A 104,947-nucleotide genomic window follows, 5' to 3' on the forward strand; every position below is an offset into this window, starting at 1 on the left:
ATTACATTTCCTTTATGTTTAATGTAGTCATCTGACTGCAGACTTAATTTGGAGCTGGTCTGACGCCTCCTTTATAGTATCACGTGATGCCATTTTGAAGATTAAGATGCAAATATTGATTTTTGTTTTTATTTCACTTAGCATTTTGTTAATGGTATTTTCAATTCTTTGCAGCATTTTTTCCCTAATACTTGCCTCAAATTTTTGCACAGTATTGTATATATTAGGTTCAAAAGACCTGAACCTCCAGTTTTTAAAGCTGATGAGAAATGAATGATCATGAAGATGGCAGTAATTAGAGGAGACCTAATCTGTGCAGCCAGCAGGTGGCAGTGTCCTTCTTGCTGATGAAGAGGAGAACAGATCGAGTTCTCCTACACATGGGTCTGGGCTGATGTGTGCACTTCACTTATGGATGGCTGGAGTAGCTGTCACTTTATTTCCAGTCTTTAGATGGTGTTGCCAAAAGCAACCAAAACAATCTGAGTGTCTATGTTTGGAGGCTTGTGCTTTTGTATTTGCTATAAATATCTGCACATAAGTGTGATAAAATTGTAAATGTTGTCAAAGTAAATCCATGAGAAAATATATATATACATACACACACACTGCTCAAAAAATAAAGGGAACACTAAAATCCCACATCCTAGATATCACTGAATGAAATATTCCAGTTGTAAATCTTTATTCATTACATAGTAGAATGTGTTGAGAACAATAAAACCTAAAAATGATCAATGTAAATCACAACTAATATCCCACGGAGGTCTGGAGTTGGGATGATGCTCAAAGTCAAAGTGGAAAATGAAGTTACAGACTGATCCAACTGCAGTGGAAATGCCTCAAGACAGGGAAATGATGCTCAGTAGTGTGTGTGGCCTCCACATGCCTGTATGACCTCCCTACAATGCGTTGGCATGCTCCTGATGAGGCAGCAGATGGTCTCCTGAGGGATCTCCTCCCAGACCTGGACTAAAGCATCCGCAAACGCCTGGACAGTCTGTGGTGCAACGTGACGTTGGTGGATGGAGCGAGACATGATGTCCCAGATGTGTTCAATTGGATTCAGGTCTGGGGAATGGGTGGGCCAGTCCATAGCTTCTATGCCTTCATCTTGCAGGAACTGCTGACACACTCCAGCCACATGAGGCTTAACATTGTCATGCTTTAGGAGGAACCCAGGGCCCACTGCACCAGCATATGGTCTCACAATTTGGTCTGAGGATCTCCTCTCAGTACCTAATGGCAGTCAGGCTACCTCGGCCGAGCACAAGGAGGGCTGTGCGGCCCTCCAAAGACATGCCACCCCACACCATTACTGACCCACTGCCAAACCGGTCATGCTGAAGGATGTTGCAGGCAGCAGATCGCTCTCCACGGCATCTCCAGACTCTGTCACATCTGTCACATGTGCTCAGCGTGAACCTGTTTTCATCTGTGAAGAGCCCAGGGCGCCAGTCGCGAATTTGCCAATCCTGGTGTTCTGTGGCAAATGCCAAGCGTCCTGCACAGTGTTGGGCTGTGAGCACAACCCCCATCTTTGGACGTCGGGCACTCAGACCATCCTCATGGAGTCGATTTCTAACTGTGCAGACATATGCACATTTGTGGCCTGCTGGAGGTCATTTTGCAGGGCTCTGGCAGTTCTCTTCCTGTTCCTCCTTGCACAAAGGCTGAGGTAGCGGTCCTGCTGCTGGGTTGTTGCCCTTCTACGGCCCCCTCCATGTCTCCTGGTGTACTGGCCTGTCCCCTGGTAGCGCCTGCAGCCTCGACACTACACTGACAAAGCAAACCTTGCCACAGCTCGCATTGATGTGCCATCCTGGATGAGCTGCACTACCTGAGCCACTTGTGTGGGTTGTAGAGTCCGCCTCATGCTACCACGAGTGTGACAGCACAACCAACATTCAAACGTGACCAACACATCAGCCAGAAAGCATTGGTACTGAGATGTGGTCTGTGGTCCCCACTTGCAGAACCACTCCTTTATTGTCTTGATAATTGCCAATAATTTCCATCTGTTGTCTATTCCATTTGCACAACAGCATGTGAAATTGATTGTCAAACAGTGTTGCTTCCTAAGTGGACAGTTTGATTTCACAGAAGTTTGATTTACTTGGAGTTATATTCTGTTGTTTAAGTGTTCCCTCCCTTTATTTTTTGAGCAGTGTATATATGTGTTCTTTGCAAAGTCGTGTTTATGAGGTCAAATAGTAATAATGAGGGGCTGCTGATAAGTCTTTGGCTTTACCCAGAAAGAAACGAGATGGGAAGATGAAACGTTACATTCATTCCACATATTCTCCACTGATGTCAACACGCTTCTGACATTGGTATTCCAAATTGTGTAAGCCTTGCAAAAACAAGGATTTCGGTTGTGCCTCAAACCAGGCATCCGTAACAGCCATGGCATCAGAAATGGTGTGAAATTTGGTACCCTTGAGGTGATTCTTCAGGTTTGGAAACAGATGATAGATGGAGGGAGCTAGATCTGGTGAATAAGGTGGGTGGTCTGGTCAACCAGCTGGAAGCCCAGCTCTGCCAGTTTTGACTTGGTCGCTTGTGCAGTGTGAGCGGAAGCGTTGTCTTGCAGGCACAAGATTCCTCTGGACAGCTTGCGGCTCCTTTTGGCCTTCAGAGATGCCTTCAATTGGTCCAAAAGTTCAATGCAATCCCTTGCATTGATGGTGGAACCCTTTTGAAGGTAGTCCACTAGCAGCATGGCCTCCTTATCCCAGAACACAGACGCTATCTGCTTAGTGGTTGATTTTTGCACCCTGAACTTCTTTGGACAAGGAGAACCACTGTGCCTCCACTCGACTGTTCCTTGGTTTCAGGGTTATAGAAATAAATCCAGGTCGAATCCATAGTGACCAGTCGATCCAGGAAGTTCTCATCAGTCTGGAAATGCTGACAAATGGACTGGGAAGTTTTCACTCGCATGCTTTTCTGATCTGTTGCCAAACATTTGGGGACCCACTTTGCAGATAGCGTCTTCATGTCCAAATGATCATGGATAATTATACAAACATGATCACGGAAAATCCCCCAGATGTCTGCTATTGCTTTAGCTGAAATTCGGCGATTCTCCAGTATGAGGTTGTGCACAGCATCGACGATCTCCGGAACAACAACCACTCTCGGTCCGCCAGAACGTTCCTCATTGTTGGTGCTGAAGTGGCCCGTTTTAAATTTGGCAACCCAATTGTTACCTGTAGAATAGGAAGGGCATTGATCCCCCAATGTCTGCGACATATCACCATGAATATCCTTCGTGGACTTTCCTTGCAGAAACAAGAATTTTATCACTGCTCTGCTCTCATTTGCTGTGAATATCGCATTAGACTCCGCCATTTTGTTTTCCCACGTGCGTAGAACCCTGTTGCCATAAGCTTAAAAACACAAAATTTTGAAAACATATATTAGACACATAAGGCTTTCATATGATCTAACATTTGTTACCATAGAAACAAAAAACAATCACAAAGACTTAGCAGCCCCTCCTATTACAGAAATATATGCGCAGATCCCTCTTCTCAACACTAGGTGTCACTATACATCCCTTATATAACACGGCAAGAATTAGACAAGAAGTCTCAGATGAAGTTATTTAAAGGGGTTTTTCCAAAACTAAAAGTTCTGTCCTATTCCCACTGTGGCTGCTGGCGATCCCAAGAATGTGGCTTTGAAGACCCTCATCTTGAATGGAGTGGAGGTGCCCAATCTTGGCCTCCGCTTCATTCTTTTTCTATAGCCAAGCGCTGTTCTTGGCTTTCTCCTGCCATCCTATAAATAATAAATGAAGTCGACCATGCACAGTTCTGCTCCATTCAAGAACTCCGTCCTCTGGATCGTTGGGGGTCCCAGACCTCCAGCAATTAGCAAATCATCCCTTATCCTATGGATCGAGAATAACTTTGCAATTTTGGAAAAAAAATCCTTTAAGGTTTTACATACATTGTCAATAGCGTCTGACCCCCTTATACAAGGGGTTAAAATCTCTCCTTAACTGCTCTACATAAGAAATAGCCCCCCACATACTTCCCTCCCTGACTGGCGCTGTTCAAGTGATATCAGCGCTGCAATTCCTGCAATCGACCACTGTAACCAATCAATTGCTGCTGATCGGCTGCAGCGGTCCCAGTTTCCATCTGATTGATGTAGCTTGCAACTGATCAGATCACTTGTCAACGACTTCCCAGTATAAACAATTATGTAACCGGATTCTTATAAGATAGAGCTGAGCAAAAACATGTAGGACCCTTGTTAGTCCATGACCACCTAACCAGAGCCCTGTGAACCCCCTCTTATCTACCGGCATCTGCGGCGCCTCTTCTGGTGTGGCACAATATTACACATGCATTAATGATGGTGTCACACCGGAATAGTTATCAGAAACTCACTTCACCTCTGCATTAACGTCTACAGCCGGATAAGAGAGACTTTAATTTTCACCTATAAAGCTTGTATCATTGACTTTCCCAGATAAATGAGCGGGTTGCCGGCTGTCAGTCCCAGCATCAGAATGGCTGCTGTGGGTAAACGCACCACTTTTGCAATGGACTTCTCTCGTGCTGCACCAGTTCTCTGGAATGCGCTACCTTGGAAAATCAGAATACTGCCAGCTTTAAGCAAGTCCTAAAAAGCTCATCTTCTTGGGCAGATGTGTCACATTCCCTAATCCAATGCTTCCCCATTTACCATCCTTTTAATTTTATTTCTTCCAACCCGATTCCTTCATCAGACATTAACCCCTAAGCTTCTAGCACACCTTTACTCTTGTGAAGTCCTGATTCATCATTGCTGTGCCTCCCGTTTTCTAGAGTAATTAGCTCCTTTTTAGTGGTTTTAGTAGTTACTGCTTATTCTTTAAACGTTTTTTTTTTTTTTTTTTTAACTTTTCTTTATTTTTCACCTTACATTTTTCAACTACTTTGGTTTTGCAGATGTTTTAGACAGATTCATATGTAAAATGTACCAAATGTCTTTTTTCTTCTTTGCTATTTCTCACTCCCGTCCTTCGACGCAGTAAAGTTTCATTTTTCATTATTCGGAAGTTTTAGACAAACATGGAACTTTTTAAAAAGTTTGAGACTTTTGGTGCTGAATAGTTACAAATCAATCAATCTTCTCATATCCTGCTGTCGGCAGATTAGATCCCTTTAGATCAATGATCTATCCAAGTAACGAAGTGACACGTTTGGCTTTTACACGCTCTAGGTTTCCTGGACATTGCTGGCTGCAGAATGAGTGAACTGAGAATCTGTCAGTGAATTCTACAAGGAATTTAAAACTTTTCTCTACAATTTTCCAAGATCCTCTCTGCTTACAAAATAAAAAATGATCCAATCAGCAAAGACGGCAGAACTCTATTGCAGGTTTTGTAAAAAGAGGTAAAATACAAATCAAGATAAAGGACACAACAGGTGAGAGGTCTGCAGGAACATAAAGGGGTTGTCCAGGACTGAGATATTGATGATGTGCCCTTTTAGGATGGGACACAGACCTGGACAGCCAACTGATCAACTGTTACCGGGGATGGAAGTTAATGGGAGCCAAGATGCAGAAACTGACAGTGGGGTGAGGACCCCGCACACTTCTCCAGCACCTGGTGGCCACTGACGGGTGGGCGCCGGACCCCCAGCCTATACATAGGTCATCTGTGCTGCAGGTAGGACAGTGACATTGTGCAGGATTCACTACTGATGACAGAGGCCGGAGTGCAGCGTGCACCCCAAATATAAGTGTGAGCAAGGCCATCACACCAGTAACACAGAGCATCACTCTCTGTGTCCTCACTGCAGAGCATCACTGCTTCCCTGTGTGTCCTTACTGCAGAGCATCACTGCTTCCCTGTCTCCTTACTGCAGAGCATCACTGCTTCCTTACTGCAGAGCATCACTCCGTGTCCTTACTGCAGAGCATCACTCCTTCCCTGTCTCTTTACTGCAGAGCATCACTGCTTCACTGTGTGTCCTCACTGCAGAGCGTCACTGCTTCACTGTGTCCTCACTGCAGAGCATCACTCCTTCCCTGCGTGTCCTTACCGCAGAGCATCACTCCTTCCCTGTGTGTCCTTACTGCAGAGCATCACTCCTTCTTTCTCCTTACTGCAGAGCATCACTCCTTCTTTCTCATTACTGCAGAACATCACTGCTTCCCTGTGTCCTTACTGCAGAACATCACTGCTTCACTGTGTGTCCGCACTGCAGAGCATCACTGCTTCCCTGTGTGTCCGCACTGCAGAGCATCACTGCTTCCCTGTGTGTCCTTACTGCAGAGCATCACTGCTTCCCTGTCTCCTTACTGCAGAGCATCACTGCTTCCTTAATGCAGAGCATCACTGCCTCTCTGTGTCCTCACTGCAGAGCATCACTGCTTCACTGTGTGTCCTCACTGCAGAGCATCACTGCTTCACGGTGTGTCCTCACTGCAGAGCATCACTGCTTCCCTGTCTCCTTACTGCAGAGCATCACTGCTTCAGTGTGTCCTCACTGCAGAGCATCACTCCTTCCCCGTGACCTTACTGCAGAGCATCACTCCTTCCCTGTGACCTTACTGCAGAGCATCACTGCTTCCTTACTGCAGAGCATCACTCCTCTGTGTGTTCTTACTGCAGAGCATCACTCTTTCCCTGTGTCTAATTGCTGCAGAGCGTCACTGCTTCACTGTGTCCTCACTGCAGAGCATCACTCCTTCCCTGGGTGTCCTTACCGCAGAGCATCACTCCTTCCCTGGGTGTCCTTACCGCAGAGCATCACTCCTTCCCTGTGTCCTTACTGCAGAGCATCACTCCTTCCCTGTGTCCTTACTGCAGAGCATCACTCCTTCCCTGTGTCCTTACTGCAGAGCATCACTCCTTCTTTCTCCTTACTGCAGAACATCACTGCTTGCCTGTGTGTCCTTATTGCAGAGCATCACTCCCCTGCACATGAGGACTCTACAGCAGAGTCTCCCAGGTGCAGAGCATTGCTCCCGCCGCTTCCTCTTCCGTCTCTCTCCTTCTGGACTGACAGCAGGCCCCGCCCCTTCCTGTCGGATCACGTGACCGTCGTTAACCCTCTCCGCGCTCGCATCTCCCCTTCTGTCAGGGCCCATTGCTGACCGGAGGCTGGAGAGGTTCTGCCTCCTGGAAAAGCCGCCATGGGAGCGACGTAGACCGGAGAAGAAGAGGCCATGATGTAGGAGGAGACGGCGCCCACCCTCCTGCCCCCTGGGCACAGCCTGTAAGTGCCGGGGCCACTGCTGTACACGCCGGGGGCCACACAGGTCCGAGCCTCTGTACACTGGGGCCACTGCTGTACATTTAGGGGGTATAGACCCTTGTGAGGAGCCGGGGGCTGTACAGGTCCGAGCCTCTGTACACTGGGGCCACTGCTGTACATTTAGGGGGTATAGACCCTTGTGAGGAGCCGGGGCCACACAGGTCAGAGCCTTTGTATACTGGGGCCACTGCTGTACATTTAGGGGGTATAGACCCTTGTGAGGAGCCGGGGCCGTACAGGTCAGAACCTCTGTATACAGGGGCCACTGCTGTACACGCCGGGGGCCGTACAGGTCAGAGCCTCTGTATACTGGGGCCACTGCTGTACATTTAGGCAGTATAGACCCTTGTGAGGAGCCGGGGGCCACACAGGTCAGAGCCTCTGTATACAGGGGCCTCTTCTGTACACGCCGGGGGCCGTAGACCCGTGTGAGGAGCCAGGGGCCGTACAGGTCAGAACCTCCGTATACAGGGGCCACTGCTGTACAAGCCGGGGGCCGTACAGTTCAGAGCCTCTGTATACAGGGGCCACTGCTGTACATGTAAGATTCGGGCACACTGAGTCACTGATGCGGACACACTTGTTCTCTTCGTTGTTGCACTTCCGGTGATCGTTGTGACTGTCAAACATCAAACTTCCGGTGTGTTTATGTGACCCCTGCAGCCAGTTACTTTCCTTGCTGATCACGTGCTGCACCTGCTGACTCAGCACTGAGGTTAGTGATTGGCTGCAGTGGTCACTTGGATGTACGAGGTATTATTGCTGCAAGTAAGTGAGCGAAATCTTACAGGGACCACTGGATTACCTTCTATAAAGACTGTTGTGGTGGACACTGATATCTGGGTCTTGTGAGACCTGAGGACTTTCTCCGACTGTGCATGAACATGGCCAACACCTGCCCCATCTCCTGGCCAGGGGAGTAAGAAAAAGTGACTATACTGACTACACAGCAGGGGTTGGCAGCTGCTTATTTCTATGAGGTAACATATTTCTGACCTGTTTGTTTTATCACAGGAGTAGGACGTCTTCTGGTCACCCGCCCTGTGAGCTCATCACAAATGAAGTCTGTGACCTACAAGCTCAGCAGCCCATAAAGCTTGTACCTCACTGACTTAATTTATTTATGATGAGCAAAGAGGGCGGGTGACCGGCAGAAATGCTTACTCCTGTGATAAAATAAACAAGTAGGAAAATGTGTTATCATAGTAAAAAGTAGCTGCAAACCCCTGCTGTGTGGTCAGTATAGTCACTTATGTTTCCTCCCATGGCCAGGAGCCGTAGTATGTGCCGACCATAAACCGGGCAGCTCTGCATGTTCAAACAGATCAAATAAGACAGTACATGGCACAATTATACGTTTTTTTTCTCAGCACAGGAACTTTTAACACGACCAATTGTGGAACTTATAATTATTTCAAGATCTGTTAATTAAAGTGTAGTTTGTGGGACAAGCCCGTGTAATTGTCAGGTCAGTGTGGCTGCGAGCGAAGTCCCAGAGTCGGCGTGTAATTATACCAAGGAGCTTACAACGTAAATACACGTGTAATGGGAAATTCCAGTAAGGAAATAAGAATCATTGATTCCTACAAGGTCAAAAAGTCGCAGTCTCTTGGAGTACGGTCACCACATCTGTCTGCTCATCTGCGTTAATCTGTGCACCGCATGTTTTATGAAAGTTTTACCAGATTAATGTTCCCTCCTTAACCTTCATATTGTAACACCAAAAAGGAGCAGGTAGTAACAGGTGTCGCTAAAATCCACAAATAATCACATTTTTAAGCACCAAGTTCCGATCGGTGGCATTTGAGATGGGCATAAAAACCAGATTGAAAGCAATTTTTTATTTTAGCTCAATAAGGCTACGTTCACATTTGCGGTCAGCGCCGCAGCGTCGGGCGCCGCAGCGGCGCCGCATGCGTCATGCGCCCCTATACTTAACATGGGGGCGCATGGACATGCGTTGTGCTGCGTTTTGCGCCGCATGGCCGCAAGCGTTGGACGCAAGAAACGCTTCAAGTTGCATTTTTTTTGCGTCCAACTTGCGGGCAAAAACGACGCATGCGGCGCAAAACGCAGCGTTTTAGCGTGCGTTTTGCCGCGTTTTTGTTTGCGTTGTGCGCTGCGGCGCCGACGCTGCGGCGCACAACGCAAATGTGAACGTAGCCTAAATTGAGAATTGTATGATGCCTCCTGTGTGCTGAAGTAGCAACGTAACCTGAGAGGGGCCGGTTCCTTGAATGAAGCGACCATGGTTTATCACTCGCAGCTCACGAAGGTCGAGATGTCACATGTCCCAGTGGATTGGACCCAAAAAATGACCTTGAGCACTGAGGCGAGTGTCTTGCAAGGACGGATCATCAAGTTAGAAGACTGGCATTCGGTGAGATATTCTGTGTTGATGGCCTTAAGACTCAAACCGGGTCTACACAATCCATCAGAAATCTTGCAAACGCCATAGGTCTACGAGCCAAAGGTCTGCCAAAAGGCGACCATTGACCTCATGTCAAAGGCTCTTATGGTGCAGAACCAGATGACAATGGAGGGTTATCCTCATCAGTGATGAGTCCTGCTTTTGTCTTGGACACAGTGATAGCTGGAGATTTGTCTGTAGACCACGTGGGCAACGCCATGAATAGGCCTTCATGAGGGAACATCACACTGGGATTATTATATGGGGTGGCATTATATACGGTAGCCGGACCCCTCTAATATTCAATAGAGGTGTACTGAAAGCTCAGGGTTATATTGATTTTTAGGGTGAATCCAGTGTCCCAGGAGCCGTATTTGAACACTGCAACATACCACATGTTGCTTGTGCTAGCGTGGCCTGCAGCGTCTCCTGACTCATCGCCCATTAAGCTTCTCTGAGACATCATTAGTCGGGAGTTATAGAAAAAGAAACTGCCAGCAGCGGATCTTGATGTTTTGCCCGAGTGCACTCAGAGCGGCCGACCTTTTCTCAGTGATAGCAGCCGAGGCTGCAAGTGCCGGGATTTCTGCTTATGCCGCTTTGACCCAGACTGAATAAATTGATGTTTTGAATGTTTTGTTTTCATCGTTTGCATATCAGTAACACGTCTCCTTCCTGTGATTTCCATCACGCATTACTTTTCCTTCTTGGTGCTGCAATTTCAATGCTTAGCTGCCTTCATGATTAAGAAGTAAGGACACCCTGTATTAGTGACTCGATAGGAACCATTAGTGTTTACTTAGCCAAAATCTCGTAGACCTTTTGTTTATGACGTCTGTTGAAACTTACGCAGCTCTGAAGTGCAAATCAGTGCCCCGATGGTGCGTGTTCAGGTTCTGCTTTATTTTTAGTTTCTTCTTTCCTGCAGTGATCGCATTGTTCTCTTCATATGTTGGACATCAATCATTTCATTATTGGATGTCCCTTTTGAATGTCGCTGCAGCTGTTTGTGTCATTGGTAGAAAGGTTGAGATTTCGTGTCGTTGATGGGTTTTCTGTCCGCTGATAGGGAAATCTCAAACCATTGCCGAGAAGTTTTCACCCACAATCTGTGTGGTTCTCGATTTATCATTACTTTCACATTTGTCTAGGGGTTGTCTAAGAAAAAAAAGAAAATACATATTTTACAAAAAAAAAAAATAATAGAGGGTTTGAGACTTTTTTTTTTTTTTCTCTGTTACCAGAAGGGAAAGTAACTACAAGAATCATCTTGTCCTTATGTAACTTTATATCATGGGGTGTAAATGCTGCTGTTTTCCTTAATCCGGCTTTGTTTTTCTTTTGTTTTTGCGCCTTTCCGTTCCTGAGATATGGCCCCATCTTCCATGTATATATGTATATCCAGTCTTGTTATCCAAATGGGTGTGGTCCTCAAGGGACCGCCCACTTGTATAAAACGCTAGACATACGTACAAGGAAGAGGAAGCCATATCTCGGGTATGGAGAAGCGTAGGAACAAAAGTAATACATCGCCGGATTCAGGAGAGGGGCTGCATTTGCACCAGGTAACAAGATAATGTCCTTTTTATTACGTTGACAATTGATTATAAATGAGTACTGTGTAATGCCCCATTTGTCCAGTGGTAGCGCTATTCACGTGATCCCACAGATTTCAGCTGATCGGATATAAACTTTGATAAACGTATACATGGGGTTGTCCTTTTGAGGTAGGAGTTCCACTTTAGGCGGCTCAGGTGTTATAACATTAATGCATAGCAGTAATAACCATTCTGCCACCTCACCACCCACCGAGCTGCCGCCTCACCACCACCACCACCCCCGGAGCTGCCGCCTCACCATCACCACCTGTGCTGCCGCCGCCTCACCACCACCACCCGACCTGCCGCTGCCGCACCCCCGACCTTCTGTCTCTTCCCCATTATCCCATAGAATGTTAGTCCGCAAGGACAGGGTCCTCTCCCCTCTGTACCAGTCTGTCATTGTAATTTTGTTTTCTGTACACTATATCTATAACTTTGTACGTAACCCCTTTCTCATGTACAGCACCATGGAATTAATGGTGCTATATTAATAATAATAATAATGGTTTATGATGTATAATTTCCTGATATCACATCGCTGATGTGGTGCACTTGTTCATCGCCAGTCCTGACGTTTCTTTTACAATCCCAGCTGTGGAGTTCTTCCCAGCATGTGTCCTTGCAAGATGGATCATCCAGTAAGGTGTCATTCCGTTCTGTGTCTACATTTCTTGTCCAAAGCTGGTTGTTCATGAACCTTGATTTTTTTTTTACATCAAAGCAGGTTTTCAGCCCTTTGTAGACTTTACTCCAAGCTGAGAAAACCAGCCGGCCAGCATTCCCTGTAGCCACGGAGCCATTACTGGGTGCAGCGAGGGCACGCCGAGCATCACTGCACACTGGTAAATGGGCCGCCTTTGTCATGTAATGCCGGGGGTCCTAGGTCTCCACACTGGATTGTACCTGTCATCTCCATTCATTGGTGTCGTACTTTGTTTGTGTGGGGCCACAAATACTGATGTTTTTCAGTGCACATCTGTATAGCCTAATCTCTTTATTATGGTATGTAATTCAGACAGCTTTTATTTTGCGTATTGAATTGACTCTTGGAATTGTGAGCTTTGACCTGAGCTTCTTTCTACCGTATGACGTCTTTCCACAGTCCACAAGACTACGCTTAGAGATGGGTCCTTTTTTTTTTTTTTTTTTTCCATTTTGAGGGAAGCTCTCGCTTTGCCAGTATTTATAGTCAAATTTCAAGGCTGTCACATGGTCAAAGGTATACCGTGTTTGCTCTTATTTGATCACTTCTGCGCTACTGAGTATTCTTCCTCTTTTATTGCTTTTAAATCCTCCTATACGATTCTAGAGAGAGAATAATTTAAGGTCTTTACAAGTGGGTGTGTCTCACAGGCTCCTCAGGGGCGTTTCTTTAGGCTGTGAGCCACACCTGTTGTAAAGACCATAAACATTATCCCGAAGTATGAAAACACCCAGATCTCCAGAACCATATGGAGGATTAAAATGGAATAATGGCAGGGGAGATTGTCCAGTGCTTCGAGCAGTCGGGTGCTTGACCACTTGCTGACTAAATGTGTACGTCCTTGCTTATTACAAGTGAATTGAATACGGCTGGCACGTCTAGTTTGAATGTGACCAGAAGTAGGTAAATCGCTTATTTGTGGTCACATGACCGCTCCGGGGTATCCTGACAGTGAGCTTTTGGGATTCACAAGTGTGCAGTCACATAGACTAACTGCTGACTTGAGCCTAAGTCTGGACAACCCCTTTAATTCATAAGGCAACTACTTCCAATAGATGGCACTAGAGAATTTTCCTTTGGTTTCCATTCTTTTAGCATACTTTATCAGAAAACTTATTTTTTATTGTATAGAGCAGGGGTGTCAAACTGCATTCCTCAAGGGCTGCAAACAGGTCATGTTTTCAGGATATCCTTGTATTGCACAGGTGATCACTTAATCACCTGCACAGAATGATTCCAGCACCTTGTGCAATGAGAAGGAAATCTTGAGTGTGGCCTATGAGTGTCCTTACTCTGGCATGTCAGGCATGCGCACAAGTAGAGACCCTACCCCTTACACCCCCAGTCAGAGGCCTCTTTATACAGGAAAATCATATCTCATGCTTTGCACCGAGGAGGGCCAATGCCCCAAAACATGTCTGCAAGTTGAGATTCTGGTTTGGCTTTTATCCTTAGTCATATGGCAAAGAGTTGATAGTGACCTTTTAGAATTGCTACTTCCTATAGGTGGCGCTAGAGTTCAAGTCCTCTTCCTCTCTGAAGAGGCAATTAGTATTTTCCAGAGGAGCCTTGCATGGCCTAGAAGTCTCCTTACACTGACATGTCCGTTATGTCACTCTCCACAAGGAAAGAGGTTAAATATTATTATTAAATCCTTTACTTGATAAAGTCTTATGATCTGCGTATCGCTAAGATCTCTGGGGTCCAACGGATCCTTAGAATGAGAGGACTACACCGCTAGTTGAGCTCTGCGTCTCTTCTTAAGTTTTCTCTGCACGCCGACTCTCCAACCTCGTGGCTGTACAGGGAAATAAAGTCAGGCTTGTTCTGGCTACGAAGCCAACACTTCACAAGTTGGGAATATCCCTTTAAAGTCCTATCAGTTCTGGTTAACTTTTAACATCGTCCCGAACTGTGACCAAAGTGTCACTTCACGAGACACCAGCAAATGATCTAGTTGGGAGTGAGCTAATTCTACGGATTCTTGGCATCAATTCTCTTAAGATGGGCTGCCGGTACTTCAGTGGGACGGTAAGCACAGGACTTTATGGAAATTAATATACTTTTGATCCATCTAATCTCCTCTTGATCACACCATGGATCATTAGGTGAGGGGGCTCCTGGATTCTTACCATGAAAGCCCAAATCATGGCTTATAGCTGCCAATGGGGATTTCAATCTGGAAATATCATTGGGGGGCAGGACATTGTGTCACAGGCGTAGGTATTAAAGCCTTGTATGGGTTGAGGTCCTTGGACTGAGGTCCATGACATCCTTTGAGATCATTGATTTCCACGACTGACGTGTTTCTATCCCAATTGTTGCCCGACTTCACCTTGAAAACAGGGTGCAGACATTAACTTTTATCACCCAACAAGAGATTTCGACCATAGTGAGCAATCCTCGGTTGGTTTCAAAGATTATGAACATAAATCGGTTGGCCACGTTTAATTTTTTTTTTTTTTCGCCCAGTGGTGAGCACCAGTTGTATCAACGACCATAACCCACCCAATTATTGTTCAGTGTAATTTATGACTTGTTTGGGGCCGTCGGTGAACAGTTGTTCGTCATAATGTGAATGGGGGCCTAAATAGAGGCAGAATTGGAGTAACCACGTATCACATAGACACTATTTTATCTAAATAGCCGTAATAACCTCTCAATCTAAACCATTCCGGAAAAATGATTACAGGGAATCTGTCAGCAGGATTTTGCTGTGTAATGTAAGAGCACCATGATGTAGGGGCAGAGACTCTGACTTCAGCGATGTCACTTGCTGACTTGCATGTTATTTTGATAAAAGCGCTGTTTTATCTGCTGAGCTGTGTATAACCCCGCCACCACCACTGATTGGCAGCGCATCCAGTCAGAAGTGGGGGCGTGGTTGGACCAGGAGGCACGAGAAACCTAGTCCTGGAAGTGATAATCTTCTGCTGATAAAACACTGATTTTTATTGCAACACCAACACACAGCCTAGTAACTAACACCACTGGAATCAGGGTCTCTGCCCCTACATCATGTTGCTCTCAAATTGCCTAGCAAAACCTGATGATAAATCCTCTTTAACAGTCAGAATGATTTATTGAGAAAGATCAGCCATTGGGTGAGTGGAGCAGCAGAAATCATCAGACATGATGTTTGCTAAGCAGTGAGCCAAAAATTTCCCGGCTGATATTGAGGAGGGGGCCTGGAGAAGCGTGCTTGTTTCCTCCTCTTCGTTTCTGGTTCTTTCTGGCAGTGAGAGAGGAAGGCGTAGTGCTGGCACAACAGTGGACCGTGTATAATTCAGTTTGAAAATATAGGACTGGAGGGGCATGGAGGAATCTGGATTTTCTTTCTTTACCGACATTGACATGTCTTCCGGTGAAGTTGGGACGTGTCATTATGGTGCCATGGATGATAAGACGCCACCATCCTTCCCATCATTCCTCATCATTTATTTAATTACTGTAAGGCCAAGTGCAATAAGTTAAGTGGTTGCAGATTTTGATGTCAGGAGAGCTTCTTTGAAGTCCTGAGATGTCAGATTTACTCGTCGTCTGTCCTGTTGTGCATTTGGATTGAAATTTTGGTTTTGCATATAATTAGGAAAAAAATCTTCCAAATTAACAGATGTAAATGCAGGGGTAGCTTTAGTGATCAGTCTCTTTCATGCTGGGACTCTGCAGGCCCTTGACCTCTCCCATGTAAACCAGTGAGCCCTGACCCCGCACCACCTTATAAGTCTTATCTGAACCTTGTGAGCTCTTACCTCCAGGCCTGTTGTGTCATACTGTTATGTAAGGCCGGCCAAACAAGGCATCCAGCATAGACTGATCTACATCTCACTCCCTGATATCTGTACAATCGGTGTTATGTAATATCTAACAGCCTTCAGCCCGATCCCGAGCCATGGCGACTTGGTAGATCTTCGGCAAGCCTAGATAGATCCACCAGGGTCTTCTCCGCCATGATCTTGATTGTATCAAGCCAGCGGGTTGCTGGTCTTCCTCTAAGCCTTGTTCCTTCTATTCTTCTGACCATGATGTCCTTCTCCAGTGATCGCTCTCAACATATGATGTGTCCAAAGTAGGCAAGTCATAGCTTGGTGATCCTTCCATCCAGTGACATGTCTGGCTTAATTTGTTACAATATTGATTTTTGTTTTTCTTATCATCCATGGTATAAAGTATGGGGGGGAAAAATGGTGTTTCATGCTGAGCTCTGTATAACCGCGCCCGCACCGCCGATCGTCAGCTTTCTGCCTATGCACAAGTGTACACACAGTGGTGGGGGCGGGGTTATGCACAGCTTTTGTATTTGGAGGACTACCTGGCATAAGGTTTACTAAGCCTGTAGTGATTAAAAATCAGTTTTTATCAGCAGAAGATTATCAAAAACTACAGTAAGCAGCCCAGTAAGTGACACATCACTGGAATCGGGGTCTCTGTCCCTACATCATTGTGCTCTCAGACTAGGAGGCAAAAACCTGGCAACAGATTCCCTTTAAGGCTTGGTGTAAACTTTAATTCCTGTATGTCACAACCTGATGAAGAGACTTGTCCAGAGGGGAAGCCAAGTTCAGAACTTTTTGGCTATGTGCACACGCTGCAGATTTTTCTGCTGATCTGCAGCGGATTTGCAGCAGTTTTCCATGAGTTTACAGTACCATGTAGACCTATGGAAAACAAAATCCGCTGTGCACATGCTGCGGAAAAATACGCGTGGAAACACTGTTGTTTATTCTGCAGCATGTCAATTCTTTGTGCAGATTCCACAGCGGTTTACACCTGCTCCTCAATAGGATTCTGCAGGTGGAATCCGCACAAAAACCGCAGTAATTCCGCAGTACGGATTTACAAAAATAAGAGCGGAAAAATCCGTACAACATTCTGCAACATGTGCACATACCCTTTATATGACCCACGGCCGTCCGGAGTGACTCCATTTTGTTTATATGGAAAACCGGACCCAGTATTAGGGATCTACGAGTTACAGCTCTGTAGCACAAACTTCTACACCAAAGATGCGAAATCCTGTATAGGTTTTTTTTTTTTTTCTCGTGGATACATTTTCCTCACTTGTGCCTCTCCTACGCATGTTCTGACCTTTTTACTCTTAATTTTCTGCATCCTCATTTGCCACTTCCAAAAAAAAAGCAGCCTCTGTTTTGCTGATTTTGGTCCAGAAACTCGCATGCTTAAAAATAAATGAAGAAATACTCACCAGGTCGTTGTTGTCGCATGAGTCGCTGTGTTATTTAACAGATGCATCACAATGATTGGAGATGGAGCTAAAGATGACACGGAAAAATTGCTAAAAAATAAGTTGGCCAATATTTCAGCCACACAGGTTTGTTTCTCAATAGCAGAGCGTCCCATAAAAACGAACAGGGTTTTCTGTTTCAATAGATTTTTATTAATTTTTCCAAAAAGAGAGAAAAAAAATAATTTTTTTTTTAACAATAATAACAAGCTGTGCATGTGGTATATCACTTCTATCTTTTAAGTATATCTTCTTTAAATAGGTCTTAAGTATAGTAAAATATTGAAAGGGTAAAGGAATGGGTGTATCCAAATCTAGGATAAAAACAGGAGTAAATGCTGTGTAGTCCCTTTTCTCAAAAAAACAAACACAAAAAATCAATAATAGCTAATAGTAGGTTTATACTTGTTTAAACAGATATTTTTATTAAAGAAAGTACAATTTATACCAGCTTTATATCCACCAATAATGCACAATATATTTACTTCTATTTACGTTTCTAATAATTTTACTCTTAATAAAACAAATTCTTGTATTCCAAGCCTACATTTCTATTGCAATTGTTAACTCTGCAATTGCAAAGGAGGGATCTGCTGGGTGAAGCTCATAGCAATCAGGCAATGACCGCTACAGGGGTGTCCTGCTTACCTCAGATTGTCATGCCAATCCATCGGCGACCCTCGGTCATGTGACACGGGCGCCGATGGGTGGGATTAGTGACGCGCTTCCGGCACGATCACAATAAATGCCACTGTCAGAGATTGACAGCGACATTTAATGGGTTAACAGCCGCTGGTGGATCACGATTCTACCCGTGGTTGCTAGAGGCACATGTCAGCTGTTCAAAACAGCTGACATGTCCTGGGAAAGATGTGGGCTCAGTGCCCACATCAAAGGGAGGGACATGACATGCGCAGGGTTAATATGTTGATTATACATTGTCTAGGCCAGCTAATTTGTTAACCTGCAAAACAGAAGTACGAACTTTGCAGATTGATTAAATACTCACAGTGAGCGTTCAACTCATCCCACCTTCCACCTGACCTGTGAATGATGACCTGAACCACAGAAGTAGGTATAAAAAGGGATTTTCTATCCTTCTGACAGAATCAGAGACTTTACAAAGCCACTGCCAGGAACAGTCTACAGGACAGCAGCCAGGACATGCCTCCATCACGAGGGACACATATTTGACATTCTCCAGGATGCCAGCTTGGGGGACCACGGCCTCGGCTGGAAGAATACAGATCTGCTCCATTGACCATCAATGAACCCATGGATATGTTTGGGGAAACCAGGATTGGCACCGTTCAGTCACCTGAGCCTCGTGCATTCGCTTGGGGAAACCTGGCTCTAGGGAGACGTTTGGAGAAGCCAGGTTGACCATCCGGTCACCTGGCCATGTGCCTCTGTGGACTGCCTGCTTGTCGTTACCTCCTGACTGTGGGTGTCCTAAGTGGAGGCAGCTGGCTCTGGAAGCCCTGAAGTTGCAGCAAGTCAGTGGAAGGGTGAGACTCTAATTTTGCATCATTTTGGGTAATTTCTGGGACTGTTCTATGTGTTGTCTTTTTTTGTGGTTCAATAAAGTTTACGGCTGGCTATATCTCCTACAGTGGTTTCGCATCAGCAACTGGACCTTGGAGTAATGGAAAAAGGGACCTTGGAGTAATGGAAAAAGGAGGCTTGGTCTGATAAATCAAATTTTCTTTTCTTCCGTGTGGATGGCTGAGTCTGTGTTCTTTGCTTCCATGAGAAAGAGACTGCACTTGGGGACGAAGACAAACCAGCAGAGGCAGAATGTTGCTCTGGGCAGTATTCTCCAAGGAAACCTTGGCTACTGGCATTCATGTGGCTATGACCCGTACCATCTACCTAAACACAAAATGGACCCAGAATACTCCTTCATGGCAGTGGTGTTCCCAAATGGCAGTACCACTTTCAGCAGGATAATGCTCCCTTGCCACTTGGCAAAGATCGTTCAGTCATGGTTTGCTGAAGGCCATGTTGACTTGACCTCCAGATTTCCCAGATTTCAATCTGATCAAGCCTCTTTGGGATGTGCTGGAAAAAAAAAAAAACACTTACCTGCTACTTGACAACCCTGTTATGACTCTCTTCCTCATTCCAAAACAGACATGGGATTTTTTTTGTTGTTGTTGCAATTATTTCCTGGTTTCTACATTATTAGAAATGATTAATCTTTGTTTACCCCTAGTCGTACATCTGAAATGTCTGTCTTCATTAGGTGTATCCACAAACCTGCGTGAGAAGGAAGTGCAGCAGGTCGCCATGGCATGCTGACACCATAAAATCTATCAAGGGACCATATTCTTCCTCCTGTATGGAAGTTCCCTGAATTATTCTTTAAATAGAGGGCAATAAATTGTTTTTCTGTATTTGCCAACGGTCTATTGCAGGCGCCTTTTTGGAGGCAATGAGTGTAGAGACATGTTTTTAATCTATCATACTGTGCTAATATAGAGGTCAGTATGTGCCACATTAGCGGAGGGTCTTCACCAGCTCATTACGCTACGGCAGCATATTGGTGAGTGTGAAAGCTCAAAAAGGGGGCCGCTAGGGGCTACTTTAGACTCTGATTTGATGGAACGTAATACAGCAAGTTTAAGGGGTTGTCCTATAAACAAACAATATTTTTCATCTATTCATAGGATGGTAAATTTGTGCCATCACTGAAGTCCAGTAGCTGAGACGTCCACCGATGACAAGTTAAGTGGAATGGCTAGGTAGAAATCGAGATGCTTTGAGAAGAGATGAAAGAAAGTGGAATGGTCGTTCCAAGTTCTAAGTCAATAATACACTGCTTGAGCACGGAGCTGTGACGTGACCTTACTTGATCCCGGAGTGGTGCCACGGCTGTACTCAAGCCACCAAGCACTTGCATGGTTCTTCGCAAGCTCTTAATTAAGGAGTTGAGCCAAGGAACTTGAACTTCGAGCTGCGAGGAAGCTACTAGAGACATCTGAAGTTCCACCCTCATGCTCATCTCACTTAAATTTTTCAATCTGAACCTTTTTATATACGGTACATAGTTGAGCTCTTTTGAACTCATTTGCCTCATAACTTTTGTTTCCAGATCAACTAGTCAAACATTAAGCTTATGTCATTACCAGAGGGCACAGACTCATCATCACTTGTAAAATTCTCTTTGAATATTAACCTTTACCGTTTTATCAATTCTTCATTCTAACGATTGGAACCAAGGACCGGAGAGCTTGCTGGATTGGGCTGTTTGGTTTGCATAGTGCTTTGGTTTTTCATACTTATTTGTATCTTATATTACTAAATTATATAGCATTTAAGTTTTTCTAATTAGTTATAGCCTCATAGAGCCGCTGTTCTTCCTGTGGGTCATATAATGCTCAGACCTCTATTCTGGCTATTAGGCTGATATTTTGTCTTTTTAGTCCTTCCCCAGCGTACCAGTTGTCATAAGTGACGCCATGTACTTGGGCAGGCGTGGACTGTGAACTGCTCTGTCTGCCCATGTATGTGGCGTCACTTATGATAAGAAATACATGGGAAAGGTCCGGTCGAGGGGAAATCCTAACCATTTTATATGGCCCGCATAGCCGAGAGAGTGGACTTGGCTATATAACAAAATTATGTAACATTTAGAGGACTTGAGACAGGTCACTTACCATAACAATGTAAGTTTGTAAATGAGTCTAAATGCCGCTGTTCTCCTGAATCCAGCAATGTTTTTCTTTTTTTCCTGCGTCTCTCCATACATGAGATATGGCCCCTTTTTCACTGTATGTCCTTCTTGCCTTGTTAGCCATCTGGGTGTGGTTCTCAAGAAGACGCCCCTGCGGAACAGTTCATGACCACCCATTGGCTAAAAAAAAAAAAAAATAGACTAGATTTATATACCGGGAAAAAGGGGCATATCTCTGGAATGGAGAGGAGCAGGAGCAAAATAAAAACATCACCGGATTGAGGGGAACAGCAGCATTTTAAACCAGGAAAAAAAACTATATATTATTGGCGAATGTCAAGTCTTTTTAGGGTATTAATTAAAAAATAAAAATAAGCATGAAAACACTTGCTCCCTGGCAGGTCCCTTTTTTATCTTTTATTGGGCACCCTTTTTCCAGAAGTAATAGAAATACCTAGTAATATTCCCCCTCGTTTTATTATAGGATTATACAGGTGCTTTTGTCTTTTTTGTTCCTGTTTGTCTGAAGATCAGAAACTAATAGTTGTGACAAATAATTGAGACATCCGGAAGTAGATCTGTAATGATAAAACATCCACACACTTCCTATTATCTGGTGGGAATTGTACCCTGTTATGTGGAAGTGCGCCTTGTGGCCATTGTGTACCAAGGTTTGGCAAGATGATTATGGGGAAGTGGCTGTAATTTCTTCTTTGCAAGAAAAGTTAGGAAACCGTGTAATCCCGCATTTGTCATCTTTGCTTCATCCATCCCATCACCATTTTGGCCCTTTTATCTGCATGTCGCAGTTTTGCAGCTATCTACCATATTGTCTGATTTTTTTTAAATTTCTTTTTTCTCCTGCTTTCGTCTATTAGATACAAAGGATTCCAAAGGATTCTTTTATATAGGACTTATCGTATTCATTTTCCCACAAAGAATTGTTTAACACAGTGATTTTTATTAGCTATATTCAGAAGTGTCCAAATTGCTTGCAAAATCATAAACTCATTCCACCATAGCGCCAAGCCTAGAACTGCGAATGTAGTTATTACTGCTAGGTGAACCGGATAAGTAGGTGCAAGGTGCCTATCCTTCATATGGCTCTGGCCTCGTCAATGAATGAGATGCAATCATAGTGAGAAAAGACCTGGTGTTCTCAGGGCTTGAAGGGAACTTTTACACATACGGTCTAAGGCAGACCATATACAGTAGATGGCGGCCGGCCGAAAACTGCTTCTGCCGATCATTTGACCTAGAGCCATCTCAGCTGACTCTACAAGCCGAGCGCTCTTGTGCTCTCTGAGAAAGCTGCCGACTGACACGTGGGCCAGCAGCTCATTTGGGGGGGGGGGGGGGGAACAATGCGATCGGCACTGCAAAATCAGACATGATCAACATCACTCTCGACCATCACTCGACTGACTCCTCCATACATAATAGACCATTGACTGACTTTAGTCTGTGTGTACGGGGGGCTCTTTTCCATCATATATGATCAATTTTGCTTGATCATTGAGTGATCTTCGATATTTTCACATATGGTGGATAAGTGTGAATTCTCAGCCAATCTATATGCAACTTTTACAGTTAAGTCCATATATATTTGGACAGAGACAACATTTTTCTAATTTTAGTTATAGACATTACCACAATGAATTTTAAACAAAAAAATTCAGATGCAGTTGAAGTTCAGACTTTCAGCTTTGATTTGAGGGTATCCACATTAAAATTGGATGAAGGGTTTAGGAGTTTCAGCTCCTTAACATGTGCCACCCTGTTTTTAAAGGGACCAAAAGTAATTGGACAGATTAAATAACTTTAAATAAAATGTTCATTTTTAGTACTTGGTTGAAAACCCTTTGTTGGCAATGACTGCCTGAAGTCTTGAACTCATGGACATCACCAGACGCTGTTTCCTCCTTTTTGATGCTCTGCCAGGCCTTCACTGCGGTGGTTTTCAGTTGCTGTTTGCTTGTGGGCCTTTTTGTCTGAAGTTTAGTCTTTAACAAGTGAAATGCATGCTCAATTGGGTTGAGATCAGGTGACTGACTTGGCCATTCAAGAATATTCCACTTCTTTGCTTTGATAAGCTCCTGGGTTGCTTTGACTTTGTTTTGGGTCATTGTCCATCTGTAGTATGAAATGACCAATCAGTTTGGCTGCATTTGGCTGGATCTGAGCACACAGTATGGCGGCTCTGAATACCTCAGAATTCATTCGGCTGCTTCTGTCCTGTGTCACATCATCAATAAACACTAGTGACCCAGTGCCACTGGCAGCCATGCATGCCCAAGCCATCACACTGCCTCCGCCGGGTTTTACAGATGATGTGGTATGCTTTGGATCATGAGCTGTACCACGCCTTCGCCATACTTTTCTCTTTCCATCATTCTGGTAGAGGTTGATCTTGGTTTCATCTGTCCAAAGAATGTTCTTCCAGAACTGTGCTGGCTTTTTTAGATGTTTTATAGCAAAGTCCAGTCTAGCCTTTTTATTCTTGATGCCTATGAGTGGCTTGCACGTACAGTGAACCCTCTGTATTTACTTTCATGCAGTCTTCTCTTTATGGTAGATTTGGATATTGATACGCCGACCTCCTGGAGAGTGTTGTTCACTTGGTTGGCTGTTGTGAAGAGGTTTCTCTTCACCATGGAGATTATTCTGCGATCATCCACCACTGTTGTCTTCCGTGGGCGCCCAGGTCTTTTTGCATTGATGAGTTCACCAGTGCTTTCTTTCTTTCTCAGGATGTACCAAATTGTAGATTTTGCCACTCCTAATATTGTTGCAATTTCTCGAATGGGCTTTTTCTGTTTTCGCAGCTTAAGGATGGCTTGTTTCACTTGCATGGAGAGCTCCTTAGACCGCATGTTTACTTCACAGCAAAACCTTCCAAATGCAAGCACCACATCTCAAATCAACTCCAGGCCTTTTATCTGCTTAATTGAGAATGACATAACGAAGGGATTGCCCACACCTGTCCATGAAATAGCCTTGGAGTCAATTGTCCAATTACTTGTGGTCCCTTTAAAAACAGGGCGGCACATGTTAAGGAGCTGAAACTCCTAAACCCTTCATCCAATTTTAATGTGGATACCCACAAATGAAAGCTGAAAGTCTGAACTTCAACTGCATCTGAATTGTTTTGTTTAAAACTCATTGTGGTAATGTCTATAACCAAAATTAGAAAAATGTTGTCTCTGTCCAAATATATTTGGACTTAACTGTAAGTATCCCATGTACTTGTCCTTCCGGCCCGCCTTGCCAAGGTTTGGGTCCGTCCGGCCCGCCTTGCCGAGGGCCGATCAGGAACGAGCGTTCTTATGAATGTTCGTTTCCCGATTCGATCCATGTAATCGGACCTTTAGAGAATGCGAATACTTCCTATTGACTTTGGGTTTAACAGAGGCCACTTTCACAGTGCCATAATACAGACTTATTTTGGACCCATATTTAAAATCACTACCCTTGAATCCTAAATTCTACTAAAACAAACTTGGGTCACCATACAGTTGCTCAGTGCCCCAAGTTCTGATCATTGGAGCCACATTGGGTTGGGGCTTTACGACCTGAAATGCAACGTGATTTCGGTCTTTGAAACACGCGTACAGTAGATTATGACTCCGGGCAGCATAACAATGTTTTGCTGGGACTGTACAGCCCTGATTTCTAGAAAGCAAACTGCGGGTGGTCATGTACTAGGAGGAGGCATGGAGTGACTAGTTTCCTATAGAACAAGCGGCTTATTGTAATGCTGGATATAAAATAATCGCTTCCTTCTATTATGAGTGTGAGGAATGTTCATAGATTTGTCTAGTTCTGGTTATTTCGCTCTCGTCCACTTCCCAGCATAGTCTCATGTTTCTATAAAGCAAAATGCACATAGCCTAAAATTATGAATCCAGGCCGACCGCACCCTACACACAAGGTGGACATTATTGTTACCTCCATCTGACAGATCCCAGAACTCTGGGCTTCACCCATTAAAGTGGAACTATCATGGGTGCTGGTTGGTGGGGGATCTAGGTCCTGGATTAAAACACTGCTCTGAAGTGCACAGCTCAAAAAGTGCTGTGTATGGGCTCAAAGGTAAGTCTTTGGGTCTGTGCGTGCGCTCAGCTCATGTTGGTACTGCATACTTCAGAGTGGTGTTTCCACCGATCGGAGGTGGATTTCAAGACCCAGAGCCCCATCAATCAGCATCACACTGAGCCTATAATATACAAAAAAAACTTTTACAAAATGATAATTACACTTTAATCCTATATACAGTAATCTATACAAAGTATGGGGCATCCTGGGTTGCATCTACAGAGTGGCTGCTGGCCAGAGGAGCAAAGGATAAAACTGACAGAATCATGTGACAAAACCGTAGTTGGTGGAATATCTTGGGTCAGATAAAAATGAGATGAGACGGAAGGGATACTATATACAGTAAGACCAGGTCTGGGTCAGGATATTGGTCGGAATAGCACCAGAGATGTCGGAGGTAAACCGAGTACGATATCTGGTAGACAGCAGGGAGTTTAAATGGGGTGTGGTGCTGCCCTATTGGCCATCTGCCGAACTGCTGGACAGTGCAAAGAGCCTATTCTGTTAGTCTTGATGGCACCACAGGTCCCAGCCACACTGGTCTCTCTGGTAAGGTAACATCTGCACTACCCAGAGAAACTGGCTGTGGCATCTCTATAACCAGCACCGCGCACAGAGTGGAAAACTGGTGACAAAGGCTGATGTCAAGTGTAGGTGTTACCATCCTGCACCAACGATCCTCGGGTTCTCTGCTGTCCTCTATTCCCTGATTGCTCAGGAGATATACAGGCGGCGCCTGCCTCTAACAGCAGCAACCAGAGCTAGCTTATATTGCTGCTGTTTAACCACTTAAACGCCACGGTCAATATCTGCGGGCATCCTGACCGTGGGAGGCTGATGGGTTATGTCGGTTTGCTTAAATCCACCTCCACCATTTATGGCCTTCATAGGAGATCTTGATTTTTTTTTCTTATGTACCTGTATACGACATGTTCAAGTACGTTACGGAGAATAAAAAATGAAGAGAAAATAACATTTATTGAAAATAGTTATAACGATCTCCTCTTTTACCTATTATTAAAAAATATATACAATAAGGGTATTTGGTATTGTCATGTTTGCAATAGTTCGATCTGTCAACATATAGAATTCAACCCTAACTAAATGCCATAAAGAGGAAAAAAATAATCAAATTGCCGTTTATCAGTTCTTGCACCCTTCCTAAAAACGAAAAGTGTTTTATGTATCCCAAAATTGCATCAATTAACAAAAAAACTCACTGTAACCTCAGTTAATGTAAATTTTGCACCATGATGTACCTGAGTGTAACAAGCGGTGTTCTCTTTGGAAACGCTTTATCCTGTTTGCGTAATGCGCGGACCTTTCGCGTTCTTGTACTAACCTACACGGAAGGAGAGGAAGCCGGGTGGAGTTTCCTCCCGTCCTCGGTGCTCGTTGTAATGCAGGGATTATTAGGCAGCTGGCACTGACAGGTAGCAGGTCTCTGGCTCTCGCGGTCATGTCATGCTGGGTGGGGATGTGTATAGTGATTTCATGTCTCAGGTGTCACTCAGCACAGGCCACCATAATGATTAATTGATGCAGATAATTAATCTGACTTCTTTCTATTTTTTTTCTTAGGTGTTTTCATTCTTTGTGAGTCATTCCCATTTGCACTATGGAGCGATCCCATAACAAGGTGTGCGGCAAAGAGAAGAGTGTGAATGCAGAAGAAGCCCCTTTTTTTGCAGCCTGTGATTTTGAGGACGAGATCAGCTGTGGGAAACCCATTCGTGGAAGGACAAAATCGCGCAGTTTGTCTGCATCTCCAGGACCGGGAAGCACTAAGGAATTTAGGTGAGTGTTACGTTTGCACAGCCTATATTTATTGGTCTAAATGTTTTCATTTCTCCCCTGGCGGGGGCTGGCCGCCCGTCTCTCCTGGCGGGGGCTGGCCGCCCGTCTCCCCTGGCGGGGGCTGGCCGCCCGTCTCCCCTGGCGGGGGCTGGCCGCCCGTCTCCCCTGGCGGGGGCTGGCCGCCCGTCTCCCCTGGCGGGGGCTGGCCGCCCGTCTCCCCTGGCGGGGGCGGGCCGCCCGTCTCCCCTGGCGGGGGCGGGCCGCCCGTCTCCCCTGGCGGGGGCGGGCCCCCGCCTGCTCATGAAGTAGCCAAAAAACATCACATGGGGGTTCTCATCCAGATGTTGCGCGTTTTTTAACGGATGCATTAGTTATTAACATACAAAAGTGTATTTGCCCTTTTACTATTTTATTGAATTGTTCATGTAAAAAAACTTTTTTTTTTTTTTTTTTTTTCTGGCTGAAAAATGTACAATTTTGCAAACTCTCATATGAAATCCTTCTTACATTGTAGACTTTTCTCAATTCTTGGGTAATGTGAAGCTTCCGTATGAGAGATAGGCACTAGACTTTTGGTTATTTTCTTTTGGTAGCTGAGAAGGAACTGTTTCAATAGTTTAGTCTTACAACACTCCCATTGCACCCCTTAGTAATTTTTTTTTTCTTTCAAATTTACTATACAGTTTCAGAGATATAGGCCTCATTATTCAGTGCTCATTTTTATGGTCTTTTTTCCAAGGTAGCGTTGTTCGTACAGTAATTAAGCAGAGAAGCCTAAAGACACTCCCCTGAGGATCCTTTGAGCTTCTCCCCCTTGGAACCCATAAAAATGATCCCTAATTAAGAAGGCCCATACCTCTGGAGCCGTGTGGCAGATTTTAAGAAAGGAAAAAAATAAATACTCAGGGGAGTAGTCGGAATAAAATAAAGCAAATACTGGCCACTTTTGACCTGGTAACAGGTCCTCTTAAAAGGGTGAATTCTTAATGTTAAATGTCTAATTAAGGGTATTACAACCATCTAATCTTATGGCTTCTGTGGAGACACGGGGGGTTGGCAGGAGCCCCAGTTCCGCTAGTCAGAATCGCATGGACCAGGGATCGTCCCACCAAACGCCTGTGCTCCTTTTAACGTGGGCATAACACTACTCGGGCAACACAGGGTGAGGGTAAAACAGTGTGGCAATATTTTATTGAACCACAAAATAGGCAGATAACACATAGATCAGTACCGGCAAAATACCCCAAGATGGTGCACATTAGTCTCACCCTTCTGCTGACTCGCTGGGATAATGGCAGCTGATACTTCAGAGCTACCAGAGTCAGCTACACCACCTGTGGCATGCACACAGAGAGGAGGTAAAAACAAGCTTAGGAAGAGGACAGTACATTCAGGTACAAGGCCAGTTGTCCCGAGGGTCACAACCTGGCTTCTCCGAACAGCTCCATGGAGCCAGGCGACCAGCGGGTCCCAATCCTGGCTTTCTCCAAACGTATCCATAGTTGAGCGATGGTCAATGGAGCAGATCTGTACTCTTCCAACTGGCGCTGAGGTCCCCTAGGTTCATTCCTGTAGAATGATAGATCAGTGTCCCTTGTGATGGAACCATGATGTATTTGGATGCTGTCCTATCTCTGGTCCTTTTGGATGTTAGGATGTCTTGGCAGAATCTCTGGCTGTCTCTTTCTCTATCTTTGTCAGTCTATACCGAGGCATGTAACCTATTTTTATACTTATCAAGTGTCCTACATTCAGTATTTACATAAAGGGTAAGCATGGAGATAAGATCATGAAGCTATACTTGATGATTTTAATCTATTTGCATAGTTTTTTCCTCTGTTTTTTAAAATCATCAAACTACCTGGCCTAGAGAATGATTAATTAGCATATCAGTAAACATCGCTAGTCATCAAGGATAAGCGCACAATACAAGTCAATATTACAGGCTTACCCAAACAAAAGTCTGTTTTCTTGACGAGCAATAAAGAAACGCTTAAATTCAAAAGCCAACATACAGATAACAGCCTATTCTTTTTGGTTTGCTAAAAACATAGGTCTGGGTAATTAAGATACATAGCTGTGTCTCCACAGCTTCTAACTAGGATGTGTTGTATTATGAACAGTGGGGGTCTTTCCCCTCTAGTCTCTTTATTTTTGGGAATAGGTCCCTTCGCTTTTTTCTCTGTATGGATTCAATCCCAGCAGCTACACCCTTCAATATGTGGAGCTGTGTTTGCAGGTGGATAGTAACGCCCCTGAGGAGCAGCCACTTTGCTGAACTTGCACTGCTGCTCCTTCATCCTCAGTTTTAGGCCCTTTGGAGTGTGTTACAATGGATTGCTTGCTGTCTGGTGTGTGTGTCGTTCTTGGCACCGTGTACACAATTTATCTGCTATTTCATTGTTTGGTTTCTAAAAATAAATTGTCACGTCTTCTGATACCAAACGTTAATTATTAACTTCACAGGTTTGTTATAGAGGATGATTCCTCTGGATATAACACTGGAAGGTTAAAGTTGTATTCAGCCAAACTCCTCATCCTTAGTACTGTTCTATCTGGCCTTACCTGTATCCTTGGCTCCTTAACCCCTTTCCGACATCGGGTGTAATAGTACGCCGATGTCAGATTCCCTCCCTTTGATGTGAGCTCCGGGCTCGAGCCCACATCTTTTTCAGCACATGTCTGCCGTTTCGAACAGCTGACATGTGCTTTAACAGCCGCGGGTGAAATCGCGATCCACCCGTGGCTGTTAACTAGATAAATGCCGCTGTCAAACTCAATAGACACCTGATCTCCTTTAAAGAGAGCCAGTCCACCCAAGGGAATGTCTCTTGAAATATTAACCTCTTTCCGACATAGTACTTTGTCTAGTGCAGACATATGGTGCAAAATAGATAAATTTAAGTTACCCTGCCCCTCCATTACCACCTCCTTTTCCCTATGTATAAAGAAATACAAAATGAAATCTATTTAGTGCACCACGTTTGCAAAAACCTGATCTGTTGAGATGGAGAATTTTTTTAATTTGTAGGATAACTTATGAAAAGAAAAATAATATATATATAAAAATTGCAGGTTTTCAGTCTCGGTAAAATGCTGCAAAGAGCCAGATGTGCCCCATATATCAGCAAAACATACAGCTCACTTGCAAATAAAAACAAGCTGTCACTCAGCTCCTGCGATGGAAAAACTAAAAAGGAGCGGACGTCGGGGAATGGTGATACAAACCAAATTTTTTTTTCTTCTACAAATTTCCATTTTTTTTTAATTTTTTTTTTATTTGAAAGAAAACTATACAATTTTGTGTTTTCCATGAAAACTCATACTTTTATTAATGAAATGCGTTGCCAAATGAATTGAAAATCTAGTCCAGACATTGACAAGGTTCGGAAAATAGATTTTTATTTGAAATAATAATTTTCTCTTTCAAACTTTGCTTTTGTCAAAGAATGCTCCCTTTGCAGCAATTCCAGCATTGCAGACCTTTGCATTCTAGCAGTTAGTTTGCTGAGGTAATCTGGAGACATTTCCCCCCATGCTTCCAGAAGCCCCTCTCACAAGTTGGTTTGGCCTGATGGGCACTTTTTGGCACCATACGGTCAAGCTACTCCCACAACAGCTCAATGGGGCTGAGATCTGGTGCCTGCGCTGGCCACTCCATTACAGATAGAATACCAGCTGCCTGCTTCTTCCCTAAATAGTTCTTGCATAATTTGGGGGTGTGCTTTGGGTCTTTGTCCTGTTGTAGGATGAAATTGGCTCCAATCAAGCACTGTCCACAGGGTATGGCATGGTGTTGCAAAATGGAGTGATAGCCTTCCTTATTCAATATCCCTTTTACCTTGTACAAATCTCCCACCTTACCAGCATCAAAGCAACCCCAGACCATCACATTACCTCCACCATGCTTGACAGATGGCGTCAGGCACTCTTCCAGCATCTTTTCAGTTGTTCTGCATCTCACAAATGTTCTTCTGTGTGATCCAAACACCTCAAACTTGGATTCGTTTGTCCATAACACTTTTTCCAATCTTCCTCTGTCCAATGTCTGTGTTCTTTTGCCCATATTAACCTTTTCCTTTTATTAGCCAGTCTCAGGTATGGTTTTTCTTTGACACTCTGCCCTGAAGGCCAGCATCCCGGAGTCGCCTCTTCACTGTAGACGTTGACACTGGCGTTTTGAGTGTACTATTTAATGAAGCTGCCAGTTGAGGACCTGTGAGACTTTGGTTTCTCAAACTACAGACTAATGTACTTGTCTTGTTGCTCAGTTGTGCAGCGGGGCCTCCCACTTCTCTATCTACTCTGTTTGTGCTCTCCTCTGAAGGGAGTAGGTCACACCGTTGTAGAAAATCTTCAGTTTCTTGGCAATTTCTCTCATGGAATAGCCTTCATTTCTAAGAACAAAAATAGACTGTCAAGTTTCACATAAAAGTTCTTTGTTTCTGGCCATTTTGAGAGTTTAAGGGTATGTTTCCACGGTCAGGAAACGCTGCGTGTTTGACGCTGCGTAGAGCCGCAGCGTCAAACACGCAGCGTCCAGATGTTACAGCATAGTGGAGGGGATTTCATGAAATCCCGTCTCCACTATGCGGTAAAACATGCAGGTGGCAGACCCGCGTAAACTGACATGCGGCGCGTCTTTTCAGAAAGCAGAATGTCTGTTATCGCGAGAACTGCCGTGCACGTGACGGGGAGTTATCTCCGGTCACTAGTCTGGTTCTCGCAAACAGCTGATCAGCCGTTTGCGAGAACGCTGTAGTGTAGGTGATCGCTGGAGAGTTATCTTCGGCGATCATCTACCAGCTCTGCTACATCTAGATCTACATGCGCTATTTACTGTCAGGCATCCAGATGTAGCAGAGCTGGACTCGTCTACTCTGTGTGCACATACACCACACAACATACACCATGCTGCAACATGCGACGACATGCGACGACATGCGACGACATGCGACGACATGTGACGACATGTGACAACATGTGACAACATGCGACAAGCTGTGGTGACATGCGACAAGCTGCGACGACATGCGACAAGCTGCGACGACATGCAACATGCAACAATATGCGACATGCTACAACAGATGACATGCGGCAACATGCAACGACATGCTACAACATGCAACATGATGCAACAACATGCGACGACATGCACCATGCGGCGACATGCACCATACACCATACAACACATACATACAGTACATAAATATAGACATACAGTACATATAACATAGAGTACATGCTCACCATCACTTGTCACTTTGAAGCCAGTGTCACCTGTAAAAAATATTAAAATAATAAACAAACACTATACTCCCTGATCTGCAGAAATCCAATTAAAACGAGTGCCCCACGACGATCTCCCGTGGAGAGCAGCCACATCAGCTGATGCGACCGCTCTCCAGGGGCTCCAGGAATACTATGAAGGAAGGTATCCTTACGCACTGTTTTCCTCCACCACTGTAAAAAATAGTCCCTAGTCTCCCTTGTGGCACTTCTGTGTGAGAGAGTTCCCACTCAGCAATGCCATAAAGTGAGACCCTGAACTGAGGTAACCTCAGTGATACACTGCAGGAGCCATTGTCTCCTGTCAGTGTGTCACTGGAGGGCCTATATCACCCGATATCACTGTTCTATAGGGGAGATCGTCATGGGACACTCGTTATTAATTGGACTACGGCGGACAGGTAGTATACGGTTTATTATTTTTAATTTTTTGCACGTGATAGAGTATGGTAAATATGGTTAAATTAAGAATAATAAAATACTTTTTTCTGGCTATGTCTTTATTTTGTTTTTTAACTCTTTCACTACTCTAGGATTAATAATGGATGGGCGTCTTATTGACGCCTCTCCATTATTAACCCGGCTTAATGTCACCTTACAATAGCAAGGTGACATTAACCCCTTATTACGCCATATCCCACCGCTTCACGGGAGTGGGAAGAGAGGGGCAAAGTGCCGGAATTTTCGCATCTTACAGATGCTCCATTTCTGGGGTGGCTGGGGGCTGATATTCATAGCCTAGAGAGGGGCCATGGGTATTACCCCCTTCCCAGGCTACAAATATTGGCCCCCGGCCGTCGGCTTTCCCCCTCTAGCGCAGAAAATTGCTCGGGAGCCCACTCCGTTTTTTTTCCCATATTATTTATTTATTTTTTTAAATTAAACATTCATTCATAAACATCGGCCTTGCTATTAACATATCTACTAGATGGTGGCCCAATTTTAACGCATCGGGTATTCTAGAATATGTATGTATGTATGTACGTCGCGCTGTGAGTGGGGGCTAAATTCCGCGCCAATATCGCTGATTAGTTGCGGCCGGCTGCGTAGTATATAGCACAGCCACGTAGTATATAGCACAGCCACGTAGTATATAGCACAGCGATGTAGTATATAGCACAGCCAACACAGTAAATAGCGCAGCCACGTAGTATATATCACAGCCACGTAGTATATAACACAGCCCACGTAGTATATAACACAGCCCATGTAGTATATAACACAGCCCACGTAGTATATAACACAGCCCACGTAGTATATAACACAGCCCACGTTTTAGATAGCACAGCCACGTAGTAGATAGCACAGCCACGTAGTATATAGCACAGTGATGTAGTAGATGGCACAGCCCACGCAGTAGATGGCACAGCCCACAAAAAGAATGAAAATAAGAAATAGTTATATACTCACCTTCTGTCGTCCACCGAAGCTGTCCCGCTCCCCGCGATGCGGCTGGCAGCTTCCGTTCCCAGAGATGCATTGCAAAATTACCCAGATGACTTAGCGGTCTTTGCCAGCGACTGCTAAGTCATCGGTGTAATTTTGCAATGCATCTCTGGGAACGGAAGCTGCCGAGAGCATCGGGAAGAGCGGAAAAGCTGCGGAGGCGACGGAAGGTCAGAATAGCATGATTTTTTTTTTTTATTGCTTTTACTATTATATCTTTTTACTATTGATGCTGCCAAGCCAGCATCAATATAAAGAAGTTGGTCTGGGATGGGGAGTAGGGAGGGGCCAATCAGCGACTCGGGATTTCCGTTACAGACAGAAAGACAGACAGACAAACAGACGGAAGTACCCCTTAGATTATCCATTTATCTATATAATTATCTATCTATAGATATATTTATAGATAGATAATTCTATAGATGCATAGATATACTAAACATCGGGCTTGGTATTATCTATCTATCGTATCTATCTATTTATCTATCATCTATTATCTATCTATCGATATATATATCTAGCTCTCTATAGATATACCTATCGATAGATAGATAGATAGATCGACAGATGATAGATAGATAGATACGATAGATCTATCTATCTATCTATCTGTCGATCTGTCTGTGTGTGTAAACATTATTCTTCAATGGAGTATGTAAATGAAGAGGTTGGACAAGAAATTACATCACCCATTCTTTTTTTGGTATATCTTTATCGAGCTTACAAAAACGCACACAAATCCGCATGAAAAAAATGCATGAAAAATGCGTAAAAAAAAAAAACTGCAGGTGACCTCAGGTGCAGATTTGGTGCAGATTTTACCTGCGTCAAATCCTGATGCAATCCTGAACATGGACACATACCCTTATGGAACCAACAAATGTAATGCTCCTGATTCTCAACTAGCTCAAAGGAAGGTCAGGTTTATAGGTTCTCTAATCAGCCAAACTGTTTTCAGCTGTGCTAACATACTTGTACAAGGGTTTTCAAGGGTATTCTAACCATCCATTAGTCTTCTTACATAGTTAGCAAACACAAAGTACCATAAGAACACTGGAGTGATGGTCGTTGGAAATGGGCCTCTATATACCTATGAAGATATTGCATTACAAACCAGACGTTTGCAGCTAGAATAGTCATTTACCAACAATGTATAGAGTGTATCTCTGAATCATTTAACCTCTTCACGCCGCGTTTTTCGCTCCACTTTTTCCCAGAGCCATAGCTTTTTTTATTTTTCCGTCAATATGGCCATGTGAGGACTTATTTTTTGCGGGACGAGTTGTACTTTTGAATGACACCATTGGTTTTACCATGTCTTGTACTAGAAAACGGGAAAAAAATTCCAAGTGTGGTGAAATTGGAAAAAAAGTGCAATCCCACACTTGTTTTTTGTTTGGCTTTTTTGCTGGGTTCACTAAATGCTAAAACTGACCTACCATTATGATTCTCCAGGTCATTCCGAGTTCATAGACACCAAACATGTCTAGGTTCTCTTTTATCTAAGTGGTGAAAAAAGTTCAAAACTTTGCTAGAAAAAAAAATGTGCCATTTTCCGATACCTGTAGCGTCTCCATTTTTCGTGACCTGGGGTCGGGTGAGGGCTTATTTTTTGCGTGCCGAACTGACATTTTTAATGATGCCACTTTTGTACAGATACGTTCTTTTGATCGCCCGTTATTGCATTTTAATGCAATGCCGCGGCAACCAAAAAAACATAATTCTGGCGTTAATTTTTTTTTCTCGCTACACCGTTTAGCGATCAGGTTAACCCTTTTTTTTTCTATTGATCGGGTGATTCTGAACGCAGCGATACCAAATATGTGTAGGTAAAAAAAAAAATATATTTTATTTTGGCTGGGGCAAAAGGGGGGTGATTTAAACTTTTAAATTTTTTTTATATATATATTTTTTTCATATTTTTAAAAACATTTTTTAACTTTTACCATGCTTCAATAGCCTCCATGGGAGATTAGAAGATGCCACAGCCCGATCGGCCCTGCTGCCGATCATCAGATCGCTGCTATGTAGCTGAATTGCAGGCTTGCTATGAGCGCCGACCACAGGGGGGCGCTCACAGCAGGCCGGCATCAGTAACCATAGCGGCCTCAAGGACCTCTATGGTTACCATCCTGATGCATCGACGATCATGTGACGGGGTCGGCGATGCGCTCATTTCCATCCGCGCGGCCAGAAGTGGTAGTTAAATGCCGCTGTCAGCGTTTGACAGCGGCATTTAACAGGTTAATAGCGGCGGGTGGATCGCGATTCCACCCACCGCTATTGCGCGCACATGTCAGCTGTTCAAAACAGCTGACATGTCGCGACTTTGATGTGGGCTCACCGCTGGAGCCCACATCAAAGGGGGAGACACGACATGCGCAGTACATGTACGGCGGAGGTCGGGAAGGGGCGCATGTCGTGTTAGCTTCATTTGAAAAAACTGTGCATTTCTTTAAAAAATAAGGAAATTTCTAAGTGACCCTAAACATTGGAATGGTAGTGTATGTAAAAAAAAAAAACAAAAATGAGGACATTTGGCTGGAGCAGGATTAGGTTAATAAATACCAGAGCAGTGGGAAAGCTGGGTACTCGCCTCCCTCTAGGTGAGGGGTAACGGCCGTCATATTGGCCATCACTCTGCTTTTCTCAGAAATGGGTCGGGTTAAGAAAAGTTCCACTACAAAACCCAATTCTGCCTACAACCTTCTTGGAGTTTCTTTGCTGTATACTGTCTCCTTATCCCTTTTTCCGGGGAGTTTCTTGCCCACCCATCCATCCCACTCACTAATAATGAATGGCCTAGTAACTGAACGAACAGCCGATCTCTGCAGCACATAAATAACGAATGGCGCAGTGTGACATATAGCGCACAAGTGACCCCTCATACAATAGGTTTCTGCAGGAAGGAACCAGATGGCAGAGGGCACAGATGATGGCAGAGGGCACAGATGATGCCAGTGCTAGTCATTTCATTTAAAATAAAAAAAAAAAATAAAAAAAATAAAAAAAAATCCAAATAAAATAGCTAGCAAATAACAGATCCCAAACTTATGGGGGTCTGCTGGTAGTTGATTAATATGGTATCCCTGATATTGTCAGGCCACATCTAGGCGCCAGCCCACCAGCATACTCTCCTTTTATGGACTTCTGAAGGTCTTCTACGAGTCTGGAAGTGATGTGTACCCAGTGTGGAAGTCCCAGCATTGATGCAACCTATAATTGGCTGCAGCGATCAAGTATCTAGAAGCGACAAAGAGAAAATTATTCTAGAATAACCTTCTCTTCTAGTCAGTCACCTGAACGTTGCAACAGTGTTGGGACTTCCCATCGGAGTAGATGCATTTCCTGGAGCAGGCGGAAATCTTTTGGAGGGGCCTCTGCTGCATCCATGGGTACAGTGAATGTCTCTATTATTTTTATTTGACGCTGATTAATTACAAGTAGTAATTTATGGTCGAATATCATCTTAAAGGATGACTAACATGGGGCCACTGATGATTGTTGCCCTGAAGGGCGCAAGCAAACAGCAAGCTATGATTGTGAGTACCACATGGTCTTTTTGTGTCTGTGCGGCCGTCCTCCGGGGTAGCACACGGTCTGAGTGTGTTTGTACTGCCGCCCTCCTGGGTAGCACCCTGTCTGTGCGTGTCTGCACGGCTGTCCTCCTGGGTAGCACACGGTCTGCCCATGTCTGTGCGGCCGTCCTCCTGCGTGGCACATGGTCTCCGCGGCTGTCCTCTGAGGTAGCATACAGTCTGTGTGTGTCTGCGCGGCTGTCCTCCTGGGTAGCACACAGTCTGCCCGTGTCTGCCTGGCCGTCCTCCTGGGTAGCACACAGTCTGTGTGTGTCTGCGCGGCTGTCGTCCTGGGTAGCACTCAGTTTGGGTAGCACACAGTCTGCCCGTGTCTGCCTGGCCGTTCTCCTGGGTAGCACACAGTCTGTGTGTCTGCGCGGCTGTTCTCCTGGGTAGCACATGGTCCGCCCGTGTCTGCGCGGTTGTTCTCCTGGGTAGCACACGGTCCGCCCGTGTCTGCGTGGCCATCCTCCTGGGTAGCACACGGTCTGTGCGTGTCTGCATGGCTGTTCTGGGTAGCACACGGTCTTCCCGTGTCTGTGCGGCCGTCCTCCTGAGTAGCACACTGTCCTCCCGTGTCTGCGCGGCTGCCCAGCCGGGTAGCACATGGTCTACCAGTGTCTGTGCGGCCGTCCTCCTGGGTTATGCCATTCTCTACACCCCAGTCTCTTCTGTGTCCTGATCTCCAGGCAGACGCACAGCTGGATTGTTCTTGCTGACGGCAGCAAATGTCCTGTATAAAATGAAGGCTTTGGAGACAGAATAGGCTGCAAATCTGCTCTTTATTCAGATCACTATCCACTGACTAAAGGGGTGGTATTATTTGGGGTATTTATGGCATACCCTGCTGATTCTCATCTGTCAGGAGGGTCAGGGTCTTGTAACCTCCCAAAAGCAACCATTCAGGGTCAGTGAGCGACTGCTTAACCTAATAAGATCAACGGAGAAAGGTGGCGGCACTTGGTTGTGGCTCTGTCTCATCAACTTTAATTGCCAGCCGTTGGGTAATGTTCACACGCAGCATTTTTATTTACTGCTGTGAGATTTCAGAAATCTTCTGTATACGTGTGGGGTTTTTTTTGTTTTTTTTTACCCATAGAAAGCAATGGAAAAAAAGGAAGATATTCGGCATAAAGGCACAAGCGGTTTGCAGTGTTTTTGGTGAATAAAACTAACAAACAAATTACACATGTAATCTGCACCAAAAATGATCAGCAAAATGGGCGTTATGAATGCAGCGTTTCTACATCCTAGAAAGCAGGTTTTAACTGCAGGAAAAAAAATGCAGCAAAAAACGCTGCTTCTGAACAGAGCCTTAGGTGGATCCAGTGACTAAGAGATAAACCTATATGCTATATGGTGCCTCTATAGAGAGAAAGCACTGGACTAACACTCAGTGTGGTGCTGACTGGGGAGGAGGGTGGAAGGGCCTGTAAGTTGAGGGGCTGACTAGGGCGATGAAATGGCCTGCAAAGGGCAGGACCTACTGTGGGGGGATGAAGGGGCCTGAGAAGGGCAGACTGTGGTAGGGGGATGAAGGGGCCTGAGAGGGGCTGGCTGGAGGGGGAAGTGTGTGGAGGGGCCTGAGAGGGGCTGACTGGGGTAGGGGGATGAAGGGCATGAGAGGGGCTGACTGCGGTAGGGGAATGAAGGGGCCTGAGAAGGGCAGACTGTGGTAGGGGGATGAAGGGGCCTGACAGGGGCTGGCTGGAGGGGGAAGTGTGTGGAGGGGCCTGAGAGGGGCTGACTGGGGTAGGGGGATGAAGGGGCCTGAGAAGGGCAGACTGTGGTAGGGGGATGAAGGGGCCTGAGAGAGGCTGGCTGGAGGGGCTTGAGAGGGGCTGACTGGGGTAGGGGGATGAAGGGGCCTGAGAAGGGCAGACTGTGGTAGGGGGATGAAGGGGCCTGAGAGGGGCTGGCTGGAGGGGGAAGTGTGTGGAGGGGCCTGAGAGGGGCTGACTGGGGTAGGGGGATGAAGGGGCCTGAGAAGGGCAGACTGTGGTAGGGGGATGAAGGGGCCTGAGAGGGGCTGGCTGGAGGGGGAAGTGTGTGGAGGGGCCTGAGAGGGGCTGACTGGGGTAGGGGGATGAAGGGGGCTGACTGGAGGGGGAAGTGTGTGGAGGGGCCTAAGAGGGGCTGACTGAAGGGGCCTGAGAAGGGCTGACTGGAGGGGAAAGTGTGTGGTGGGGCCTGAGAGGGGCTGACTGGAGGGGGGGTGTGAAGGGGCCTGAGAGGGGCTGACTGGAGGGGACTGTGTGTGAAGGGGCCTGAGAGTGGCATGTGGAAGACCTGTTAGGGTCTGACTTGGGGGCGATGAATGGAAGATGAAAGGGGCCGACTTGAGGGGAGGTTTTGCTATGAACGCCCATATCAGTATCCGATCACTGAGGGTCTGAGTCCTAGCCCCCTCACTGCCAACTGATCAGCTGCTCGGTTTGATCCGCAGTGTTCTGGCGAGGTCTGCGGCTACTTCATTGTTGGCCGGCTCCACTCCGTACGTTTTGTGGCTGTGCCTGGTATTCTGCTTATTAGTGGGAGTTGGACCCCCATACATCTGATCCATAATGAATCAGATAAATAATAATGTAACAATGATGGACTCTTTTGTGCCATTTCTCTCCTGTGTTTCTTGTCTCCATCCATTGCACATGTTTGCGGTCTGGGTTCCTCCTTGCTGTAATCTGATGTTTGTTGTTTCCATCCAGCACGAAGTGGTTAATGTCAGTGCTGGATGTGAGTAAGCATGACTGTGCAGAGCCGGAGTGGCGCCTCCTCTCCTGTATTGTGCTGCTCCCGGCCCTTGGACCTCGGCTCCAGTTCCCGTGATGTCACATGTAACATGGGATCTTGTCCTTTGCACGTCGGCTTTTGTGATGCCCCTTCTGTGTTACAAAGCCTTTCCTCCCCTCTTATGCAACGTTTCAATAGTTCTTTGCCTTTTCTGCAAATGTTAAAAGAAGGAACATAAGAAAAAAAAATCTGAACATGGTTATATTATATATCCTAATCTTTGTTATTCGTACATAGACCCTTAAAGGGATTGTTAGAGCTTAGAAAAGAAAGACCGCCGCACTTTCATCTCTTGGGCTGGAATACCAGGCACATCCTACAGACAAGGGTGGCGCTGCTTTTAGTAGGAAATAAAGCCTTCAAACTCATCAGGCTTCAAAAGCCAAGAAGCCGCTAGAAGAAGTAACCGGTCCATTCTTCAGGCGGCTTCAGCTTGGAATCCTCTCGCTATCGTTACATGCATTAAATAAAGAGAAAGCCGCAAAAATGACCATGGAGACTGCAAAGAAGACGCTTCAGGAAAAACGCCACTATTTTCCTAAGGGTACCGTCACACAGTGCAATTTTGATCGCTACGACGGTACGATTCGTGACGTTCTAGCGATATCGTTACGATATCGCAGTGTCTGACACGCAGCAGCGATCAGGGACCCTGCTGAGAATCGTACGTCGTAGCAGATCGTTTGGAACGTTCTTTCGTCGCTTGATCACCCGCTGACATCGCTGGATCGTTGTGTGTGACAGCGATCCAGCGATGCGTTCGCTGGTAACCAGGGTAAACATCGGGTAACTAAGCGCAGGGCCGCGCTTAGTAACCCGATGTTTACCGTGGTTACCAGCGTAAAAGTAAAAAAAAAAAAAAACCGTACATGCTCACCATCTGATGTCCGTCCGGTCCCTTGCCGTCCGCTTCCCGCTCTGACTGTCTGCCGGCCGGAAAGTGAGAGCAGATCACAGCGGTGACGTCACCGCTGCACTCTGCTCTCAAAAGCGTTTTCTGCTTAGAGCTGGTGTTTACAAGACATTGTGTGCACATACCCCCGGGGTTAATAGAAGAGAGGGAGGATGGGGATGCAGCTGCAGATTCTCAGTATTTTAGTAGCACAGCAGGAGAGGGGAAAGAAGGAACAACTTTTTTTTTTTCTTTTTTTTTTTATTCTCCAGTGATTTCCATAATGTTTTGTTTATTACTATTTAAATATAAAATTATTTTGTTTATTTCTCTGGTTTAGGCTCATTTTAGATCTTCAGTTTCCTGAGATTGCATCTGACAACTGTCTTTTTTTTTTTTTTTTTTCCCCTCTATGCAGGAGAACCAGATCCATGCATGGACCATGCCCAGTAACCACGTTCGGACCAAAGGCCTGTATGCTGCAGAATCCAAAAGCGATCATGTAAGTCTTTGCCCACGAGCCGCTTACAGTCATCCGCGCTGTCAGTGTTCACATCGCACTTTTCTGGGCTCTTGTTCTCTCCTGCGATTACTATACCTGGACGCATTAATGGCAGCCGTATGTAGGGCAGTCAGCAGTGGAGTCAGTATTACTGCAGATTTAACGGGCACCTGATTTCTGCATTTCAACTTTTCCTGGCCACAAACCGGGAAAAAAAAATCAGTGATCGGTGAGGCCCCCAGCACGGAGACCCACAGTGGGGTAGTATGGGGTAATGCAGAACACTCTATGCCGTCCATCTCGTTTCCTGTTTTTTTTTTTTTTGTTTTTTTTTATGTTGAGTCCAGTCCCCGGGAGGTTTGGGGTCAGAGCAGGACACTTGGGTGGAGTAATTAATCGTCTGGGTTCAGTAAATATTAGGAGCAGTTGGCGCGGTTGGCATTTCTTCCATACGAGCCCTGTGATTCACACTTGATGTGCACGCTACAGCAATATTGACTCTGCAGGCTTTGTTGTACTGGGCAAACACAGGAGGGAAATCACATTGATCTTATGATTTTTAGGCAAATAAAGTTCTAAATAAGTTCTCATTATTTGGGAATAGCAACAGCCGCAGGTCATGTCACCACCTTACTCCACCATGGGCAGAACCCCTGAGGTCCTCTGGCTTCTTAGGCCTCTTTCACACTTCAGTTGTTTGGCGTCAGTCTAAATCCGCCATTTTCCTCAAATAACGGATCCGTTTTTTTTGTGACGGATCCGTTATTTTCCCCATAGACTTGCATTAGCGACGGATTGTGACGGATGGTCGTCCGTTCCATCCGTCATGCGACGGATCCGTCAAAATTTGGCGGACGTCATCTAGACATTGACGGTCATTGCAATGTTTTTTGTCTGCATTGAAATGACGGATTGCGACGGATCCGTCGCGTCCGTCATTTCATAGAATGGCCACCTATGGGCGACGGATCCGTCGCGACCGTCATTTCGGCGGATCCGTCGCCCCAATCCGTTTTTTCAATTGCGCATGCTCCAAAAAGTATATACAACCCCCGAGTAACGGATCCGTCAAAAAAACGGATCCGTTACATCCGTTTTTTCAACAATTGTGACGGAACCGTCACTATGTCGGAAGTGACTGACGCCAAACAACTGAAGTGTGAAAGAAGCCTTAGCGGATGAGTGCAGGCTCTGTTTCCACTGCATTTCATTAGCATTTATTTATTCACTTTTATAGCACTATCCTATTCCACAGCGCTGTACAGACATCATCACTGTCCCCATTGGGGCTCACAATCTACATTCCCTATCAGTATGTCTTTGGAGTGTGGGAGGAAACCGGAGAACCTGGAGGAAACCCACAAAAACACGGGGAGAACATACAAACTCCTTGCATGTTGTCCTTGGTGGGATTTGACCCCAGGACTGCAGCACTGCAAAGCAACAGTGCTAACCACTGAGCCTCCATTCAGTGTTAACCATTGAGCCCCCAATCATTGCTAACCGCTGAGCCACAATATGGTGGTAACCACTGCCCCCTCTCCTCACAGGAGTGCTTGGCTGCAGTTGCTCCTTTTTGAGGTCCCCTCTGTAGGACTCCACCGCTCACAGTGCAGTAACTGCTTTTCCTAGTTGGTTTTCTAAACCCAAATGTCTGCGCATAAAATCTCCCAAAATTTTGAAAAATCCTGCCCTTATTGCTGATACTGCGCTACTCCGGTCTACAGGCAGTGCCGGTTATTGCTTCTAATCTCCATTCCAATAAATCTGACTGTGCTGCAATACCAGACACTGCCTGTAGACAAGAGTGGCGCTGTAGATCCCCCTCAATTACTGCTAATTAGTACCAATACTGTTACCAACATGCACCACACAGTCTGCCCAGAGCCGCACGTCACTGCTGGTTCTTGCCTGCGGCTCCCATCATGGGTCCTTAGACACGCCTCTGCTTCGTGTAATAAAATCTGTGTATTTCAGACGTCGCTTCTGTAAAAAATGACCTTTGATTTGGAGATAATAAGCCGGGTATTATCAGTGCAGTAAATCTGGAGCCTTAAACACAACAGGCCGCGGTGCCATTCAGACATATAGCAGAGATTTTGAAAACCAGGACGTTGGTTTAAACCTAAAGCTAAGAGCTGCTATCGGCCATAAACTTATTTTACATTTTATTTGACTTTCCTTGTTGCTATGGTTACTTTTGTTTATTTACGATTTTTGTCTCTGCCCTCTGCTTGACGCTCAGGGTATTACAATTAGAACTCGCTGACTCCTCTATCTGTACAATATATAAATTTTTTTTTGTTATTTTAATCTAATGGAAAGTACATTTTGACCTGAGAAGAGACGTATTAATTTAGATTATTTGGCATAAAAAAAAAGCGTTTTAAAGGGAACCTGTCACCCCGTTTTTTCAATATGAGATAAAAATACCGTTGAATAGGGCCTGAGCTGTGCTTTACAATAGTGTATTTTTTGTCCCCTGATTCCCCACCTATGCTGCCGAAATACCTTGCTAAAGTCGCCGTTTTCGCCTATCAATCACGCTGGTCCGGTCAAATGGGCGTTGTGAAATCACTGTTTCTCCCCCACCTCTTGCTTTTCCCTAAGAAATTTCTTCCTGGCATTGGCGTAGTGTTTTGCGCCTGCGCAGTAAAGTCTAAACTCACGCCTGCGCATTATGCTTTGCCCAACTGTGGGCATAGCATACATTACATCACTGCGCATGCGCGGCTCGTCACTGTAACCTGTGTGCCCCGGAAGTCGAGAGCCGAATGCACTGCGCAACTGAAAAAATAGAGAGCAATCTGTGGTATTTACGTCAGACACGCCGAGGAGCGGGGGGGAGAAACAGTGATTTCACAACGCCCATTTGACCGGACCAGCGTGATTGATAGGCGAAAATGGCGACTTTAGCAAGGTATTTCGGCAGCATAGGTGGGGAATCAGGGGACAAAAAATACACTATTGTAAAGCACAGCTCAGGCCCTATTTAACGGTATTTTTATCTCATATTGAAAAAAACGGGGTGACAGGTTCCCTTTAAGCCTCTTATCTAAATAATTGTGACAGTAGAAGGTTTATTAATAGTTTTTATAGGTTTTACTTCCCGTATGTCATCGGTGCTCTGACGTGGATTTTTCCTGCCTCTTATAATGTTGTGTATTTCTTTTATTTTTTCTAAGTAATACCTATGACACATAAAAAGAGGTGTCAATAGTCTCGTGCAATCTTATAAAAACCCTGTAATCTTGTTAATGGTATCATTTAGGACCTTAATTTACCGCAGCTGACATCAAATAATATAAAAATAACCTTCCAGTAATTGCCGAATGCCAAAGACATTACTGCGTGGATAGGCCTGTTTGCATTATGTCCTATAGAGAGTAGTGCAGTCCACTTCTGCATATCCACCATATTCACAGCTGCATTTACAGTTCCAAATGCTTAAGAGCTGAAATCGCCCAGCCTTTTTACAGACTGCTCAATGTTTGCATGTAGATTTCTATGATGTATTCACACCAGGCTCTGTACTGTATGTAATCTGAGATTATGTAATCTGAGATCAAATAAAACTCCCCTATTATCAGAGGTGCGGAGTTCGTCTCCACAGCCGCAGTCCCCTATTATCAGGTGTGGGGTTCACCTCCTCAGCCGCAGTCCCCTATTATCGGAGGTGCGGGGTTCGTCTCCACAGCCGCAGTCCCTTATTATCAGAGGGAGGTGTGGGGTTCACCTCCTCAGCAGCAGTCCCCTATTATCGGAGGTGCCAGGTTCGTTTCCTCATCCGCAGTCCCCTATTATCGGAGGTGCGGGATTCGTCTCCTCAGCCGCAGTCCCCTATTATCAGAGGTGCGGGATTCATCTCCTCAGCCGCAGTCCCCTATTATCAGAGGTGCGGGATTCGTCTCCTCAGCCGCAGTCCCCTATTATCAGAGGTGCGGGATTCATCTCCTCAGCCGCAGTCCCCTATTATCAGAGGTGTGGGGTTCGTCTCCTCAGCCACAGTCCCCTATTATCAGAGGTGCGGGATTCATCTCCTCAGCCGCAGTCCCCTATTATCAGAGGTGCAGGATTCGTCTCCTCAGCCACAGTCCCCTATTATCGGAGGTGCGGGATTCGTCTCCTCAGCCGCAGTCCCCTATTATCGGAGGTGCGGGGTTCATCTCCTCAGCTGCAGTCCCCTATTATCGGAGGTGACAGGTTCGTTTCCTCAGCCGCAGACCCCTATTATCGGAGGTGTGGGGTTCGTCTCCTCAGCCGCAGTCCCCTATTATCGGAGGTGCGGGGTTCGTCTCCTCAGCCTCAGTCCCCTATTATCAGAGGTGCGGGGTTCGTCTCCTCAGCTGCAGTCCCCTATTATCGGAGGTGCGGTGTTCGTCTCCTCACCCACAGTCCCCTATTATCGGAGGTGCGGGGTTCGTCTCCTCAGCCGCAGTCCCCTATTATCGGAGGTGTGGTGTTCGTCTCCTCAGCTGCAGTCCCCTATTATCGGAGGTGCGGGGTTCGTCTCCTCAGCCGCAGTCCCCTATTATCGGAGGTGCGGGATTCGTCTCCTCAGTCGCAGTCCCCTATTATCAGAGGTGCGGGATTCATCTCCTCAGCCGCAGTCCCCTATTATCAGAGGTGCGGGATTCGTCTCCTCAGCCGCAGTCCCCTATTATCAGAGGTGCGGGATTCATCTCCTCAGCCGCAGTCCCCTATTATCAGAGGTGTGGGGTTCGTCTCCTCAGCCACAGTCCCCTATTATCAGAGGTGCGGGATTCATCTCCTCAGCCGCAGTCCCCTATTATCAGAGGTGCGGGATTCGTCTCCTCAGCCACAGTCCCCTATTATCGGAGGTGCGGGATTCGTCTCCTCAGCCGCAGTCCCCTATTATCGGAGGTGCGGGGTTCATCTCCTCAGCTGCAGTCCCCTATTATCAGAGGTGCGGGGTTCGTCTCCTCAGCCTCAGTCCCCTATTATCAGAGGTGCGGGGTTCGTCTCCTCAGCTGCAGTCCCCTATTATCGGAGGTGCGGTGTTCGTCTCCTCACCCACAGTCCCCTATTATCGGAGGTGCGGGGTTCGTCTCCTCAGCTGCAGTCCCCCATTATCGGAGGTGCGGGGTTCGTCTCCTCAGCCTCAGTCCCCTATTATCGGAGGTGACAGGTTAGTTTCCTCAGCCGCAGTCCCCTATTATCGGAGGTGCGGGATTCGTCTCCTCAGCCGCAGTCCCCTATTATCGGAGGTGCGGGGTTCATCTCCTCAGCTGCAGTCCCCTATTATCGGAGGTGACAGGTTCGTTTCCTCAGCCGCAGACCCCTATTATCGGAGGTGTGGGGTTCGTCTCCTCAGCCGCAGTCCCCTATTATCGGAGGTGCGGGGTTCGTCTTCTCAGCCGCAGACCCCTATTATCGGAGGTGTGGGGTTCGTCTCCTCACCCACAGTCCCCTATTATCGGAGGTGCGGGGTTCGTCTCCTCAGCTGCAGTCCCCCATTATCGGAGGTGCGGGGTTCGTCTCCTCAGCCTCAGTCCCCTATTATCGGAGGTGACAGGTTAGTTTCCTCAGCCGCAGTCCCCTATTATCGGAGGTGCGGGATTCGTCTCCTCAGCCGCAGTCCCCTATTATCGGAGGTGCGGGGTTCATCTCCTCAGCTGCAGTCCCCTATTATCGGAGGTGACAGGTTCGTTTCCTCAGCCGCAGACCCCTATTATCGGAGGTGTGGGGTTCGTCTCCTCAGCCGCAGTCCCCTATTATCGGAGGTGTGGGGTTCGTCTCCTCAGCCTCAGACCCCTATTATCGGAGGTGTGGGGTTCGTCTCCTCACCCACAGTCCCCTATTATCGGAGGTGCGGGGTTCGTCTCCTCAGCTGCAGTCCCCCATTATCGGAGGTGCGGGGTTCGTCTCCTCAGCCTCAGTCCCCTATTATCGGAGGTGACAGGTTAGTTTCCTCAGCCACAGTCCCCTATTATCGGAGGTGCGGGATTCGTCTCCTCAGCCGCAGTCCCCTATTATCGGAGGTGCGGGGTTCATCTCCTCAGCTGCAGTCCCCTATTATCGGAGGTGACAGGTTCGTTTCCTCAGCCGCAGACCCCTATTATCGGAGGTGTGGGGTTCGTCTCCTCAGCCGCAGTCCCCTATTATCGGAGGTGCGGGATTCGTCTCCTCAGCCTCAGTCCCCTATTATCAGAGGTGCGGGATTCGTCTCCTCATCTGCAGTCCCCTATTATCAGAGGTGCGGGGTTCGTCTCCTCAGCCTCAGTCCCCTATTATCAGAGGTGCGGTGTTCGTCTCCTCACCCACAGTCCCCTATTATCGGAGGTGCGGCGTTCGTCTCCTCAGCTGCAGTCCCCCATTATCGGAGGTGTGGTGTTCGTCTCCTCAGCCGCAGTCCCCTATTATCGGAGGTGTGGTGTTCGTCTCCTCAGCTGCAGTCCCCTATTATCGGAGGTGCGGGGTTCGTTTCCTCAGCCGCAGTCCCCTATTATCGGAGGTGCGGGATTCGTCTCCTCAGCCTCAGTCCCCTATTATCGGAGGTGCGGTGTTCGTCTCCTCACCCGCAGTCCCCTATTATCGGAGGTGCGGGGTTCGTCTCCTCAGCCGCAGTCCCCTATTATCGGAGGTGTGGTGTTCGTCTCCTCAGCCGCAGTCCCCTATTATCGGAGGTGCGGGGTTCGTCTCCTCAGCTGCAGTCCCCTATTATCGGAGGTGCGGGGTTCGTCTCCTCAGCCGCAGTCCCCTATTATCGGAGGTGCGGGGTTCGTCTCCTCAGCCGCAGTCCCCTATTATCGGAGGTGTGGTGTTCGTCTCCTCAGCCGCAGTCCCCTATTATCGGAGGTGTGGTGTTCGTCTCCTCAGCTGCAGTCCCCTATTATCGGAGGTGCGGGGTTCGTTTCCTCAGCCGCAGTCCCCTATTATCGGAGGTGCGGGATTCGTCTCCTCAGCCTCAGTCCCCTATTATCGGAGGTGCGGTGTTCGTCTCCTCACCCGCAGTCCCCTATTATCGGAGGTGTGGGGTTCGTCTCCTCAGCCGCAGTCCCCTATTATCGGAGGTGTGGTGTTCGTCTCCTCAGCTGCAGTCCCCTATTATCGGAGGTGCGGGGTTCGTCTCCTCAGCCGCAGTCCCCTATTATCGGAGGTGCGGGGTTCGTCTCCTCAGCCGCAGTCCCCTATTATCGGAGGTGTGGTGTTCGTCTCCTCAGCTGCAGTCCCCTATTATCGGAGGTGCGGGGTTCGTCTCCTCAGCCGCAGTCCCCTATTATCGGAAGTGCGGGGTTCGTCTCCTCAGCTGCAGTCCCCTATTATCGGAGGTGCGGGGTTCGTCTCCACAGCCGCAGTCCCCTATTATCAGAGGTGCGGTGTTCGTCTCCTCAGCCGCAGTCCCCTATTATCAGAAGTGCGGTGTTCGTCTCCTCAGCCGCAGTCCCCTATTATCAGAGGTGCGGTGTTCGTCTCCTCAGCCGCAGTCCCCTATTATCAGAGGTGCGGGATTCATCTCCTCAGCCGCAGTCCCCTATTATCAGAGGTGCGGGATTCATCTCCTCAGCCGCAATCCCCTATTATCAGAGGTGCGGTGTTCGTCTCCTCAGCCGCAGTCCCCTATTATCAGAGGTGCGGGATTCATCTCCTCAGCCGCAGTCCCCTATTATCAGAGGTGCGGGATTCATCTCCTCAGCCGCAATCCCCTATTATCAGAGGTGCGGTGTTCGTTTCCTCAGCCGCAGTCCCCTATTATCAGAGGTGCGGGGGTTCGTCTCCTCAGCTGCAGTCCCCTATTATCGGAGGTGCGGGGTTCGTCTCCTCAGCTGCAGTCCCCTATTATCGGAGGTGCGGGGTTCGTCTCCACAGCCGCAGTCCCCTATTATCAGAGGTGCGGTGTTCGTCTCCTCAGCCGCAGTCCCCTATTATTGGAGGTGCGGTGTTCGTCTCCTCAGCCGCAGTCCCCTATTATTGGAGGTGCGGTGTTCGTCTCCTCAGCCGCAGTCCCCTATTATTGGAGGTGCGGTGTTCGTCTCCTCAGCCGCAGTCCCCTATTATTGGAGGTGCGGTGTTCGTCTCCTCAGCCGCAGTCCCCTATTATTGGAGGTGCGGTGTTCGTCTCCTCAGCCGCAGTCCCCTATTATTGGAGGTGCGGGGTTCGTCTCCACAGCCGCAGTCCCCTATTAAATACTTAAGTTTTGATACTTTTTTTTTTCCCAATTCATTTGGATGAAAAATGCGGAAAAACTACTCCAAATCTGCAAGGAAAAAGTAAGCAGCGTGTGCACGAGGCTTCTGCAGTCCCATTCACTTTGCTCGCACTGTCAGCAGAAACGCGCCGTGTGAACGAGCCCTTAGTCCCGATGTAATTCTCCGTCACCGGTTTGGGGAACAGGACGGACTTGGCTTCCTGGTGTCGTCATCCGTCCGATCAGCCCTGGTAATATGAAGATGTGTCCCTACAGCGAGTGCATCACTTACTCCCCTCCCTGCTCCCTCCACCTGATGGAGCCGCTCTCCTCCTACTGGGCAGGATCAGTCTTATGTAATAGTCTCCTCGTCTTAAGGGGCCGTGCGCTGGCTGCCTGCCATGCTGAGCCGGAGTACCTGGACGAGCCTTCATTGATTCTTCTCTGCCCCCATCCTTGTCCGACCACCTTCTATAAACTTGCCGAGCTCCCAGGACAAGCGGCTGTCGTTTGCGCCGAGCGGGGAATCTGCTCAAGTCACTCATTGACTTTTTTTTTTTTTTTTTCCCCTTCTTAAGGAAGTTTGTGCGTCTTAAGATTTGTAAAAGGAGCGGCTCAACCCCTGGAATGGCCGATAACCGTGCGGAGGCTCGGCGAGCTCTCACTCTGCTGCCACCATTTAGCAACACGTGCAGCTGTTTTCACTTACGCCCCCGGGATAGAAGACCCCACAACCAAGATCTCCTCCTGTAGAAATGACTTGATCTGTAATTGTCAAGGTCTCATCCTGGCCGCCTGACAGAGGGGAAGACGTCTCCCCCTTTTTTTTTTTTTCTTTCCACCCTCCTATCCGTCTTTTTGGATTTTTTGCTCTGCACGATGTCTTCCTGCCAATAACATCATTCCAAAATTTATTTATTTTTTTCTTTGACGTCAGTGATATTTATGCAAGACACCATGAAGATTTTTGACAAAGTGAAGCCAAGAAACCTTCCCAAGAATACCTGGCACTGGTCAGTAGTATCTCCAGCCGGCCCACCCCATGGTGTCCCCCTGGGGTGGTATAAGGGGGGGATTATTGTGCTTCGTCAGCATGAATAAGGGCATAATGTGAGCGAAGAATGGACACGGGGAATACACAGATCCCAGGGCAGCTTTCCAGGCATGTCGTGCTGCCCCGGCTCTGCTTATTCTGCAGTTGTGGACACCGTCTGATTTCACCAGAACTTGCCCTTCTGGACGGGATGGGCTGCAATGTCTGTATGCTTCTTCCTTTTTAGACTACGCTTATCATATAGATGTCTTCAGAATTTATGCTGCTGCTTTTGGTGTGAATTTTGTGTTTTGTTTTGTTTTTTGCGCTGATCATTGAGTACAGAGAAATCACTTTTTGAGCAATTAATGGATCGGTGGTGGTGTAGCAGAGCTGGGTGTGTTGTACATGTAACTGTCAGCAAGGGGAGAATGTACTTATTTCTCTTTATCTGCAGATTGTAAGCTCTGCAGACTGCTGGGGGTATGTGGGAATGCTGTTACTTTTACGATTATGTAACTACAACTCCCAGCATGCCCAGATGGCGTATTGCAACGTAGGATGCAGATTTTCTGGAATGGATTTTAGTTTGCAAAGGGTAAAATCCTCAGAGAATCTGTGACCGACTGGCTGGCGATAATCTGTCGCTCAGTTCTCATATGCAGCAGTGGCTGCCTTCTGTTTTTGTCGTATTTGATGGCAATGACAGACCCTATTGTAAGTCGATGGGATCCTCCATGTCTGACACGTTGCGCTGTGCGTTTATAAATGGGAGACGTGAACATTTGTTAGGGACCTTTTATGTGGCGCCTCCCCATGAACTTTGTATGGTTTTTGTGTTAGATGTTTGTACATAGTAATATATAAATATTTGTTTATTATGTTCAGGCTGATAATTGTTCGTTACTGGCTGTGAATCACACTGACATAACCACAATAAGCGTTGCACATGCAGGTCGCCCGGGCGTCCTGCAGCATTTCCTCTCCAAGGCGCTTCAGACCATTATTTTGTAAGATTATGTGGATGTCGGTGCATGTAATATCGGCGTAGATCAGTATTCTTAGATTGGAGGATTGTTTCACATCAGCTGGAGAGGCGCAGAGCAGCGCTGGACGGGCTGTATGGGAAATCTGTGTATCAGCTGTTTCTGTTGTCACCACAATAGGTGCCGCCTGTCCTGTCTGCCTGTGACAATGAGCTGCTCCTGACATGAAGTGCACGCTCCTATTACTCAGCAGCCACTAATCCCGTGTGCCAGTCGCCTTCCTACTTATTTAGGCATATTGGGCTCGGCCATGAGAGCGCTGCCGATACCAGATCCAGGGGGTCCCTTTTGTATCTGTGGGAAAGCGGAGTAACGAGCAGTAAGACTTCCCGTTAGATGGACACCCAGTGTTCCCTGCTCCTGGATTGCAGCGTACCTTGGACAACCTCTTTGGGATCTGGGATGGTGCTTACACTAATTGGCACGGAGGTCTGCAAACAGCAGTTCAATCCGGCTCTGTTCACATCATGAAAGTAAAGCCCCAATGTCTGCAGCATGCAGTTGAGTGTCTTGACCAAATACTCTAATTGTAATATATACTTTTTGAGGGATCCTACTCCATGAAAGTGTGTGGTGCACTAGCTTTTAAGCACAGTGAAATAAAAGCCAAGGATAGCTTCTGCCACTTGCCCCTCCTCCCATAAGTTGAGGCAGGCCGCCGCCACTTGCCACCTCCCACCCCCCATAAGTTGAGGCAAGACCGCTGCCACTTGCGCCCCTCCCTAAACTGAGGCTGTCCGCCACCACTTGCCCCTCCAACCCCCATACATTGAGGCAGTCCGTCACCACTTGCCCCTCCCGCCCCCATACGTTGAGGCAGGGCGCCACCACGTGCCCCCTCCCACTTCCCCCATAAGCTGAGGCAGGCCGCCGCCACTTGACCCCTCCCACTCACCCCCCCCCCCATAAGGTGAGGCAGGCCGCCGCCACTTGACCCCTCCCACTCACCCCCCCCCTCATAAGGTGAGGCAGGCGGCCGCCACTTGCCCCTCCCACTTCCCTCCATAAGCTGATGTAGGACGCCGCCACTTGCCCCCTCCCACTTTCATCCATAATCTGAGGCAGGCCGCCGCCACTTGACATTATTCGACACGTAAATGCGATGCAAGGATTGGGTTACGCATGATGTTTATTGCTGCGATTGGACCACGACTGTTGTCACAATGGCCCAATCCTATGGTTCTCCAGCTGTATTGAATCCCTGCCTGTTCCTCTCCTGGTAGGAGAGCAATCACTGACCTGACGGCTCCTTTTTCAGGTCATGTAGGGTAAGTGCTCTATAAAAAGGCGATGCGATTACCGCACGTTCTGGTCATTACTGTGATTGCGCCTTTTCCCTTCCTGCCGTCTCCCATCGTCTTCACGTGTTCGTGATTGGTTCTTGGAGACGTCTGGTGACCACCCACCTCATGGCTCTATTATGAGCCGCGCAGTACAGACCATTTACCCTGTAACATGGGAAGCCACATCTTGTGCCAGGACCCCTCCACTCCTCACCATGTTTGCCATCTACACGTCTACAAAATGCTCGGATGCCTTCTTAAGACTCATGACGTCCCTGTGTGGTCACGACTCAAGGTTCTTTGGGATTGGAGTTATGTCTGATATATCGGCAGTGGCTCACAATGCCTGCCGGAGACTTTTAGCTTCGGTAGACTTGTTTTAGTCTGAGCTGGTGGATTCTGGAGAAGCGGATAATGAACATTTTACATTATGGTATCTCACGGCCCTTAATTTTATTTTTAATTCTGAATTTTTAGGCATATTCAGGACCCTGCGAGCCAGCTACTAACGTGGAACAAGCCACCCAAAAGTGTGCTGGTGATCAAGAAGGTCCGAGACGCCAGTCTGCTGCAGCCCTTCAAGGAACTTTGTGTGTTCCTTACGGAGGTAAGTGGGATCTGATGATGATGTCTCCTAGGCAGGTGCTAAAAGAAATGGAAGCATCCATGTATGTGAAAAAAAAAAATCCTTGCAGCAGATGACGGAGTCTCGCAGGGGTCTTTGAGAAACATACGTTTGATGAAATCACTTTTTGGGGAAGATTTTGGTAGAAACTGAAGACCATCTGATGTGTTTTTGAGCCCCCCAACATCTTCTGTCGGGAGAGAAGGATCGGGCAGGTGGCATCTCACCATCAGATCCTTTTTGTTCTTTGGGGAGAGTAAGCTGCTGCCGGAGGAGTCAGATAACAGATTTCTCCTCCCTCCCCAATGAAAACACAGGAACGTTTGGCCAAGCCAGACTCTTGTGTACTGGGGAGTCGGGGCAGAGCTGGTTTTAGCGGACCTCTTTCTCGTATTTATGGACTGAATTAAGTTCCTGCATCCCTATCTGTATGGCTGTGTTAGGATGCCTGGGACGGTCATATTCTGCCCACGATGGATCTACTAGTGTCCGGTTCTAACTCTTGCATCTTCATTTAGCAGAAGAACATGATTGTTTATGTGGAGAAAAAGGTCCTAGAGGACCCAGCCATTGTGAACGACGAGAATTTTGGACCAGTCAAAAAGAAGTTTTGCACTTTTAGAGAAGGTACTCCCCTTAACATTTCTGTTTACTTGCTCTATGAATATGATTAAAAAGTTAACTCAATTTTGCCAAAATCTTACTCTTTGTGATGATCCGGTTATGTAACTGTGTAGCTGTAATTACCAGACACTCATCATTGTTTGTTTTCGTAGTTATGATGCTTAATCACATCTTGAGACTGAATTGTAAATGTGCAACCTCACTTTACAGCACTTCCTACGGTGTAAATGTATTAAAGGAACAGTAAAGCTATAAAAGGCCTGATTTTGTGGGCTGGCGTTAACAGGCTTTGTCTCCTATGGCACACAGAGCTCTAAAAGGAAAGCTCATTCTGCAGCAAGACACAGGAACGTGAGAGAGGAAGGGGGTGATACTTACAAAAGAGGTCTCAGGATCATGGTTGCTCCCCCTGCCTCCTCCTCACTACTGTGTTTGTGGTGGTCAGACAACTGGCTGCAGCAGAAACCTTGTTTGGCAGTTCGCCAAAAGATCACCAAGTCAGCAGGGACCGAACGGTGTAGGAGAAAGAGGCAGAATGGGAAAGTAATGTTTTTTTTCTGTGCTTTCATCTTCTTTTAAAGGTGTTGTCCAGGATTAGAAAATAAAATGGCTGAGAAAAAGTGCCCCCCTGACCGTAAGGTTTTGTCTGGTATTGCAAGTCCTCCACAAGAAAGCAGCCCCTGTTTCCTAATCCTGGACACCCCATTAAGGCTACGTTCACATTTGCGTTGTGCGCCGCTGCGTCGGCAACGCACAACGCAAACCGCAACAAAACGCACGCTAAAACGCTACGTTTTGCGACGCATGCGTCCTTTTTCGACGAAAGTTGGACGCAAAAAAAATGCAACTTGCTACGTTCTCTGCGCCCAACGCTTGCGGCCAAAAAAACGAATGCGTCGCAAAACGCAGCACAACGCATGTCCATGCGCCCCCATGTTAAATATAGGGGCGCATGACTCATGCGGCGGCGCCCGACGCTGCGGCGCCCAACGCTAATGTGAACGTAGCCTAAGCATATTCAGGAGGGTCACATCATCCCCTGATTCTTATTACTGAGGATGCATCTAGACCTTGAGAAGCGACTCTCTGTATTCTGGAAATTTTGGGTCTGGTCCTTCTTTTAATTTCTTTTGCAAAGAGTGCCATGAACCCAACAAGGAGAGCGGAGACGTCTTGTTAAACTGGTTCTTGTTACCTTCTGTGATTGGGATAGTTGGAGCCGCCCCGTCCTCGGCAGCCTCCGCTCTCCGGGGTCAGGACACTCCTTTCTTTCCTCTCTCCACACCCAGTTCTTCATTTCTGCATTCCCAGATCTAGTAAAGAATGGCAGGACCTTCCCCGAATGCTAACCTCAATGTTTAATCACTCGCCAGATTTTGATGACATCTCTAACCAGATTGACTTCATTATTTGCCTTGGAGGAGATGGGACCTTGCTCTATGCATCCTCGCTTTTCCAGGTTGGTTTCTTGTTTTTAATTTTATTTTTTTTTAAATGTGACTCATACTTCCTGTTCTGCACAGAAATTTTTTTATCTGTCTCATCATCACAGACAAGATTACAATGGCTGATAACACCTCTATATACAGTAGATAACACAGGATCCACCATTCACAATAGGTAGTCACAGCTCGCCTCCTCCTACTGTACAATAACACCTCTATATACAGTAGATAATACAGGATCCACCATTCACAATAGGTGATGTCACAGCTCACCTCCTCCTGTACAATGACTGATAACACCTCTATATACAGTAGATAACACAGGATACAACATTTACAATAGGTGATGTCACAGCTCACCTCCTCCTGTACAATGACTGATAACACCTCTATATACAGTAGATAACACAGGATACAACATTTACAATAGGTGATATCACAGCTTACCTCCTCCACCTGTACAATTGCTTACTTATAACATCTTTTATATACAGGAGATGACACAGAATCCACCAATCACAATAGATGTCACAGCTAACCACCTCCTCCTCTACGATGACTGATAACATCTCTTTATACAGTACATATTACTAATTGTGAATGGTGGATCCTGTATAATATACTGTATATAGAGGTGGTATCAGTCGTTGTACAGGTTGGGGGAGGAGGTGAGCTGTGACATCACCTATTGTGAATGGTGGATCCTGTGTTGTCACAGCTCAGCTCCTCCCCCCTCCTGTACAATGACCTCTTCCTCGATGAGATCATGCTCCTTAAATTCTTCAATAAAATCAATGTTCTGAGTGTATTAGTGTAATATTAGGCCTAGTGGCCAGCGTTATCATTTAGCTTTAACAGTAGGTGATTTTCTGATGACACCTTCCCTTTAAGGCTACTGTCGTACTGGCATTGTCTGAGGCCAGTGATTTGGCTGCAGCGGTCCTGTAAATGATGGATGTGATATCATCACTGCAGGATCATTAGAGCAGAGGACTGTTACCGGGGAAAGGATATTACCCATCTCCTTCTTTGCTAATACCCCAGACAGTGAGTAGTATGTGCGCCCCATAGAACGTGGCCCCTCCGTGGATGATAATGGCCATCTTTGGGGGCCTATAAGCTGTTACTGCAAGCTGATAAAGACCTTTCTGGTCAAGACGGCAAAACATCTATTGCACATTCTGACAACTATGAATATTGACTTTTGTGTATGTCTGAAAACAGCGCCACTCATGCATATGGGCTGAGTCTGGTACTGCAGCTCAGCATCCAGTAAATGATTGCATGTTCTCTACACATTTCTGAGTTTAAAAAGAATACTTGCCAAAAGGGTCAGCATGGCCAATATGTGAGTATAGCACACATATAGAAGTAAATCATAATAATAAATAGCCAGCTAAATAAACAGGACTAACTAAGTACGGACTAGTCGCTAATCAAGACACAAAAGAGAACATGTGGCTGAAAAAGCCACCAAAAGACGACCAAATGCAGTCCATATATGTATAAAAGTGTAAATACTTTATTTATATATAGTAAGGACAAACAGTCAACAGGTGAGGGAAAAGCATGCAATATAAATATCCAAAAATTGACAACGGTAAAACATGCACGGTGTGCACACATACAGGGACCCACTAATTACTGATACAAGATAATAGCCCATAGCAACATAGCAAAAATAGAGGGAGGTGCCCAAGAAAATTCAAGGAAACTCACTAGATAAATGCGCTCTGATGAAACAGAGCAGCCTTACAATTAAGTAAAGAAAAAGCATATACATTGACAACTATACCTATATAGTGAGCGGCACCAGATTAGGGGTTCCTGGATGTGTGCACACACCCCAACGCACGTTTCGGATCTTATCCTTCCTCAGGGGGCATGAGGAATATGTACACTTTTATACATATATGGACTGCATTTGGTCGTCTTTTGGTGGCTTTTTCAGCCACATGTTCTCTTTTACATTTCTGAGTTTACAGTTTCTTTGTTGTTTTTTTTACCTTTTTATAGGACAGTGTCCCGCCTGTCATGGCTTTCCACTTGGGATCACTGGGGTTCCTCACCCCCTTTAGTTTTGACAACTTCCAGACCCAAGTCAATCAGGTCATTGAAGGTAAGAACAGCGGCTGGGGTCACGTCGCGCTCCGCGTTTGTAGCGACGCTCTTGCACAAGCACCAGAGGATTAAGAGAAGCCTCAGTAACCTGAGCAGATCCCGTTAAGTGCTGGTTAGCAGACTGCAAATGAATGAAAACCTCATGAGAGTTTACATGTCCTACGCCAAGTGACGGCCCTGTAGCAGGGGATCTTCGCCAGACGGGTTTTATCACACCCGTGTAGGATCATATTTACTGATGGTTACAATTCCATCAGCTTTTCTATTGTTACATGGGAATCTAACATGTGGACTTGTCCTCGTAGGTAATGCGGCACTTGTCCTGCGCAGCAGACTAAAAGTGAAGGTGCATAAAGAACACAAAGAGAAGAAGACTGTGATTCAGAACGGTGTGGAGGAGAACGGGCTCATCGTCGGCCCGCAGGAGAAGGAGCACGGCAAACAAACAAAGTATCAGGTGCACTGCTTTTGTGTTAAGGCTACTTTCACACTAGCGTTAACTGCATTACGTCTCAAAACGTCTTTTTTCAGAAAAAACGCATCCAGCAAAAGTTTTTGCTGGATGCGTTTTTTCCCCATAGACTTGTATTGGCGACGTATTGCGACGGATTGGCATACGTCGTGTCCGTTTTACGACGGATGCGTCGAAATTTGGCCACACGTCGTCGGCAAAAAACGTTGCTTGTAACGTTTTTTGTCTCCGCCTAAAAAACGCATCCTGCGGCATACGTCGTTGGCTACAATGGAAGCCTATGAGCGACGGATGCGTCGGGACACGTCGTACGACGCAATGCAGCGCTGCAATACGTTTTTTTACACTGAGCATGCTCAGAAGCAGGATTTTGTTGCCAATTGGCCAGACACCCCCAAATCTATATAAACCTGGCCTGGGCCTTCAACCCCACATATGCCAGCAAGACCCAGAGAGAAGACTGCCAGCCACAAGACCCCAGCCAGCCACGTATTTAAGTGCCACGTATATAAGTGCCACGTATATAAGTGCCACGTATATAAGTGCCACGTATATAAGTGCCACGTATATAAGTGCCACGTATATAAGTGCCACGTATATAAGTGCCACGTATATAAGTGCCACGTATATAAGTGCCACGTATATCAGTGCCACGTATATCAGTGCCACGTATATCAGTGCCACGTATATCAGTGCCACGTGTTTAAGTGCCACGTACTATAAATACTATAACTACGTGGTTATACGTGGCACTTATATACGTGGCACTGAAATACGTGGCACTGAAATACGTGGCACTGAAATACGTGGCACTTATATACGTGGCACTGAAATACGTGGCACTGAAATACGTGGCACTGAAATACGTGGCACTGAAATACGTGGCACTGAAATACGTGGCACTGAAATACGTGGCACTTAAATACGTGGCACTGAAATACGTGGCACTGAAATACGTGGCACTATGACTGTCAGAAAATGTTCATTAAACGGTTAGGGGTGAGGTTAGGGGTAGGGTTAGGGTTTGGATCCCTTTATCATCATCCATAGTTCATTAATCGGATGTATCCAGAGTCGCCTCCGTCTCCGTTGCTGCAGAAGCATCCTCCGTTTTTCCGCTGCCGCCTCCTTCTCCCGCACTATGATATCCAGGCGATTCGTCTCAAAGATAATGTCGGTAACCAAACTAGCAATGCTCACAAGAACACCTTCCATCGCTGCCACAAAACTAAAACCCTCAAAGATGGGCTGTAAAAACAGTAACTATATAGTTTTCCATATTTTCCAGTAGCCAATCAAATGTGGGAGCCTCCCATTTTAAAAACGGATCAGTCGTAAAAACGGATGGTAAAAACGGATGCAACGTATGCAACGCATCCAGTATTTTCGACGGAAACGTTTAACGGATTTGCGACGGATCCGTCGAAATGCTGTATGCGTTGCATACGTTTTTCACTTTTTTTGACGCATCCGTTTTTTCGGTAAAAAACGGATTTGCGACGTAATGCAGTTAACGCTAGTGTGAAACTAGCCTAAGTCGTAGAAAACATAGGGGAACAACAAGTTCTCCTTAACAAAAAACCTGCCAACAGATACATTTTTTATGTAATCTGACAGCGGCGTAATGTTGCTTCTTTTTTTGTTCTTTCGTTAGATGTTAAACTTGTCTTCCTTAATGAACCGTAGGTCCTGAATGAAGTGGTGGTGGACAGAGGCCCCTCATCTTATCTGTCCAACGTAGACGTCTTCCTGGATGGGCATCTCATCACCACAGTTCAGGGAGATGGTAAGAATTGTAAATGTGCACTTCTAAGGCCGGTGTCGCATTAGCGTTTCGGTGCGCTGCGTATGATCATCTTGCGTACATATCTGTAACATGGTGTACGCAGGGACATGAGGATGCGTATCCATGCGTCGTTTCGCGGTGTCCGGCGAACGCAACATGTTGCCTTTTTTGAGGCATCAAATATTGTTCAATCATGTGGATGAGTGCATCAAAAAAATGCATTACTGTCTATGGGAACGCATTGATATGCAAGGACATGCGTACTTTAAACTGCGCATGTCCAGGAAATCATGTCTTCACCTCCACCATGCGCATAAACAAGGCAAACGCATTCACACGCAGCAGTTGTTTTTAGCGTCATGCGTAAGATGATGCGGAGGCGTAAGTTTGCGCGTGCAGATGATACACTGCAGGCAGATACACTAGTGTGAACCTAGCCTAAGGAAGGCTTTATCCTTGTGCCGGCCGCCCCCCGACCTCGCAGTGAAGGTGCTTGTATGCGCTCCTAGCTGAGGCCTTGCACTATTCACCGTACCGGTCCGGACATGCTTTACACTTTAGTGGTCTGAGGTCTCCAGATGTAAAGCTGCAATAGTGCGGAGTACAGGTGTAGATGGTGCGGCTCGTACATGTCAGACACCCCACTTGCTCCATGTGTACAGTGATGGCCGCTGTTCATTCTGATGTCAGGTTCAGCCTTTGACATTTGTAAATCTTTGTGGTGCGCAGATCATTTACAGTATTCAACTCCTCTATTTTCAGGAGTCATCGTGTCCACCCCGACCGGCAGTACGGCGTACGCAGCGGCAGCCGGAGCCTCCATGATTCATCCGAACGTACCAGCCATTATGATCACCCCCATCTGTCCCCATTCTCTATCCTTCCGACCAATAGTGGTCCCTGCCGGGGTGGAGTTAAAGGTAGGTTCCCCCACTATGGGCACGGTAACGCATCTTTCCCCCATGAGTGGTGACCACGTTCTGATCTGCTGTTGGTTGCAATATATTTTTCTTGGTATTAATCACACGGACTATTGCTCCAGTAATGCCCAGACTGGTTCCAGCTGAAAGACTCCAGTTTGGGGCGGAGGCGTAATCCAGTAAGAATTCATCTTGGAGAATTGCCATAGGCAGCAGTGACTTAATTTTTATCACTTTTTTTTTTTTTTTTATGTCCACTCTGTAAAACAATAACAGAAAAATCATTAATTAATAAAAAAATAAAATAAAAATAGGAAACTCCGATTCAGTTCACATTTAAAGGCATTTCTCACCTTCTGTGTTCAGGAGCGTGCCGCTCCTGTGCCCCCCAGCTTCCTGCTTACCGGAGGATGGTGCGCTACTGAAGAGTGACTGTTCGGACCAGCAGTGGCGCGCTCGCATTACATATGCAGTCTCCAGTGCTGCCAGCAAGGGCAGCTTTACCTCTGCGGTATAGGGGACTGCAGCGGGCATCAGAGCGAATTTTGCAAGCCTAGGTAATTTGCCGCTGTGAGACTATAGAGGTGGCCGGTAACCTAGACGACTAGCTGTACACCGTAGATTTAAAAGGCACTCTGGTTTTGTAAACAGGATTAAAAAAATAAATTGCCAAGTTGATTTTTTTTTTTTGTTCTGTTTTGCTAAAAAAAAAAAAATTTTCTCTGGCCGTGTACTTAATTCTTTGGGATAATTTTTTCCTTTCTTTTGAAAAGAACGAATTTATACTAATTTTCTTATTTCTCCTACGCCTCATTGGGGGACACAGACCGTGGGTGTTATGCTGCTTGCCACTAGGAGGACACTAAGTGATACAAAGAAAGTTAGCTCCTCCCCTGCAGTATACACCCTCCTGCTGGCCCTCAGCTAACCAGTTCTTGCTTAGTGTCTGTAGGAGGCACTTGGGTCTGTTTTCAGACCCCAACTTTCTTATTTTAATTTTAATTTTTATTTTTCTGTAAATTTTTATTTTTTATTCAACGGAGTGAAGGGGGCGACGGATCCTTTTTTATGGGACCCGCTCTCCCCCGAACCAGCAACAGGCGAGCACGGCGAGTATACCTCCCCGTCCCTCTCCTGCGACGTTGGAGCACGCCAATTTTGGGGCGACGGTTCCCTCCTTGGTTCCGATCTCCCTTCCCCCCCTGCAAAACGGCGAGCACATAGAGCCTGGCTCTAATGTTCCTCTCCGGGGCCCGACAGACAAGGCCCACATTATATGGCGTTTGCACACTTCCATCTGGAAGAAGAATTCTCTCCATTCACCAAGGTGCATGGATTGAGAGCGTACACTCACTGTGTCAAGGGGACCTGCGCATCTGGAGGCTGTGAGTACATACTCCCCCCCCCCCCCTCCTCCTCCCTTTCCTCCACGCTCCGGAGCTCTTCAGGAGGATGTTCTGGCGGCATGAGGTACGGTCCGGGTCCCTGGGGAGAGGCGTCGCCAGCAGGGGTCAGCGGCGGTTAGCGGCGCTCCATCGCGGCCGACACCGCGCATCGCCGGGCAGGCCCTCAAAATTTAGTCCCCGGCTTTCCAGCCGGACTAGGCCGCAGTGATTAGATCCGCCCACGGCCGTAACTCCGCCCCCTATATCGGCGCTTCTCGTCTGGGACGAGAGGCGCCCTGCAGATCTCGGGGGCCATGCTTCCTCACGCTGCCTGCCTGGAAGATGCGGTCCTGGGGGTGTCACTGGCCGGTACGCCAGCGGCAATCATTCGGCGCGTGGCCCGCCGACGCGCTCCACCGGCAGGCTCCATAAATTTAGTCCCCGGCTTTTGCAGCCGGACTAGGCCGCAGTGAAATCCCTTTCAGGAGCGGAGGTGCTTTCATGGTCCCGATGGGCTGAACTTCGTGGATGTACAGAAGCCCCTCTCCATGGTCCGGGCAGCCTCCACCACTGTGAAAGCGGACAAGGAGGCGGACGGTTCCTCTCCACCTCCCTAACAAAGGGATGATGGATTGAGGTTTATCTCTCTACCCCTGCACCGTCCACGCTGCAATACCCGACATCCGCGGCGGCTCCATGCCGGGACGCGCACCGTTGGTAAGTGGATCCTGCCAGCAATGGGCTTCTGCAGCGGGATATTGACAGGCAGTCTCAGACTTCCCTGTGGCCACCTCCCTGAGGTAACGCTCCAGCCGGCTAACAAATTTAGCTCCCGGCTTCGGCCGATGTGTAGTCCGCACCTCCAGAAGCGCACTGTGTCGCCTCAAGGCGGCTTAGCCTTTTTTCCCGGCGCTTAGCGCCTGACGCGGAAGCGCTCAATTTTCTCGAGCAACGGGTGACCACCCCTAACTCTTACGCTGACGCCGGCTGCAGAAATTTACGCCCCGGCTGGGGCCTATCATGGAAGTTTCGAGGCTCCGACCACATCGTGCCTGTAGCTCCGCCCCCTAAATTGGCGCTTCTCGCTCGCTGCGAGATTTTACCTAAACCCGCATGACCAGTATTCCCGGTCTTAAAGTCACACGACCAGTATTCTCTGGTCTTAAAGGCACGTGACCAGTATTCCCTGGTCTTAAAGGCACGTGACCAGTATTTCCTGGTCTTAAAGGCTCGTGACCAGTATTCCCTGGTCTTAAGGGTACGTGACCAGTATCCCCTGGTCTTAAGGGTACGTGACCAGTATCCCCTGGTCTTAAAGGCACGTGACCAGTATTCCCTGGTCTTAAAGGCACGTGACCAGTATTCCCTGGTCTTAAAGGCGCGTGACCAGTATTCCCTGGTCTTAAAGGCACGTGACCAGTATTCCCTGGTCTTAAAGGCGCGTGACCAGTATTCCCTGGTCTTAAGGGCGCGTGACCAGAATTCCCGGGTTTTAAAGGCACACATCCAGTTTTCCCTGGTCTTAAAGGCACGCGACCAGTATTCCCTGGTCTTAATGGCGCACTACCAGTATTCCCTGGTCTTAAAGGCGCACGACCAGCATTCTCTGGTCTTAAAGCCACACGACCAGTAATCCCTGGTCTTAAAGGCACACGACCAGTATTCCCTGGTCTTAAAGGCACACGACCAGTATTCCCTGGTCTTAAAGGCACACGACCAGTTTTCCCTGGTCTTAAAGGCACACGACCAGTTTTCCCTGGTCTTAAAGGCACACGACCAGTTTTCCCTGGTCTTAAAGGCACACGACCAGTTTTCCCTGGTCTTAAAGGCACACGACCAGTTTTCCCTGGTCTTAACGGCACACGACCAGTATTCCCTGGTCTTGAGGGCACCATGACCAATCCGAAACTGGTCATAGATGAGGAGCCCTCTGCCGCCGATCCCAGTTTATCCCAGTGTAACTAGTTCCCTCAGCCTATACTCCCTCGTAGAGCTTTTGCCATCCAGTCCGGATATGCGATTCACTGGACAGAAGCCTCTACGCGGGACGCTATGCCTGGTCTGATTTTTAAGGGCGACAGGCACTTTAAAGGGCGCCGGTCTCCCCACACCATCAACAGACGGGCACTCGAAGGCCCAGGCCTAACGCCAGACAGCCTGTCCTGTCCACCCGGAGACCTGTACTCTGTGGATGTACAGAGGCATCCGCTTTTTCGGGCGTCTGAGCACCCCTCTCTGCATCACCACTATTTAACAGAAGATGCAAGTAGGCGAATTTCCCTCTCCACTTCCTTGTTAAGAGGATGGTGGATCGAGGCTCCTAATTTTTAACTCTGCAATGACCTGATGGAAGCAGCGGCGCATTCTGCCACTCGGCAGATTAACCGGGTACAATCTCCTATGGGTTACCTACCAGTATCCCTGCCCGATATGTCCTCAATTAAAAATGCCACGATCTGTCAAATAGCATCCAGCCTTTTAACCTCCCTATCCGCCGCATGGATGCTAGAGCAACGGTCTCCTGCTTAGAGCCCTTAACTACTTTGATTCACACCAGTATCCCTTTCCTGAAGACAGTTCAGCTGGTCAATCATATTCTTGAGCGGGGGACTAACGAACAATCGTACGTTTCCGCAGCCCCGAACAACAGTGAAAGGGTTGTCCAGGACAGTCTAGATCTAAGGGATCTTGGTTACTAAAAGGTGGAACGATAAGTAGGACCGATTCCGGACCTCAAACTTCTAACAATCTTTTCACAAGGTTCTTCGTCTTCTTCGAATGGAGTCTCATCCGCTCAGCCATTACTTCAACAAAAAAGGTGCAGTTTCGGGCATCCATCGACATTCGGGATGCCTAACCTCTTCAAAAATTCCTTTGCTTTTCCATTCGTGAATAGCATTTAAGTCACGACATTGTTCTTCGGCCTTGCTACCGCATCCAGGGTGTTCGCAAGGGTCATGGTGGCTGTCATCTTGCACCTAGAGGCGTGGTCGTCCTATCCTGTTTGACCGACTGTTTACCCACCCTTGCAGGACTACGCTAAGTCGTCTATATCTCTTGCGATACCCTCTCACCTGGGCTGGTGGCTAGACTTAGACAACTTCTCATTTCCAGCCCAGCAGATATCCTTTTTGAGGATGATCCAATATTCTTCCAGAAGGGTGGTAAATCTCCCTCCGGACAAGGTCATGGTTTTTCAACAGGGAGCTCGCGCTCTTGCTCACTCATCCCCTCATTTCATTCGATTTGCTGGGAGGGTTCAAAAAAAAAAAAAAACGGAGACGACAATGGAAACAGTTTCCTTTGCTCCGTTAGTTTTCAGCAAGTCAAGCAGCCTTTCAGACGATAGTCTCGGAGTTCCTTCTTCATCCGGAGTTTTTTCTCCCGGTTCCATGGTTACTAGTAACTTCCAATGCCAGTCCTCTTCTCCCGATCATTGCTCTGGAGATCTCAAGGGTAGTCCTATAGTAGGTCCACTCCTTATGGCGGGTCAACCCATCCGAATTCAATTGGACAACGCCACGGCTGTGTCATACGTCAATCATTTAGCGAGTACCCACGTTCAAGCACCATGGCCAAAGTACCTCACATGGGCCGAGATCTATCACTCGGTGATATTGGCAGTTCATATCCCAGAAGTAGAACTCTGGGCTGCGAACATATTTAGTCGTCAGGGTTTCATCTCAAGTGAGTGGGAACTTCACCGGAAGTATTCCATCAGACCCGCCTTCACTGGAGCTCTACAGTTGTAGCTCGGATAGCGTCCTGACTATCGCCGGCGTACTGGAGTTGGTTGTTCGGCCTCGAGATCCAGGAGCCTTCGCACTGCATGCTCCGGTTATTCCGTGGTACCAGTTTCCACTTCCGAAAGCTTTTCAGAAGCAGAAAGGGCCCCAGTGATCCTCGTAAATCCGTACTGACCACGTCAGTTCGCTTGCGGAGCTGGTAGCTTTCTGTATTTCTGCAACAAAACTGCAAGTAGGGACCACCTCGCAGGATGTTTTTCACATGTAATTCTTCCCTATTGCATACCGTTAGATCATTGCGATCTATTCTATTAGGGAAGGTTGTCCTTTTCTCTCGGCTATATCCTCATCCTGACGAGTCTTCGGTGCTAACGGGTCTTTTCAGACTTTTTTCTCTTATTTCCTTCAAGGCAAGGTTGTCCTCAAGCCTTCCCTGTCCCTAGTTACCAAGGTGGTATTGTATTACTACTGTCATGAGGGCATAGTTTCTCCCTCATCTCTTTTGGCACCACTCCACAAAATGGAATGAGGTCCCCATATTCCGGACAGAGCAAGTGCTCTGACTAGGCATGTCTTGAGGACGGCGTCCTTCCGAAGGTTGGACACTGTATCTTGGGTTTCCTACCGGTAAGAGGAAGGTTTCCTGACTTTTACAGGAAGGGTTTGGCCGTCTCCATCGGCCATTTAGCCTGGTGTATTCTTTCAACATCCAGTAGTCCTTCCGTGTTAGATGACAGCCTATCTCCCCGTCTATCGTGGGTTCCAGGCACCAGGCGTCAACAAGACACGCCTGCATGTTTGCGGATTTGTCCAGTCCGCATGCATTCTTGAAGCATTATAATTCCCAGACTTCCACAGATGTGACTCTGGGCAGGCGGACTCTGCAGGCCGCGGTGGCGCACTTGTAAGTAGCGGTTACACAGAGCCTGATCTGATGTTGTCCCCACCCAGGGACTGCTTTGGTACGTCCCACGGTCTGTGTCCCCCAATGAGGCGTAGGAGAAAAGGAGATTTTTGTTTACTTACCGTAAAATCTTTTTCTCCGAGCCAATCATTGGGGGACACAGCTCCCACCCTAGTATTGGCTTATGCTTGTTTTTACAATCCGATATGCTATACTCTCATATATAATATGACATGCTGTAAGCTAATATGTTGTTACTGATCTCCTACTGCTTTTTGCACCGAACTGGTTAGCTGAGGGCCAGCAGGAGGGTGTATACTGCAGGGGAGGAGCTAACTTTCTTTGTATCACTTAGTGTCCTCCTAGTGGCAAGCAGCATAACACCCATGGTCTGTGTCCCCCAATGATTGGCTCGGAGAAAAAGATTTTACGGTAAGTAAACAAAAATCTCCTTTTTGCAAATTTTTTTTGCATTGGGGTCACATTAATTACATGTTGTAGGATATGACATTGGTCAGACCCACAGCATTGGGACCATCATTGCACCGAGAATGCACCACACGCCATTGTATTGGATCCGCTTGGTATTGTATTGGCTTGGTCGCTGTCACAAAACCACAGTTTTGGAATTTGTGGAAACTGCACTGGGGGAAAGGCGATGTGAAAGCCACCGAACACATCTGTGTATCCAGAATTCAATAAAACCGTAAAAATGGCTGTTGTTGTTTTCCAGATCATGCTCTCGCCTGATGCACGGAACACGGCCTGGGTCTCCTTTGATGGGAGGAAGAGGCAGGAGGTCTGCCACGGAGACAGGTGAGTGATGGCGGCATGGATGATGAGGCTTAATTCAGACGATTTGTACTGTCCCTTTGCAAATTTGTGTAACCAAAATATAGGTCCACAATAAATCGCACTTCAAATCAAACTATAATCCCAAAAGAGAACGGAAGCAGAAAGCGAACAAATAACTGAAGATTGAAAAAATTTCTTTATTGAGCGTATCACACTCCTGATGCATTACATTGAATGTGAAACAAACTGTCAGCAGATCAAGGCATAATAAATACATATATTACCTGGTGATGAGGTACAACAAACCCCAAGGCGCATTTCGTGTTGGCTTTTTCGGGGGGGATTTGTAGGGGATGAAAGGGGCTCCTTAAATAGTATGGACCATGCCCCTTGTGATTGAAGACCGAATGCGGTCAAATGTTTCTTCCGGTAGCCGTGCCAAGACCCGAAAGCCACTTAGACGGTGTTAGTCACACTAAAGCTGTGCGATCATCTTAATTGTCTGTTGCCATATTATATATCGGGGAGATTTATGTGTACATAGAGAGAGACTACTTGTGATTGACCACACAGTCACGAGCAGAAAATCCGTTTTATTGAGGAAATAGCACATCTTTATATAGATTGTCACTTCTCATATTGATCATTGGTAAACCCTTCTAATTTCTCCTCCCTCAGGAAGGGTTTAATCCGTATTCATTAGCTTTTATGATTCTGTTTTTTTCCTAAGCATTACTTCATTCTTTAATCGCAAAAGTGGACACGCTATCATATCAAAGTCCACATAATTGTTCTAGAACTGCTGACGTGTATGATTTCTAGCACGTAGGCGCATAATCAGTCTCTTCGATTCATACGAGTCCATTTTGAACTCATTTTGTATATCTTCAATTAATTGCATATCCTTAACATTCCCCCCGGAGGAGAAATGCAAATCAAAACCCTATTCTCGTCGAGCCTATCGATCTGTCATGGGGATAATAGATTCAAATCCAGATGCTACCTCATTTCTGGTTTTGAATTCATCAGGTTCTAACTGTGGGAACCCTAGGCATCCATGTAGACATGAGGGTCAGAAGAACCTTGTAGTTCCCTGTTCATCTTTTGTGGTAGTTTGTCATCCCGGAGTACTTGATCCCAGCTGGGCAGATCAAATATATGGAAGGGCATAAGGGCATTGTCCTCTCCAGGGCGTGCATAGTCTGGGCATAATTTTCAGGTCACCACATAGCCAGCACACATCTGGTAAATGGTAATCCTGGCCCACCAACATAGTTGTTATATGGGCTTCCTGCCTGGACCTGGAGGACATGATTATAATAGTCAGATGGTAAATTGTCTACATACACTCCAGGAGCATCGCGTTCAATAACAGGTGTAATTCCCCGGATAGGGGGTGATCCCATGGCCAGTTGGTTCCTTATTTTGGTAAGGTGGGATACAGCCTGGCATCTTTGTGAGTCCCCTGGGTGGTGGTTCATGTGTAGTGATGGGGCCCATATGAATCCCTCCTCCTCTATCCTTGGGTCTATTGGGAAGGGTACCGTGCCTAAATGAAGTCGGGCAGTGGAATAGGCTATGCACGAGGAGCGATTCCATTGCTGACACTGTATCAGTGGATGCGTGTCCACCACCACCAAGAGCCGGCCTGCCCTCGAAAGCCCACACCGCAGCAGCACAGCACACTCGTCGACGAAGGTCAGTGTAGCAGCAAGCCCGAGCAGTGAATGGGCGGTATGAGATGGAAATGTGTCCATGATGACCACGCCAGCCCACAGAGGTACATGCTATAGATTAAAAGGCTACCGCCAGATTATCGCATAGCCTGCATTCAGTATATCGAGAGCAATCAGTCACTGCAGGTAAGCATGCAATAAAAAGAAGAAATATGTGGTGACAATAATGATAATGTACCCCTGGTGATGTGACACTCATTGACACTTCTCCTTGTTGTAGATTTGATATTAATACACTCAATAAAGAAAATATCAATCTTCAGTTATTTGTTCGCTTTCTGCTTCCGTTATTTTGTGATTACCCTTTGCAAATTTGCCTGACTGAGGCCTAAACAATGTGTTTGTTTTTTTTTTTTTTTTTTTTTTTAAAGCATCCATCAGGCTGGTGGAAAATCCTTTATTTCAGCAGTATGCAGTAATTGGTGATGAGCGAACGCACTCGGATTACATGTTATCCGAGCATCTTGAGAGTGCTCTAATACTATGTTCGAGTCCTTGCTGCTGTAGGTGTCGCAGCTGATAGACAGCCGCCACACATGCAGGTATTGCCTGCTTGTTAGACAGTCCCCACATGTGTTGCACCTGTCTAACAAACAGGCAATCGCTGCATGTTGCGGCTGTGTAACAGCTGCGACACCTACAGCAGCAAGGACTCGAACATAGTATTAGAGCACTCTCAAGATGCTCGGATAACATGTAATCCGAGCACATTCATTCATCACTAGTAGTAATATAACCAGTACCATCTATTGGCGCTGTACATAACCTAACATAAAATCCTAATTCTTGGCAGCAGATTGTCCTGTGTAAACAGGTGATGAGCTGCCGATTTGTTCTGTGCCGATAGAATGACTAATCTTATTAATAAGGGGTTTTCCAGGCTTGCCCTAAATTTCTGCAGTCACTCCAACATTGCAGATCCTGACAATGTACATTGCAACACAATACAAGTGAATAAGGGTCACATCACATCACATGAGTACGGCGACGCGGTAGCCTATAAAAATAAATGCATCTGCTTGGATTTTTTTTTTTTTGCAATTTGCTTGTTGCAGTCTGACCCCATTCACTTATATAGTGCAACGAGGTAGCGGCATATAGCGATCTCTGGCCACAACCTGGTCAGTCGACATGTAGCCCTACCCTTACCTTCATTTGTAAGGGTGATCACGTGCCAATTAGATTCTCATCCACTCCTCTCAATGTTCAGGATTCTCCTAACTGTGCTCGATCTGGCAATTAATGGGAATCCTGACAGTGTGTGCAATGCACGCTGTTAAGATTTGCCAAACTGCAGTCACAGAGGGAGACTGCAGAAATGTAGCCGCTCAGAAAACCCCTTGAATGTTTGTCTGGGCAATGAATGATCGTCTGCCTACCCAGACAGGCCAGTTGGATAACCGCATGGCTGGTGCTGCGTAATCCCGGCATAAGTCTACGCTGCATATTACGCCAGATTATTATATCCACCGTCTCTTGCAGATACTCCAGTGCTAATCTAACCAGCCCCGTGTCTCTTGTCGTTCCAGTATTAGCATCACTACCTCTTGTTACCCGGTCCCTTCCATCTGTTTCCGAGACCCGGTGAACGACTGGTTCGACAGCCTGGCCGAGTGTTTACATTGGAACGTCCGCAAGAAACAAAACCATTTCACGGGTGACGAGGAGGAGGAGTACTAGCAATGGCCGGACCTCACAGACTTAGCACCTTCTTTTTTTTTTTTTTTTTTACCAATGAAAGGGATCTTTCCTTCTAACTCAAGTCCCGGTCACAGACTGTAACAGACCAAATCAGAAAAAAAAGTGCTTCTTCAAGCCACCAGCTGCGAAGTACTGGTCAGATCCGACAACCAGCTTCCCTTATTTATCTAATCTAGCGTTCTCTCTCTAAGCTTTTAAGAAAGTTTATATTTGTGTTTCTTATTAATGAAACTTAATACAATAAATGAGATAACCACTTGCTTCTGGCGTGGCCCCCGCGGTATTGTCCCACATCACAATACACTGGGGGCCGCTCCTTCACCATGTGGTTATGTAGAGTTGTTTACATTTTATAATTAATTGTCCCATACCAGAAAATGCTATAAAATATATATTTGTTCTTACAACTTCGGAGCCCATTTTTGTCTAATCTGTGATTTAAATGTTGTACATATACCAAAAATATGTCCTCCGTTCTGTGAAGGGATTGTGCGGCCTCAATGAGCGGCAGGTATCATTTAGTGATGAGTGACTGTGCTCGGATAAGGTGTTATCTGAGCATGCTCCGGTGCTAACAGTGTATTTGGCATGCTCAAATTATGTTTGAGTACCCGTGGCTGCATGTCTCGTGACTTTTCGACAGCTGCAACACATGCCGGGTTTTGCCTAACAAACGGACTCTCTGCATGTGTTGTGGCTGTCGAACAGCCATGAGATATGCAGCCACGAGGACTAGAACATGGCATTCAAGCACGACGAAGACTCTATCCGAGCATGCTCGTGTGCTAATACCTTATCCGAGCACATTCTCTCATCACTAATCATTGTGACAGGTGCACAATGCCTACTGATCATGCACATCATGGGCACAGCTTACCGGCAGCGGGCAACCTCCTTAATCCTGTTTCCACGTTCCTTCCTCATGTTTCTCACTGGAGACTGCAGTGCCGGAAAACCTGCTCCTGGACAGTAAAGGTACCTTCACACGAAACGACTTTGTAACGATATCGCTAGCGATCCGTGACGTTGCAGCATCCTCGCTAGCGATATCGTTTAGTTTGACACGCAGCAGCGATCAGGATCCTGCTGTGATGTCGCTGGTCGCTGAATAAAGTCCAGAACTTTATTTGGTCGTCCGATCGCCGTGTATCGTTGTGTTTGAAAGCAAAAGCAACGATACCAGCGATGTTTTACACTGGTAACCAGGGTAAACATCGGGTTACCAAGCGCAGGGCCGCGCTTAGTAACCCGATGTTTACCCTGGTTACCAGCGTAAAAGTAAAAAAAACAAACAGTACATGCTCACCTGCGCGTCCCCCAGCGTCTGCTTCCTGACACTTACTGAGCGCCGGCCCTAAAGTGAAAGTGAAAGCACAGCGGTGACGTCACCGCTGTGCTGTTAGGGCCGGAGCTCAGTCAGTGTCAGGAAGCAGACGCTGGGGGACGCGCAGGTGAGCATGTGCTGTTTGTTATTTTTACTTTTACGCTGGTAACCAGGGTAAACATCGGGTTACTAAGCGCGGCCCTGCGCTTAGCAACCCGATGTTTACCCTGGTTACCCGGGGACCTCGGCATAGTTGGTCGCTGGAGAGCTGACTGTGTGACAGCTCCCCAGCGATCAAACAGCGACGCTGCAGCGATCGGCATCGTTGTCGCTATCGCTGCAGCGTCGCTTCGTGTGAAGGTACCTTAACCTGTAAGATTGTGCTTCCAGCACTAATGGTACAGGTACGAACTGCAAATAATGCCAGGAACTTTCCTTTGGCTTACAGGGAGGGCAGATTTTTCCGCAGCAGAAAAACATCAGACTTTTGGTAGAGTTTCTCCATAGCATGTGCATAAGATTTAGTAAAGTCTCCTCTACAACGATGCTATTGTAATACGCAGCAGAAAATCCACGGCGTAAACTTCCCAGGGAACATACCTTGATGAGATCAGCCACAGATCCTGACAAAAATTAAAGGGTGGCTATGTTGCTAATTTCCCCTCTAGATTTTGCAATAGGTTTCACAGATGCAGTTTGTCCTTTTATGGATGTGTTCTTCAGGTATGTTCCTATGTGCTGGAGACGTTGCAGATTTTCACCTCCCGTCTTACAGTAGCGATGGATCTAAATCCACAACAGAATTCCACCTCTGCTACTGATTTAAGATCTGCGACGTGTGCTGCCGAGATCAGTGGATGAAACGAGTGGCATCAAAATCCATGAAAACACCTGCGGATTTGGGTCCATGGTGCAAATCTGCAGCAGAAATTTGCACATGTGAATATAGCTGAAGGATAAATGCAGACAGTTAGAACTTGATGCAAAATCTGTTGCAGATTTCAACCTGTCCATTGCGATGGGTGAATTCTGTGGATTATAAAATCTGCACTGCGTGTCAGGTTCCACAGACTTTCCACCAGATCTGCAGGAGTTGGAGCAAACTTTTCTGTGCTAGTGTTGTATTATGCTGCCTATCTTCTGCACTGTGTGCATTTACCCTGACGGCAATGGAGCCGGTGCTCTGGATACCGAGGCAGCTGCATTATGAGGAATGACCAGTACGAGGATGAGCATTGTGGGGATCACAGCCCCCCGGCAGCACTTTCACTATAGTTAATATCTATTGTTTGATTCAGCAATAATATTGGCTTTTTTTTTTTTTTTACTACCCAACATTGTAACCGCACCTTCAACACCCTGTGTCCTTTTTTTCCACTCCCCTTTGGTATGGCTTTAAAAAAAAAAAAAAAAGAAGCCAGGATCTGAAGACGGACTGTGCCCCTTGCTTAGTAAGGTGTCCACAATGATACATCATATCTGCAGATTCTGCCACAAAGCAAAATAAATACACAAGGATGTTCAATAACTTTTTCTGCAGAATTTGCTGAAGATCACAACTGTTATAATCTCTAATTATGTTGCTCATGTTCCTGGTGAATTTGAGGCAGGATGACTCTGACGGTGACACTGACACAGATCGTACAGGTGAGGATCACACCGTGCCCCTATGACTGACCGCTGCCATCCATATGGTAAATGAATGCGGTCACACAAGCTTTGGGGTATTCAGAAGGGCCCTAATGCCAGGGCACGGACCCCCACTCCTATTGTTTGATAGTAACTTGTGAAAAGAGATAAAACCAGAGGTTCACCTCTATAGATTTCGGGAAGGTGGGCCGCAGTCATGATATGACCCCTATCATCCCAGAGTACAACTGCACCCCCTCGTGCTCAGAGTTGGTCAAAATGAAGTTGGAGGACCCGATCCATCGGCCACGATAGTAGTCTGTGGCTATTGGACAGGAGCTCTGAAAGCCGCCTCTTAGGTGACAGCATCAGTGGTTCTTCTGATTAGCCACCTCGGTGCGATGTCACATATGCACGTGCTGCAATAATGATGTTGTGCCGGCCCGGCTAATCAAGAGGGGCCACAGATACTAGGTGGTGGCTCCCAGGACCCCACTCTGGCTACTATATTGGGTCCTGTAAATCAATTCCCATCAACTTTCATACTCCTACAATGTAGCCACAGAGAATACTCATTAAAAGCACTTAAAGGATCCGCCTGAACCCTTTTGTGCCAGTCTGGAGGGTCAGGTCACAGCATAAAAATAAGAGCACTTTTTTTGGGGCACTTTGGGAGGGGTGATGGACCCTCCACCCTCAGAATAAAATAGAATCTGATCTACACGTCTGTCCTTGCTTCTAAGATGCAATATATTACATTTTCTACATCTTTTTGTAACCTATATGTTAAAAAAAAAAAAAAATCCGGGGGCGAACATTTCCATCTGGGTAGCACCATGCATGAATAATGGACAATGAAACGTCTGACTTGCTGTACTAGAGACTTCCTCACCAAGCTATACTGGCTTGTTTTAGGACCTTCTTCCCCGGTAAGGAGATGTATGGGAAGATGGTATAACGTTTTGCAATTTTAGAAAAATACAATGTGTTCGATCGAGGGGAAGATGATGGAGTGGGTGAGCCGATCACTGCCATCTAAAGCTTCTCACAATCTCGTCCATTGAGTTGTGAACGTGGACCACTCTCCCCATCCTCCAACAGTTTTGCTAATTTTTTATTTTTTTGTAACATTTTGCAGATTTACGCCTCATTGTTTGTTCCTATATGTTCTAACCGTTAGGCTATGTGCACACGTTGCGGATTTGCCTTTGTAAAAATCTGCGCAGATTCTGCCTCTCTTGGCGGAAAACACAGTTGAAAATCAGCGCTGTTTTGATGCTGATTTTCATGCGGATTTGCAAGCTAAATAAAGACATATTTAACAAAAAAAGAATTGTGATGTCCTTTCCTTCTCCAATCTCTTTTCTTACATTCTCCATTGAAGACTATAATGTCATCACTTACCATGTTCAAATATGTTTACACACACAAAACAAATACAACTGAAAGTGTGTGTGTGTATATATGTGTGTGTGTATGTATATATATATATATATATATATATATATATATATTTATTCGTGTATAATATATATATATCTATCTCTCAAAAAGATAAAGGGAGCACTAAAATCCCACATCCTAGATATCACTGGATGAGATATTCCAGTTGTAAATATATAACACAGACAGCCACGTAGTATATAGCAGCCACATAGCGACTTGGGATTTCCGTGACAGACAGACAGACAGAAGTGCCCCTTAGACAATTATATATATAGATATATATATATATTGCTCAAAAAAATAAAGGGAACACTAAAATCCCACATCCTAGATACCACTGAATGAAATATTCCAGTTGTAAATCTTTATTCATTACATAGTGAAATGTGTTGAGAATAATAAAACCTAAAAATGATCAATGTAAATCACAACTAATATCCCAAGGAGGTCTGGAGTTGGGATGATGCTCAAAATCAAAGTGGAAAATGAAGTTACAGGCTGATCCAACTTCAGTGGAAATGCCTCAAGACAATGAAATGATGCTCAGTAGTATGTGTTGCCTCCATGTGCCTGTATGACCTTCCTACAGTGCCTGGGCATGCTCCTGATGAGGCGGGGGATGGTCTGAGGGATCGCCTATCAGACCTGGACTAAAGCATCTGCCAACTCCTGTACAGTCTGTGGTGCAACGTGACGTTGGTGGATGTTTCGAGACATGATGTCCCAGATGTGTTCAATCGGATTCAGGTCTGGGGAACGAGCGGGCCAGTCCATAGCTTCATTGCCTTCATCTTGCAGGAACTGCTGACATGCTCCAGCCACATGAGGTCTGGCATTGTCCTGCATTAGGAGGAACCCAGGGCCAACCGCACCAGCATATGGTCTCACAAAGGGTCTGAGGATCTCATCTCGGTAGCTAATGGCAGTCAGGCTACCTCTGGCCAGCACATGGAGGGCTGTGCGGCCCTCCAAAGAAATGCCACCCCACACCATTACTGACCCACTGCCAAACTGGTCATGCTGAAGGATGTTGCAGGCAGCAGATCGCTCTCCACGGTGTCTTCAGACCCTCACGTTTGTCACGGGCTCAGTGTCAACCTGCTTTCATCCGTGAAGAGCACAGGGCGCCAGTGGCGAATTTGCCAATCCTGGTGTTCTGTGGCAAATGCCAATTGTCCTGCACAGTGTTGGGCTGTGAACACAACCCCCATCTGTGGACGTTTGGCACTCAGACCATCCTCATGGAGTCTGTTTCTAACAGTTTGCGCAGACACATGCACATTTGTGGCCTGCTGGAGGTCATTTTTCAGGGCTCTGGCAGTGCTCCTGTTCCTCCTTGCACAAAGGCTGAGGTAGCAGTCCTGCTGGTGGGTTGTTGCCCTCCTACGGCCCCCTCCATGTTTCCTGGTGTACTGGCCTGTCTCCTTGTAGTTCCAGCCTCTGGACACTACGCTGATAGACAGCAAACCTTGCCACTGCTCGCATTGATGTGCCATCCTTGATGAGCTGCACTACCTGAGCCACTTGTGTGGGTTGTAGAGTCTGTCTCATGCTACGCGTGTGAAAGCACTACCAACATTCAAAAGTGACCAAAACATCAGCCAGAAAGCATTGGTACTGACATGTGGTCTGTGGTCCCCACCTGCAGAACCACTCCTTTACTGAGTGTGTCTTGATAATTGCCAATAATTTATATCTGTTGTCTATTCCTTTTGCACAGCAGCATGTGAAATTGTCAGTGTTGCTTCCTAAGTGGACAGTTTGATTTCACAGAAGTTTGACTTTTTACTTGGAGTTATATTCTGTTATTTAAGTGTTCTCTTTATTTTTTTGAACGGGGTGTGTGTGTGTGTGTGTGTATATATATATATATATATATATATATATATATATATATATATATATATATATATATATATATATATATATATATATATATATATTCACAACTTTTCATAACCTCTCTAACCTTATACCCATTCGCCCAGCCCCCGCTTCCCCAGTGCCACTAACAGGAGCTCTATGGAGCGCTTGCTCTGTCTGCAACAAACTTTCCTACATCCATGGTCTTTTCATTACTCACATACTTTCCTTCCTCACATCACTGAAACCTGGCTCACCCCCTCTGACACACTCTCCTCCTTTCACTCCGTATGGCTTTACATTCTCTGTCAAACCAGCCATTGGTCTGTTTTACTTTTGGCCTTTTATAGTTGACTTTTTTAAGGTCGGACAGTTCGGCCATGGTGTAGAATATATAATTGAGGTCTTTTGTAGCTTGGTTCACTCCTTCTGGGTTAGGCTTGTACTCGTAGTTGTAGAAGTGGTGGAGCATCTCCTGTATTCTGGGTCTGCTTGGAGCCTCTTGATATTTTATTGCTGACTTCTTGGACCATTTGTATAGGATGGAGGCAGGTTGAAGAGGCTGCTCTGCTGAGGATTTTGTGCTGGTTTCTTTGTAGATTTTATGTAGAGAAGAAGTTGGCTGTGATCTGACAGTTGCATTTGTGGGGTGACTATGAACCCACCGATATTTTCCATATCCATATCTGTAGTGGCGTAGTCTACTACACTCCTTCCTACATGGGAGTCTAATGTATATCTTCCTAGGGAGTCTCCCTTGGTACGGCCATTAAGAATATGAAGTCCTAAACTTCTATATAGGTTCAGGATCTTTTTGCCACTTTTGTTGACTGTACTGTCGTAGCTGTTTCTCTCTGTGTACTGAGTCATGGCTGTCAGTCTCTGCTCCAAGTGTGTAGATGTTTCCATCCGTGGTCAGAAAGTCTTTCTCCCAGTTCTTGTGTTGAGGTCTCCAATGATGAGAACTTTGTCCAGGGCCTGAAAATGGGCAGCTTCTCCTTGTAGTAGGGTGACTCTGGTGGTGGTATATAGATGGCACAGACATCAGACTGAGGTGACAATTGAGCTGCTGATTCTAAACCATATGTGGCTGTCTCCTCTTTTCACCGGTATGATGTACTGGTAGAGCTCTTCTTTATGCCAGATCAATATTCCTCCTGAGCAGCGGACCTGTTTCATGTTCTTATTTTTCAGGGCAGGGACACAGCTTTCCCTGTATCTGATGGGCACCAGTGATTCATTTTCGGCCCTGGTGAATATTTCTAGGAGAATCTGAATGTCTATGTTTTTCAGTCTTTGTATAAAATATGGGTCATTTGTTTTACATCCAAACACCAAGTGTTCAGGCCTTGGATGTTCCAGCTGCAAATTTTAAGTGTAGTCATGTTATTATATCATTTGTGTGTGTATCCCTTGTAATGAGTGTGGCTGTGTAGGACACACTGGATCTCTGACTGGTATAGTAATGATGTTGGTTCCATCCTGTCCCAGTGTGTTCAGCAGAGTCCTTATCTCCTCCATATCTCTGCTCTGGATGCCTCTGTTTTGTATGTCTGTGTGAGGTCGGTGGTTTCCTCCATGGTGGTCTCCTGCTCTGATGGTCTGATTTTTGGTGAGGGTGTTTGTCTCCAGCTTCCTTAGATATAGTTGTGGCTTCCTGCCTTTTCATTGTTGATGGCCTTTCCATGAGATTCTGGTTGGTGTTGAATCCAGGCCTAGGATCACTGTTTAGTACAATGTCCTTCAGCTCTTTGGCCAGAAGGCTGACCCCTAGTTTATTCAGGTGCTTGCTGTCATAGAGGTGATGGTGATTTATGGAGGGGTGTTGTGCCAGAATCACTCCTGGCACAGATTTTATTCTTGCGGTTAGGTCTGTGTTAATGTTCTGGATGGTGTGGTTGGATATATCCTTTCTTGGGAGCAGAGATGACAGAATGATTTTGCTGTCAGGGAATTTTAGTTGTGCCGTCTTTGCTAGTTGGGAAAGTTGTTCTGAGATCTGTTGGTGCTGGTCTGGCAGATTGTTTGTGCCGGTGTGTATAATGATATGGCTTGGGTTGGTAAACCGTGGATTATTGATGACTGTGGTCACCTGCTCAATAGTTAGACAGTGGATTTTATTGACCCTATTTCCTGGGAATAGCTGCCGTGTATTTAGGTATTCCCCATTTGAGTCCATTATGATGACGGTATCAGGACTTTGTGACGACATGGGTGGCGGATGTGGCTGCTGATGGGAGTCTATGCTGGAGATTACGTTGGTAGCAGGTTCTCTTCTCTCTACTATGGGTCTTATTTCTGTCTCCCTTTTATTAGACTCAGGTTCCTCCATATTGGGGTTATTTGGCCTCTCAGCCTCTTGGCCAGTGAAAGTCATGTCCTCTGTACTCCTTGTTTCCATGGCCCCCTCCTGGCTCAGATGTCCAGGGGTCGGTGGTTTCAGCTTTTCTATCTCCTGCCTCAGGCTGCTTTCACACGTCAGGTTTTTGCCGTCAGGCACAATCCAGCGAATTATGAAAAAAAAATGGATCTGGCAAAAATTGACTTGTGTTAGCAACGGATTGCGTCTGAGGGCCTCACGTTTCATCCTTTTTTCGCCTGATCCGTCGCTGTCCGTTTTTTCGCCTGACCCAAAAAGGACATAGTAACGTTTTTTGTGTCCGTCAAAAAAACAGACAGCGACGGATCCATCGCCGCCCGTCGTTTGCTGTAATGGAACCTATGGCGCCGGATCCATCAAATGATGGAATCCGGCGACGGATTCTGTTTTTTTTAAACTAAGCATGCATTTTTTCCATGCTGGGGTCTGTCTCTGGCATTTTCTTGCTACAGTTCACACATTGCTGCTCTTATTTCCTGAAGAGCTGACTCGTATTCACATTTCAGTTTGTTTATCTCATTAATTGCTGGGTCATTAGCATTTCTGTCACCAGTGTTTCTCAGATGTTTTTCCTTAAATTGTACAAAGTCTCTTTCAAGGTGAGAGAGACAGTCTCTGAGGGTCTGAGGTGTGAAGCAGTGAGGGCAGTGGTGCCTCTGGAGGTCTCTGTAGTGCTGTGGACATCAGCGGTGGATGGGGTTTGTTGTTCTATGTGAGTTTGGGCCTGGAGTTTAGCATGAGGGAATCTGTCTTCAAATTTCTCCAGATTGTCCTGAGTCCCTTGTATCAGGACAGTGCCACTGTTATACAGAGTGATGGTAAGTGAGCTGCATTCATCTTCATGGTTTTTGACTCTGATCTGCCGGCCATTATTATCAGACTTGATTGTATATTTAGGAAACGGGAATCATAACAGAATACATAATCATAGCATCCTAAATATAGTCCCTTGCCTGAAAAATTGGGACCTGGGTAGTACCCACATGGACACTCCTCATGTATATAGCAAAAACAGAAAACACGGAGTAATTAGTCCAAAATGAAAAAAATGTGCTAAAACATTAACTTTTTTTGTATCACAAAAAGGCACCTAGATTTTAAAAAATATTGTAACAATAGTTAAATACAGAGAGGGATTGGAAAACAAAAAGATATGGGTCTCAAAAGTTCTATCATGAGGTGGGTAAAACATTCATCAAAGTATATAAAGTGGTAGTGCTGGGATGGAAAGGTGCATATTGAAAGTTTACTGTATATGGTTCCATGTTGGTTGTATACAACCACAGGTCAACAGAATCCATAAGGTGCCATATATTAACCACTTAGTGACGGAGACAAATTTTTGAAATCTGACCAGTGTCACTTTATGTGGTAATAACTCTGCAACGCTTCAACAAATCCCAGTGATTTTGAGACTGTTTTTTCATGACACATTATACTTTATGATAATGGTAAATCTAGGTCAATATGTTTTGTGATTATTTATAAAAAGTATCAAAAATTTTAGTAAAATGTTAAAAAATTTGCACTTTTCTAAATTTGAATGACTATCTCTTTAATCCAGATGGTCACACCACAGCGAACCATTAATAAATAACATTTTTACCACCTAAATGCCTCTAACTTCTGAACAGATTACTACAGCAGTCAGACTCTAAAGGTACCTTCACACGAAGCGACGCTGCAGCGATAGCGACAACGATGCCGATCGCTGCAGCGTCGCTGTTTGATCGCTGGGGAGCTGTCACACAGACCGCTCTCCAGCGACCAACGATGCCAAGGTCCCCGGGTAACCAGGGTAAACATCGGGTTGCTAAGCGCAGGGCCGCGCTTAGTAACCCGATGTTTACCCTGGTTACCAGCGTAAAAGTAAAAAAAACAAACAGCACATGCTCACCTGCGCCGTCCCCCAGCGTCTGCTTCCTGACACTTACTGAGCGCCGGCCCTAAAGTGAAAGTGAAAGCACAGCGGTGACGTCACCGCTGTGCTTTCACTTTCACTTTAGGGCCGGCGCTCAGTAAGTGTCAGGAAGCAGACGCTGGGGGACGGCGCAGGTGAGCATGTGCTGTTTGTTTTTTTTACTTTTACGCTGGTAACCAGGGTAAACATCGGGTTACTAAGCGCGGCCCTGCGCTTGGTAACCCGATGTTTACCCTGGTTACCAGTGTAAAACATCGCTGGTATCGTTGCTTTTGCTTTCAAACACAACGATACACAGCGATCGGACGACCAAATAAAGTTCTGGACTTTATTCAGCGACATCACACCAGGATCCTGATCGCTGCTGCGTGTCAAACGAAACGATATTGCTAGCCAGGACGCTGCAACGTCACGGATCGCTAGCGATGTCGTTTCGTGTGAAGGTACCTTAAGGCTGCTATTTGGTCATGAACTGACATGGCAAACATCAGGACCACACAATCATGATCTGAGGGCACCAATTTGGATAAAGAGGAAGCCCTCACACTCTACATCATTATAAATGGTTAACAGTCACCACTGACAGCAGCATCTAAGGGGTTAAACAGATTTGGATGGTGCAAACACTGATCATGGCTGATACAGCAAGTTGTCAGCTATAGTGTACAACCGACAGATGCTGGATTGTCACCTGTATGGGGAGGCTATTCTCTTATATCTCAGGTCAGTTAAAAGACGTATTGGCGGTCATTAAGGGGTTAATATAAAGTAAACACCACAGCCTATCCCATAAGTATCAGAATGCTCTTACCCATAATCCCTCGAAGAGCATTCTGAAGCACGTTTTGAGGTCCTGCAGCCATGGAGGTGCATTTTGAGGTCCGGCAGCGGCGCATTTCGAGGTTTGGGAGGCGCGTTTTGAGCTCTGGCAGCTGTGGAGGCAATTTTCGAGGTCCGGCAGCCACGGAAGTGCGTTTTAAGGTCTGGGAGGGGAGGCGCGTTTCAAGTTCGAAACGCACGTACGTGGCTGCCAGACCTCAAAACGTGCCAATATTAGGGTTGAACAATTAATATAAATGTTCAATTCTCTAGTTGCCTACTCCTGGCCTAATGGATATTGATCATGTGCACTAAAGAAATACACCAGACACAGTCAGCTGTAACTCTCCTTGATCAATGTGTGGCTCAGCTCCAAGAAGAGATTTATTAGTCAAACACAATGATATATATCTCCTATAAGGGGGCTCGGTTAGCTCTAAAATGGGAGTGATCGGATGTATTCCATTGGTTAGTGGGTTGGGCATGAGCAAGTCCATGGGCGGATCCATGAGGTCATCAGGGTGGGTTGGTCCGTGAGGTCATCAGGGTGGGCGTCACTGTGGGTGGATCCATGAGGTCATCAGGGTGGGCGTCATCTTGGATACCAGACCACACGGCATGCTGAAACAGGAAATGGCGGCCATCTTCAGTGTCTTCATTGTTCATCTTGGATACCAGAGCACACGGCTCTGGAAGAGGAGATGGCAGCCATCTTAAGTGTCTTACTTTGTCTGAGGAAAACTTATGTAAGGTTAAACAATACATGTTATGGGTTGCTTCCCTCAATTACCTTATGTGTTGAGGTTAATTAAGTATTTGATCTTATGGCTCTCCTCAATAGTCCCCCCTAAATACTTTATTAACCTTTTCTTTTATCTTGATCCCACCGTGGTTCCCTAACCCACCGATGTTAAGTGTTATTATGACATCAGAGGCTTCATGACAATATGGATGCTATAGACACCAGAGAATGTGTGACCAATTATGGGTATACTGCGGAGGTATATCGGAGCGTGTTACCAGTGTCCTCGGGACTTCCCAACCTGCTGGATCTATTACTCTCCAATCTCCCATCTCCATGGTTACTTGGAGTAAAATACACATGTGCGACTAACCCTGATGTCTACATCCTAGATCTGACCGTCTTGCCCGGGAGGGGAATTGGAGTTTTCACCAGTTTGAGACAAGTTTTCCCTTGTGGAAAACCTCCCTTTGTAGCTGGACTTTGACAAGCAGGTCAGATCCTACTCTGTCCCTACCTGTCTAAGAAGTTTACAATGTGAGAGATGGATCCAGGAGGCGCTCAGCAACCCTGAGCGAAGTAGGCACAAACTTGCATACAGCTGCTCTGACTGCCTAGTTGTGGACTGTAAAAGACTGTAGAGGGCCTAGCTGTTCTATGTCTGCAGAATAGCTCACCTCCTGAGCTATGAAAATGGGCACTGATGTTTTTACTCCTCTCTCGATCATTTTCCTTACACAGGGAAGAACACAACAAACAATAATAGCTGCAATGATTAGGACGACGAGGATAACTACGCCTATCTGAGCTAGCCATCTTTGCCATCCCTTCATCCATGAAAAGTATTGGTCCCAGGGATCTTCTACACCTGAATTTTTCTTTAATTCTTTTTGTAGGGAATTCAGCTTTTTTATGGCTACTGTAACCTTTCCTGTGGGACCTGTATTATCTGGAATATAGGTACAGCATGCAGATTTCACCATTTTGCAAACACCTCCTTTTTCTGCCAATATCATGTCAAGGGCCATTCTGTTTTGAAAAGCCATTATTGATGTAGGGCCTAGTTGGTCTGCCAAACCTTGAAGAGCTTCTCTAGTGTAATTGACAAATCTCTGTTGATTATAATAGATGTAATTGATCCAGTCTACATTTTTATTTATAGTCACTAGGGGTAAGATAAACGATTCAAAACCTGCTTTGACTTGATCCCTGGCTTTAAATTCATCTGGTACCCCCCTTGGGACTCCTATAGCATCGATATAAATGTGGGGGTCAAAACTGCCTCTTGGTTCTAAATTTGTTTCCCGTTTTGTTCTGTGGAGATTTTCTGAAGTTAGGGCTTCCTCACCTTCTGCTGCTATGTAGAAAGGCATTATGGCTTTGGCTAGTGTACATTCTCCTATCCACTCTCCTTCTAAATGAGTTCTGATCTTCATGTCTCCACATATCCAGAAAACATCAGAAATAGACTGGGTTTGGTTAATCAGGTCCCCCCTGCTTGCATTACTGTATCTGCTGCAATATCCCTTTGTGAAATTACCCAAAAATATGCTCCCTTCAGTATTAGTGTAACAGGTGTACTTTCCTGGGTATATGGTGATGCCTTCACCTGGATTAGGTGTTTTTGTGACTATGGGATACTTCTTTTTCCAATTTTCGCAATTTGTTTCATCAAGGGATTTGTTAGTAAACAGACTCAGGAAACATTTTTCCACATCTGGGGGTAAGTCTAGAGGGACAGATCCCAAGTGGGGTCTCGCTCCTGCACAGACAAAGCAATTAGATTTATTATATTGATTGGCTGTATATTTCATCCACTTCAACCATAAGTTGGTCTCAGTGTATCCTGTTTCAATGGCAAGAATATCTTCAAATGTGGGGTTTGCAATGGCTGTCACCTTGTTAAGAGGGTTTGAATGCTTATTTTTATCTTTTGGGGACATTTCTTTTATATCTGCTAATATGAATTGACCTAGATGGGCACAACTGGCACACACACCATTTACATATGTACCCAGCAGATAGGTGCCATTATCGCCAGGTTGAGGGTTCTCCAGGTTGAGGACTAAAGGGTTGCATTGGCCAATGGTATCACAGGGTTTGATGACTTTTGTACGGGAGAGTGTCATCCTAGTGAGTAGGGATTTGCCCTGTGAGTCCTGTTTTCTTGAGGCTGTGTTTGGCCTATACCCCCAATCTTCACCAGTGTTCCACCCGACCGCCCTCCATGAACTACATGTTCGTCCCCATCCATCACCTGTAACACATATATATTGTTGTCCTGATCTCAGCTGTGCCGGTTGACTCATTGTGGAAGGTGAGGAAACCCACTTAGTGTCGCACTGTACTACATCACAATAATCAAATTTAAAAGAAGCAACGTGTGCAGTAGTATTGTACCAGAATGTGATCACCCCCCCAGTTTGGGTGATTGCGACCTGTTGTGCTCCTACAAAGGAGTATAGAATGGCACAACACACAAAGTAAAGGATATGCAACATTATGTAGAGGGTTCTGATGGAGGCACGAACTTCTTGCAGTGAGAGGCGTGTATCCACGTCGGTCTTCCTTCAAGTTTGACCGAAGTAGGAGTAGTCAGGAGCACTTGGTAGGGACCCTCAAATCTCAACTCCAGGGAAGTCTTTCTGACGAACTTCTTAACCAGCACGTAGTCACCAGGTTGGAAAGTATGGGTACCTTCAATGGAATCTGGATCTGGAATGGATGATAAAACTCGTGCATGTGTTACTGACAGTTCTTTAGTAAGGGCAATGACATATTTTACCAAAGTATCACTTCCTAAGGCTAGCTGTTGTGGAAAATATTGACCCAACCTTGGAGGCCCCCCAAAAAGAATCTCGTATGGTGTGAGTTTAGTGGGACCCCTTGGAGTGTTTCTGACTGAGTATAAGGCAATGGGCAAAATGTCTGTCCATGGAAGTCTGACCTCCTGACTGGCTTTCAGTATTTTATTTTTCAAGGTGCCATTCAATCTTTCTACTTTCCCACTGCTCTGAGGGTGATATGGAGTATGTAAACCCAAATCCGCTCCCACCAGTGTCCATAGTTCCTTAGTCAGTGCTGCAGTGAACGCAGGTCCTTGGTCACTCTCAATTACCTCTGGGACCCCATATCTGCAGACTACTTCAGTCATCAGTCTCTTAACAGTCACTCCGGCAGTCATGTTTGTTACTGGATAGGCTTTGGGCCATCCTGAGAACATGTCAGTCACTACCAGTACATACTCGTACTTCCCTACTTTTGGCATTTGAATGTGATCAATCTGAATCCTCTGAAAGGGATAGAGTGGTTTAGCCAAATGTTTCTGAGTAACTTTCTGAGGCGGTGCTGGATTGCATGTTGCACACACAAGGCAGGACTTGCAATATTTTTGGGTAACAGTAGAGATTCCAGGTGCCATATAAGTCTTCCAAATTAGGTCATTCATCTGATTCTTGCCTCTGTGGGTGATACCGTGTGCCCATTCTGTCACTGAAGGGTACAGATTACGGGGTAGACAGACCTTTTTGTTCATCCTCCAGACTCCATCTTCATCCTTTTTAGCTCCTCCTTCTTGCCATGACTTCTTTTCATCATCTGATGTCTTGTCTTGATGTAGATGGATGATTCTCATAAGAGAGCCTTTAGTCCCTTCTTCAGTGTCTTGTGACACGTACACCGCTGCTTTTTCTTTCCCGAATGGATGCACAGCATAGGTTTTTGCTGTTTTGTCAGCAAAGAAATTCCCCCTTGCTTCTGGAGAATCCAATCTCCCGTGAGCTTTGATCTTGATTACTGCAACCTCCAAAGGTAGATCTAGAGCGGCCACAAGTTCTTGTATGATGGCAGCATGTTTTACAGGAGTTCCACTGGACGTTAGGTATCCTCTGGCTGCCCAGATACTGCCGAAGTCATGAGCCACTCCAAAAGCGTATCTTGAATCCGTATAGATGTTGACCACCTTCTCCGTCGCTTCCTGACAAGCCAACGTCAAAGCTTTAAGTTCCGCTTCTTGTGCAGACATGTGCGGTGGTAGCGATCCAGCTGAGATGACCTGGTCATATGTAACCACGGCATACCCCGTATGGAATCTTCCAGTTTCATCTGCAAATCTGGAACCATCAGTGAAGAACGTCAGGTCAGCATGTGGGAGTGGGTCTTCAGACACGTTTTTCTTGGAGGCTGCTTCTTCCTGCATTTGTTCGAGACAGTCATGATCCTCTGAGTGTGTAGAGGCATCTTCTCCGAGAGCATCAGTATCATCATCCACATCCCCCCTGGAAAGAGGAAGCAGCGTGGACGGGTTGAGGATGGTGCAGCGGACAAGAGTAACATTATCCGGAATCAAGAGGGAACATTGGAGTCTCATATGACGCTGTAGCGACAGGTGTTTAGGTTGAGTCTGGCCTAGAATAGCTTTTATGTCGTGTGGAGCCATTAAGAGAACCGGATGTCCTAAGATGATATCAGAAGTTTTGTCCAGAAGCATATGTGCAGCATGAACAGCTCTGAGGCAAGTCGGGGAAGATTGAGACACAGAGTCCAGGCGGGCTGAGTAGTAGCCGATTGGTCTTGTTCTTCCCCCATGTTTTTGTGCTAGGACTCCGGAAGCATGTCCTGCTACTTCACTGACAAACAAGTAAAAAGGTAGTTGATAATTTGGGATTCCAAGAGCTGGTGCAGACTGTATGGCCTGTTTAAGAGCATAGAAGGCTTCAATAGATTTGGGGCATAGTGGAAATGCTGACGTCTTAAGGTCATCGTACAACGGTTGCATCAGCTTGGAGGCGTCTGGAATCCATTGGCGACAATATGTGATAAGTCCCAAAAAAGCTTGTAACTGCTTAGGTCCTTTTGGTAGAGGAACGGTCTTAATAGCAAGCTTCCTTTCATCCGTTAGGTGTTTCAATTTCGGAGAGAGACAGTGGCCTAAAAACACGACTTTAGGCTGACACCACTGGACTTTGTTGAGGGACACCTTACAGTTTTGTTGTGCAAGATGAAGAAGAAGACTGAGACTTGACTCTTCAGCGGTCGCCTGATTAGGACAGCATAGTAGGAGATCATCCACATATTGAAGGAGGACAACTTGATGGTTAAGCTCTCTCCATGGCTGTAGACAAGTGGCAAGGGCCTGAGAGAAATGACTTGGTGAGTTCTGTGCTCCTTGTGGTAAGACCGTCCAGGTATATTGTGATCCTCTGTAAGTGAAAGCAAACAGGTACCAATCTTCTGAATGCAGTGGTATGCTGAAGAAAGCATTGGCCAGGTCTATGACAGTGAAACGTTCTGCATCTGATGGTATTTCCGACAGCAATGTATGTGGATTGGGCACAATTGGACTTTCTAGTACAGTTGCTGCGTTAACAGCCCGGAGATCTTGAACCATACGATACTTCGGAGCTTCTCCTTTTAATGTCCTCTTCTTTACTGGAAACAAAGGTGTGTTACAGGGAGAGTTACATTTGACTAGTGCCCCGTTCTCCAAGAGAGTCTTGATTTGGGTGGCTAAAGACTCTTCTTGGACAGATTTGAGTGGATATTGGGGCACCCTTGGAAGCTGAGCTCCAGGTTTAAGAATGACCCGCACCGGGGGCACAGCAAGACGTCCAATATCTTCAGGGCCAGTAGACCATAGAGTAGATGGAACTTGTGACATCACTTCTGGTGGAACACTCGAGACTGTTTTAGCAGCTTCATCCATCATCATAAGCAGAGGTGCAGCTTGAAGTTGACACTCTTCGCTCGGATCGAGCGGGTCAGTGATGGTGATGGTGAGACCATCTGATGAATAAGCTATAGTTGCTCTCAGCTTTTGGAGAAGGTCTGCTCCCAGAAGGTTGGTAGGACAAGTGGGGGACACTACTAGACGCATAAACATATCTTCGTATGGTCCAACCTGTATCTTACGGGTGAGCTTGTTAGAAGTAGGCTTGCCATCCACTCCCACGCATGTCACGGCTTCAGAGGATATCAGATCGGGAAAAGGCAGGTCCTGTAATCTGATAACACTTCTGGCTGCACCTGTATCCACAAGAAACGGTAAGGGTTTGCCTTGAACGTTGATAGTTACTTTGGCTATAGGACCAGACATGGAAGCCAAAGTAGTGGACACGGGCTTGCCCTTGTCCTATCGGGTACTTAGATCCATCAGAGCTGCGGTGTGATTGACATCGGGATGCATCTGAGCTTGTAGTGGTCGTTCGTAGTATTGGTCATTGTAACGAGGATAGTTGAATCTGCGATTATCATAGTTGTGATTCCTGAATCTGTGTCTTGGGAAAGGGACCCTACAATCTCGTTTTTGGTGACCTGGGTCGCCACAATTGAAGCAGACGTTTTTGCTACGAGGTGATAGAAGTTGCTGGTTTTGATATTGCACATCAGTCCATAGAATATGGGTCTTTTTGTTTGCGGGTATCGATTTCTCAGGGAGTGTTTTTTCGAATCCCTTGGCTATTGTTAAAACATCCTTAGGATCCAATGTAGCATATTCAGGTCTGATTGCTTGAAATTGCTTCCTCAGGGCTTCTCGTAGGCCTTCAACAAAAGAGGAGACGAGCAGTGTCCGTTGAACTTTTATTTGGTTACTGAAGCCGAGGTCATTAAACATTTGGGCTAAACGAGCATGATATCTCTCCACTGATTCCCCTGGTTCCTGCGTGACATCCTTGAAAGATGTTGACTGATCCGCCAACTTATCCGAGGCCCATGTCTTAAGTTGTTGGCAAAACAAAATACCAGAGTCCCATGTGGTGTCACTGGCAAGTGAGGCATCATTGAATGCGGCCTCCATAACAGGCCAATATGCATCGCCCGCTTTAAGATTTGCCAGGGAAATGAGATCTTGCCACGTGGCTGAGTAATTCCTTTGTATTTGAAGCATGCTCCTGTAGAAAGGCATCGGCTGTTTTTCTGGATCTGGAAGCTGGTTCAACAGAGTAGCAGCTTGCTGGGGTGTAAACTTGACATAGGGGGTGGGCTCTTCAGACATGAGCATCGGCACTGTTGGTGGTGGCACCTGAGGCGGGAGTAGAGATGGCACCGCGAGTACAGATGTAATCCCTTGTTTATGAGGAGCAGGAGGAGGTAACAGTCCTGGAATGAGGGGCTCTATTTGGGCAGCTCCAGTATCATGGTGTGGGGTCCAGGTGATGCAGGCAGTCTTAAAAGCTTTAACAGTCCTGTCCTCATTACTAATTAACCTGATTTCAGAGAGGCAGCAAATGCTTGGGGGGCTACACTTGTTTATTATAATTTCAACGATTTCCCTTGTACATGCATGAACAGGGAAACCGAAAATGCCAACACCAATGGCGGGAATTGTCAAGGTCTCAATGTGCTCACTAATATTTGCATACTCTAAAATGCGAGTTATTGCTGCACGAAGTTGTTGAGCACTAACGTCTGGATGAATAGGGTCATAAGTAGGGGTCACAGCATGTATGATCATTCTACATGGAAGATTGCCAGCTTTAGTCACCGCTATGTCCCCAACAGCTATCTGACCACGTGACTCAACAATGATTCGACTGTCAGCTTGAATAGTCACCCCTCCTGCTTCCACTATAGCTCTAGCTACACCTCCATTGTGCTCTAACCGAGAATTGGCAGCATTAACAATAGCGTCTGTCTCCATTGTTGTTATGTCACCCTTTCCCACCACTAACAAGGGTCCCTCAGGAAGTTCTTTTTCAAAAATAGGTTGCCAACATTCCCTCCCCTTTGTGCTTCCTGTGCTATTGGTATCCCCCTCCCACATTGAGCCCCCCCTTGATACAGTCGCCACCGTCCCATACAGGTGTGCGCTTGGCTGCGAGACAGCCTGTGAGGTACTGGGCATAGGGTTATGTAGGCTGCGTGAGAGTGCTGTTGTGGAAGCATTGGGAGGAGAAGCCGTTGCTTGGAGCATCTCATGTGGGTGTGCGGCTAAATTGGCAGTGGAAGTGACAGTAGAAAGGGTAGGTGCTGGGGACGATCCAGGTGGGAGGACTGCTGGATTCACAACAGGAGTGATAGAGGAAAGGGTTGGTGCCCCATTGGAAACAACTGAGATAGGAAACATGGGTAAAGCCTGTTCACTTCCCGAAGGAATATAGTATTGGCCGTTAGTGGTCATTACTGGGTAACAAGGATTTGGTGATGTGGCGTGTAGCCTTAATCTGAGATGTTCACCACCAGGAGCAGCACATTTGCCATCCACGAAATGGCCGCCGTCAGCATTAACACCTTTGCCATCAACAAAATGGCCGCCGTCAGAATTATATTTACCACCAACAAGATGGCCGCCGTCAGAATTATATTTACCACCAACAAGATGGCTGCCGTCAGAATTATATTTACCACCAACAAGATGGCCGCCGTCAGAATTATATTTACCACCAACAAGATGGCCGCCGTCAGAATTATATTTACCACCAACAAGATGGCCGCCGTCAGAATTATATTTACCACCAACAAGATGGCCGTCAGAATTATATTTACCACCAACAAGATGGCCGCCGTCAGAATTATATTTACCACCAACAAGATGGCCGCCGTCAGAATTATATTTACCACCAACAAAATGGCTGCCGTCAGAACTATATTTACCACCAACAAGATGGCTGCCGTCAGAATTATATTTACCACCAACAAGATGGCCGCCGTCAGAATTATATTTACCACCAACAAGATGGCCGCCGTCAGAATTATATTTACCACCAACAAGATGGCTGCCGTCAGAATTATATTTACCACCAATAAGATGGCCGCCGTCAGAATTATATTTACCACCAACAAGATGGCCGCCGTCAGAATTATATTTACCACCAACAAGATGGCTGCCGTCAGAATTATATTTACCACCAAGATGGCCGTCAGAATTATATTTACCACCAACAAGATGGCTGCCGTCAGAATTATATTTACCACCAACAAGATGGCCGCCGTCAGAATTATATTTACCACCAACAAGATGGCCGCCGTCAGAATTATATTTAGCACCTGGCTCTGGGCCACCATTTTGGCTGCTATTACATTTAACACATTCGCCATTAACAAAATGGCCGCCATTACATTTACCACATGGCTCTGGGCCACCATTTTGTCTGCTATTACATTTAACACATTCGCCATTAACAAAATGGCCGCCATTACATTTACCACATGGCTCTGGGCCACCATTATACGGTGGTGGCCGCTCACAGGATATATTTTTGTAATACACATAAGTCAAAACTCTACCTCTTTTTTTCCTTTCCTCCTCTACCCAATTTTCTCTATACAGACTTTCAGAGACTCTTTCCCATGCCCTAGCAGTAGACAACAATCCATTATCTTCTAGGATACCTTTTCTTTCTTTCAAGACAAGCTTCCAGTCCAGGGGCTGCAACCTTCCCCCTTCTGGCATTCCACACAACTTCATAAGCTTTTTACATTGCTTAATATGACTCTTCCCTTCACGAGTCGCTACTAATGTGCATGAGTCTAACTTGCCATCTGAATTTGGCTTAGTGCCTATACGGCAGAACTGCATTAATTTCTCCATCTTTCTATAGATATGCAGTATATATATATCTATCTATCAAGATAACAAACACCAAACAAACAATAAGACGGGGAGATGACTCAAACCTGAGATTCTAAAGGGAACTGAGTCTGCAGTACTCAGTTCCTATTCCTTCTTGTCACGTGGTCCCTGTCTGACTTCCGTGCTCCGTACTTTACAAACCAATTATTCCCTACTTTGTCAAATTGCTCCCTAACTTACCGGTCCCCGTGCAGAGTCAATTACTCGATGTCACGGGGCAAAAAAAAAGAAAAACTATAAATTTAATTGGCCCAAACTGAGCCAATTTGCTCCAAGTTTCAATGAGCCGCTACACAATTTATTATGCCCGAACTGAGCCAATTGCTCCAAGATTTACCGGGCCCCCCTAGGCCGAGTCAATTACTCCAGGTCCTAGTCTCTCTTGTACAGAACTGAAAATCTTATCACAGGCGACAACCGTATACCACAGACAAAAATTATTTTATTTTTTCTACACTTGCTTGCTTATCCTTCTCTAAAAAACAAACTTGTTTTTCCCATCCTACCACATGCTTTTCCTTCTATAAACACTTGCTTAACTTTCCTAGAAACCTGTTCTTTCTGCTCCAAACACAATGCTTCTACTAACTACCAGTCATCTCCCTCTGTAAAAACCTGTTTTTCCTGTTTTATCACTTGCCTCTAGCCCTCTGTAAACACTTGCTTTTTTTTCTTTCTTAGAAACCTGCTTTGACTGTCCTTACACAATACTTCTCTTCTTTACTACCAGTCATCTCCCCTCTTCACAACATGTAACAGGCAGTAGGCAACTAAAACATGTGACGGTTCTTGCAATTAAATGACCAGCAGCGGAGAGACCCTTCTGCCGTCTTACAGATACCAAGGAAACCGGACACGGTCAGGCAATCTGCACAGGATACCCCGAAGGACACAGGTAAAGACTACAGATTATAAAAAATCAGCAGACTTACCGTGCTCTGTTAAGGAGGTGATCAGTCTCCAGGCTCGGGGTACTCAGTGCATCCAGCCGTTCCACCCGCCGGTTTTCAGGGTTCAGGGCTCTCCTCTGCTGGCCCCACGTTGGGCGCCAAATATTAGGGTTGAACAATTAATATAAATGTTCAATTCTCTAGTTGCCTACTCCTGGCCTAATGGATATTGATCATGTGCACTAAAGAAATACACCAGACACAGTCAGCTGTAACTCTCCTTGATCAATGTGTGGCTCAGCTCCAAGAAGAGATTTATTAGTCAAACACAATGTTATATATCTCCTATAAGGGGGCTCGGTTAGCTCTAAAATGGGAGTGATCGGATGTATTCCATTGGTTAGTGGGTTGGGCATGAGCAAGTCCATGGGCGGATCCATGAGGTCATCAGGGTGGGTTGGTCCGTGAGGTCATCAGGGTGGGCGTCACTGTGGGTGGATCCATGAGGTCATCAGGGTGGGCGTCATCTTGGATACCAGACCACACGGCATGCTGAAACAGGAAATGGCGGCCATCTTCAGTGTCTTCATTGTTCATCTTGGATACCAGAGCACACGGCTCTGGTAGAGGAGATGGCAGCCATCTTAAGTGTCTTTGTCTGAGGAAAACTTATGTAAGGTTAAACAATACATGTTATAGGTTGCTTCCCTCAATTACCTTATGTGTTGAGGTTAATTAAGTATTTGATCTTATGGCTCTCCTCAACACCTATACGGCCGCTGTGTCTCAAAACGCACTACCGCGACTGCCTGACCTCGAAACGCGCCTCTGCGGCTGCTGTACCTCAAAACTCACCTCCTTGGCTGTCGGACCTCAAAACGCACCTCTGCGACTGCCGGACCTCGAAACACGTCTCCGAGGCTGCCGGAACTCGAAACACGCCTCCGAGGCTTCCGGAACTTGAAACGCACCTTCGCAGCTGCCGGACCTCGAAACGAGAATCCACGGCTGCCAGATGTCAAAACGCGCCTCCAAGGCTGCTGGACCTAGAAACGCGCATCCACTGCTACCAGACCTAGAGCTAGAAATGCGCTGACACTGCTGCCGGACCTCGAAACGCGGCTGCCCGACCTCAAAATGCACCTCCATGGCTACCAAACCTCGAAATGCGCCTCCGCTGCTGTCAGACCTCGAAATGCAGCTGCCAGACCTCAAAATGCGCCTCCCCGGCTGCCAGACCTCGTATCGCACCTCCGCGGCTACCAGACCTCGAAACACGCCTCCGAGGCTGCTGGACCTCGAAACGCGCCTCCCCTCCTGCCAGACCTCGAAGCGTGCCTCTGTGGCTGCTGGACCTAGAAACGCACTGCCACGGCTGCGTGAACTCAAAACGCGCCTCCAAGGCTTCCGGAACTTGAAACGCGCCTCCGAGGCTGCCGGACCTCGAAATACACCGCTGCGGCTGCCAGACCTACTGTAGAAAGGCACCGCCACGGTTGCTGGAACTCGAAACACACCTCCGAGGCTTCCGGAACTTGAAACGCACCTTCGCAGCTGCCGGACCTCGAAACGAGAATCCACGGCTGCCAGATGTCAAAACGCACCTCCAAGGCTGCTGGACCTAGAAACGCGCCTCTGCAGCTGCCGGACTTCAAAACACGCTTCCACAGCTGCCTGTCCTGGAAACGCGCCTCCGCAGCTACCGGACCTCGAAACTCGCCTCCGCGGCTGCCAGAGCTCAAAACACGCCTATGAGGCTGCCAGACCTCAAAACACACCTGCCGAATTTAGAAACGCACTGCCACAACTGCCGGAACTCTAAGCGCCTTCTAAGTCTCCGAGGTTGCCGGAACTTGAACGCGCCTTCGTGGCTGCTGGACCTCGAAATGAGAATCCGCGGCTGCCAGATTTTGAAACGCATCTCCATGGCTGACGGACCTAGAAACACGCATCTGCGGTTGCCGGACCTCTAAACGCGCCTCCGCACCTGCTGGATCTTGCAATTCGCCTCCACGGCTGACAGTCCTCAAAACGTGCCTCTGCGGCTGCCGGATCTAGAAACGCACCGCCGCGGCTGCCGGAATTCAAAAGCGCCTCCTAGGATTCCGGAACTTGAAACGTGCCTCCGAGGCTGCCGGACCTTGAAACGCATCTCAGCACCTGCCGGACCTCGAAACGCTCCTTCGTGGTTGCCAGACCTCGAAACGCGGCTGTCGGACCTCAAAATGCTCCTCCGCGGCTGCCAGACCTCGAGAAACGCCTCCACGGTTACCAGACCTAGAAACGTGCTTTCGCAGCTGCCAGACCTTGAAACGTGCTTCCATGGCTGCTGGACATCGAAACTCACCTCCGTGGCTGCCAGAGCTCAAAACGCGCCACCGCGGTTGCCGGACCTCAAAACATGCATCCTTGGCTGCGGGACCTCAAAACGCGCCTCCATGGGCGCCGGACCTCGAAACGCGCCTCCGCGGCTGTCTGACCTCAAAATGCGCCTCAGCGGCTGCCGGAACTTGAAACGTGCCTTCGCGGCTGCCGAACCTCGAACGAGAATCCGCGGCTGCCAGATCTCGAAACGCACCTCCATGGCTGACAGACCTAGAAACACACATTCGCGGTTGCCGAGGCTCGAAACGCGCCTTCTCCGCAGCCAAACCTAGAAACCACCTCCGCAGCTGCCGATCCTGTAAACGCGCCGCTGCTACTGCCGGACCTGGAAATGCGCCACCATGGGTGCCGGACCTCAAAACGCGCCTCTGTGGCTGCCGATCCTGGAAACGCGCCTCTGCCGCTGCCGGACCTGGAAATGCGCCGCCGCTGCTGCCGGACATGGCAATGCGCTTCTACGGCTGCTAGACCTGGAAACGCGCCTCCACGGCTGCCGGACCTGGAAACGCACCTCCAGGGCTGGCGGACTTAAAAACGCGCTGCTTCGATTGCCGAACCTCAAAACACGTCTCTGCGGCTGCCAATCCTAGAAACGCGTCGCCGCAGTGGCCGAACCTCGAAACGCACAGCTGCAACTGCCTGACCTTGAAATGCAGCACCGCGGCTGCCGGACCTCGAAACGCACCTCCGCTCCTGCCGGACCTCGAAACACGCCTCCGTGACTGCCAGACCTTGAAACACACCTCCGCTGCTGCCAGACCTCGAAACGCGCATCCGTAGCTGCCGGACCACGAAACGTACCTCCGCAGCTGCCAGACTTCAAAACGCACCTCCTCTGCTACCGGACCTAGAAACGCATTGCCGTGGCTGCCAGAACTCAAAACGTGCTTCCGAGGCTGCCGGACCTCGAAACGCACCACCGTGGCTGCCAGTCCTCGAAACGTGGCTGCCGGACCTCAAAATGCGCCTCCCGCGGCTGCCAGACCTCGAAACGCGCCTCCGTAGCTGCCGGACCTAGAAACGCATCTCAGTGGCTGCCAGACCTCGAAACTCGCCTCTGCGGCTGCTGGACCTCGAAACATGCATCCATGGCTGCCGGACCTCAAAACGCGCCTCCGTGGCTGCCAAACCTCGAAACGCGGCTGCCGGACCTCAAAATGCTCATCCTCGGCTGTCGTACCTCGAAACATGCCTCCGCTGCGGTCAGGCCTCGAAATACAGCTGCCAGACCTCAAAATGCGGCACTGCGGCTGCCAGACCTCGAAATGCGCCTCTGTGGCTACCAGACCTCGAAATGCACCTCCGCGGCTGCCAGACCTTAAAATGCGCTTCTGCTACTGCCAGATCTCGAAACGCACCTCCGCGGCTGCCGGACCTCAATATGCGCCTCCGCGGTTGCCAGACCTTGAAACGTGCGTCCACGGCTACCAGACCTCGAAACGCGCTTCTGTGGCTGCCAGACCTCGAAACGTGCCTCCGTAGCTGCCGGACCTCGAAACGCACCTCCGCGGCTGCCAGACCTCAAAACGCGGCTGCCGGACCTCAAAATGCTCCTCTGCGGCTGTCGGACCTCGAAACGCACCTCCGCTGCTGTCAGACCTCAAAATGCGGCTGCCAGACCTCAAAATGCACCTCTGCAGCTGCCAGACCTTGAAATGCGCCTTCGTGGCTGCCAGACCTCAAAATGCGCCTCCGCGGTTTCCAGACCTTGAAACGCGCCTCCACAGCTGCCGGACTTCAAAATGTGCTTCTGTGGCTGCCAGATCTCGAAACGCGCTTCCGTAGCTGCTGGACCTCGAAACGCACCTTCGCGGCTGCCAGACCTCGAAACGCGCCTCCTAGGCTACCGGAGCTAGAAACGCACCGTCGCGGCTGCCAGACCTCGAAACGTGGCTGCCGGAGCTAGAAATGCGCTGCCGTGGCTGCTGGACCTTGGAACGCACCTCTGCTGCTGTCAGACCTCGAAACTAGGCTGCCAGACCTCGTAACGCACCTCCGTGGCTACCAGACCTCGAAACACTCCTACGAGGCTGCTGGACCTCAAAACGCGCCTCCACGGCTGCCGAACCTCAAAACTCTCCTCCGCGATTGCCAGAGCTCAAACCGCACCTCCGAGGCTGCCAGACCTCAAAACGCGCCTCTGTGGCTGCCAGACCTCAAAACGCGCCTCCGTGGCTGCCAGATCTCAAAACACGCCTCCGAAACTGCTGAATTTAGAAACGCACTGCGCGGCTGACGAAACTAAGCGCACCTTCGAGGCTGCCGGAACTTGAAGCGCGCCTTCGAGGCTGCCGGAACTTGAAGCGCACCTTCCGGACCTCGAAACGAGAATCCGAGGCTGCCAGATCTCAAAACGCGCCTCCCTGGCACACGTCAGACACGAGACACGCATCTGCGGTTGCCGGAACTCAAAACGTGCTTCCGAGGCTGCCAGAACTCGAAATGCGCCTTTGTGGCTGCCAGACCTCGAAATGTGGCTGCCGGACCTCGAAACACGCCTCCACGGCTGCCAGACCTAGAAATGCACCGCCACGGCTGCCAGAACTCGAAACGCGCCTCCGAGGCTGCCAGACCTCGAAACGCACCTCAGCGGCTGCCAGACCTTGAAGCGCGCCTCCGCTGCTGCCGGACCTCGAAACGTGCTTCCGAGGCTGCCGGAACTCGAAACGTGCCTTCGTGGCTGCCGGACCTCGAAACGCAGCTGCCAGACCTCAAAATGCTCCTCCGTGGCTGTCGGACCTCGAAACGCGCCTCTGCTGCTGTCAGACCTCGAAACGCGCCTCCGCTGCAGTCAGACCTCGAAATGCGGCTGCCAAACCTCAAAATGTGCCTCTTCGGCTGCCAGACCTCGAAACACACCTCCGCTCCTGCCAGACCTCAAAACGCGCCTCCATAGCTGCTGGACCTAGAAAGGCACCGACACAGCTGCCGGAACTCGTAACACCCTTCCGAGGCTGACAGGTCTCTGAAACGTGTCTTCGCGGCTGCCAGATTTTGAAATGCGCCTCCACGGCTACCAGACCTCGAAACGTGCCTCCGGGACTGCCGAACCTGAAAACGCGCTGCCGTGGTTGCTGGACCTGGAAATGCGACTCCGCGGCTGCCGGACCTCGAAACTCGCTGCCGTGGTTGCTGGACCTGGAAATGCACTTCCACTGCTGCAGGACCTCAAAACTCGCTTCTGCGGCTGCTGAGCCTCAAAACATGACTCTGCAGCTGGCAGAGCTCAAAATGCGCCTCCGCGGCTTCCAGACCTCGAAGCGCACCTCAGCGGCTGCTGGACTTCAAAACGTGATTCCGTGGATGCCGGACCTCGAAATGCCCTTCTGTGTCTGCTGGATCGCAAAACGCGCCTCCGCCGATCCTGGAAACGCGACGTTGCAGCTGCTGGACCTTGAAACGCGCCACTGTGACTGCCGGACCTCGAAATGCACCGCTGCGACTGCCGGACCTCGAAGCGCACCTCTGGGGCTGCCAGACCTCGGAACCCACCTTCACGGCTGCCCGACCTCAAAACGCGAATCCGATGCTGCTAGACTTCGAAACACTCCTCCTCTGTTGCCGGACCTAGAAATGCACCGCCGCAGTTGCCAGAACTCGAAACGCACCTCCGAGCCTGCCAGAACTCTAAACGCGCCTTCGCGACGGCCAGACCTTGAAACGAGAATTTGAGGCTGCCAGACCTCGAAATGCGCCTCCACGGCTGCCGGACCAAGAAACGAGCTTCCATGGATGCCGGAGCTTGAAATGCGCCTTTGCGGCTGCCGGTCCTCAAAATGTGCCTCCGCGGCTGCCAGACCTCGAAACGTGCAGCTGCAGGACCTCGAAACATGCCTCCGTGACTGCCAGACCTCAAAACGCGCTTCTGTGTCTGCCAGATCTCAAAACGCGCCTCGCAGCGGCCGGTCCTTGAAACTCGCCTCCACGGCTGAAAGCGCTCAAAATGATTCTCCGCGGCTGCTGGACCTCGAAGCGCACCGTTGCAGCTGTCGGACCTCGAAACCCGCTGCAGTGGCTGCTGGACCTCGCTGCTGTTGAACGTCGATATGCGCCACCGCCGCTGCCAGACCGCGAAATGCGCTGCCGCGACTGCCGGACCTCAAAACGCACCTCCGCAGTTGCCAGACCTTGAAATGCTCTTCCATGGCTGCCAGACCTCGAAATGCGACTCGGCGGCTTCCGGACATTGAAACGCGCCTTCGCAACTGCCAGACCTCAAAACGCGCTTCTGTGGCTGCCGGACCTCGAAACGCACCACCACGGCTGCCAGACCTCGAAACGCACCTCCGCGGTTGCCAGACCTCAAAACACGCTTCCGCAGCTGCCCGAACTCAAAATGTGCCTCCACGGCTGCCGAACCTCGAAATGTGCCTCCGCTGATGCCAGAGCTCCAAAGGCACCTCAGCGGCTGCCGGACCTCGAAACGCGCCGCCCCAGCTGTCAGACCTCAAAAAGCGACTCAACGACTGCCAGACCTTGAAACGCGCCTCCGCGGCTGCTAGATCTCGAAATGCGCCTCTGCTGCTGCAGGACCTCAAAATGCGCTTTCGCGGCTGCTGGACCTCGAAATGCACCTCCGAGGCTGCCGGACCTCAAAACGTGCCTCCGCAGGTGCCAGAGCTCCAAACACGCCTCTGCGGCTGCTGGTCCTCGAAACGCGCCGCCCCGGCTGTTGGACCTCGAAATGCGCCACCGCAGCTGCCAGACCTTGAAACGTGCTTCTGCGGCTGCTGGACCTCGAACACATCGCCACAGCTGCTGGACCACGAAATGCACCTCCACGGCTGTTGGACCTCAAAACACGCTTCCGCGACTGCCAGACCGCGAAACACCACCGCGACTGCCGAACCTGGAAACGCGCCGCCATAGCTGCTGCACCTCCAAATGCGCTGCTGCAAATGCCAGACCTCAAAACACACTACCGTGGCTGCCGGACCTCAAAACCCACCGAAGCAGCTGCCGGACCTCAAAATGCGCCAAAGCGGCTGCCGGACCTCAAAACGCGCCAAAGCGGCTGCCGGACCTCAAAACGCGCCAAAGCGGCTGCCGGACCTCAAAACGCGCTGAGGTGGCTGCCGGAGCTCGAAACATGCCTCCACGGCTGCCAGACCTCGAAACGTGCTGCTGCAAATGCCACACCTCGAAACACACTGCGACGACTGCCAGATCTCGAAACGTGCCTCCGCAGATGCCAGAGATCCAAACGCGCCTCCACAGCTGCCGGACCTCAAAACGAGCTTCCATGACTGCCGGAGCACCAAACGTGCCTCCGCGGCAGCCGGACCTCGAAACATGCCGCTGTAAATGCCAGAACTCGAAACACACTGCCACGGCTCCCAGACCTTGAAACGTGCCTCCGCAGATGCCAGAGCTCCAAACGCGCCTCCGTGGCTGCCGCACCTCAAAATGCGACTCCGCGACTTCCGGACCTTGAAACGAGCCTTCACAACTGCCGGACCTCAAAACGTGCTTCTGCGGCTGACGGACCTCGAAATGTTCCACCACGGCTGCCGGACCAAGGAATGCGCCTCCGTGGCTGCTGGACTTCAAAACACTCTTCCGCAGCTGCCGGACGTTGAAATGCACCTCCGCGGCTGCCAGACCTCAAAACGCACCTCCGTGGCTGCCGGACCTCGAAATGTGCTTCCGCAGGTGCCAGAGCTCTAAACATGCCTCCGTGGCGGCCGAACCTTGAAATGCACCGCCCCTCGAAATGCGTCACCCCGGCTGTCGGACCTCAAAATGCAACTCCGCGACTGCCGGACCTTGAAACGAGCCTTCGCAACTGCCGGACCTCAAAAAGCGCTTCTGCAGCTGCCAGACCTCGAAACGCATCGCCACAGCTGCCAGACCTCGGAACGTGCCTCTGCGGCTGCCGGACTTCAAAATGCGCTTCTGCGGCTGCTGGACCTCGAAACACGCTTACGCGGCTGCCGGACCTCAAAATGCGCTTCCGCGGCTGCTGGACCTCAAAACGCACTTCCGCAGCTGTCAGAGCTCAAAACGTGCCTCCGAGGCTGCCGAACCTCAAAACGTGCCTGCTGGACCAAGGAATGCGCCTCCGTGGCTGTTGGACCTCAAAACACTCTTCCGCAGCTGCCGGATGTTGAAACGCACTTCAACGGCTGCCAGACTGCAAAACGCGCCTCCGTGGCTGCCGGACCTCGAAATGTGCTTCCGCAGGTGCCAGAGCTCCAAACACACCTCTGCGGTTGCCGGACCTCGAAACGCGCAGCCCCGGCTGTTGTACCTCGAAATGCGCCACCACGGCTGCCGGACCTCGAAACGTGCTGCCGCGACTGCCAGACCTCAAAACACACCTCCGAGGCTTCGAAACGCACTTCCACGACCGCCCGACCTTGAAATGCGACTCCGCGGCTGCTGGACTTCAAAACGCGCTTCTGCGGCTTCCGGACCTCGAACGCACCACCACGGCTGTTGAACCACGAAATGCACCTCCACGGCTGATGGACCTCAAAACACGCTTCCGCGGCTGCTGGACCTCAAAACGCACCTCTGCTGCTGTTGGAGCGTGAAACGTGCCTCCGAGGCTGCCGGACCTCAAAACGTGCCTCCGCAGCTGCCAGAGCTCCAAACACGCCTCTGCTTTTTCCGGACCTCGAAATGCACAGCCCCGGCTGTTGGACCTCAAAACTCACCGCCCCAGCTGTCGGACCTCAAAATGCGCCACCGCGGCTGCCAGACCTCGAAACGTGCTGCCGCTACTGTCGGACCTCGAAACGCACCTCCGAGGCTTCGAAACGCGCTTCCATGACCGCCGGACCTTGAAACGTGCCTCCGCAGGTGCCAGAGCTCTAAACACGCTTCCACGACCGCTGGACTTCGAAATGTGACTCTGCGACTGCCGGACCTCAAAACTCCCATCTGCAGCTGCCGGATCTCGAACGCACCGCCACGGCTGTTGGACCACGAAATGCACCTCCGCAGCTGTTGGACCTCGAAACACGCTGCCTTGTCTGCCGGACCTCAACACATGCTTCCATGGCTGCCGAACCTGGAAACGTGCCACTGCAGCTGCTGAACCTCCAAATGCGCGGCTGCAAATGCCAGACCTTGAAACACACTGCCACGGCTGCTGGACCTCAAAACGCACCAAAGCGGCTGCCGGACCTTGAAACATGCCTCCGCGGCTGCCGGATCTCAAAATGCACTTCTGTGGCTGCCGAACATCGAAACGCACCACCACGGCTGCTGGACCACGAAATGCATCTACCGTGGCTGTCGGACCTCAAAACATACTTCTGCGACTGCCGGACCTCAAAACGTGTCTCCGGGGCTGCCAGACATCGAAACACGCCTCCGCAGCTGCCAGACCTCGAAACGCAACTCTGCGGCTGCCAGACCTCAAAACGCGCTTCCACGGCTGCCGAACCCGAAACGTGCCTCCACGGCTGCCAAACCTCAAAATGCACCTTCGCGGCTGCCAGACCTTGAACCGCGCCTCTGTGGATGCCGGATCATGAAACGCTCTGCCTTGGCTGCCAGACCTCTAAATGCACCTCCATGGCTGACAGACCTCGAAACATGCCTCTGTGGCTGCTAGACCTCGAAACGTACCGCTGCGGCTGCCGGACCCCAAAACGCGCCTAAGCGGCTGTCAGACCTCGAAACGCACCTCCGAGGCTTCGAAACGTGCTACCGCGACCGCCGGACCTTGAAACGTGCCTCCGCAGGTGCCAGAGCTCCAAACACGCTTCTGCGGTTGCCGGACCTCGAAACACGCCACCGCGGCTGCCGGACCTCGAAACGCGCCTCCACTGCTGCCGGACCTTGAAACTCACCTGTGCGGCTGCCAGACCTTGAAACTCACCTCTGCGGCTGCCAGACCTCCAAACTCACCTTCGTGGCTGCCAGACCTCGAAACATGCCTCTGCGGTTGCCGTTCCTCAAAACGCCTCCGCGACTGTGGGACCTCGAAATGCGCTGCTGTGGGAACTCGAAACGCGCTGCTGTGGCTGCCAGACCTCAAAATGCACCGCTGCGGGACCTCGAAGTGCGTTGCCACAGCTGCAGGGCCTCAAAACACAATGCCACAGCCGCCAGACCTCAAAACGTGCTTCTGCCGGACCTCGAAATGCCGCCGAATTTGTTCCGAAACGCGCGTCGGGGTGCACGTGGGTACAGAATCTGTTAACCCCTAAAGGTGCATTGCTTTTTTATTTAGGCCCTTTGTACTTTGCAATCACATTTTCACTTACTTTATTATGCACATCGAGAGCTGAATACTTTTTGTATCTCACTCTCCATGCTTCATGGTTTTACTGATTTGCACGTTTTCCACTTGGCAATGCTTTAATCATGGATTCATTATGCACTTCATTATGCACTTTGTGAGGTTTTTTAGTATTTTTTAATATTTTGTATTTGCACTTTGTAGTACCACTTACACTTTTTTTCCTTTTTTTATATTGTTTTGTACTTGGGCTACTTTATGTACTGTATTACAATTTAGGGGTTACTAATTTATTGCGGTCCTGTATACGTGCACATTGATCTTATCTATATTTTTTATGGAATTTTTACTTGTCACCTACTAATTAATAAAATATTTCTTCACCTATTTACCTGTCTGGGTCTCTCTGCTTATTCTGGATTGGTTGGTATACTCATCCATTAAGTGGTTTCCACTTTCTCACTGATCACCATATTGGCCCATATATTATTGTGTATATATATATATATATATATATATATATATATATATATATATATATACACACACACATACATACACACACACATACATACACACACACATACATATTTGCATGCATATACATATATAATTGTGGAGGTTATCAGACTTATTATTCATTATCTATACTTTCTAGTGCTTGTGTTGTTCTTTTACCCTCCCTGGGCTTGTAGCGGTCTGTGCCGGCCGACCTTGATGGC

General features: G+C 47.5%; 1 protein-coding gene and 1 long non-coding RNA gene across 5 annotated transcripts; one reads left to right on the plus strand and one right to left on the minus strand.

Annotated features, from left to right (window-relative positions):
• Positions 1-4,876: 4,876 nt before the first annotated feature.
• Positions 4,877-6,808, minus strand: LOC143764494 (uncharacterized). Its single transcript, XR_013213213.1, has 2 exons — positions 6,555-6,808; positions 4,877-5,828 (listed from the first exon to the last, which is right to left on the minus strand). It is a non-coding gene; the product is annotated as an uncharacterized LOC143764494 (long non-coding RNA).
• A 126-nt stretch (positions 6,809-6,934) lies between these two features.
• NADK (NAD kinase) lies at positions 6,935-71,468 on the plus strand. Of its 4 annotated transcripts, none has more exons than XM_077250101.1 (12): positions 6,935-7,226; positions 26,577-26,792; positions 41,206-41,289; positions 53,279-53,408; positions 53,945-54,053; positions 55,424-55,509; positions 57,512-57,614; positions 57,922-58,073; positions 59,775-59,874; positions 60,637-60,794; positions 67,563-67,645; positions 70,890-71,468. In XM_077250101.1, exons 2-12 carry the CDS (start codon positions 26,614-26,616, stop codon positions 71,038-71,040), a joined length of 1,335 nt encoding a protein of 444 aa, XP_077106216.1. In that variant the 5' UTR covers positions 6,935-7,226; positions 26,577-26,613; the 3' UTR covers positions 71,041-71,468. The 4 variants fall into 4 exon arrangements, with proteins under 4 accessions (XP_077106216.1, XP_077106219.1, XP_077106218.1 ...); XM_077250104.1 differs by having other exon boundaries at positions 7,076-7,226; positions 53,948-54,053; XM_077250103.1 differs by lacking the exon at positions 6,935-7,226 and adding an exon at positions 13,908-14,010.
• Positions 71,469-104,947: the final 33,479 nt, after the last annotated feature.

The sequence above is a fragment of the Ranitomeya variabilis genome, chromosome 4 (genome assembly GCF_051348905.1).
Source record: "Ranitomeya variabilis isolate aRanVar5 chromosome 4, aRanVar5.hap1, whole genome shotgun sequence".
NCBI classification, from domain to species: Eukaryota; Metazoa; Chordata; class Amphibia; order Anura; family Dendrobatidae; genus Ranitomeya; species Ranitomeya variabilis.

What these genes read in the sequence shown, in the direction of transcription:
- NADK (XM_077250101.1), top strand. Translation starts at nt 26,614, where the DNA reads ATGGAGCGATCCCATAACAAGGTGTGCGGCAAAGAGAAGAGTGTGAAT. An exon ending in CAGAATCCAAAAGCGATCAT is followed by an intron (nt 41,290 to 53,278) that starts GTAAGTCTTTGC and finishes CTGAATTTTTAG; the next exon opens with GCATATTCAGGACCCTGCGA. An exon ending in CACCACAGTTCAGGGAGATG is followed by an intron (nt 59,875 to 60,636) that starts GTAAGAATTGTA and finishes CTCTATTTTCAG; the next exon opens with GAGTCATCGTGTCCACCCCG.